Here is a 114,068-nt window from a genome sequence, read left to right on the forward strand (position 1 = left end):
TAACAGAAAAGATGGTCCGAGACTGGAAAGCAAATGAAGATGCATTAAAGAGTATGCCAAGGAGTAAGTGTGCATTAAGAAGAGGCACCCCTTATTGGCCAGAATTCGAAACGCATGTAGCAGACATGGTTCTTGAGCATCGTCAAATGATTATGTAGTGACACGAAACAAAATACATATGTTTGCACTTCAGTGGGCCAAATCTAACCCAGATAACAGCAAAGGATTTAAGGCCACTGTATCCTGGAGTACTAGGTTCTTGGAAAGGCACAATCTGGAACTGAGGCAAAAGACCAAAATTTCACAAAAATTACCTGCAGATCTTGATGGCAAAGTAAGTCTTTTCCATCAATATGTAATACAACAGCGCAAGAAACATGGCTATGCATTAAGTCAGATCGGAAATATGGATGAAACTCCTATGAATTTTGATATGGTTGGAAATAAAACTGTTAATCCAAAAGGTGCAAAAACAGTGTTAATTAAGACAACAGGACATGAGAAGTCCAGTTTTACAGTGGTACTAGCATGTACAGCTGATGGTGCCAAACTAAGACCAATGATTATTTTTAAAAGAAAAACAATGCCGAAAATCAAGTTCCCTGTTGGAGTTTTTGTACATGTGAATGAAAAAGGATGGATGGATGAAGAAGGGGTAAAGCTATGGCTTGATAATGTATGGAGTAGGCGACCAGGTGGACTTCGTCAAGAACGTAGCCTACTGGTGTGGGATATGTTCAGGGCTCATTTAACTACCAGCACAAAGAACAGGCTGGCAAGAATAAACACAGATGCGGCAGTTATTCCTGGAGGATTGACATCATTGGTACAGCCACTGGATGTGTGCCTAAACAAGCCATTTAAAGATCGCATTAGAGAACAGTGGAATGAGTGGATGGTTAGCGGCGAAAAGTTATTCACAAAAGGAGGAAACATGCGTGCGCCACAATTGGATGTTTTGTGTAACTTTGTCATAAAAGCCTGGAATGATATTACTGAAGAAACAGTAATCAGGTCTTTCAAGATGTGTGGCATATCAAATTCTTTCAACGGTATGGAGGATGACTTCTTATGGCAAGATGAAGGGGAAGCCGAAGCTGAAGCCACACCATCTGATTCGGAATTTGATCCATATGATGACTATCTTACAAATGTACCACAATAGGTCATTGATGAACTTATGATGTCAGAAGAAGAACATGATGAGGATTTTGAACTCACAATGCTCCTCTGCCTAGAAAAACCTCTTATCATCCCAGTCAGTCACAAACAAGCGTTTTCTGCAAGTTCTTCATGTAATTTTCTTTCCAGATGATGCCATCATCGTTAATGTTCTCTTTTGGATTTCTTGTTTCTCGGGTCAAGTTCATGGCATTGCCATTTGTGAAGAGACCTTCCATTTATTGTATCAATGTACGGTATATTACGGTATGTTCGAAAAATGTCATTCATTAAAAATTTAATTAAAAAAAGAACTGGTGTTGCCTCGGAAGTGGGGGGTAGTCTTATACAGCGAATATAGGCCTAAACCTATGTTTTAACTGTAAAATTAGGGTGGGTCGTCTTATACGCCGGAAAATACGGTATATATTATAGAAATGTATACAAATCATAAGAGCTCAACTCAGCAAATTTTCAAACAATGAACTTGTCCATGTAACTGGACCAAGAACTGGAACATTACTAGCACTCTAAAAGCCTCCTTGCTCTTGTCACCAGTACTATTACTCATTACTACCCATACTTCAAAAGTAACCCCTGTCCTGATTTCTAAAGTGCACATGAATTGTGTCTGTTGTTGAAAGGCATATAAATGAGATCACAGGAGTGGCATTATTTTTTGTCTGGCTTCTTTTACTCAGCGTTGTAAAATTCACCCATGTTGTTGCTAATAGCAGTAACTCTATGGTTCTCATTACTACAGTATTACATGGTATGACTGTACCACGATTCGTTAATCCAGTCTGCTGTTTTGAAGGCATTGGTCATTTGTATGTGGGCTAATAATCTGAGCTTAGCCTAGCCACAAGAATGCTACCAGTGGAAGGAGAAACTAGAAAAGCTTTCAGCAAGTTGCGTGGGACTGAGACACAAAACCGACGGTTAAGGTACCTCACACACATCACTGGTTGTCTCTAGCTAAGATCAAGAGCAATGATCAAAAGCTTATAAAAAGCAGGGTGACATGACCCCCTTTGCTGGTGCTTAGAACCATCATCACATTCTGTTATATAGATTTAGAGCAGGGGTCTTCAAACTACGGCCCGTGGGCCACATGTGGCCCGCAGAGGAGTCTGATCCGGCCCGCCAGGTTTTTTGGGCAGTGAGTGCAGCCGAGGTGTTACAGTAGGAATTAGTAGTTCATATAGTCCGGTCCTCCAGCTCTCTGAGGGACCGTGATCTGGCCCCCACTTTAAAAAGTTTGAGGACCCCTGATTTAGAGAGTGTGGCAACATTCAGTTTACAGTTCATATGGAAAGCAATACAATACTTGATAAGTAGTAATACAAGATTAAACTGTTGTTGCATATTCACAGCTGAAAACCTACTTGTGCCTCTCCCTGATTGCAGAAGTGGGCTGAAATCAGCGGGGGCAGATGAGCGCCCTGGGGGGAGCAGTGAGCCGTCAGTGAGAATCTGTAACCAGCTTTCACCTGTGAGCCCCTAAGAGCCTGTGCACAGCCAGAGTCTGCGATTCCCATGTGCTCCCTGGCAGAAGGTGACAGCTGAGAGAGAGAGAGAAAAGGAGTTTGGCATTGATGTGGGTGCGTGGCTGATACCAAGGCACACATGATGGTGAGGCTTCCAAATTAGGTCATAGAATCAAAATTTTCTCTTGTTCTCTCTCCTAAATCATGTAACTCTGCAGGAAGCCAGTGGCCATGTGTGACGACACCAAAGCAGGCCTCTGAGGAACTGCCCGAGGCCTCCTTACCAAAGCCAGGGAGGATCTAAGGCCTTCCACTGACAGCCACATGAGCTGCAAGTCACCCTCGAGACCCAGTTAAAGCCTCAGATGACTGCAGCTCTGGCTGAAAGCTGCTCGGCACCCTCCTGAGAAACCCCAAGCCAGAGCCACCCAGTTAAGTGGCTCCTGTCTTTCTGGCTGGCTGAAACTGTATAAGAATGCTTACTGAGGCTTCAAGTTAATAAGTTTTTGGGGTAACTGGCACAGTAATAAATAAACCCTACAGTAACAACCCTGCATAATCCATGGTGCTAGAAATATTAGCTGGAGGTAAGGATGCCTTGTGAAGTGTCTGGCAAGCTCTCAAAGTCACAGTCCAATCTTCAAGGGTTCCTGAATATCAGCGGCAGAGAACTAGTCACTGTTGAGTTAGTTCTTGGCATCCTACTGCATCCCTTCTAGAACTGAGAGCCTGGCCATTCGCCATCAAGTAACAGTTTGGTCAAAGCTACTCCTCAGGAGCTGAGTGCTTCAGACTCACCAAGCAGTAACGTTGGCCAGGTATAGCAACAATCCATTTCATGATGGAAAAGCATACTTAAACAGGATCAGTTTTAAGCTGGTCCATGAGTTGCATAAGTATTAATTTTTTAATTAGATTTGTCATAAGTTTAAGGATGGGATATTGTAATTTCCAGATTAACCACTAAAAGAGTAATCAAAGAATGTGTAATTTGGTATTTTTAAGTTTATAACCGCTGAAAAGGATGAAAAAGGCATTTCAATCACAAAAATATGGTTAGGAAATTTTTACTTAATCTCTTTTTAAATATTTCATTTGAATGAAAAGACTTGCTTTTAAAATGCACTCAATACCGAACATTTTTATTCAATAATGAAGGGCTACTAAGTGTCTGAGATTGGAAAACACAGTATTTGGGGAGAATCACAAAATAGAAAAGACATGATCCTTAGTTATATAACCTAAAACTCTACAAAATGGAAGGTGCAATTGAGAAGGTGCTTTTAATTAAGACATATTAGAATAATAAAACTATGCTTAATCCTATAGGTTCTATTTTTTAGATGTTTCTTAATAGCATCTATATAATAAAAGCCTAAGTGATCATTACAGAGGAATGACCAGAACGACTGGTCACTGTGATGCACACTGACCACCAGGGGGCAGACGCTCAATGCAGGAGCTGTCCCCTGGTGGTCAGTGCACTCCCACAGGGGGAGCGCCACTCAGCCAGAAGCTGGGCTCACTGCTGGCAAGCACAGCAGCAGTGGCGGTGGGAGCCTCTCCCGCCGTCAGGGTAGCACTAAGGAGCAGCTAGCAGGCAGGCGGTAAGGAGAGATGTGTCCCAGGCTGCAAGAGGGCGCAGGCCGGGCTGAGGGACTCCTCCCCACCAATGCACAAATTCCGTGCATCGGGCCTCTAGTATTGAAAATAATATACATGGTTTAAAAAAATTGCTGGACTAACACCTGTTTTGATAATATTATAATGGAAACTTCTATTTTTGGTTATTTGTGACAAAAGATTATAACCAGAACCAATCTCATTTTCTCTTAAACCTCATTTTCTGACCACCCCTTTCCTGAAATACATTCATGGGAAATTTTGATACTGATACAGTTTATATGTGAGGTCCTCTTTGTCCAAGTTCCTATTTATGTCGGTTATAGCTGTGTTAGAGTTCCGATTTAGATCAACATTCATTTCAATGAAGGAGAAAACTACCTCTGCAATAGATTTTCCTATTTCCTTCTGCTTTTTTTTAGTAACTCTCCATGGTATCCAAAGACAGGGACCATGATGATAATACAGAATGTCAACACAAATCCAAAACAATAATTAAACATAAGGACCTCGGGTAAAAAACACATCTGTGGGCCAGGGCAGCCTGGGAGGACATTTTCCTATCCAAGGTTCACCTGGGTGCAGTCGAGGTCCCTTGATGAATGGAGGCAGGCTTGTCATGATTGACAAGTTCAGACCAACTCCGCTTGCTGCTTTCCTAACCGCTTAACAGGTTTACTCACATGCAGCATGCTATAGGATGCTCCAAAGATGTGTTTTAAGGAAAGAGAACCAGCAAGACAGAATAATTTGATCAGTGAAGTGAAGTGAGAATTCTAGTTGTTTTATTTGCAATTGTACACATTAAAACAATTACTGGCCCTGGCCAAGTAGCTCAGTTGGTGAGAGCATCATCCTGATATGCCAAGGTTGCTGGTTTGATTCCTGGTCAAGGCACATAAAAGAATCAACCAATGACTGTATAAACAAGTAAGTGGAACAGCAAATCGATATGTGTTTTTTCTTCTTCTCTCAAATCAATAAATTAAAAACAAACAAACAAACAAAAAGCAATCACTACTTTGGTTCCAATATTTGCTAAGTTTTCTAATATTTGCTGTTTTCTAATATGTGCCACCTGAGCAATAAACTATGAAACAAGATGTGAGTTGGTTATATTAATAGGCACTATTTATTTTACAATCAACACAAGAAACTATGTAACACGCGCTGTCTTCAGCCATCCCACTTTATGTTTAAATACTGCACTCTAAAAACTGATGCTGGAACATTTTATAAAGGACAATTATAAATCAGTTTCTGGATAGGAAGGGCCACATGAAAAGCTTGCAGGAAGATAAAAGTCAACCTTTCAAGTGGAATATGGCACATGAATTAGTTTTACAGTTGTGGAAACTATGTTGAGCCATTGTTTAGTAAAAAATCCTTTTACTACACAAGCTGAGAGAGCTCTGGCCATGCCTTAGTGCCTCCTGGAAGCTGGTATTTCTAAAGGAACAGACACTGTATGTAGTTAAAATGTCACTGCAGGAAGTACATACAGTTCAGACTGCTCAGGATAATTCTATAGAAAACTATAATTAACTGGACTCTGGCAGAGATCTTTAAACACACAGCCTTTCTTTATTTCCTTATATCCTACTACATAGAACTTCACTATTATAAATGCTATTTATATGCATTTTATTCACACACAAGTTATGATTTTTTTTTAAACTACCCATCTTTATTGCTGTAACTTTTTCTTTCTTAAAAATCTCTCTCCTACACCTGTCTGACTTCACCCTTTGTTTCCTGGAGCCTCTATTTCATCTTTAAGGGGACTTTTCTCCCCTTTGAGAACTGTTGGAAAGCTGGGCTCCGAAAGGAAGTAGAAATGTTTCTCCTGTATTTTAAAAATTAATTTTTTCCCATAAAATATCTGTCAAATTACAGAACAGAAATCAGGGGGAATTAGGGCATGATGGACACAGCTTTGCTGGCAAGCATCTATTCTAGGCAATCCTGCCAGGGTGCCATGCGCTGTCACAGGCAGCGGGAGCTCTCCGGCCCTGCAGGGAGAGGACCGTCCGTGCGGGCATGTGCTCTGGCTTCTACTCCTCCGATGCCAGCGGCCCTGCAGTGGCCTCCTGAGAGCACTCCAGGCCGGCGTCACACTGCAGAGAGGCCTTCTCTCCTTCCTCAGAGCCCTTAGCATCATCACTGTCCTCCTGGGGCACCCCTGGTCCCGCCTCTGGCTGCTCGTCATTAACACCATTCGAATTGACATCGAGTTTGCCATCTGCTAAAAAAAAAAAAAAAAAAAAAAAAAAAGTCATTCTCCTTTCGCTTTCCGCGTATTATTTCATCTTCATAACAACCACATGAGGGAAATTATCTCTATTGTCACTGTTTTACAGGTGGGGAAACTGAGGAGAGAAGGTGTAGGGTTCACTAACTTGCTGGACAGCTATTGATAAAAAAACAACAAAACTGGCATCTGAACTCGGGACTCTGGCTCCAAAGCCAGGCCTTTAAGTCAGGACTGTTGTTTGGGACCTGACAAAGTCTGCTTTCTAATAGAGCTTTGCCATGAATTAACTTGATGTCTGTGGGTTACTGTCTGTACAAACTTGTTTCCTTACCTACAAAGTCAGGGATAGTAAAACCTAACCTACATTTGTGGCAAATAACGGCGTTTGTAATACTGAGTCGTGTGTGGCTGTGCTGATGTTTAGCAACTGGGAGTTCCCACGTTGGCAACAATCTGTCTCTCACAACTTGTACAGAAGATGACCAGTTGTTACTCACTGTCCCTGCCACATAGGATCCAGGTTTCATCAGAAAACAGGCAAAAGCATGGCCATCAGAAAGCCTGACTATTTTCTTCACAGTTTACTTATACAAATTAGATTTAATTTTTTTACAGATTATGCAATCCCCTAATAGTGTTTCTCTACCAAGTAGTAAAGGGGACATAATCCCTTGAGGGGTGAAAGGAGGAAGTGTTTAGTATCAAAGTCACCTGGGCAACCTTTTCAAACTACAAGCACTCGTAAAATGCATGATATATACTCTGGGGTTCCGCATAGGAGTGGGGGCAGTTCTCCCCCAATACTGCTGAAACAATTCACTGTTTCTGACCAAGGTAAGTCATACACTTTTGAGGGAAGGAGAGAGAAAATACTATGGAACTCACTGTTCTGACACTTAGAGAAATATAACCTGTGCAGTATTAGATCTGCAATTCCATTGGAATTCATTAATCTGCTCTAAAAAATCACCTGCAGTTTTTAAATTAAGCAATTTAAAGGCTTCAAATCTTGAAATACTTGGTTAGCCATTAGGAGATTTAATTATTCCATTATTCAAAGACCTTAAAACGCTTTGTGAGCAGAATGTAAGTAAATACTCATTAAAAGGTCTACAGTTCCAGGGCAGTTAGAAAGCAGAATGTGGAATAAAATCAGAATTTCATGTCCTTTGTTTTCCAGTGACACGGAGGCTGACTATATCCTATAAATTATCCCCCAAAAGCAGGGATTCAAAGCAGGAACACATTTGAGACCACACAGAAGTCTGATCCATGTACCGGTCACCCAAGCTTCATTAGGCCCGAGAGAAAATTCAGGTCCCAGGGGCCCTGTTCATATCATCCATTGCTCCCTCCCCGCTAAGCAGCAGTGCCAGCTCGGCTTTTATATACGCACTGTTCTCGTCACTCTTTTCTTTGGCAGCCTCCAATTGCTGTTTCTCATAAATGTCCTTGAGATCCTTACAGATTTTCTTATGTGCAAACCAGTGTGTTTTCTGGCAGTTTTGGTCACAGTATATTACCTGAAAAGCAATTGTAGGTTTATTTGCATTTAAGAGCTATGACTGCAGGATTTTTCCATTATGACATTAAACTAAGAACCTCACTGTGAAAACATTAAGTTTTCTATACTTTGTTTTGAAACCATGATGTGTGCATGTGTATTGATTTATAGTTGTAACTTTTAGTTTACACTTTATAACAGTCATGGATATATAACAAATGGATATATAACAAATGGCCTATGAAGGACTCTTTTACAAATGATTTATCTGAGAATCTACTATGTGCCTGAATTGGTACAGTGCAATTGTTGTCCCAGAGGAAGCTACAGTCAAAAAAAGGGCAGGATGAGGCTGCATGTAGGGAGTCAGAAACTCGGCCTAGTACAGGATGTAACAGACAGCAATGGCAACACAGAGGAAGCAATGACGCACTCCAGCTGGAGGATTTAGTAGACAAAGAAATGGGAAAAGCATTCCAAGTGTAGGGACTATCTTGTACAGAAATGCAGGAAAGGGGAAGTAAATGACATGTTCAAGGGCAAGAATTTTGAGTAAATGAAGCTTAGACTTTGGCAAGATAATATGCCAAGCATTTCAGTAGCCCCTTAAACATAAATGGCATTGTATGTTGCATTTCTGGCCCTAGTTCTTCATCCATACGCTTTCCTATGTGACTGCAAAGCTCTTTTTACTGAAGGAGAGGAAAACCAACTTAAAATTGGGCCATGTGACTTGTTTGGGCCCAAGGAATGAGATAGCATAGCAGTTTCAAGGCTAGACCTCAAGAGCCTCATATGTGTTTCTATTTGCGGACTTATACTTCTGCCATCACCACGAGAACATGCTCAGCCAAGCCTGCTGGTCCAAGGAGGATGAGCTCAGCCAATCACAAACATGGGAGAAATATGATTGTTGTTTTAAAAAGGAAATTTTGTAGTGTTTTTATATGCAACAATAGTTAGCCTATATAGATGGTCTCATTTAATTTTCACAACTCTAGACCATTTCACACATAAGGAAACTGAGACTCGGAGAAGTAAGAAATCAAAGGAGATGAGGCAGGAGAAGTAGGTTACAATAAAACATAATGGGGTACAAAAGAATGTGCTGAAGAATGTCAATCTTAAAACAATAAGAAATTAACATTTTCTACAGGGTAAAGTGAATGTACAGACACATGCATGTGTGTAATATCTGAATGGAAGAAAAACACAACAAGCAGATATTACTGTAAAGAATTATCTTTACAAAGATAATTTTGGCAGAAGTTGGTAGTATAGTCCAGAAAGCTTAAAGATTGGTAACAATCACAAGGAAGTCATTGTTTTATAAGGAAGAGCTGATAAAGAGATTATAGTTCAAGTCAATATCAGAATATTTAAGATTGTACACTTATGAATTGTCTTATTCTAGGCTCTTTGACCCCTCTCGGTCCCCTTTGTATGACCTTTCTCTTATTTGCTCATATCCATTCATGTATTCACATCCTTTTCTTCCTGGGGTGGTCAGCACAGAAGTCGGGGCAGTCTGAGCATTTGGCAGAAGATAGGGCACAGAATTACACTTATCCTTAGCTCTCTTCCAAATTACTTTTCAGTATTAGATGAAATATTTTATATCTAATGTATTAAAATTTATTAGGAAATTAACATCAATCATTATATTTACAGAATATTAAAAATCAATTATCAACTTGGATGAAATCTAAGTCAGATGTCAATGAACTTCAAAAAACCTTCATTCTTACCATTTTGCATACTGAGCATCTTTTACTCGCTCCCTTTTCTCCACAGGTGGTACAAAATTCAACATCCACAAAACCCACCTGACCAGTGATGGCTTGCGTAAGTACAGAGAATGCAGTGGGATCAGAACCCTAGAATGGGTATAAAGATGAAACTCTCTAAAATGACCATAGATAGATTAATGAGATGACACTTCATGAACAACGTTATCTAGAAGCAGACACACAAGAGACAAAGTCATTAAGGTTAACGACTATATCAACTTCATTGTGACAAAATGATAAATACCCTTTTGATTATACCATTTTCTTTATAAAGTATTCGGGAGCTAAGTTATGGCTCCAAATACTCACAGATAAAAAGTTTGCCCTCTTCTAGAATAAAAGTTTATTGAATTAGGGTTGTCCAATAAGCCCACAAAGATTTCAGATATAGGACAATCAACTCAGTGGGATTTTCTTAGAACATTGTTTTACACTGTTCTGTATATTCAAGATAGTCAAATGAAATATTCAAAAGATTTAAGAAGTATTTTTTTTTAAATATATTTCAATTGATTTTTTGCAGAGAGGAAGAGAGAGGGATAGAGAGTTAGAAACATCGATGAGAGAGAATCATCGATCAGCTGCCTCCTGCACACCCCCTACTGGGGATGCGCCCGCAACCAAGGTACATGCCCTTGACCGGAATCGAACCTGGGACCCTTCAGCCCACAGTCCGATGCTTTATCCATTGAGCCAAACCGGTTTCGGCAGATTTAAGAAGTATTTTAAAGTAGCACTCATTTTGAAATTGTTATGTTCTTTCTGAAAACAAATGATAATGGCTGGGTTTCCTTTTATATTTAAGTGCTAAGAATGCTCTTTTGGAATAAAGATAGTGTAAATGGGAGAAAAAATAGGTGAAATGAAACCTCAGATACTAGATATTTAAGTTAATATATTTTACCAGGAATAAAGGTCTATGGAAATTGTACTCAAATGATGTTGTGCATCAGAGAACTTGCTTAAAATTCAGATCAATCTGCCATCCCATACCTTCTAAATTAGAATCTTTAAAGATGTGGTGGTCTATATACCTGCTTTATTACAGATAATTCTGAAATACACGAAAAGTTTGAGAATTACTGTTATTTAATGTTACACTAAATACTTATTATTCCATGTAATTGTTTTGCCGCCAAAGTGGCTGTTAATCTGAATTATTGCTTCAGAAAAGAAATGGATGACACAGCTGACTAACCACGTGGAATCTTTCTTGTCATTACTGGATGACAAGAACTCTTTCTTGCTATATAAAACCTAGTCATCTACTTGTTAAATAAGAATCTGTTTAGGTTCCAATGCTCCACCCATGGAAGACAGTCAGACTAAAAACAAACAGAATACTGTATCCAGGATACTATAAAATCAGAGACCTTTGCTAGCCTTCCAGAAGTTAAGACATACGCTATGAATTGATAAAGCAAACAGCTTTAACAGTATAATCTGTTACAAGGCTGGAGCAACATTTCTCAAGTGTATCCACACTTCCCACTCCCTGCTGAACTTAGTGACAGAGCCAGAACTCCACACTAGGCAGAGGGAATCAAAACCTCTGCAGCAGGGCCCTGGCATGAGCACTGTCAGAAGGGGCCAGAGGTGACCCCCAGGGGAGCCAGCCAAAGAACCACCATGTTATGAACAAAGGTCAGCATTGCTTCAATGCTTATAAGCTTGCAATATCACAAAACCCATCAGGAAGTAAACAGTGGCTACCTGGGACACTCACAACCACAAGCATTACAGATAAGTAGTTTTCCTGAGAGCAGAATATATAACTTAAAAAATAAAATAAAAAATTTGAAGAGAAATTTTTCTAAAATGCACTAAATCCTACTTTATTAATAAACCTCCTCTCAATGACTCAGATCACTAGGATAAACAATCAGTGTACTCCATCAACTCTAACTACGATATTCTATGATACAGGGCTAAGATGAATTGTTGACCCCTACACTGACCTGCTTTGACTTCTTTTTCAAGTACTCTGGACTGCTATTTTTAGTTTTTCTGTTTTCCTCCTTGAAGGCAGAATGTCAACTACCACTTGTTAGTGCTGGAAATAACCCATAGTAGCCATTGCTAGTTGTTTATCTGCTAATCATTTCCCCAACTTCCTTACTAATGGAAGCATAATTTTTTTGCAGCAGCAGTATTTAGACCAGCCAAAAGTACTTCTTTTCCCAGATTCCTGTGCAGCTAAGAGTGGTCATGCAGCACAGGCAGCGGGGTTCTGGGACAGCCTGCTTCCCAGCGATAGGCCTCGTTCCTTTCTTGCCTGCCTGCGATAGGAATGTGAGCTAGGGTAAAGAGCGTCAGATGCCTTGCAACCATGAAGCCATAAGCATGAGTATGAAAATCTACACAACAAAAGAATATCGCATGGGAAAATGTTTGGGTACCCAATCTATTTATTTTTGAGCCACTGGGCCAGATCTGGTCTGCCTATTTTGGGGCTTCTAAGTAAATAAATAAATAAGACCTTAGCTGGAGTTTTGATATGTACAGCCAAACACATTCATGATTAATAAGCCACCCTCATAACTAGCTAACTTTAATCTCACAAAAGCTTACTATTAAATAGTCAAGTATATTAAACAGGATAAAGCATCTTTATGGGAAATCACGGCGAGCTCTCAAGCATTAATCAACGTATGAGGTTCGTGAGATCATCTTGTCTGTGCAGGTCTCTCTTATTTCGTGATTCTGAATAGGTGCAGTCTTAATGTGAAAGGAGCACCTGGAACCCATTTCTAGTCCTGATGTTTCTCACTGAAAAAGATACAACACCCTACGCACACAGAGAAGAAGCCACATTGCCACTGGAAGGGAGGAAGCCATGGATGGGACGAGGGTCAGGATCAATTTCTTACCTAATAGACTAAGGCTGATAAAGGATTTGATTGAAATGTATAAAAGCATGACTTGTATAGAAAAGGTGAACAGAAACCTATCCAAAACAGTGAAGGCAGGAAGCGTCCTATGAAATACTGCTTAAATAAATATAGGACAAAAGTGCAATAAGTACTTTAAAGAGCAGATAAAGTTAAACTTTACTTCCCATAGCTGCAAAGTATAAATAGATTTCTTTTTTTAGAATGGAAAATTTATAAAGTCAGAGGCAGTAAGCTAGACTCTAAGAAGCTGGAACATACTGTAAGACTGTTCATCAGGACATACAATGAGCCAGGCCTCATCCCTTCACCATTCCACCCAAAACCATCAACCTGGACAATCAGTTCCTACTTGCATCTAGTGCAGGACCTTGTCCTAGTTTTTCACAAACTACCGTGAACATGTGTGTATCTGTATGACATAGCAGATGTGTACCCACCTTCCCAGGTTCACAGAGGTATTTAAAATGCAGGTCACTGCCGGGACCGGTTTGGCTCAATGGATAGAGCATCGGCTTGGGGACTGAAAGGTCCCGGGTTCGGCATGTACCTTGGTTGCGGGCATATCCCCAGTAGGGGGTGTGCAAGAGGCAGCTGATTGATGACTCTCATCAATGTTTCTAACTCTCTCTCTCTCCCTTCCTCTCTGTACAAAATCAATAAAACATATTTAAAAAAAAATAAAAAATAAAAATAAATAAAATGCAGGTCACTATAACCACCTAGACTCCAACATAGGGAATTACTGTTTATTAAACCACAAGATATAAATGGAAGGAAAGGATTAGAGGAGGGAAATGGATAAACAAACAGGGTTAACTGGAAAACCTATCTCCACATTTGTTCTTGAAAATTTTCTAAAAAGGACAATTCCTCTTACTAAATCATTAATTAATGCTAAAGAGAACCTGCCTCTCATTGTACAAAATATGCCGGTTAGGCCTTCCTGCTGGAGTGAACTTAGTGATAAGAACCTTACAATTTCCACGGGAGCGATGCTCCGCACCAGCTGCTGGAGGAGTGTGGCTTCACAGTAAGGAAATCTTCTGATACTTTCTCTAATGATCTTCTCTTGATATATCGGAAAGCCATCCGAAGGTCGGCCTTTTAATAAGCTGAAAGATAGTTTTCAAACAGAAACTGGGGTTGGATTACTCAGCATTTCCTCCCAGTTTAACCCATGAACTTTTAATAGCTTCTTCTTGGCTATTTAAGATTGTCATCATCTCTTTAAATCATGGTTAGACTCAATTCAAACTGCTGTTCTGCCTCCGGGTCAGGAGAGGCCTTGTCAGCGATAGGTGCCTGGAGAGGTATTTATGCAAGTGACCCCTGCCATAAAGCACAGGGAACACCGCTATCAGGCTCGCTAGTTACTTATTACCATGTCAGTTATTTGTACAAAGAATGAAAACTCTCAGCAAGTCACACCCTTCCGAATGAGTTCACTTTTTCTCGGGAAAACTAGGAGAACTCGATCCCTGGTGGTTAGAGAACAAAGGTAACACACAGCTGTCCCAGGCACAGCCATGGAGACACATGGAGTGCCGTGATGAATCCAGAGTACCACCTGTGCACAGCACACCTGTCCTCACATTTGCACTTGCGCCGCTTTCGAGCTGTCTGACCTTATGTGTGCTCTTTCACCTCTCCACACCTCAGCTCCCTCGCTTGTAATGGGGGATAACAAAGCACTGTAAAGAGCATAGAGCAGAATAATCAGTCTACAGTCTCAGTCTAAAATTGTCCTTGTTTCTTGCAGACTGAAGGTGATCCCAAAAGTAACAAACTGCTACTAAAATACTTGAACTTTAAATCTATAACAAGGCTTCATATAATAAAAACATTCTATGTGAGTGTATTTTATACCTGGCATTGTAAAAACAGTACCTTTTGATCAGAGCATCCAATTTATTCTCTCCATCTTTTAAGAAGTTAATACATTTCTGAAAGATGCAGCTGATGTAATGCATTTTCATAGCCAATACTTCGTTCATGTCACTTTGCTTCATACATTTCTCACAAATCAAATCCATCACCTTGTAGCACTTGTTCAGAGCTGCTTCTTCTGCCAGCAGAGGATTCTCATTTATAAGCATCACGATCTAGAAGAAATTCTAGTGAGACTTTTCTGTATAAAAATTAGTTACTTTTAGTTGATTTCCAAAGATTACCAAGGAAAGTCTTTTTTTGCAGCTACAGACTTACTATGTTAATTCGAATTAGAATGCAAATGGCCTTGATCAAAGTTACAAACCCAATACAGAAGGACTGTGATGTTTTACATTTCTCTGTGGAGATTTTCCCTGTATCTTCCAGCTTTTACAATAATGAAAACAGATAAAAGAGGAAAGCAAACATAGCTTTAAAAGCCAGAATATTAGATGCTTTATGAGTCCCAAACTTCCCATATATGCCCAAATTAAGCTCAGACTTAGTGTAGTGAGGAGTATTTTTTTTTTTTTTTACGATTTTCGTTATATGATAGATAACATGCAGTAGGTCTGCAGAGAACAGCTGTAATATCCAGTGGCATAACGGTAATGTAAACGTGTGTATAACATGGGCACAATTGCATACACTGAGCAGAAAGTCAGCATTTGTTAACCAACATGTTACAATACCTAGTCCAGATAATTTAAATGCTAGGGAAGAATAAGCAGTAGATTCCATGAATTAGATCCTTTTCTTTAGACATAAAGAAAGATAATTTGTTAACGTAAGTAAAACATGGGCCTAGCCTCCTACTTGGAAGTTATATATACATAGATTAAGTGTTCTTGTGAAATTAAAACTATTTTTACACTACTAGATCAATATATAGTCTTGCATTTTACTTAAAATATAGCACTCCATAATCAATTATTAGAGGTCATGAAATAAGTATAATCAGAATCCCCATTGGTAAATTTGCTGACAACTTTCCCTACCATAGCATATATCAAAATTTAACTGTGGTAGTGAAGATGCATGAATTAGTTATTTATATTTCTGCAGTCAACTACAATAATTTAGAGATGTTTATTCAATACTTTTGCATATAGCATTTATAATGAAAGCATAGGATCTTAAACCAATATCTTCAAACAAAAACCTCAAACAGAATCCAGAATAATGTTTTTTTGTTAAGGTATTAGGCTTTATTTATTTCATAATATACAGATATATATACAATACATGTTACATCACCACAGCTCTACCATGAGCTTACAGAAACATTTACACAGCTGCACACAAAATGATAATACTGGAACTAGTTTGCTCCCTTTAATCTCTGTGGTGTTATAATTAATATATTATAAAGAAAATCCTTATTATTATTATGAAGAAATAAATATATTCTTACAGATATAAAAAGCAGATATAGCTCATCTCCCAGAGAATGGCTACCTTAGAATATGTTTAGATAGTGGCATTTTGAATTCTTTTTTTTTTTTTTTTTTTTTCATTTTGAACAATTTTGGGCTTAAAAATAATTTAACAATAAAAAATGGGCTCACTGGTGCATATCTGCCTTTTAACCACTGAGAGGCCTGTTCAACTCTTGTAATTTTTCCTGTGAGCCTGATTTTCTCCTTCCTAACCTCTGTATTCTGGGCAGCAGCACAATTCCCCAAGTCCCTGTTGAAAACAAACATCCTTATTACTGTAGCAGGCACTTAACTTCAATGCTGTGTAGCCTTGTAGGGTGCTCTGTAGGAAAAGCATGAATTGTGTATTGAGGGTTTCTGTGCGTATTTTTAAAGGTCTTTAGCTTTATAGAGTGGCTGTTAATTACATTTTTATAAGGCTCCCTTTGAAGACCAATGCCAGTTTGAAAAGGGGTAAAGCAATGAAAATTGGCCACCACAAAAGCAACTGGGTAGCTATTATCCAAAATGTGGATAAAAGAAAGGTTTTCAAGTGAATAGAGCATTTACCCATTATAGTACCTTCCTTCAGGTCTGCTCTGAAGGAAGGTACTATAATCATAGAATAGTAGCCCTTATAAAACCAAGTGCTCTAAAAAATATAATGAAGGCTATTTCAGTTTATATACTTTTATAATTTATTACCTGTATAAATATGCTCTTAATCTGATTTACTCAAAATAATTGGAGGTGCCATAATTCTTAGGACCTTTAACTCTGAGAGACTAGTTTCCATGTAAACATCAAAAATTATTCCACAGACTCCATTATTGTACAACTGAAATTAATGCAATCTCAAGGGAGTGGAAACAAAAATAGAAATGCAGGAACTTCTTCAAATCAATCTAAACCAGAATGTCTAATAATGCTCAGGCTAGAAGGGAGACAACAGGCTCTGTAAAACAACAAATTCTCCACATTGAGAAATACTGTGTCCCTAGGAAAAACCCTCCTTCTCATCCAGCCTGTCCCTTCCCCGCCAAAAAAAAAAAAATGCCATGGTGGTGTAGTTGTAGTTCTGCCATTTGTGTGCTGGGTGGACAAGAACTACTAAATCAGAAGAGGCTAAATATTTGTTAAAGATTAAATTCTAAGGCCCACATACTCTCCAGTAGAAACGCAAACATGTGATTCACAGCTGAATTTCTTTTTTGCCTACATAGGATCACAAGTTTGCCTCTAGTGTTTTGTTTTTTTTTTTTCAGAATATTACAGAAAACATTTAAGTTTTGGAAAATAAAAACAGCATAGACTCTACTTGTCAGTCTTATAGGAAAGATCTGCTAGTTTATCAACTTTACTGATGGTCCAGAAAATTAATTGGGGTGAAGGACCAAATAATAGTTACATTTTGTTCATTCATTTGTTTCTTGAGCTTCAAAGTCTATAACTAAAGAGATGCATCACTAAAGTAATAAGATTATGTACAATTTGGAACGTATATCTTCAAATGAGTGTGCACCATCAAAAAGGCTTATGAGAATTATTCACTTATATTAATGGTGTTCCGTTTACTCCACAGATTCCTCTTTTCTAAGAAAATCTATTTCACTGCAGTATAACAACACCTTGTATTAAGGGAAAACCTCAATTTTTTTACCCAACGTACGGTCCTACTCACCAAACAGCTCTGAATTACTATCAAATCTATATGTTATGAATGAAAACTACAACAGACATTGAAATTTGATAAAAGACAGCCTTACTGTAGGACACATGGAGTTTTCTATAATGACTCCTTAAAGAAATGATACTCCTTTAGGCTTGATTAAACATTATTTTATAAACAAATAGAAAGGCTGTATATAAAATATGAAGAAAATAGCAGTGAAAATAGTTCAGAACAGCTCTTGAAGTTTCCCCAGCTAAGCCATTTGAACTTCTGGGTTGGTTGACAAAGTTTAAAAATCTGTGTGATTTAACCTAAGAACTGTATTACGTAAAGTCATCAAATAGGTACTTGCATTAAAAAATGTGATACATGTCAGAACATTTCGTAGAAGGCCAGTTATTATAGTGGATGCTGCAGGTGCCCCCCCCCCCCCCCAGACCTGTCTACCAGACCTGTGCACCAGGTCCCTGCTGCTGGGAGCATTGGCTGCTTTGGGCTCAGAGCTGCCTTCTTCCCCAGGGACCTTCATTCAAATGGAGCTGCCTGACTTGGCACAATCTGGGAGGCCTTCCTTTCCCTCCCGGCACAGGCCTCAGCCAATGACTGATGTGAAAGCCTGGCTCTCTGCCTCTCTGGAGCCATTAACAGTGCAGAGCTCCCTTTGAGATGAACCAGAGGGTAGGCTTCAGATGAATCCACCTCTTTGCCTAGCTTTTCTTCCTCTCCAGTCTTCACTCTGCTCCAGGTTTCAAATGAGAGCACTCCTTCATTGTATCAACTGAATAAGAGCCCATTGCAAGCTCTGCATCTATAAAACCCAACCCAAAACAGTATGATCCGATCCTACAAGAGGCCCGGTGCATGAATTTCATGCACAGAGGGAGGAGGGAATCCCTAGGCCTTGCTTGCGTCTTCTCGCAATCGGGGGCCATTCAGGAGATGTCTGACTGCTGGTCCCACAGCCACAAGATGGCAGCACCCAGTCCTCTCAGCCTCCCCTCCCCACCCCTCACCCCCAGCCACCCAGGGCTGACCTGAGGCACATGCAAGCCTCAGTTGGCAGCTGCTCAGCCACCCAGGGCTGCCTGGGGTTCAGGTTACCAGGGCCAGCAGAGGTGTGATGGGGCATCACCTTCCCCTGACTGCTGGGTCATTTCCTGCCCCTGAGGGCTCCCCGACTGTGAGAGGGGGGCAGGCTGGGCTGAAGGAACACCCCCCCCCCTCCAGTGCACTGGGCCTCTAGTCTATAATATATATATATATATATATATATATATATATATATATATATAAAAGTCTAAGTGACCATTACAACTGCTCAACTGGTCACTATGATGCACAGTGACCACCAGGGAGCAAATGCTCAACACAGGAGCTGCCCCCTGGTGGTCAATGCACTCCCACAACAGGAGAACCACTCAGCTAGAAGCTGGGCTCATAGCTGGCGGTGGCAGGAGCCTTTCCAGCCTCCATGACAGTGCTAAGGAACTAAGGAATGAGCAGTAAGAAGTGAGCAGTGAGCAATTAGGAGCGAGCAGCAAGCAGTTAGGAGAACCGAGCAACAAGTGCTAAGCCCGGTTCGGGCTCCTCCATGGCTGCCTGGTGCTTCCCACACTGCTACATCCCTTGGGCCAGGTGGGGATCAGGCTGAAACAAGCAGTCCAACATCCCCCGAGGGGTCCCAGATTGTGAGAGGGCATAGTCCAGGCTGAGAGACCACAACCAGTGCTCAAATCCATGCACTGGGCCCCTAGTATTTAAATAAAAAGCAAATACAATAAACACTACACTACCTTGACAGGATGAAGATTTGTTGTAGTGATAACTTTGTGAAGTGGGCCTGCCAACTTTGGGGGCAGCTTCGGCTCTTTATCCAGTCCCTGGGGTTTAGTGTAATAATCCAGTCTCTCTCGAGGAAAGAAATTGTTGATTACAGTTACACAATCATGTTGACCTTTTAATAGAAAAATAGGAAATTTGTTACTTTATTATTCACAGTAAAACATTTTCCAATTTTTAAATTAATGAATGCTGCTCTGTTTTCTTGAGTGGTAAAATGTACATACATCGTTAATCTTCAGGAAAGGAAAGAAGAGGAGGAGAGGTAAAAGGTTTGGGGGAACATTTAAAGCATGCTTTGTGAGTCAAGAAATAATTTCCTTTTAAAGATACAGAATTCCTACTATGTATGAAGATTACGAGGATTAGATAAAAGGCAGTGTTCAATTTAAATTTTTTTTACCCTAAATAGTTTACAAAGATTGCTTATAATTTAAATGTCTCTTCTTTTACCCCTACAAAAATGATGGTCATTATTTCCTAATTACATCTGGCTTTCATTATATAGAAATTTAAATTGATAGAGCTTTTCTTATCATAATTAGTATTCATATTAGTAACCGAATCTCTCCTCCCCTAGAACTGGAGAAAAGCTAGCCTTTGTGAAATAAACTAGAGAAAAAGCTTTGACTCCCATAAGCCTGGAATCCACATACGGTTCTCACAGATCCTTGAGCAACTTCTCTAAGCCATGCCTAGTGGTAAAAATAGTTCTAAAAGAAAAAATGTTGTGAAACAGCTCCTAAAATATATGAAAATAGACATAAGAAGATTTGAAGATATAGGGGTGAGAAGAAAATGAAGAATTAGCAAGTAACTATTGATATATCTTCTCATCAGTCCCCCAATAGGATAGTCAGAAACAGCCCTGTTGGCAGTTGAAAATATAAAAATACTGGCTATATAATAATCACACCGTCACAGGACTGGGGATTCTTAAAATTACATCTTTGGTAGAAAGAACAAATATTATGTTACTTTTTAAAAGATTAATCTCTTTCATTTCAGGTAGTGCTGAGATTATTTTGACATTTAAGTTTAACTAATCTGCTAATAATTTATATTAAAATGATATATATTTAAAGTTTATCATTATAAATATAAATTTTCACTTAATTTATATTTACATTTTTATAGTCAAAAGTATTAAGTAGTTTTACTGGTTTTTAATTTATGAGTTTTGAATGCATACTAATGAAGCAGGAATATTAATATACAAAACAAAGGCTGTGAGTTGGGGGAAGCTTCCACATTGCAAAATGAACAATTTATAAAGGAAAATAAAATCAAATTTCCATTTGTTAAATCAGGATCAGAAAAACCGTGGAGTAACTTCTACGTGTGATTGCGAGAAAGGAACGACAGTGCATCAATCATGAAATTAGACAAGATATGACTCACATTCTTCAGAGAGAAAGTTTTGGTTAAGATGAATTTCAAACAAAATATAACCTACATACCATCTGAGAAGGTCTGTTACTAAAATCTAAGTGGAGCAAGAAGAAAGAGGAAACAGTGGAGAACAACAGCCTTGGCAGCAGCGATCATTGGAATGGGTGGAGAGTATGACTGAGGAATCCTACATAGTAAGAGAGGAATATGCTAATTATCTGTTATGCTGTGAGGCATAAGGACCAACCTCACAACCACCAGATCAGGGATCTGCAGGAGGGTGAGGCAGTAAACTACAAGCAGGCGGCGGAGAGCTACAGGACAGGGCAGGGCAGCAAGCAAGCAGAAGGCAGAGAGCTACAGGAGGGCAGCAGCAACTTACTCGTGCATGGATTTGTGTGCAGGGCTACTAGTTAGTACCCTGTTTCCCCGAAAATAAGACAGCGTCTAATATTTTTTCTCCCAAAGTTGCACTAGGTCTTATTTTCAGGGGATGTCTTATCTTTCCATGCGCTAGGTCTTATTTTCGGAGGATGTCTTATTTTGGGGGAAACACAGTATATACTGTACTGCTTATCATGGGAATTACTGAAAGAAGTAATATACTAGGAGGTACACTCTACTAACATGTTGGTATTAAAAATGTTACACTCTCAGGAAAGTCCATAACTAGTGATGGTGATGGCAGAGGAAAGAAAAATCCTGTTGCCTATAAAACCAAAACAGAGGATGTGAAGAAATAATTTAGTTTTAAGGTTTTCCTCTTGTTGGGGCAGCTAAATGGGGTGTACCGCTACAGGCCTTTGGGGTAGGGCACAGAGTATAGTTTTGTTCTTTGTTCTCAGTTATTTTTAGATGATAACTGAGAACTATGGGTTTAATCAGGAGTGTTGTGAATAGGAAAGTAAGCACTAGTGGAATGGGAAACATTCTTTTAAAAAATATATCCTTATTGTTAAAAGTATTACAGATTTCCCATTCTTTTTCCCCTATCTACACACACCCAAGGCCTGAACTGAACTATTTTCAGTGTCAATGGATTATGCATATATGCATATAAGTTCTCCCTACTCTCATCATTCAAATCAATAAAAGAAGTAATAAAATGTACTCTAAGGTAACCAGATAATCACATTGAGAAATACACATACACACAAAACTACTAAGTAAAATGCAGAGTAAAAAACTGAGGTAAAAGAGTAAAAAAGAGGAGGCAATTAAGTTTATCAGTAATTATGTGAAATATGCATTAGCTGAATGAATACCTTTTAAAAAAGAGAAAATATCTTTTGGGTTATAAAACAGAATCCACCTATCTATATATATAAAACCCTAAGTGACCGGCTGACCGTTTGACCATTCCACTGGTAGCTATGACGTGCACCGACCACCAGGGGGCAGATGCTCAATGTAGAAGCAGAAACCACAGGCATGTAAACATGAAAAGACTGATGAGTCTTAAAGGGAAGGGGGGATGGGAGAGGATAGGAAGAGATTAATCAAAGATCTTACATGCACACTAGAGGTCTGTGCATGATTCGTGTACTGGTGGGGTCCCTCAGACTGGCCTGTGCCCTCTCACAATCCAGTACCCCTCAGGGGATGTTGGAGAGCCGGTTTTAGCTTGATCCCCACAAGCCAGGCCAAGGGACCCCACTGGTGCATGAATCTGTGCACCAGTCCTCTATTATGTTTATAAATAATATAGGTGTAATATAGTTATGAAATAATGAAGATTGAAAACAAAAGGATGGGCAAAGAGATATTGACAAAATATTAAAAACAAAAAAGCAATCAGAAATGGGTATATTATCAGAAAAATTAGAACAAAAATTTAAGACAGAGTAGCATTATAGAATGATAAAACCAAAAGCAAATCATAAAAAGTGAAAAGCTAAAAATATTTCCATTAAAAAAACAATACATGCCAATTATCACTATTATTATTTTGTTACTTTGAAGCCTGAAGCTAGTTCAAATAAAAACTAAAACAAAACTGAATAGCTATAAAACCCAGGAGACTTATAAAAATGACAAGAAAAAAATCAATAGCTATGGGAGATAAGTATTTCTCTGAAGCTTGCACAACAAGGCCATACCTTTCTCCAATCCTCCTGAAATTGAATTAAAATAATACTTGTTCTCTCGGAGCTACCATAAAGTGACTCCACGACTGTCTGACTTGGTCAATGGTAGCTACTATTAGGAGTTTTATAAATTGACAGTAAAATTTAACAAAATATACAGTTATGATACCCCACATCTGACTACTTTCCATTCTATCTTAAATGTTATTTCTCTCAAACCCCCCTTAGAAGAAGGATAGAAGATCCCTCTTTTTGATGCGTTTCTATGGAACTCTTAAGTAGTCCCTTAGCATAAGCTATTTCACAATGGCCATTACCAAGATTGGCCTCAAGTGCCATGAACACATGAACAGCCTGTCTTGTTCACAATGTAACAAAAGCACCTAGAGTGATGCTTGGTATATAGACTGTGAACATTACGTACTTGTTTAATGAATTATTAGTCCTCACAAAGCTATTTACTGCACTCCCTGTATGTCAGATGTTTACAGCTTTTCTATTAATGGACTCTCGTAACTGCCAATTTAATGTGGCCAAACTACCAATGATCCAGTATTCACTCCCACTCTCTTCTACTAGTAAACCCTTTATATTATGTCTATTAACACATCAAGAAATATTGGCCACACACAATAAAATATATATTGTTGATGATGATAATGAAGTAGCTGTATATTATTAATGCTTCTTCCTACAAAAGAATTATGTTGTTACAATTATTATTAACAACAGTAACTATGGCATTTATTTACTTACTTGTAAAGCTCTATTATCTCATTTGATTCTTTCTGTAACCATGTACTAAGGTAAACATGTTACAATGAGGAAACTGAAGGTCAGAATCATTAGGTAACATGCTCTTGAGTGACACAGCCAGAATCTATATATATAAAAAGCCAATGTCCATGAAGACCAGGATGACCAAACGACTGGTCATCATGAGGGGCATTGAGCGCCTCTTGGTCTCCATCCTCCCCCTCCCCAACCCCACCCCCGGTCCTCGGCACAGTCTTCCTTTGCAGCATGGCGAATGGGGGACCACGGGAATGAAGCAGCAGGGCGAGACTGGCAAGCAGGCGGAATGACAATTCTCTTGGTCCACAGGCTCTGGGGAACTGGAGCCATGCTGCAATCAGGGAACCACAGCAAACCAGGGGGTGGCAGCAGGGACTGGCAAGTGGGCAGAAGATGGCCTAGGGACCCTAACCGCATACGATTTCATGCCAGCTCTAGTTTAAATGGAAGACTGTTGGTGTCACAGTTCATGACCTTATACATTGAACTACTTCCTTGCAGTGTTTCCCAAAGTGTGGTACGCGTACCCCCAGGGGCACGGGAAGAGTTTGGTGGGGGGTACGCATTGCACCGGAGTTTGGTGGGGATATGCACTGCACCGTGCTTAGCTGTGCCTAATTCTACGTTCTCATGAGTACAAGGGGTACTCAGCGTTATGAAAATTATAGAAGGGGTACACATATGTCAAAAGTTTGGGAAACACTGCTAGAGAAATAAAATATTCAAAGCATTTGACTACAACTAAAATAGCTACACCATTCTTTGTATCTTACAAAGTGGACATTCAACAGAGCTGGTTCATTTTCTCCAAAGTATCATGGGTATTTCATTAAGTTAGACAAAACCTAGTTGGTTAAAAACATTATTTTTTTAAAATAAACGTGACAGTATTTGTTCTCTAAGAAGTAAAGTAGTATGCTTTCCATGGAGAAAATTTGGGGTATATCCTTATGTAAAACTGCCATAATAACTCACCCACAAAGGCTGCCATCTGAGCTGCTGTCCTTCCTACCGAGTTGACAACATCTGTCTCGGCACCAGCTTCCAAGATTGCCCATGTGATGTCTTTATTACCTAGGGTTTTTAAAGGGAACATATTTGTTAATATTAAGAATGTGCAATTCAAATACTCCCTATCAAATTATCTGTAACCTTTTTTGCCACAAACTTTTAGGTTTTCATTTATTTGGATATTTTCACCTTTTTTCTAAAATATAAATCATAACCATGGTAAAGAGTAAAATGCTAGAAGAACCCATTAGAAATTAAACTTGTTTTCTAGAAAAAAACATCAGGCAATATAAACATAGAGTAGAAATATCACTTTTTTTAACTGAACAAAATATATTTATTTTTCCTAATGATAATGTTTAGTACAAAGTCAAAGTAAAAACATAAATGAATAGAAGTCTTTACTTACTATCTGCTAACCAATCCCATCCTTCACACCTTCAGGCCCTGGGACAACTATTAACAGTTGGGGGTCTACTTTTCTATAATTTTTTCTCAATAACCATCATTTCCATTTATTCTATTTTCATTCTATCACTCATGGAATCATTACAGATATTTAAGTATTATAAACTGTACTCAGTGAACAGCATTTCCCATTAATTTTTGCAGTTTGAACTAAATTTCCTTAGGAACAGTTCCTGGGAAAATACTGTGGGAACAAAGGTTACAGATATTTTAAATGCGTTTTTTCAGGCTGCCTTCCAGCAAGGCTAGGCTGATGTGCATGCCCGAAAACAGTGCAAAGAAGTTCCTGTGCCGAAGCTGGGCATTGGCCTCTTCCTTAACCTCTCCGGTGTGGTGAGAAATAATCTATGTTTGTTAGCCAGTTGTACTTCTTTATCCTTTTCAATTTTGTTTCATTTTCTACTGCAGTATTTGCCATTTCTAAGTGATTTATAAAAACTTTTCACATTATAATAATGTGACCCTTTAAGATGTGCAGTAGTATTTTCCTTAGTTTTTCATTTGTATTTTAACTATATCTAACTAGAAATTTAAAATTATATGTAATCAAAGTGGTTGTCCTTTTGAATTCTATATTTTAAGCCATGCTTAGGAATGGTTTTCAATTCTAGAATTATAAGATACAGATTACTGCTTTTAAAGTATAATATTATAGTCCATCTTCAGTTCCTTAAAAAAAATGGCAACAATTTCACCTAACTCCACTTAATTTTAGGTAATATTTCCCAACTGTCTTTCTTTAGCAAACCATAAGCAACATGAGTCAATTTCTAAATAGGTCACCCTATTTAGTATATAAATGCCAGTGAAACAAACACACAGCTCCAGCAGAGCAGCTCCTTTCTCAAGAGAACAAGATAGACAACATCAAAAGAACCAACTTAAAAGAAATAACTGATCCAGCTTCTCAACTCTACACAAAATACGGGGTATACCGGGTGGGCAAGAGTAGGTTTACAGTTGTTCATATGGAAAATAGTACAATAACTAACAAATAACAATACAAGAATACTCTATTTCATGTATTCACAACTGCAAATCTACTCTTGTCCCACACCGTATTTTATCTATGTTATCAATACAAAGAATCGATTGATTTAAATTAAAAAGAAATCACCAAAGTAACTAAACAACATTTCCGATATGATTTTTCAAAAACCAATTCCCACCATTATTTTCCACTAGAATTGACCTTAAAATTATTATAATAAAAATGCATTTCATTTGTAAGTATATATGTACTTAAAATAAATTTGTGTAGACAACTAACAATATCCTATATAATAAAAGGGTAATATGCAAATTGACCTTAAAGGCAGAATGACTGCTTGATTAATCATTATGAGGCATACTGACCACCTCTCAGTCCCTTTCCCGGGCTGGCGGGCTCCCATCACGCAATGGCAAACTGGGAGCTGGGGGTGGATGGCGGGGGATGTGGGCGGCACCAGGCCAAGCCCCCTCAGCCCATCAATCACCCAACACACAGAGGCGGCCCACAGTGGGGACAGGACTGGCGAGCAGGTGGGAATGGCCAACCTCTCAGTCCCTCCCCCTGGCCAGCAGGCTCTGACCACCCGATGGTGAACAGCAAACGGGGGGTGGGTGGGGGAAGAGCTAGCAGCCAGCAGCTGGTAAGATGGCCCTAATCACAGGCCAGGCCTAGGGACTGTACCCATGCCTGAATTTTGTGCACCAGGCCTCTAGTGTTAGAATAAATCCTAAAACTTCACCAGAAAGTGCAGCAAACATGAGGGCTGTGTATCCGTGTTCATGTTGATGACAGTTTACATCAGCTCCATGTCGCAAAAGTAATTTGCACATGTCAAGTTTTCCTTTATATGCAGCATGCATTAAAGGAGTCATTCCATTCTGTAATAGAAAGGAAAAAAAAGTATTAATTTTACTTATTTGTCTTAAAGTTACCTATGCGCAATGCCTGTAATTAAATTAAAACCAAATATGAATTAATAAAATCATCTTTACAATCTATAAAGTACTTTTACATTCACTTCCACACTTGGATCTTTCATGAACTGCTGAGGAAAAAAGATGGTGTTATTACTTTATTATTTTTATTATTTTGATTTTTTTATGGATTAGGAAGTAGACTCAGAGAAGGTTTGCTCATCTTCACCTAACTACTCAAATGGCCAGGGCAGGGACCAGAACCCAGGGCTCTCATCTCTACCACACATTCTTAGTTCCTGGAGAAACAAATGAATAAGCAGATACAAATGCATTAAAAATAAGAAGATGAAAAAAACCTCAAAATAAATAGAACGCCTACCAAGGGAAAATTGAATAAAGTATGAGAAAAACAGGATGCAGGAAATGTACATTATAATGGTATCATTTTTTAAACAATCATCTCTCAAATTACATTTATATTTTGATCATATACATGATTTGTTCATATATATATATATATATATATAGTATGAATATGGAGAAATGGTTGGTAGTATTTATACTATTAAGTATTTTTTTGCTTTAAACTTTATTTTGTCTGATATTAAGTTTGCTTGCCATGTGTGGATAAAGGGTTAACAAAACCCCTTCCCTTCTGCATGAGAAACTGCTAAGTTAACTTTCTCACACTAGAACTATGCTGTGTAACAGAATAATCACACACAGATAATGGCAGAGATTGGACAGCTCAGAATAGACCTTGTCATCACCTCAGGGTTGTTTTGGACAGCAAGTGTTCTAGAAAGCTCAGTGTAGGTTTAGTTACCTTTCCCTACAAGTAGAGTTGCTGAGTCAAAGGTATGTACATTTAAAAATCACACAAATTCTAAAATTTTCTCCGGAATGTGATGCCAATTTATATCTAGAGGCCCAGTGCATGAAAATTTGTGCACTCAGGATCCCTCAGCCCAGCCTGCACCCTCTCGCAGACCAGGAGCCCTTGGGATGTCCGACTGACGGCTTAGGCCCGCTCCCCTAAGCTTCAGTCTGGCTTCCCTTCAAGGGAGGCAATCCGCGGGTGATAATGGCTGGCCCCACCCAACCCCAATCACCCTGCTACCGCCTGTGGCCTCCCTCTGTGGGAGGTGACTGGCAGGGTAATGGGGGGACAGTGCCAGCCAGTGAGCAGGCAGTGCCCTACCCCATCGCACCGCCAGTGCTGCCCCTGATTGCAATCCCCTCCCTCTGCCCACTGGCTCCCACCTTGGCTGGCCTGGTGCCGCCCACTAGCCGGTCCTGTCCCCCACCAACCAGCTGTTTCACCAGTCGATTTGCATATTAGGCTTGTATTATATGGGACTTATTAGCATATAAAAGTTCACTGTTTCCCACATTTCACTAGAAATGATATAATTTGCACTTATTTGATTACTAATACAACTAAACATGTTTTTACCTGCTACTTTGTCTTTCATAGATTGTCTGCTTACATTTGGTTTAGATATAAGCATAAGTTGAGAACAAATTCTAGAAAAACAGCTCTTATTAGATTTTCTATATTGTCCATTCTCATAGGTAGTAAAACACTTTATTAAACTTTAAAAAAAATTTACCTCATCCAAACAGTTGACACGAACATTCTTACTGGCTAATAATGTCCCAGCTTCTTGAACAGTACCTATAAAATAAATAAATAAATAAACGAAAGGTTGTTTATCACTAGAACAGAAAAAATTTAACATCGAGGAAATAAAGGCTTATCTATAAAACTAAGATTACTCAGGTTAGGTTGTTAGGAAATAAAGTATCATATACTATTTATTCCACAAAGTAATTATCCAGAATAAAAGATTTATAGAAACTAAAATATCCCCATCTTGTTTTTATTTCCACTGCTCTTAGAGTACATTAAATCGGCCATATATATATATATATATATATATATATATATATATATATTTTTTTTTTTTTTTTTTTTTTTTTTTTTTTTTTGCAGTAATACAATAACCACAAAGCATAAGATTCTTAATACTGAAACAAATCTTACAGGGCATCTAGTCCAACCCATTATTTAAATACCAGTCAATGTAATAATTGGAGTTCAACATATAATCACTATTGATGTACTTTGTCACGATAGCCCCTGCAAACTGATGGGATGGCATGCTTATAATAGAACTCTTGGTTTGGAAAGGCTTAAGTAAGCGTATCTTTAAAGCCTGGTACTATATAAAAGTGCCCTCATACTGAAAGTCCTCTGATGTAATCCTAAAGGTCAGTCCTCTATACATTTGAAAAGCAGCTGTAATTGGGCCACAACTGTCAGGTTTTTCCAGTCTTCTGTGAGGCATACTGATAGAAGCAAGTAGCTGCAGGAATGTTGCTATTATCATCATCATAAATGAAAGTCAGCCACATATTCTGCCAAAAACAATTCTGGTTTGACTGGGAAGAGAGAACAATGAAACCGAATGTTCTCAGGGAGAAAGGATGAGATAAGCCTCTCTTCCAAAAGGACATAAAATAGGAGCAGCACCCACCAGGAGTTATTTTTTCTCTTTTGCTTCAGAATTACAATTACAGTTCAAGAATGTGCTAAATTATGCTAGTCTCCCAGTTAAAGATGGACTGCAGAATAAGGAAAGCATGCCTCTCTCTCCCTGGCCTGTTTCTAAGGCAAGTCATCTGGTTGCTGTTCACCAACTTGGAATAGATGGAGACCTGTCTCCTGGGCTGACAAGAGAAATAGATCTGCTGGCGAACTGTCAAGTGAATCATCCCCAAGTCCCTGGATTGTGACAGTAGCTATTTTGTCAACAGTACGCTGTCTGACGCATACCTCATATGCAGTGCTACGAAATGAGAGGGGGAAACCTTCCAGCATGTAAGCACATGGAACCTTGCCCACCCATGGGACTTCCCATCAGAGACTTTCTCACAAATATCTATAGAGTGGAATTAAAACAACAAAAACTCCCACACCCCCCCATGTTCCTTGAGGAAGATGCTCCAGCTGAATCCCACTGGCCTCCACGGAATAACAGGTTATTTTCCGTCTGATCAGGAGATGATTCTACAGTAAATGAAGAATACTATTGGGACTGTGAGCATGTCAAGGCCTGAACGTATTAGGGGAAGATTAAGTGGTAAACATTTGGCTCACATTAAAGAACAGACCAATGGTTTCATAAACTGTTTAGCCTAATGGCCAACAATCTAAGTTAAAATCTGTCCTGTTTAGGGAGCAATTAAAAATAAATCAATACTAAGCCCCTTGCACGAATTTCGTGCATCCGGCCTCCAGTATAGAGAAAAACATATCTTGGAAAATAGATGTGAAAAATATTCAAAGAGGAAAAACATGATGATTTCTAATTTGGTGTTCCTAATTTAATGGCATTAGTAGGAAACTAGTGATAGTCTAGAATAGCACAGAAAAGTGAAACACAGGGCTCAGGCAGAATGATTTTTACTTTTTTCATTCCACAGCAGATTCTCAAACAGCATTTTGCAATTAAGTTTAAAAGATTAATTGCTTTACTCTGGGAAAGAAATATATTAAATCTGATTTAATAAACTTTTAAGATGGAGAGATACATTACTATAAGGGAGATATGAAATGAGCCAACAATTATCTTCAATGGAGCCAAAAATTAACAGACTTATAATTGATGAAAGTAATATTTAATGATTTGTTTTCCTTGTGAGAAATTTTCCAAGTTGCTCAACCAAAGAAGAAAACACAGCCCAACCTGCCTCATTAGGGCGAGCCTGATCAACTTATCTGGATAGACCAGCATTTTAGCAGAGGAGAGATGGAGCTAATAGAAATGTTTTCGCTGTTATTGCCCTCCTTCCTACCACATCACAGGAACACTGTGACATTGAACAAGTCTTGTGAAGCCCTCAGTTTCCTCAGCTGTGAAGTAGATAGTAGCATCCTATAGGGTTCAGAGGGGGATTAAGGTTTTGTCCTAATGCCTGGCCCAGATACATTCTCAGAGCATATCATCTAGATCAAGCATGTCAAAATCACGGCCCACGGCTCACATGCCTCAATTATCTGGACCATGTTAGCCTTTGAGTTTGACATGCTTGATCTAGATGCTCTTGTTATTTTATATGCAGAGCAGCACAATATAATTCACTGCAATATTTCTAATAGCTAGATTGGAACCACTGATCTCTTACTGAAGGTAAGCATATGTAGTAAAAAAAAAAAAAAAAAAAAGGGGGGGGGGGGGAGACAAAAACAAACTTTGGATACTTCTGTTTCCAGCAATCCATCAGATAACCATGAGATTTGGGTATGTATGGTATTCAGTCATTTAGTGGAATCTCCAAAAGGGATGTTTTAATATATCTACGATTCAAGTTATGTATTTAAAATACTCCTTGTCTTGTTAGTTGCTATAATGTGTTTATATAAGTAAAATAATGTATAAAATATTTAAAGTGTCTAAATTTTAAAAATAATACATGCATTTAAATTTAATTATAGATATATTATCTATACATGTATTTAAAAAGTAGAGACTTCTAATTATAACATATATTTTTGAAACAGTAAATTTTTTAAGTGTGCCTTTTCTAAAAGTTCTCATACTAGAATCTATTTTTAGATTTTGTAACAAAATGGCCTTAAATTGGGATTATGAATCATTGCCTAAAAATCAAAATAACTAAAGAGCTATTGTTTTTGTAATTGAAGACAATAAAGCCCACAGAGGTTTCATAATCTCTTCAGTCACTGAGTTAATGGTAACTATGTATTTGTTAATGTTTTCTTTGAACTCTATACTATAATTATTAGAAGACCTGAATCTTTCTATTAAAGATACTAGAAATAATATTATTCACTACACAGGAACTTAGAGCAGGATCTTCCTTTATTAGTCCAAAACTGGGAACTGAAATGTCCACCAAAGTGAATGGATAAGCAAATAGCGGTATATCCATACAATGAAAATAAAAGAAGAAAATAAGAGACTATTGGTACAGCATAGATGAACATCAAAATCATGATGTTAAGTGAAAGAAGTCATGGGGGGGAAGGGAATAATTTACTGTATAGTTCCACATATATAAAATTCTAGAATAAAAAAACTTAATTGGTAGAGACAGAAACCTATCAGCGTTTGCCTGGAGATAGTGGTACAGGAAGTGAAATTAGGAAAAGGCTTAAAGAACCTTGTGGGGTGATTGAACTGTTCATTATTTGGACAGAAGTGATGGTTTCATGGATGTATACTTAAGTCAAAAACTGATTTTAAAATGTGTACGCTTTAAATGTGCAGCATTTATCATACCTCAATAAAATTGGTATAATAAACCTTATTATCAAAACTTGTTTATAGCTACTATTACACAAGTAATGAAAAAACAGCACTTCTTCAGTGTTTAAGGAAAAGAATATCAGAAGTTAGAAGAGAGGGTCAATCTACAAGTTATAAGCAGTTCAGTGCTCTTTGGTGATTTTCATTTTCTTAAATGTTGCAAAAACGGATGCTGTCACTAACTATGATTTAAATGGGTTTGTAGGAAACAGCTTCTTGTCATCTGATTCTTCCAGGCATTGTAACAGTCTGCAAACATCTAGCATGTGAATTCACTCAGAAGAAAAAGTTGTTCTGAAAGGTCCAGAGGTTCCGCATGGTATTCTCCAACTGTAAGTCCCACGTACAGTCTGCTTAACTTCTGCAGGCAGTGATTGACAGAAGGAAGACACTCAAAAATTTGTGGAGTTTATTTCACAATGACCAAGATGTTAGGTCACACTTGGCTAAAAATGTATTGTTAGTTCCACGTGCTAGTACTGACTAATCTAGTGCTTCTCAAAGTTGAGAAATGTAGTAGAGGGGGGAAAAATTAAAAACACCTACCTCCTTTAAAAATGCTTTTAATGAGTACAAATATAAATTTTATTTATGACCTTTATTCAACTGTAAATCAAAAATTAATTTTATAAATTAAATGCACTTAAAACTATAAAATCAGTAACATTTAAAATTAACTTGACAGATAGTATTTTGCTTAAGTTAAATTGTCTCTCAAGCCGAAGCCGGTTTGGCTCAGTGGTAGAGCGTCGGTCTGCGGACTGAAAGATCCCGGGTTCGATTCCGGTCAAGGGCATGTACCTTGGTTGTGGGCACATCCCTGGTAGGGGGTGTGCAAGAGACAACTGGTCGATGTTTCTCTCTCATCGACGTTTCTAGCTCTCTATCTCTCTCCCTTCCTCTCTGTAAAAAAATCAATAAAATATATATATATTTTTTAAAAATTATCTCTCAAGCCGAAACAGGTTTGGCTCAGTGGATAGAGTATAGGTCTGCGGACTGAAAGGTCCCAGGTTTGATTCCGGTCAAGGGCATGTACATTGGTTGCGGGCACATCCCCGGTGTGGGATGTGCAGGAGGCAGCTGGTCGATGTTTCTCTCTCATCGACGTTTCTAGCTCTCTATCATTCTCCCTTCCTCTCTGTAAAAAAATCAATAAAATATGCTCTCTATCCCTCTCCCTTCCTCTCTGTAAAAAAATCAATAAAATATATATTTTTAAATTGTCTCTCAAAATGAAAGTGGTATGGTTTGCTATGGTGCTGGTTTTATTTTCTATTTAGTTTGTTTTCAGGTCCAACATATTTCTAGGACTAAGGGCCATATGATATTTCTGTTTGGCCACTTATTACCTATTTGACATGGGGCAAGTTATCTAATTTCTCCGTTCCTGGTTTCCTCGTCTAGAAAGTGCAGATTATCATATTACCATAATAACTCCCAACACAAATAGTATTTTAACTGCTTAACATATACTAACTCATTTCATCTTTGAGTACCATTTTTCACAGGTTGGAGAACCTGAAGCTCAAAATCAGTAACTTGCCTGAGGCCACATGACCAGCCAATGATTGAGGTAAGATTCACAGTTAACCACCTTCCCATGCAGCCTCTTATAATTTTGTAGTTTTGAAATAATTCCTAGCTCATGATGACTGAATGCATTAATACGTGTGAAGTGTTAATAATTATGTCTTACTCATACTAACATTCAATCGTTGTTATTTTCTTATAGTCCCCATTAAGAAAGCATCACATTGCCAAAACCGGATTGGCTCAGTGGATAGAGCATCAACCTGGGGACTGAAGGGTCCCGGGTTTGATTCCGGTCAAGGGCATGTACCTCGGTTGCGGGCACAGCCCCGGTAGGGGGTGTACAGAGGCAACTGATCGATGTTTCTCTCTCATCGAATCTCTCTCCCTTCCTCTCTGTATAAAATCAATAAAATATATTAAATAAAAAATGAATGCATCACATACTAAATCCATCTCTGTTCTTTTCTCAGCTGCTGGGGCCAATAGAACCAGTGAAACATAGCGTCTGTGCACTGGTGAAACTGGAGGCACGTTCGCAAATAGCACAGTACTCACCCCATTACAGTCACATTTATTATCTTTTATTTAATCTTTAAAATAAAAACTGGTGGATGCCTAAGAATATATCCAAGGATCACCACCACCACCACCACCCGCCCCTTTCCGAGACCCGCTTTATAAAACTGCTCAGTTGTTTAGACTTTAAGAAAAGTGATAGCTCCAGGTTGTTTAAAAACAAAATTTGCATCCCTGATGGACTGTGAGTGGATCCTTTCTCTCCTCCATGCCAGCACTGGGCCTGGCACACAGCTGGAACTCACATGTTTGCTGAACTGAGTCCCAGAGCACAAAGGCGGGGAGAAAGGACCCGGGGGACAGGCAGCGCAGAAAGGCTGCAGTGCCAAATAGGTCAGTGAGACCCTGCGGAACCCAAACCCAAACCCCGGCTCCGGCTCCACGTCCCACAATCCCAGGCAAAAGAACACTTACTATACATACAGCTGTGACCGACTTAAACGTGACATTGAACTGGGTGGGCTCATCTCCCCAGCACCTGTTAACTTCAAATCCGATCTCTCTCTCTCTCTCTCTCTCTCTCTCTCTCTCTCTCTCTCTCTCTCCCTCCCTCCCTCCCTCCCTCCCTCCCTCCCTCCCTCCCTCCCTCCCTCCCTCCCTCCCCCCCCTCCCCCCGCGTATTTTTGTTTGGTTTTTGTTTGGTTTTTGTTAGTAGGAGCAATAATCTGCCCTACTCTCTGGGGAACCAGATTAGAACCTGGCTATTCAGAAAGAAGAATGGAAGCTGGGAAGTCTTTTTTTTTTATTTTTTTAAAATATATTTTACAGAGAGGAAGAGAGAGGGATAGAGAGTTAGAAACATCGATTGAGAGAGGAACATCGATCAGCTGCCTCTTGCACACCTCCTACTGGGGATGTGCCCGCAACCAAGGTACATCATGCCCTTGACCGGAATCGAACCCGGGACCTTTCAGTCCACAGGCAGAGGCTCTATCCACTGAGCCAAACCGGTTTCAGCTACCTGGGAAGCCTTAGTGCTTCAAGGACTGGCCTCTCTGCCAGGGGACACGGGCGGCTCGCTCCTTCTGGAGCTCAGAACCCCATGCGCTCCCGTCCCCGCGCGGCAGCCACCCCACAGTCACGCCGCTGGCACCTGCCAGGTAACGGGACTCGGCAGGGAGCGCCTCTGGGACATCCGCTGGGGGCAAGAGGGGGAAGGCATGGCTTCCCGCCCGCTCCGGGGCCTGCGCCTCCCTCCCCAGGGCGCCGGGCGGCGGCTGCGGGGCGCAGGTCGCGGGAGTGGACGGGAAGGCGCGGCAGGGCGCCTGGAAGGCCGCGGCCGCGCGGAGAGCGCTCGGAGGCGGGGCCGCCGGGCCGCACCCCTCCCCGCTCTCCGGAGGGTTCCCATGCCGACGCCTCCAAGGGGCAACTTGCACAACTAGTTCCGTGCCCCCGGATGCAGCCCCTGTCTCCTCAGGAGCGCCCTCCACCCTCCACAGCCAGGGAGCCCTGACCCCTCGGCCTCCGGAAGTCGGAAGGGCCCTCTGGGCTGCAGCCTGAGAACCTGCCCCGGGGGGGGGGGGGGGGCAGGACGGGGGAGTCGGAGGATGAGCACCCCAGGGCCCACTCCCCGGGGCGGCTCCTTGTCATCCGAGCTGGGCCTGGGCGGCGTGTGCACCTTCCCGCCCCGCCTCCCCGCGCCCACAACCCGCCACGCTCCCCAGGGAGACACGCCGCTTCCCGGTCCTCAGAGAACCGGGGGCCGCGGGACCCGGGCTCTGCCACGCCCGCGGGCCGGGCCGGGCCGGCTGCCCAGCGCCCGTACCTTTCCCGATGACTTCCAGCAGCGCCTTCTCCTCCGGGGTCAGCTCGCCTTTCTTTATGTGAACCATGGCTCCCGCCAGCTTGGAGGCTGTGCGGTGTCCCCGCAGGTGCCGGGAGGAAGCGCGGTGTGTGCGCGAGGGGCGCCGGCCGCAGAGGGGCAGCGCGAGACCCGGACACCCGCCGGGGAGCGTTCGAATCCTCTCCCCTCTCCCGAGGGCGGGCGAGCAGCCGGCGAGCTCTGGCGAGCCGGGGGTGGGGGGGGGGGGGAGGAGGAAGGGGCGGTTCCGCTGGCACCGCCCGCCCCCCCGCGCGTGTTATTGGTCCAGCAAGTGGGAGGAGCTACCTGAGGCGGCAGCCAAAGAATCCCATTGGAGGATCTCGAGAAGACAAAACCAAATGGCAAAAAAAAAAACAGAGGGGGGGAGTTAAAGTCTTCTCACACGTTTCCCGCCCTCCAACCGGTCTGCTTCCTGTCTTTAGGAACACGCAATAGTATAATTATCTATCCGTACGTTCTGTGTCCGGCAGTGGCTGCATGGGGCCTTCAGAGGTGTCTGGCTCTCGCTACCCTCCCTCCATCACCTGAGAAGTTGGTACGGCCCCAGCCAGGGGCGGGCTCCTGGGAGGCGGGGCGGGGCGGGGCGGGAGGCGGGGCTGCGCCGGGCTCTGTGTGTCCATGTCAATGTGTCCGTCCTTCACTCCTCCATTGTCTGCCGCCGCCAGTGCTGCAGCCGCTTCTGCCGCCGCCGCCGCCGCCGCCGCCGCCGCCGCTGCCGGACTCGCCGCAGCTCCCAGCCTCGCGCGTCGCCGCTGCCTTCTTGGACCAGGTGGGCAGCAACCCGGGCGGGGCCGGGGGAGCCGGAGAGGCTGCGGGAAGCGCGGTCGTCGCCCCCCATCCTCCCGGGGGGCCTCCCCTCGGGCCGGGAGGAGCTGGCGGGGAGGAAGCATGTGCCTGCTGGGGCGGCTTCCTGCCGCTCGGTGGGGAAGCATCCCCTCCACCCCATTCACCTCGCTTCCCGGGACTTGGGTGCCTCGGAAGCAAGACCCGCCGCTCGCTCGCTCGGGGGAGACCCGGGGGCCGCGAGTGGGTGGGGGCCCGCCACGCGGTGCAAGTGGCGGGTGCGCATCGTCTGTCTGGTGCGTGGTGCCGCCAGATGCGGATTCCGGAGGCTGGGAGCGAGGGGCGGTGTGGGGGTGTGTGTGGGGGGGGGGGGGAAAGAAGGTGGTTGTCTTTGGGCAAGCCGCACACACACACACACACACACACACACACCGCCATACACACACATGCACGCCGCGTGTCCTCTCCCCCGGCTTCGGTGGGAGCTGCAGAAGAAAGCCGGATCCGGTTCGCCCCTGGTGCCTGCTGCCAGGGGCGTTTGGAAGCAATTTGCACGGGCACCCCATGCTTCGATGGGGAGAGAGGGCCTAGCGGGAGGGGGAGGACGGGCCTCGCCGCTCTGCTGGAGTTCCCAGCCTCTTTGTAACTCCGATCTTGAGATTTGTGGCATTAGGGAGGGGGAAGGAGGAGGGCGGATGTTACACTGGCGTCGCTGCCTGTGTGTGTATAGCTTTAGATCAGCCTCGTAATCCAGTCTTCCACGGTCCTAGATAGCCTGGAGGTTGGCGCATAGGGGTAGCTAGCTAGGCCAGGGGGTAAATGCAAGTGTGGACCTTGTGGTGGCTCAGAAAAGCAAGACCTGCCTGCTCGCTCCTGTGAAGTCAGTCATCCTTCCAAGGCGCACGTACATGCATGACATTCACAGCATCGATAAAAGCTTTAGAAAGGAGTGTATGTTAGGCCGTTGTTTCTCTACAGCCTGGTGTTGATGTTTCTGTCAAGACCCATCTGCTTTAAAGAGGAAATATTTGCATGATTATCTGAATGGCTTTTGTTATACATCCCACCATTCTTTCTCCCCACAGTGCTGTATATGAAGTGAAATGCATTTTCCTCTGGCCTTACGCCTTCGTTTTATTTTATTTTTTTTGAAGCATTCACCAACACTTCCGAAATCCCCGGAAGATGTTTATCATTATTTCCTGCCTTTGACAAAAATATTTCTTAAACCCCAGCTATTTTTCTTTTCAAAAGCTTCTTCATTTTATAGGCTAGGGTAAATCTGAGCCAGAACATCTCACATGAAAATGGTTTGCAATTATTCATCTCAATATATAACAAAGAAACTTTTGTCTGATGATACTTTAATAATGATGTGACTGTTCAAACAATGTGTAGTAAGATGTTTGAGAGTGACCACTATTTTGCATCACTTAGGATGCTGTTACTGCCACAGTCTCAATTGATTTTAACCATAGGATCACGCAGAAGAAACCCACCTACAAAGATGTTTGCAGAATGCACTTCTCCTAACATGTGACTTGACATCTTACAGCAAATGCATGGCCAGAATTGGGTGCTTCATTGCCAGTATTTCCATCTCTTCTGCCAGATCTGGGACATGGTTACTTGAAGGTCACACCTGTTTGTCTCACTGAGGTTGTCAGTTCTTAGAGGGTAGCAACTTACTATTCTTTTCTTGGTGCCTTGTGGCGTCTGGTTTGTAGTTAGTAGTCCTCTGTGCAGCCATGACTTCGGTAAATATAGAGTCAATAGCATTTAAAGACAGAAACTAACCTCTACGTAGACATGCAGATAAATAATGTTAAGTTTAAATTTCTAGAAACAGATATGTAATGGATAGTGCTCATCAGATGGATTACATTAGTCGTTTTGTACAGTGTAAATTTTTAATGTAGGAATGAGATTAGCTAATGAGCACACCTTAAACTAGATCGAGGAACTTTTATTATACTAAGAACAGACCCACATCAAGGAAATTTTGTTGATAATAAATTAGCTACTACTTATTGAGTATTTAGTCTATGCCAGGTATTGTACCGGATGCTTTGTGTAAGATTCTTTTAATTATTGTTATAGTGACCCAGAAATTAGCCAGTATTATCTCTATTTCTGCAAATAAGAGGACAGAAACTAAAATTAGTTTGTCCACAAGCTCCACAGTTAGGAAGAGTTAGAGCTAGAATGGAACATCTATCTTGTCTCTAAAACCTTTTCTCTTTTGCAATTATCTGCCTATATGTGGTTGACAATAAGAAAAAATTATGTATTCTTTTTTTATATAATATATATTTATTGATTTCAGAGAGGAAGGGAGAGGGATAGAGAGAAGCATCAATGATGAGAGAATCACTGATTGGCTGCCTCTTGCACGCCCCCTATTGGGAGGGATCGAGCCCTCAACCCCAGCATGCACCCTTGACCGGAATCGAACCTGGGACCCATAAGTCCACAGGCCAGTGCTCTACCCACCAAGCCAAATCAGCTGGGGCTAAATTATATATTCTTTCAACTAGCCAATAGATAATTATGTGTTTCAGTCTACTAAAAAGACAAAAGTCTCTCTCCCTCCTCTCCCAATACTTTTTCCATGCCCTACAACCAGTGGTACCTATTTCTTTCATATACTTCCTGTGATATTTTATGTTTATAGCTTTTTTTTTCTTTCCAGAAATGGGACCATACTAACACTGTTCTACACTATGTAATAGAATTTTTATGAATTCTATTTGGTCTTGTATCTGTTCCTATTTTCACTTTTTTAAAATAATGGTTTCTAAAATTTCTGAAATGCCCCCTCATCTTTTTTCTACAACTGTCACTGGACCTCTCCTGGTTTACTGCAATTGACTCCTGAATAGCCTGCTTCTCTCTCACCTCTCCCCATCCAGCTAATTCAAGGCACCACCAGTGCAATGCACTTTGGGCATCCATCTGCCTAAGAGTGAGACGTACTCTGTAAAGATAGAACTAGTTCAGTTAAAACGTGTTGCTGGCTTTTCTCTGGGCACAGAATATAGGCTCAGATCTGGCCTGGAAGACACCCACTTCTGGTCCCACCAGGCATTTCCAGTCAGCCAGCCCCACCCACACACTCTGCTGGAAGGTCACCACACTGCTGGTTCCCTAACATGCCAGTAATTTCCACTCATTTGTTCCTGCTTTTCTCTTCCTGGAATGAACTTCCCTTCCCTCTTCACAGAGCCTCTCCTCTCCAGATCTAAAGAATTGTTCAATTTCTAAATACTACACTTACATGTAACCTCTTCTCCCCAGTTTCATAATCACCTCTCCCATCCTACCCAGTGAGGGGGGGTACAGAACACATTTATTCATGTCTTTCAGACAGGAGTTGATGGTGCAGTTCTTGACATCCACTCAACTCTCTTCTATCTTATAACCCCCATTACCCCCTACAAGTAACACCATTACTTTTCCATTTGGATCCCCATGAATATATACCTACAGCAGGCACCTTTTCCATGGCATTCTATTGTAGCTACATTCATCTGTTGAATCCCCTCTTCTAGACTCTGAATTCACTAGAACTCACTTAACCTGTGTTTATCAAGAATGTAGCCCATTGTCTTGCATCTACTGTAAGCTCAGTAAGTGCTGAGTTGAATTCAGTTTGATCTCAAAGTACTTTTAGATGGATTTGCTTCCCTACATGACTTAATTCTTACAGGCACAGTGAAGTGCTTGACGTAATCACACAATCATAACCAAGGGCAGAAGTTCTTTAAATGTTTTCAGTCTCAAGCTGTTTGATATGCTGATGAATGCTATCAACCAAGAAAAAAAAAATTCATATGCATATGAAAATTGTATATACCATTCTTGGATTCCCCCCCTACAGCCCCTGACGTCCAGCTCTCTGCTAAAAGAAAATGCTGTTTCCTTTTTCTTGAAGGGGAATAACTTGCTCATTTTTGGATATTAGGTCTTTTGAAGTAAAGTTTTTCCTTGACATTTGACTTTCTTAGATTTGGGTAGATTGGCTATTTGATGATATTAAAGAATTTTACTTCCTTTTAGGTGTGAAAATAATATCATGGTTACATTTTTAAAAGATTCCCTGTGGACTCTTAAAATACATACTATATTATTTAAGAAGGAAATGATATGACATCTGAGATTTGCTTCAATATAATTCTGTGATAGTTGGGGACAGGGACTGAGTAAGGGTATAAATGAGATGCCATTGACTATAATGGAAGCTGGGCAATTAATACATTGACTTCATTCTATTGCTCTCTCTCCTTTTGGATATGGCTGAAATTTTCCATAATGAAGTTTTTAAAATAAAATTTGGAAGTATTACAGCCTCTGAAAAATGGTTGTTGTGGTTTTTTTTTAACAAAGCATAAGAAAGTAATTTGAATGCAAATGCTCTTTCTCTGTACTTGGAGTTTAGCTTATGCAATTATTCATTTAAATGTGAAAACAGTTACACCTAAATCTACCAGAGACTACTGTCTTGTGAACAATACATTTCTATAAACTGTTCACATTACATTTTAACTTCTCCACAAAACAAAAGTCTGTGGCATTACTCAGTGTTTGGTTACTGGCTGATAAATATCTTATTGGCAGCTTATCTTTTTTGGAAACTGCCAAAGTAATTTTCAGACAAGTTTGAACAAGGGATGCAATTATATTTCGTTGAACTGAGAAAAATCAAGATGTGAATGAAATGGAGATACTGATTTTCTTCTGTGTTTCATAAACAGAAGGCATTTCCAAAAAACAAAAACAAAAAAAAACAAAGGGTGCACCACAATGGTTGTTAGCAATATCAGCATTCTTAGAGTAAGTATTAGTATATTAATATAGGAAAATCAAGGCCAGATTCACAACAGAGAGTGACCGTTAGATTCTTACTTGGGGTTTGTTTGCGTGACTAAATGCTTACTTTGTCACCCACTTTCTGGATTTTTACAGCATACACTTCTTGATATTTAAGTTTCTTTTATTAGGTTTCAGACTTACTGAATGTCAATGTTTCCAAATGCCAACATGTAAAATGTGTGTATTGTTTATAACATGCCTTCCTAAGCTTTGTTTCAAGGGTTTTTAAACACTAGTTAAGCTTCCAAGCCAAGTCTTCATGATGTCTAAGGGCAATGCAGCCAATCCAGCCTCACCGCCAGGTGAGGTTGAAGCGCACATTAGTATGAATCCAGTTTAGACTCATGTTCATACTAGATATGTCACTGTGAAATTTGGAACTCCAGGCGGGTGCCTCTTGTCTCTGAGTATAATAAAACTGTTCCAGTAATTAAAAATAGAAAGCTGTGTCTGCAACAGAAGGGAAAAGGTAGCATTCACTTCCCAATGAGTACGTTTACCCTAGAAAACTGGAGTTTATGGCTCTTGTCAATGGGTTATCTATGGTGGGATTATGTTAGAGTCTGCAGACAATGCAGCCCCAGAACCTACATTGTCAGCCTCTGAGTAAAACTCTCCCTGGTGTGCTGATTGGTAAAGTAAAGCAGTCCCATTAAGTAGCCTCTTCTGACCAAGTGGGAAATAGTTCTGGATGGTCCCTGGGAGGCAGTCAAGCACACCAGGGATTTGGGAGGATCGAGGCTTCATCCTCCAGGGTGAGATTTATTTTCCAAGGCAATCTCTCTTGCTCTCAGTTTCTTTGTACATATAATAAACTTTGTTAACCAAATTTACAGAGTGACTTTGAGAATCCTTGAGGATATCCTGTGGACTATAAATCTATCTCTATATATAAAAGACTAATATGCAAAGTGTTCCCTTGGGAGTTCCACCAGAAGACCAGGAGTTCAATCACTCGCTATGACGTGCACTGACCACCAGGAGGCGGCACAGAACGAAGGGAGGTCCCGGCTGGCAGCCAAAAAGGCTCCAATCAGCCCTGATCGCCAGACAAGCCTAGGGGCCCTTTCTGTGCACAGATTTTGTGCACCAGGTCTCTAGTGTTATATGAAAAGGAATTGTTATTTTTAGGGCCAATTCTATTTTTGCAGTTGGAAAATATATGAATAAGAATTATGGGCCTAGCTGATGAATCAATTCAGAGTAAAATTGAATAGACATTAGTATTTGCCATAAGACTGTCTTGCTACATTTTGGAAGATAAAATTTATCTTAAAAAGTAAAGAGAGACCTCATGAGCACATATGGTAATTCTAGTAATTATGTTTTAGGATTGATATTATTTTTTACGTTAGTAAGAAACTTATGCCTCTGTTATATTCAGTGAGTCACAAAGGATTTCACTGGTCTTTGTCCTCTCGAGACAGGCCAGCCCCTGAAACCCTAGGGACTAAGGCAGTCATCCTACAGCTCTGCCCAGTTAGGTCAGCCCAGAGTGTAGGCACCTTTAAGGGCTTACCTTGGCATGTTTAAGTGCTGTCTGGCTCCTGCCAATCTTTCAGCTCTAATTTCAACAATGTTGCTACTCTTCTACCCACCCACCCTGCTTGTTGCTCCTGGAATGCCCTCCTCCACCCATTTCTGCATATCAAATTTTACTCAAATCCTTCTCAGCTCAAATGGCCCCTCCTTCACAGGGCTTCTCCAGTCCCCAGCCCAAGCACTGCAGGCACCAGGGTGGAGAGCTCAGTGAAAGGGCTGATTCCTGGAGAAAGTGAGATTTTTGAAGGGAATCTGGAAGGGTTGGTGAATTAGGACAGGCAAGCCAGAAAATGGAGAGCATTGAAGGGAGAACAGTAATACTTTAAACAATAAAATAATTTTTAAAACTATAATAATAATAAAATAAAGGGAGAACACCCCCTCCCTCCAAGAAAACTATTAAATAATATAAATATTTTAAAAGTAATTTTTACGGCCAACCATACTGTAAGTAGAAATGATTTCATTCAAAGGTATGCTTTCCTTAATATGTCAACTTTAAAAATCATAAATGTGATAAAGTATATTTTAAAGAAAACTGTGATAATATGTTCTTGTTCTCAAGTAATATATAAAATGTAACATTACAAGCTTATGGCCAAATTCGATATTACAAACTGGTATCTTCAGAATTGGTGGAAGTAGGAAAGTTGGCGATGGACATAAAAAGGAACAATGGAAGAGAAAAACATATACTTACCAGAATGTTTTGTAGAAAATGATTTGAAATTATCCAAAAATAGCTGCTATATAAACAGCCAAAACAGCTAGAAAAGAAAATGAGGAGGACATTCTTCGTGATGTTGTTTATTTTGCAAGTGAAATGTCTTGAGTAAATATTCAGACATGGAACCTGATCTACTACATCTTAAAGGAATTTCTGGACTCATTATTTTCTTAATTTGATTTTTATCCAACTGGACTTCCTTTTTTTTTCCCTTCTACTTTTGTGGTGAGTGTAATAAAGACATCGCTGAAGCAGTTAAACCTGAGAGATACAATTTAGGGTTTTGATAATCGGATTAACGTGAATCATTTTGACGCAGAATTTGGTTATCATTAGGAGGTATCACAGCATTTGTTCTTTGTACCTACCCTGTTTCCCCGAAAATAAGACAGTGTCTTATATTAATTTTTGCTCCCAAAGATGCACTAGGTCTTATTTTCAGGGGATGTCTTATTTTTCCATGAAGAAGAATATGGTACACGCTTATTGTTAAATGAAAATAAAGGCAATTCGTTACCTGTGTACGATACAGTAGTACGGTAGTTGTCAACACAAACCAGACAAACTGTGAATCCTACAGTATCAAGAAATTACTCATTTATTCAGTGACAATCATGTCATTATCTTCTGGAACATCATCATAACAATCCAATTCCTGAATTTCCTGGTGAATTTCTTGTGACTCCATTTCTTTCAGAATCAGTGGACCAAATCTCTCATGTTTAGCCTGGGGGGGCCTTATTTTCGGGGGGATGCCTTATATTTCACTCAAAAGGAAACCTGTAAGTAGGTCTTATTTTCGGAGGATGTCTTATTTTCGGGGAAACACGGTACTAGGGAGAAAAACACATGATGATTTTGAAGAATTTCTAACTTTTTAAAATATGAAATCTACTAAGATTAGCGGCGTCTACACAATAGTTTTCATTGTTAGCTCATTCCAGTGTCTATATTGAGGGCCAAGGGTCTCTTTAACAGGTATCTTTTGGGCAGTGCAATGCCAAGTGGTGATTTTTGCCTGTTCTAAGTTTGGCATGTGCTAAGTGAAGAACGCCAAAAAATGTTCTGATAGTCACATTTGTTAAGTATTTAACTTTGAAAATAAAGGGTTTAGGTAACTCACTGAATGAACCATTCTTTTGGCAAATGCCAAGAAGACAGTGCTCCCATTATTCTTTCTTGATTTTTAATATCAGGAGTATCTTTTTTTTTATTTGTGTCAAAAAAGAAAGGAAGCATGTAATGGTTCCATATAAGGAAGAATAATACACCTGCACTAATATTAATGACTAATCCTCTGGCTATCTTTAATTCTCTTGTGAAAGTAATATTTCAGTAGGAAAACAATAATTAAGTCTGTGAACGACGTAGAGTTATGTCTTTTCATATGTCAACTTATTTTTCCGTTGGATATGAAGGCTTAAACAACAATTGTTGGGTGTCCTGTTATTTTGGAGGACTTGTTACTAAATCCCAAGAAAACCCCTGGGCAGAGGTGATAGCCGCGAGGAAGACTAACTCTCTGCGGTCTTACAGAGACCGTGTCATGAGCCACCGTGGGCTGTGCCGTTTTATGGTGTCCTCTCACCCTCCTTCTGTATATTCACACAAAGGACTCCCAATACTTTCCACACTAACCTCGATGGCTTCCTGGATTTGTGATTGTTTCTAAAGGGGGGAAAGAAACCTGACATATGTTTTTCTCAGTACGCACGGTGATAGAATGAGGTTATTATAAACAGGAAGGAGAACCCCGAGGTGATGGTGCAGAGGAAGCTGCCGGCTACAGGAAAGGGATGCCGCGCTGGTGCTCAGGGGTGTGAAGATTGTGTTTTTGTTCAAGCCGGGCTGCGGCGGGAGGAAGCAGTGTGATCACTGGCTCCTGTAGTACTAGAAGCCGTGGTGCCACCGATTTCCTACTATTTACATGCCCCTAGGGGGCAGGGTTTTGTTCAATACTTCATTAAAGACTTTTATTTTTTTTTTTTTTAATTTTTTTAATGCACGCTGACCCAGTTTATCCAGGTGTTTGGATAGACTTTAAAATTAACATCTGTGCTTTTCTCTAACTGTAAACCATAAAATCTAGGAGCTAATGAAAAAGCTGCCTTGGAGAATCCTGTAAATAATTACCTAAGACACTGCAACAACACTGGGCGGCTTTGGGGGAAGTGCGCCGCGCGGAGGGTGGGGTGATGGGAATCTGGCCCTGACTCTGCCAGGTCCCTGGGCACGTGAGGAGGAGGGGGCTTTCTCGGCTGTGATCTCTGCCGTGCCACCAACGTTGGCATGCAGTGCATGGCCACAAGCTAGTGGCGTGACATCTCAGAGCCTTACTGGAGTGTGGGATGAGGGTCAGGGTTTAGGTCCGTGGTTTTCAGTCATGGAAAACAAACAACTGCACCTCAAGACATCGCGTGATGTACTTGATCACACTGGAGACTTTCTGATTCTTGTTAGCTCACACTGCCAGATTCTTTGTGTAGAGTCCTTGGATCAAGCCTCCACCTGCTAGAAGGTGAGCACCATGCACCCTGTCTCATTGGTCCCTGCTGCATCCCTGTTGACTAGCACCAGATGTAAGCTTGGTAAATGAACACAAATGACTAATTCTCTATATGTTTGAATTTATTTCCAAACGTATACGTGAGAGAGTTTGTAGTGCCTTGCTGTTTGGGGATTTTTGTTGTTTTGTTTTGTTTTCTCTTTTAATTTAAGTGTGTGCTGTCCGTTCCTATAAAATTGTGTGAGGGAATGCAGCCCCATGCTAGCAGTGTGCTGTGTGCCATTGAATCCTAGGCTGGGGTGTCGTACTTCTATCCACTTCGCGTTCTCCTCCTTGTGAAGAGGCTTGTGTAAGTCAGTTTTTGATGTGTACATCCCTCAAATAAAACTTAGACAGGCTTCAGCAGGTCCCCTCCTGGGAAGATGGGAAGAGAGGCTGGGTTCAGAGGACTCCTAAGTGAGGAGATGCTTGGACGCCTGCCTGCCACCACCTTTGAGCATCCTGAAGGTCTATCGCCATGTTTTATAGTTGCTCCAAAGCAAATTAAATTATTTCACCAGTTACCAGTCTTGGGTGTCATTCCCCCTACCCCTCCTAAGATTCTGTTTTCCTCTCCTGCTTGACTAAAATGCTAAGAAGAAAGGAATGCACTTCCATCATTCTCAATATAACTTATCTCCTAACTTCCCATTTGAATGAGTAGTCATGAACACAAAATTAGCCTTAATAAATTGACCTGCTTAAGCAAGACTATTTTTTTTTTTAGTACTGTTTTAGATTCACAGCAAAATTAAGAGGAAGATACAGAGACTTCCCCTATTTCCTCTGGCCCCATGTAAACAAAACTTCCCCCATTTTCAACATCCCCTACCAGAGTGGTACATTTGTTACAATTGACGAATTTATGGACTGCTTGATAGCATGGGGTTGGTACATGTTGTATGGCCGATATAAGTATTCAACTTGTTTTATGTACATTTACACACATTCTTATTGTCATTTATACATAACCATGTTCTTAAAGGAAACATAAGACAGTGTTAAAGTTGAACATATTATTACTTCCGAGGAGTGTGACTCACTCCATGAACATGAGATTAGGAGTGAAAGGATGGGAGGTGGACTTTATTTGTTACTTCATACTCTTTTGTACTATTTTAGTTTTTTTGTTTGTGTTGTTGAGGTTTTTTTTTGTTTTGTTTTGTTTTGTTTTTGCCAACAGCCTATTAGTACTTATAGTTTAAATGAGCCAATTAAAATAAGACAGAGAGACCATCTTTTTTTTATAAGCTTATGACTATAATATGATTAATAAATTTCAAGGACATTTCCCTCTCCAAAAAAGGTTTCTTGTATTCCTAAAGTGATGCATTGGGACATATGACGTTTAAAATAAACATGCTGGTGTTCGGTTTCCTTTTTTCCACCTCCCTCTTTAAATCCCAGATTGCTGCCTCTTCCGCCCTCCACCTAAACATCAGAGGATCTAAAATCTCACGGAAGGACATAAATCAGTATCAAAGACTGTGGGAAGTACTTTTTTCTGTATTCTAAATATACTTTTGATTTTAGCTGTGACAAGCTACTCAGTGATAAATCTGTGTTCTTTAACATTGACGTCAGTGTTTGGCAAACAGAAAAAAGTCAGTCAAGGAAATATCTGCCTCTGGTATGTTCAGAGCATGCATGCGGTTTTTAACTCTTGAGAGCAAGCACCGTCTTTGGTTTTGCTCAACACTGTCTCCCGTTGAGTTGTCAGCCTTGGAACTGTGGAAACTTTGGGGTGGATAACCCTTTGTTGTTGGGGCTGTCCTGCCATTGTGTTAAATAGTATTGACTCCACGTGGAGAGTTTCCCTTTGAAGCTTGGTCCTTCTTTTCTTTTGCTGCTGTAGCCGTGTGGTTTTGAAATTGGGGCAGGATGCTCCTCAGGGCTACTTTATTAGAAAAATATTAATTAAAAATTCATGGGTTTTGATGTATTTTTATCTTTTTTTTTAAATCAAAGTTATGAGTTTTGGGCAATAAGGATACTTCAGAACTGGGTTGCCTAACATGATAGCCACTAGCCACACTGGCAATTTCCACTTTAATTTTACTGAACACAAATTAAATGTGATGAAGCGTTTAGTTTTTCAGCCACCCTGTTCACATTTCAAGAGCTCCTTAGCCACGTGTCTAGTAGCTACAAGGAGACAGTGCAGGCAGAACATTCCCACCATCGCAGACAGTTCTGCTGCTCACAGTGGCTCTAGAACGGGGCTGGCAATCCATGACCTAGGACTCACTCTAACCCCACCCCCCACACATGTTTTGTAAATAAAATTTCCTTGAAATACAGCCAAATGTCTTCATGTTGTCTGTGGTTTTCAGGCTATCACAGCAGAATTGAGTAGTTGGAATAGAGTCCCTATGACTCACAGAGCCTAACATATTTTCTTTTTGTGACCGCACTTACAACTATACCTGCTCATAAAGCTAAGGTTGTTCATATAGCGTAGTTGTTATGTGTGAGCAGATGTTCGTAGTGTAATAGGTTATATGAGGCAGGTTATCAAAATTCAAAGATGAGCTGGGTCAGAAGAACATCAAGAATAGAGTTATCAGGCCAAACCTCTGGATTCCTAGCAGAGAACAGTAGTACCTTTGTAGGGGTAACCAGAATGCGTGTTCCTCTCTGGGAGATCAGATTCTTTCCAAAAATGAAAGGATGAAAGACTATCAGGCAAGACAACATGCAAACAGTCAGTCTACTCAGGGTGGGCTGGACAACGAGCAGAATGAGTCCACAGTTGCCCCGAGACCCATCAGTGCTGCTGGCCCATTGGCACTGCTGAGCCACAGTCTGGCTGGGAGTGTGTGATGGAATCTACAAAGGAACGAGGACAGGCAGAAAAAGCAGAGTGAGGTAGGGGGGCGTTTATCTGTTAGTCCTAAACACCTTTCAATTAAGGCTTTCAATTTGGACTCACATAGGAATTTATTCAAAAATGTTTATTTCATTAACAGTAACTTTCTAATTTTTGATTGATTGGCTCATTTAGTATTTTTATGGTCTTTTATCTTGTGGAATATCTAAGAAATTTAGTCTCTTCGATAACAAGTAAAATATTTAAATTTGTTTTGTTTTTAATATTTTACATATCATTTTTAAAAATAATGTTTTATACCATGGAGTTTTTCCATTTTGATGGGACATGAGCTTATTTTGTCTGTGTCTTGGGCTGATAGTTTTTTGTTTGTTTTTTTAATGGAGGCCAAACATGATGTATAAATTGTACCCCTGACAAATTTGTCTTTGAAGATTGTTAAACGCTGATTTTTTAAAGTGTATTTTTAGTTAGTTGTTTTGAAGTTGTAAATTATAATGCAATCTAATGGAAGTAAGCTTTTGACATTGGCCTCATAGAACTGGCTTTGCGACTCTTTCTTTGTTGCTTTCCCAGGTGAAAGCCAGCAGCTTCTTAGTCACAGTGCCCTTGCCTCTGCGGCCAGGGCTTCTCTCCGGTGAGTGCCTTATAAAGGCTGACCTTCACCAGAGCAGATTATATGTGGCAGGGAGAGCTAAATTTAGAGGGAAAGCAAGCCTCTGCTCCAAATAGTAACAGCTCAACGATAGAGACTTTTGGTGAACAGAGTATCTTCATTTAGTCTTTCAATACCAGTAGGTGAGTCTGTGTGTTGTTTGTTTTAATTTTTGGTCTTTACATCAAAAACTTTCCATCTCTTTTATGTTTACAAGTTATTGTGTTATTTTCCACATAGACTATATTGAGGGTGGGAAACTATGCCATATAATTAGGCTACGAAGAAACAAAGGTTTGTGTTTAGAATTGAAGAGAGCATAAACGGAGCTAACAATTTTTTAAATGGAGCAATTCCCTTGTAGGTAGGCTGTGTGTAAGGGTAATTCTCCATTGTCAGCAAACTAGAAACAAAGTACAAAGGTAGAGTTAATTGAGGTTCCCAATTGTGTCCTAAAATACACCTTTTAGAAAGGGCTCACACTTTTAGAATATTTTTTATTCCAAAATATAAACATCATTGGCAAACTATAAGTCCTTCCTTGCATGTTTACCAACTCGAGGAGTTTCAGGCTAGTTGTTCTTTTTTTTTCTTTTCTTTTTTTTTTCCTATTTTTGTTTTTGCATCTCTGCTGTGAGACCCCAGGTCTGTAACAGATATTTTTCTTTACTAACACAGAAGGCATTTTATATAAAAATGTGTTGTTTGACAGGAGGTGTGGAATACATGCACACACACATGTCTGTGTACACACATGTGTTTATATGCATTCCTTGTTCCTCGATGAGGTGTTTGCTGATCCAGAGTAAATCCATGGAAAATGTCGAGGGAAATTTTTGAATGAAAGAGTTTTGCAATGAGTATAAATAATGCATTAGAAGCTCTATTTCCAACATCTATCAAATAAAATGAGATTTTGTCAGTTACATTTATAACTATTTAAAATGTAGCTGCTGCCGCATACCCATACAACAATCAGTCACTTTTTTGGCCCTTGTTCTGGGACTGTTCTAGTATTTTCCCACCTATCTCATTGCATTGTAAATGTTGAGATTTTATCTCCAGAGGAGGCTCTGTGCTTTTCTGAGGGCATGGAATCTGCCTTAGTCGCCTTTACTTTGCAAAGCATGATGGATTAAGTTCACTTTATAGGATTGATAAAAATCGTCTTTATTTAAGCCATATTACTGTTTTCATTTGTTACCTTATTTCTAATTAGTTTCATTTTTAAAGTTATGATTAAAGTTTTTAGTGATAAACAGATTACTTTCTATGTGAAAATAAAAGTTCCTCATTAGGGGGTGTGAAGAAAGTTTTTGTAATAAGTTGAGTAATAATTTTTGCATGCTTAAGAATTTTTTTTAAACTTTTGTACATAAATAATTTACTTGAATATTACAAATTTTCATGATTACTTAATGGTGTAAGTATTGGAGAAAATCTGGACATTTTCAAGTCACAATTTTTAAATACTTTGAAACGTAATTAAATAATTTGCTTGACATCTTATTTGTTTAGTTCTCATCATTTAGGTGATCTAGACATGTTTTCAGATTGTAATATTTATGCCAGCAAACTTATTCTTAATTTATAAAATGTCTTATTTGGTTGTTGGTTTTTTTTTTACTTTTTTCAAAGCTAATATATTTTTTAGTTGTCTATTAAGTCAAATTGGAGAATATAGAATACCCAAATCGCTGCCCTGTGAGGTAAACAAATATAAGACTTTTTAGCAGTTTTTTTGTTTTTTTTTATATCTTTCTGAAGTTTTGCTTGCATAGAAAAGTGGAATAAATATCACCATTTTAACCAAAAACATATGTTTTACACTCTTATTCCACTTGTTTTTGTTCCATTAGCAATGCCTTGGCACAGCTCATTTGACAATTATTTGAGCTTATTTGAGCATTATTCATTAAATGCTTACTGTTTACTCAGCGTTATTTTAGGTGCTAAAGACACACTATAAAGTAAAAACTATGAAGTCCCTCCCTGCATGGAGGCTACACCCTCAAGGGAGAAATAGACCAGAGGCAAACAGACATGATCAAATGGCAGGGCCTGTGTAGCGCCATGGAGAGAAGAAGGCTTCTCTGCAAAGGGGGCCTTTGATTGGGTGTAGAGAGAAGACCAGGGGGACTGACGGGGATAGCATCCTTCCCAGAAGAGAGGGACTCCTGGCACATTGGCGAAAGAAAGGGCAGTTGCCCTTTCTCTTCCCATCACTCACTGGTTGGAGCACAGTGAGTGATGGGAAGAGAGGTAGATGTAGGAAACATAATCTGAGAGGTACCCAGGTCTAATTCCTTCATTTGTAAAACTTCATGAAATTCCATTTGATGTCTTATTATAAACTAGTTTAACCAGCCTCATATTTATGAGCATTTAGGTTTCCATTTTTTTAATGCCTCTAACAATGCTGAACTGAATTCTTTCTACACACACGCTCACAAAATATATTCACATATTTGTGTGGGTATACATTCCTAGTAGAGAAATTGCTGGAACCCAGGTTGTGCACATAGAAATGTTTATAGGTATTCAACAAATGTTTCCCAGTAGTATTGCATGGAGTTTCTCTCTTATGCCAAAATTTATGCCTGAGGTTGTTTCCTTTATGTCTTTTTGTCAACCCTAGGTATTATTAAACTTTAAAACTTGCTAGTTCAGTAATGTTAAAATTATCTCATTGTGTTAAAGTATATTCAGTATGGGTGAGATTATGCTTATTAGCTATATATTTTTATATGAACTGCTTAATTGAATTACATAATCTTTCTTTTCTTTTCCAGAAATTTTATGAATAAGCATCAGAAGCCAGTGCTAACAGGCCAGCGGTTCAAAACTCGGAAAAGGGGTAGGTTGTGTTGTGGGTTTGGGGCGGGGGGCATGTTTATGTGTAGGTGTGTTTTAAGTTCCAGTCAAAATATAAAAATGGAGAAGATTTAGAATTATATCCTTGTTTCCAGCTAACCTCCCTAATTCCAGTCTTTTGAACTCTGGGTGGAGAATCTGAAGGTCTGAGATCCAGCCTCAGAATTGCCAGTCACTTAGGTGTTTGATTTTGGATAGTAAGTCATCTAACTTGTCTGAGCTTTGTGTCGTTATCTACAAAATGAGGATAATTACATCTGATCAGATTGCCTCGCTCTCAACTGAAGATGATTGACTTTAGTGTTTTGACATCAGCATTTGTATTTGTTTTTTTGCCTTCTTTGTTTTTCAAAAAGTATAAAGAGCAAGGATACTACAACTAAAAGAAAAGTAAGTTAGGGAAAGAGTTTTTACCTTTTCAGAATTTAGGGAGTTAAATTAAACTTACTGCCCTAACTATCTTTAAAACACAGGATATTTTCAAGGGACTTTTCTTGTGGGAAGAGTATTGAGAATGACTGATGAAATTACTACTTACATGTGCCACTGCTCCTTTTTATGTCATGTTCATCTTAACATCCTTTCTGTGTAAAGATTATTTTCAAAGGTTTATATTTAGTCAGTTTTGCATAGTTAATGTAGAGATCCTTCTTGGGCTTAAGAATAATTGAGCCAATACATGATGGGGAAGACTTTTTTAAAAATACAAAACAAATGAAGTTATTGTGCTGACTAACCCTGAGGAGAGTGACTGACAATGTCTAAGGAAGTGTCATGTCTAAAGAAAAATGATGGCTGAAATCTTCCCGAAGGCCTCACGGCTGATTATGAAGCATCATGCCATTCAGCAGTTGTCAGGTGCTACAGTTGAATGGATTACCCACGGCGTATGCCTTTGGGGTGTTTCGGCAGCACCTGCTGCTGTGCTGTGTCTGGGTTAGTATAACTCCAGTCATTTAGAAAGAAAAGAAGTCTCAGCACACTTGGTCAGTTGGATGAAAAGAGTTTCCAAGAGTCACTAGGTAGCTCTAAGGCGGAATTGAACTGTAAACGCTGCCTGCCGGAAAGCTTCACGCTCCCACTGAACAATGTGAAAGTAACCAACTGGTTATTTTGTGCAGTATTTCTGTTTGCACTCTCCTTCTTTCGATGTGTGTGGTTGCTGTTTTTTTAGTCCCTGGCTCATCCCCATAAACTGTCTAGGTAAAAGCATAGCCTAAGCCACTGCCCTCTACTTAGTCCTCTAACAAAGCGATCTCCCCATTAAAATCTGGAAACTGGGACCAATACAAGGCGCTACAACCAGCATGCGTTTGTTGTTTTATTGTCTAACCCAGTCTTGGGCGGGGGAGACTATAAAAAAAATCATCACAGTTGATTTCCAAAGGGCTTCATAATTAAGGAACAATGTAGTCCAGAAACCTAATTACAGTTTAGGTGTTTTGGGGCCTGTTAAGGTGGTAATATTTCATCTATGCCCGACTGTGAGGCGCAGAAAGGTTTGCCGTGTCCTGCCCTCTGAGGAACTGTGTTAATCTCAGGCTGGATCTCCAGCTCTAGCAGCTTTACTAGTGACGCCGATTCACCCACGGTAACAGCCCCAAAGCCAGGAGCCGGCCCAAGAATGTGTTGCACAACAGCAGACATGATTCCACAAGCAAGCTTGTCTTGCAGTCTTTTGAACCGGAAAGGTCCTCTCATCCGAGCTGGTTTGCCTCTGATTCATTCGGCGGGCGAGATCGTGCCTGAGTCTTATTGCTGGGGAGCACTCAGAGCCCGCAGCCTATTGCATATCGTTGCTCAGCTGATCTGGTTTTATAGGCTCAGGTCTGTGGGAGATTTAAGCAGCACTTCAGCTATTTCGTGCCAGTCTGCTGACAGGAGAAAAATAGAGTCAACCTCATTTTATATTCTTTGGAATAGTGAATTGCCTCCTAACGATTTATAGTGCTCTGGCTTTTCTCTTGCTATTATGACAGGGCCGACTGCAGATAAATGGTTGGCAGTTTTGTTAAGCTGAGGAAAAATCTACTGAGGCTGTTTCAAGGTCACTTTGATAGGCTGTCTTCTGAAAATCTGTCTTCCATTTGAAATTATTTCCTGGCAATTTGGCTAATGCTCTTCCATGTATAAGTTGGTACCAAAAAAAAATGTATTTCTTTTTACTGAACATATTGTAGAAATCCAATATCATGGCAGGACGCATCATATAGAACTCCTTTCAGACTGTCTTTTCCTTTATAAAATATGCATAACTTATTTAGTATATTTTCTTCAAAGGAGTTATGTTTTCCATTGTGGTTTGTGGGAATCTAAAAATATAAATGTTTCTCCCCTGAACCACGGTGATGCTTAGCTAAATGAATTATTTAATGACTGAGTTGACCTCCCTGAAAATTTTGTAGAGAGATTGGATGAAAATAGGAGAGGGAATAAATGACCCAGTTGCAGACATCCGGAGTGACCACAGTCTTGGGTTTCTCCCTGAGACTTTACACCTGTCCTAGTGGTTTTAGATTACTCAGCTTTACAATAAGTAGTGGTAGCAACTAATCAAGGAAAGCTTTAAATGTGCAAATATATAAGTCTGTGTATGGTTAGAAATTCCTGATAGTTAATTTGCTTACTATATATCTCAGTGACTTTCAGGGAGGAATGCAGGTTATGTTGTTTATCACTTAAAGATCAACAGGCTGGGAAAATGCTGTATTAACCAGTTACTATAATTCCCAGAGAAAGCAATGCATCTAGATAACTTACAGGCATATTTGAGTCTTACAGGCATAAACAAGTCAGAAATAGGCTCATTTCTCCATGTCAGCTTAGGGGTTATTCTGACTAACTCCTCCATGTCTCACTTGTGATTCACCAACATAGTATAAATTGAGGCCCTAATTATATGTTCCCACTTGGAGGGAGCTTTGACCTGCCAAATGGAAACTCAGGAAGCAATGGCATATTTTTGTTTGGATTTTTTAAGCTGGTCCTCAAATTAAATATGAAATTACATATACTATTATCTCAGATGAAAAAGAACCTTTTGGTAAAATGCCTTGTTTCCTCAAACTTCCATCCATGTTCTTGCCATGCTCCTGTATAAGATGTTTGTATTCCTCTACACATGGACACTTACCTTAGCAGGTGGGAATTTGTTTTCCAGTCTGCAAAAGAATTATTAATCCCATCATGCCTCATGACTTTTCAAGATTCCCAAGCTGTAAGTGATCATTTTGACCTAATTGCTTGCTGTTGAGAATCTCTGGCCATGGTATGCTGTCTTCCTTCTTTTGCTTTTCCTCTTCCTTGGCAAATCTTTTGGAAAATATAACTGGAGGATGAAAGCTTCTTACAAAAAGCTTTTCAGTTGTCTCTTAGATTTAAAACCAAGTCCTCAGCATGAATTTGTAGCATCGTCTATGTTTTACCATATTGACCAAATTTTCCAATGCCTTCAATTTCCAATTTTTGATCATCAAAGCCTATTCTGCCACCGGAGTCAACATCCCAGGAGGTTGTGGTGTCATAGTAGGGATGGCTTCAATTGATTTTGGAAGCTAGTCATAATAAACAGCCCATGGTCTTTGGGCTTTTTTATTTCTTGTGGTCTTTACTGCGCATGTTCTCATATTCCGGGAAAGGGACCTTTTCTCCACGGGGAGAGGAAAATTACCCTTTAGCCGGAACCTGAGTAAGGGCTGCAGTTTCCTTTCCCTGCCCGTGAATTCCTCCTGCTCAGTCAGACAGTTATCCACCCACTACTCATAATCTGCCTCTAGAGGTCCCATTCTCTTCCTTCCCATCTAAAAAATTACATTTCCCCCCCCCCTGTGGTCAATATTTGCATGTTCTTAGCTGCATAATGTTTTGCTTAAAGCATCAAAAGGACCTCTGTCTCTTATTCATGAGGGATATTATTCAAGTTCATTTACATCTGGCTTTATGATATGCTGTTTGAAGCTGACTGGTACAGGGAATGCCATTCTTCTCTGGTTCTGAGGCTATGGTGTTAACCCCTTATGAAACCAGTAAATCTCTTACTACAAACAGTAGGAATTGTAACATTATTGTATTGAAGGCATTTTATATTATTATATTGAAAAACGCTCTCCTGGAATTCTTTATCTTATTTTTTTATATACAGTCTTCTTTATTTTTACGTGCTTTTCACTGGATCTTTTTTTTTTTTTTTTTTTCTGTTTCAGATGAAACAAAATTTTAAGTTTTAAATGTTATACTCTTTTTTTTTTTATCAGATAGTTAGGGTTAGTGAATTACAGTGGCCCATTCTATAAATGACACAAATGATCAATCATTTTTTTATGTATTAGAGTTAACAAATTTTTGTGCCCTCTTGAAACAGAAATAAATTTCTTGATAAATGTTCAAACTAATGTTTTTAGAATGTGGAATCTAGTAAAAAAAAAAAAAAATTAATTGCACTTAAACTTTTAAATAATTATAATACCAAATATATTGTGGTTGCATTTGGGAATGTAATGTGTAAATAAAGGAATCCTATCTAATAAAAGGCTAATATACAAATTGTTCCCCTGTGGAGTTCAACCGACTGGCAGTTCAACCTCTCACTATGACATATGCTGACCACCAAGGAACTGCACAGAATGAAGGAAGGCCCCGACTGGCAGACAGAAGGCCCTGATCGGCCCTGATCGGCCCTGATTGCCAGCTAGGTCTAGGTACCCTACCCATGCACAAATTTTGTGCACTGGGCCTCTAGTAATTTTATAATTTTTTTTTTAGATGAAAAAGAGAAATTCGAACCCACGGTCTTCAGGGATACACTTGTCCAGGGGCTTAATGAAGCTGGTGATGACCTTGAAGCTGTAGCCAAGTTTCTGGACTCTACAGGCTCAAGACTAGATTATCGTCGCTATGCAGACACACTCTTCGATATCCTGGTAGCTGGCAGTATGCTTGGTAAGCCTGCATGATAGCATCTTCTTGTAGTGTATCTACTTTTAATTCTATTAAAATAGTTCCTTATAAGGTAGAATTTTTATAAGTTTACATTTGTGGGAGACTCACCAATTTTTATCTAGATTACAATTTGGAATGGTATTAATGTGGCTATGAAATAATTACTAATTAAAAAAAGGCATGGAATTGAGGTTTTTCTGTTGACATTAAAAATGTCTTTAGATAGAAGCCAACTTTCCCATGTGTTCCTAATCCTTAAAAGTTTCTGGAGCATTTAGCACAGGAAGAATAATTTCTGCAGTATAGTATAACTTTGTATATATCATCTGGATCATTCCAGTATGTTTACTTAACCCCCGTTACCATGCCAACTTTTCCTCTATCTAATAGAGCAGAGGCATCAGGGAAGAAGGCTGCAAAATACCATTTTAGTGACATAGTATCTTGATCTAAATGTTTATTAGGTACATAACCACCCATTATTTCTTTCATAGTTATTCTTAGTAAGAACGTAGTTTTGATCATTGGTTTCTGTAGTAGCCATAAATCACTAAAGTGGTCAAATTCCCTGGGCCAGTGATTTTCAAGTGCCATGGGAACATTTGCAGATGTGTGGAAGTGATTTGGTTGCTATGTAGACTTAGGAGTGGAGGTCATCTATGCTACCTGCTTTACTATACGAAGGACAGTCAATACAATGAGAAATTACCCTGCCCAGCCCACTGTAGTGCCTTTCATTGAGAAACACTGCTTGAGCCGGCCTAGTGTACAACAGGTATATGTGTTTCTCAATTCTGAAGTAGACCCACCCTTTAATTTCTCCCTCTGAGCTCTTGTATTTATTACAGTATTTGGCTCCACTTACTATAGCCCCCCCCCCCTTTTTTTTTTATCTGTACTGATGGTTTTTACTACAAATTAATGTTATTGTTGTTATTGTTTATAAATTATCTCATATCATCACTGTAGGTAATTCAAGTCCACACATAAAAGCTGGTAGTATGTTCAAACCCAGACATGAAATTTTTGATATTTTGGTTAATTCCCTTCTCTACCTAAATACACATACTTTTGAGAATGGATTAGTATACAAATATGATACACTGTATGCTATTTTGTACTTACTCTGCAATATGTTATTGCCTTTTATGTCCATAAGTGGTACCTTGGATGACTCTAAAGAGAATTAAAACCATACTGATTGCCGAAACCGGTTTGGCTCGGTGGATAGAGCGTCGGCCTGTGGACTGAAGGGTCCTGGGTTCGATTCCAGTCAAGGGCATGTACCTTGGTTTCAGGCACATCCCTAGTGTGGGGGGTGTAGGAGGCAGCTGATTGATGTTTCTCTCTCATCGATGTTTCTATTGGGTCGGCAACTAAGTCATTGCGGATTTTTAAAAAAATCAAAGACAATTTTTTCATGGAGCTAAATAACTTTATTCTGTAATGTATTGCCCATTTTGATCAATGACCTTTTGCCATCTTTCAGGCAGCATCATAATCCCACGTTCAAAAAACTTCTGGTTTTTATTAGCAAAAAACTGAATCAGGTACGATTTGACATCATCATCATTATTGAAATTTTTACCATTCAAGGAGTTTTGTAAAGATCGAAACAAAAAGTAATCAGATGGTGCAAGGTCAGGACTATATGGTGGATGTGGCAAAACATCCCAACCAAGCTCCATTAATTTTTGCCGAGTGACCAAAGATGTGTGTGGCCTTGCATTGTCATGATGGAATACAACACCTTTTCGATTTGTCAATTCGGGCCGCTTTTCTTCAACTGCATTGTTTAATTTCGTTAGTTGTTCAATGTAGACATCAGAATTGATCGTTCGGTTGGGTGGTAAGAGTTCAAAGTAGACAATTCCTTTGTAATCCCACCAAACTGATAACAAAACCTTCTTTTGATGAATATCAGCTTTTGATGTTGTTTGAGTTGGTTCACCTGGCCTGCTCCACGATCTTTTCCGCTTGATATTGTTGTAAACAACCCATTTTTCATCGCCAGTTATCAGTCGTTTTAAAAATGGATCATTTTCATTACGTTTCTTTAGCAAATCGCAGCTGCTAATGCGTTGCGTTAACTGTGATTCTTTCAGTTCGTGAGGAACCCATGTATCGAGTTTTTGAACATAGCCAAGTTGTTTTAAGTGATTTTCAATGCATGTATGTGATACATGAAGCTTCTCTGCAATCTCACGTGTTGTACTGTGACAGTCCGAATTGATTATTGCTTTGATTAGGGCGTCATCAACTTCAACTGGACGACCAGAGCGTTTTTCATCTTTGAGTGAAAAATCACCAGAACGAAATTTGGCAAACCAATTTTGACACTGCCGTTCTTTTAAGGCTTCGTCACCATAAACAGCACATAACTTTTTATGAGCTTGCGATGCGTTTTTCCCTTTGCGGAAATAAAAAAGCAAAATATGACGAAAATGTTCCTTTTGATTTTCCATTTTTCAACGAACGCCAAACGAAAACTACAAAACAGATCAAAAAACTTTTTTTACTGATTAACAGCTGAATAGCCAACTATCAAATAACAAAATGCGTTTTACATTTGTACTACGTCTGCAAACCTAAAAATTCAACTGAAGCCATATATGTGTGAAACCCGCAATTACTTAGTTGCCGACCCAATAACTCTCTATCCCTCTCCCTTCCTCTCTGTAAAAAATCAATAAAATATTTTTTTAAATAAAATAAAACCATAAAAATACTGATTTTTAAGAATATTTAACTCCTTTCCAATTTTCATTATTATAAACAACAATGTAATCAGTATTTGTATAGACATATTTGTGCTTTTATTTAGTTATATTTTTATGTATTTAGCAAAGGATTAATGAACTGATGTATGGAAATACCTATGTCTGTCTATGTCTTATCAGTCTCTCTGAAAGAGAGAAAATCAGCCCAAAAAAAGGAATGTCAACATTTTATCAAAAATCATATGTTCCTGGCCCTGGCCAGGTAGCTCAGTTGGTTGGAGCATCGTCTTGATGTGCCAACGTTGCAATTTCAATCCCTCATCAGGGCACCTACAAGAATCAACCAATGACCGAGACCGGTTTGGCTCAATGGATAGAACGTCGGCTTGGGGACTGAAGGGTCCCGGGTTCGATTCCGGTCGAGGGCATGTACCTTGGTTGCGGGCATATCCCCAGTAGGGGGTATGCAAGAGGCAGCTGATCGATGACTCTCTCTCATCGATGTTTCTAACTCTCTATCTCTCTCCCTTCCTCTCTGTACAAAATCAATAAAAAATATATTTTTTTTAAAAAATCAACCAATGAATGCATCAATAGGTAGAACAGCAAATCTATTAAAAAAAAATCTTGTTCCTGTTTACCTACACTTTTAGCAATGTTAGGTACTCTCAATTTTGTCAGATTCTTAGTTTTTTTGTCAGATAAGTGATATATATTTTTATTTAAAACTTTTAAATTAATTATGAAGCTGAACATTTTCTGATGTGATTTTGTTGTGTGTATGTGTTTCATTCATTGTGATATACTTTTATGGACACACTGGTAAGTACCATGCTAAAATAGTCTTCAGCAAAACTTGGTTCTTGCCAAAGTGACTTCATTAGTCAATGATGTGGACCCTTTTCCAGCCTCTGTGCCTCCTGGCAGCACCGTTGACCCTTCTGTTGTGCTTGAAATGTTTTATGTGTTTCTCTTACATGAACCATTTAGACTTTCTCCAACATCTGGATGTCACTTCTTACGTGACTCCTGCATTTCTATACTTACTCTTCCCACATATGTATTAAATTATCTGTGTGCTTTGCATTGATTATCTCTGTGCTCCATTTACCATCTGTATAATCATAATCAGCACATTTACATCTGCAGGCCAGGGTTCACTCCTTCATGCCTCATCCATACATCCAAGAGGAGGGTAGAACACAATGTTTGGTACAACCATGAGCACAGGCCATACATGACTGGATGTCCAATGAGGCCAAACCTATGATGTAATGACTGAAGCCAGTCAGGTGCATTCTTTTTATATAAACAACATGGTTTACTTATCAACTATGTGAGAATTTTCTTCCCACCCACAAAAATATTTACCTTCTCCCATTGTTTTTTAAGCAACATTTCCTTGGTATTTCAGTTCTACACTTTGAATAATAGATACAAGAAGTAGTTCACTGGTTTTACTTCTACTTTGAGAAAAACAGCAAGCTTACCAGAATTTTTAGAAAATAGCAATTAATACTTGGTCCCAATATCAGGGAAAATAAAATGTAATGTTGCAATATTAATGTGTAACAAATGTTTTGTAAAAGAATGCAATTTTTAAAAATTGCCACTTAAAAAAAAATAGACTGTAGTTTCAAAATCAGGCGTTTCAGTTATGTAACTTCCACCAGGTTGGAATTATTAGTGCAGGATTGTTAGGAGATTATCATCTTAATAAAATGTTGGTCCAGGTGGTTGAATTCATTACAGAGAGCTAATTAAATCTTACGCATAATTATTTGAATGAAAATAGACTCTGGAAGGAGCTGACTTTTCTAAAAACTAATTTACTTATAAAACTATATGCTGAGGTCAAGAAAAAGTTGGCTTTGGCTATGCGTAGACCTTTTCATCAAGATTTAAAGTCACAAATTAAATCAAGGCATTTATACACTTAAACAAAGTGGCAGTACAAGTACATAACCTATAAATATTTGTTGAGTGTATAAAAGATAGAAATCTAACTTGGCTTACTCAAACATTCTATTCTAATTAAAGTGAGGTTAGAATCAGGAAACAAATACCTGCTGTTCCCCTTATGGTCTTCTAATCAACCCATGTTTTAATGGCCACCATTAAAACTTACAGGAGGAGACTTGGACTGTGGAAAGTTGAGTCGTAGAAAAATGGCATTCTTCTATTCCAGTCCATTTATTTTATGATACCATATCAGCGATGGGAAAAAGAAGATGAGAGAAAATAAAGCACACTTTTTCCTAGCCAATGCAGCTACAGTGACCAAACACAAATGGTATGCAGTCAGACTATGCACTACCCAACCCTGCTTGGAGAACTGGATTGGAGGAGGGAACAGTTTTATTACCGTACCTCCTCCAGACCAACAAGACCTATCCTATAAAAGCCAGGTTTGGTCAATGCCAGTGTTGGTGAACTGGAATCCGACAAAATATTATTGAGACTGGAAAGTGAACCGTGTCCTGATATGGGAAACATCAGGAATTGCATTGAGAATAACTAAGTTCAGTGAATAAATATTATTGCTTAGCTGTCATGATTAAGGATATCGTTGGGAAAGATCAGACTTATAGTGATAGACTCTAGTGAAGGCAAGAATGTAGAACAATCATCTCATTTACAGTGGTGGGAGTTTAAAATGGAACAATCGGTTTGCATTGTATTAGAGAAACATAAATAGATAAGAACATTTGTATATCTCTACATGCACATCACTCTGTGAAATGTTATGTTACTCTTAGATTTAGTAGACATCTACTTTTATTGTTTTCCTGTGGTGCAGAGTTGATCTGTTCTCCTCATTACCTTTCTCTTTTTTAGCCCCTGGAGGGACACGCATAGATGATGGTGACAAGACCAAGATGACCAACCACTGTGTGTTTTCAGCAAAAGAAGATCATGAAACCATCCGAAACCATGCTCAGGTGGAGCCTATTGTGGAGAAGTTGTTTTGTTAGAAGGGAAACATTTAAACAGGATTCAAGGAAATATTAGGTTCAGGGATTCTACGGGCCACTTTTTAAATAGGAATAGTTTATAGCAGGGGTCCTCAAACTTTTTAAAGTGGGGGCCAGATCACGGTCCCTCAGAGAGCTGGAGGGCCGGACTATATGAACTACTAATTCCTACTGTATCACCTCGGCTGCGCTCACTGCCCAAAAAACCTGGCGGGCCGGATCAGACTCCTCTGCGGGCCGCATGTGGCCCGCGGGCCGTAGTTTGAAGACCCCTGGTTTATAGCTCATAACATTGAGAGATACTCAGTTGCATTCATAATAAGACAATGGGCATCAAAACATTATGAAGGTGGAGATGTTTACCTCTCACCCATAAGGGAAGCGGGGAATTGAATACTCATATATTTTCTGGTGAGTGTATAAATTAGACCAATGTTTAAGGAGAGCAATTTGGTAGTATTTTTCAAAAATAAAACTATATATTTTCTTGACCCAGGAATTCCACTTCTAGTATGCATACAGTGTTAATTATCATAATGTTGCTTATAACAATCTCAAGGGATTAAAAACAGTGTGATAGTGGACCAATAGAGTATAATTAAGTAAAGTTTGGTAATTCATATTAAGAGACCTAATGTAGCTGTTTAAAAAAAGGAAGAGTAAGAAGAAATTTGTGATACATAAAAGCTATTAAGGATTCATATCCAGATTAAATAAGCCACTGCAAGTCAGTAAGAAAAAGACAAGCAACCTATTAAGGAAAGACACGTAGGCCTTTCAAAGAAGAGGAAATACAATTCCCAAAAAATTAGATGAAGACATATTCAAACTCATTGAAATTTTAAGTGAAATCATGAAACCTCCTTCTGCATTCATTAGATTGGTGAAAAAGTTAAGTCTTTAGGCCCTAGTGAGGGTCAGAGAGTGGCAGGAATGTAAGGAACAGCATTATATTCAAAAGCATGACTAGCCACTTAGAATTGGTGTGTTCCTATTCTGATTCTATCTTGGACCCTTCTTAAAAGTCTATTCTTATTCCCAACTAAACTTTGTGGTTGGGTCTAAGATCATCAAGTCTTGTTATACACATTTCAATGTATTCATGAAAAAGGCCATAGGACATACTGACAACTAAGTGACTGGATTTCATTTGCTAGAAACTGTCTTTACTTTAGTTATTAAAATGTGAAAGGCATGCTAAGTCGACTGATACATGAGATACGTGGCCATCAAGAACTTTAACTTCAAAAAATTATTCCAATTACATGGCATTTTAGCAAAGGTATTTCTTTCCTTTTTATATATATAAGAAACATGTAACAGATAAAATTTAAAATAGTTTCTAAGGATTGAGTGGGCCCTGGCCATTTTGGTTAAGTGGTTAGAGCGTCAGCCCTTGGACCAAAGGGTTGTGGGTTTGATTTCCCATCAATGGCATATAACTGGGTTGCAGACTCGATCCCCAGTCCAGGTCAGGATGCCAACGGGAAGCAACCAGTTGAAGTGTCTCTCTTGCATCAATGTTTATCTCTCTGTGTCTCCCCCCCCCCCCCCCGCCCCCGCCCTCCTCCCTTTCACTCTTTCTAAAAAAAAAAAAAAAAAAAAAATCAATGAGAAAAGTAAAATATCCTTGAGTGAGGATAAATAGGAAATCTTTGCTTCTCCTCGGTATGCAAATGGCCCACAGAGCCCGGAGCAGGTGTGTAGTGAAGCAAGTGTATTCATTTCAAAAGCTGGACTTTTATATTTTCCGCTCAGCCTTTGGTATAGCAAATAAGTACAGTTCACTAAGGACCAGGATTTCTGAATTCTGTTTCTGTCTCATACTTAATAGCAGTTCCTGGATCTGCCAAATACCACATTAATGCCCACCTTATCTTCCTCACAGAACTTTTGTTAGAATTAAATTCACACAAGCCACAGGTGTATTACTTGCTAGTTGGGTTCCACTGGGAAAGAAAGATAAGAAGGCCTGGAGAAAAACCATACTCCTCAATCCCGTGTTGGGCCATTATTCTTCCCCCATAAAGGGCAGCACTGTAATATTTTACTCTTGGACTCCGTCTTGGCTGTATTATGGAATAAACACTGGAAGTTTTAGATGAGAATATATCATGTGGCTGAGAGAGAAAGAAATTAGATGCAGGAATCTCTTTCACAGTTATCAAAATCCTATATAATAAAAGGCTAATATGCAAATTGTTCCCATGACTGGAAGTTCGACCAGGGGCAGGGCAGCTAGCCAACCACCTGCAGCCCCTCCTGGCTGGTCCTCAACCTCCCACAGCCCCTCCCCACAGCCGGCCCAGGACAAGTTGGCTGGACCCCTACAATGCACGAATTTGTGCAGTGGGCCTCTAATAGTATTTATAAAATCCCTACTTAAAATAAGAGCATTGTATAGTCCTATTGAGCTGTTATAGCAAAATAAGATTGGGTGGCTTAAAGTACAGAATTTTACTGCTCAGTTTGGAAGGTTGGGAAGTCCAAGTTCAAAGTGCTAGCTGATTAGCTTTCTAGTGGGGTGCTCTCCCTGGCTTTTATAAGTCCTATCAGATTAGGGCCAAGCCCTTAGGACTTCATTTAACCATCTCCTAAAGTCCCTATGTCCAAAATGCAGTCACAACTAAGAATTAGAGCTTCAACATACGAGTTTGAGAGAACACAAACATTTAGTCCGTAACAAACATCACTCCACTTAAAAAGAACAGTCCAGAATTCCACTGACACAGTTGCATACCCTGCCGGAGAGTTCTAACTGGATTGTGGTGGTCAATAACCCTTTTTTGCCATTAAGTAAAAACAATTTTTGCTCATCTGCTAAAAACATGCTTGTGACTACATAGAGTAGAAGCTCCCCTGAACTCTGATCTCCTTGCCAGCATATCTACCATCTGTGTGATTATATATGTAACCCCCTTCATTTAGGGTTGATATTTTACTTAAAAATAGTTGTATTTATATTGCCCAATTTATTCAAATACTGGATTTCATAACAAATTCCTACAGGATATTTCTAAACACATTCTTGAGATTGTACCTTATTGCCTATGACTTACAGAATTTCAGGGAAATACTTTTATTTGTTTTTATAGCTTGATTTGTACTAAAGAGATGGCAGGTGATCACATGATAATCCCACATGCATTGCACATTTAAGTTATTTCAATCTTTTCATCTCATGGTTTTTAAATTATTTTTTTTTTTCATCAAAGTTATTTTCAGTTGCTCACCTGTTATATTCTTCAGTGAATGTATTTTATTCAGTGTGTGCATTTTGATGCTGTTTTCCCCCCTAGGCCAGAATAACTCCTTTGAAATGCTTATAGTTCTCATTTCACAGCTTGAGCATGTTTAAATACACATTTTTTATTGTAGATCTATGTTGTGGTTTGAGTAAGTTTCTATACCTCCTTCTATTGCCTTTTAAAATTGTTTACAAAATATTAAATGGCTCTCTTTTATGTTTAGGTCTTCAATAAACTCATCAGGAGATATAAGTATTTGGAAAAGGCTTTTGAGGATGCAATGAAAAAGGTAAAAATTGAAATGTAATGTCTTATTTGTTGACTTTATTTTATTAAATGTTTGTTGACTGAATGAATGAGTATAACAAATCATTAGCTAATACCTGTACGAAGAAATACATGATTAACCTAGATTTTCATACATATTTAATATAAAACAGCATGCGTTGTTCAATAGGAACACTTTTATAGAATATAGTCTCTGACCTTATAGAGCTTAAAATAAAAAACATAAAATATGCAAGAAAAAGAAATATATCCAGGGAGGAATCAAGATAAGGTGATATAATTAGTTGAAGTATGTGAAATAGCACTGCATAGCAGCTAATACTCAGTGAATTTCTTAAATTTAAAAAATACAGTTTAGCAAAAGGGATAAAACACATCTTTGGAGATAATGTAAAGGTGTAAATCTCAGTGATTTTTTTCATCTGCAAAATAGTTGTAACAAGATTGCAAACCTTATGGTAATTGTGGGGGGGGGGGTGATAACTATATATATATATATATATATATATATATATATATATATATATATATATATATATAAAAGCCTAAGTAACTATGACATGCACTGGCCACCAGGGGGCAGACACTCAACTCAGTTGCTGCAGAGTGACAGCAACTTCTCAAAGTACCCTCTCACTTTCCAGGACCCTTTTGGGGATGTCACAATGCCGGTTTTGGGTTTTGGCCCCATCCGCACAGGCCAATTCCGAATGATCCCACTAGTGCATGAATCTGTGGCCTCTAGTAACATATAAAGTGCTTAACATGTGACTGGCCTCCAGTAAGTAGTGAAATAAATAGTAGTGCCTTATTAAAAAGACCTCCTTTTCAGTTATTGCAACATGTTCCCTCTTCCAGTTTGTAGTTCCTCTGTGTTTATATGTAGCAGTCACTATATTAACTTGTTATAAATTTGTATGTTTCTTTGTCATTGTTTCCAGTTTTAGACATCTGCCTAAATTATAAAGAAACCATAACATCTGTTTTGCTATTAACTGTTTCCTCCTGTTCAAAGTGGTCCTATATATCATGAAAAACATTTTGGCTGTAAAATAACATTTTTTTAAATTAATATTTTCAATGACCCAACTTTCTATTTATGAGTCCTTCAGAAAGGATACTTAAAACTATATGCTGAAAGGTGTTCATCACAGTATTGAGAAATTACCTAAATGTGCATTGGTGGGCATCTGATTAATTAAATTATGATAACTCTATACAGGGGCATATTATGCAGTATTCTAAAGAATGAGCCCTAATCAGTTTGGTTCAGTGGATAGACCCTTGGCCTGCGGACTGAAGGGTGCCAGGTTCGATTCCAGTCAAGGGCATGTACCTTGGTTGCAGACACATCCCAGTAGGGAGTGTGCAGGAGGCAGCTGAATTGATATTTCTCTCTCATCAATGTTTCTAACTCTCTATCCTTTTCCCTTCCTCTCTGTAAAAACTCAATGAAAATATAGTTTTAAAAAAGAATGAGGCCTAGCCACATGAATTGATTGGAGAAAGTGTCCATGGTAGATTGTTAAATGAAATAGCAAGGTGCAGAGCAACCATTTGGTACTACTTTAACCTTGGAAAATCTCTTTTAATTTTTTTGTGCCTCAGTTTTCCTTTCTGTAAAGTAAAGATCAAGGCTGTTGTAGATATTAATACACAAAGAGTATCTGGTCCACTCTACTAATTTTAGTTACCATCAATGTACAGTTCAGTAAAAGCAACTTGTATTATACATATAGCTACTTGTAATATTCAGACACTTATCAATACATTTAAAAATCTGGAAGGACATCCATCGAAGTTAATGTGATTCTAAAGGAGTATGAATAGAGAGGAGGTTTTTTTACATTTTTATGTTATTCTTTATTGTTAGATTTTATTCTGGCAGTATTACTGTTTTAATGTGAAGAATTTAGATGGAAAGGCATGTGTTTCATGATACTGCTAAATGCTTAGAAAAATGAGTGCTTAAGTAGAGAAATGAATATAATGAAAAATGATGGAAAGCATTCAGATAAATTAAACGTCTTACTGCTTTGTCTAATAACATTACTCATGTTTTTACTTATCTTAGCTCATTTTAGCCATGAAAACTTCCTTAATTATTTCATTCATGTAATGAATATGCTTTCAAGAATGATTTATATTTCACAGTATTCTATTTTTTAATAATGATGCAGCACATAAATTTAATGTTGATTAATAGAATTGAGCAAAGTGAATGTTAATTTTTAAAGAATGATCTAACTTTTGCACCATTTTGTTGTAATGGAATATTTTTAATGAATATAGGTATATTAATGTCTTTAAACTAGTATTGTTAACATTTTTATTTTGGAAGTCATTTCACATTATTCACTTGAACCCTACTCAAGATTGATCTAAAGTGTCTGTGATTTTCTCAGTGTTTATCCTGCCCAATTTCTAATGCTCCCTGGAGTTTTAATCATTCATGCTCTCGTCCCTCCCTCTTTATTTCTTGTGAACTTAGAAGCTGACTTCATTTTAATTCATCAACACTTTAACAGGCATAAATTGAGGTGAAATGGAGTGGTTTGATTCTATTCTGCCACTTATTCACAATACTGGTATAAATATTTGGAGAGTCACATAACCTCTATGTAATGTAATAATCCTTTAACTGGTGGGGATAGTAAATTAATATTGCCACACCCACCAGACAGAACTAATGGAACTTCATTGGCACTTAGGCCTATATTGGTGCCAGTAACTTCTCATTGGAGCCAAGAATTGAACAAGTGAGCAGGGCCGGATAGTGATATTGAGCCCCGGGGAGCTGAGTCGCATGCCTAAGGACTGATGAAACGGAGGAAATAGCCCAGGGACACAGTGAAAGCTCCAGGCGGAAGGGGGTCAGGAGCCAGGGGAGAGCGGTCTGCAGACTCAGTACTCTTGCAGTTCAGAATGAGGAGGGCCTTGGCTTCCCTGCAGCCTTTCTGGGATTGTTACTTTTTCAATTGCCTCTCCAAAATTGCTCTTCCCACCTCACATCAGAAGCCTCTTATTTGTCAGGAATTTTTCTTTACTGCATGTCCTCCTTTAGCTCATCACCAGGGCTGGTGGCACACCTGCAGGATCCAAGAACTACCAAGCTTGAATCTTGTTATTTTTAATAGAGCAGCAAGAACTTTCTCACTCACTCTTTCTCTTGAAGAGTATGTATGCTGTGAGCTCAGAAAAAGTATATGCAGGATGTCAAAGCCTATTGACTCTTTCCTAGGTTTTATTTGTTTTGCTTTAACCCAAAGAAAGTAGGTAGATGGGGGCGGGAAGCTACCCAAAGAAGTGGGGGGGGGGGGGATGTGAAAGACAGTAATGTATTTCAGAAAACATTACTCTCGTTATGTAATGAACAAAAAGCCAAATGTAAATTACTTATGTAACTGTTCACACTGTTCTCCAGATGTCTCTCTTCCTTCCTGTGAATGTTATCTATAGTTATATGTAAGTGAACTTGGAAGAAAGGAACTATGCCTGATAAAGTCACTCTTCGTAGTATCCAATGAGTAACCAAACCTGTGTTTCCAATGTGTGAGGACTATGCCTGGCACAGGACCTGCTAGTTGTGTACCATGGATGCGCACTCTGTGTGCTCTTTGCCTACTAGTCCTTTGCTTTATAGACACAGTTTCTTTTGCTTGACCCGCAGCTTCTCCTCTTCCTTAAAGCCTTTACCGAAACGGAGCAGACAAAGTTGGCAATGCTGTCGGGGATCCTGCTAGGCAACGGCAACCTTCCTCCCACCATCCTCACCAGTCTCTTCACCGACAACTTAGTTAAAGAAGGTAATTACTCTCGTGTTTTCTTACCTGTCAGATGAAGAAGGAAAGCCACAGATATTTAGAAAAATATCAGTATCTCTTCTTAGTGTCCTCCCCTCCCCCGTGTAAGAGAATGTGCATGTTCGGTGTCTTAAAAAAAATAAGAGAATTGTACATGATTATTGTAGAAAATTAGATGAAAAAATTTGCACATCTAAACAAAGACTGGTAATAAACCAGGATTTTTGGTGTAACACTCAATGTCTTTGTCAAATACCCTGAAATTAATTTGGTCCAAACCACTTTTCTCAACTTACAGGCTATTGGCATGTTTTGTTGGGACAATGCTTCATTGTGCAGGACTCATTTGTGCTTTCTTGGACATTTAACCTTTTTGCCCTCGGACACAAAATGCCAGCCTGTAGCACCCGCCTCCTTTAGTATAACAACCAAAAACGCCCCTTCACTTTCCCAAATGCCTCCAGGCTGCCATTTCCCTGGTGAGGACCTTGCTTCTCAGCCGTTACCTCAAGAGTTTGTGCTGAGTTATTCACTTTGAGGACATTTTTAAAATGTTGATTGTGTTTGTTTTGAAAGTCCAGATGACTGCATCAGCACTTAGCTTTCATGTTAAGGCATTAAGAGTTTGATAGACATACAATTACTTGGTTATAGAATAAAACAAAAGTAGGCTCTTTTTTTTTGTAGGAGGATAGTGATTTTCAAGTTATAATAGAAAACAAAACAAAGAGTTATTTAAAAATAAATTAAAAGAGTTTCTATGAAAACATCTGTTTTTTCTTAGAGCTTAAAGTTTTTCTCTTATAAATGTGAAATCCAGCCTCATTCATGCCTGCAGTGAAAAGGTTTATAGTTTCCAAGGAAAGAATAGATTCTCTGTATTTTTCAGCTTAAAGCAGTTCAGATTTATAACAGTACAGACTCTAATTGTATTGTTGATAGTATAACATTTTAAAGTAGTTCCCTGGAGAGAATTTACTAGAAAAACACTACAAAAATGTAAACATTAAATATAATTAAAACAGATTATTTTAGCCCTTATAGCAGAAAATGATTGCCTTTATGGTTGTATTAAAAACCTAACTTCTTTTGAAACATCAAAAAAGTAAATTATTACATGGATAGATGGACAGACATGGGATAAACCAGTGGTTCTCAACCTTTCTAATGCTGCAACCCTTTAATACAGTTCCTCATGTTGTGGTGACCCCCAACCATAAATTTATTTTCCTTGCTGCTTCATAACTGTAATTTTGCTACTGTTATGAATCGTAATGTAAATATCTGTGTTTTCCAATGGTCTTAAGCCACCCTGCTAGTGGTTCTCAACCTGTGGGTCGCAATGGGGATGGAGTGGTAGGGTGCTCCATTGCTCTGCTATTCAAATGAAGAAAATTTAGTAGTTAGTGTCTGCATAAATGATAGAGCAATTGAATGTATTTATCTGCATGTAACTGGAAGATGGGAGCCGAGTTGGTATATAAGGAGAAAATTCTTATGTAACAGTCAGTATAAACACATGGCAGACTTGCCCTGGCTGGTGCTGCCCAGTAGTTATAGTGTCTGCCGCATACCAGAGTTTTGAGTTGGACCCCACAGTTGGGGCACGTGGGGAGGTAACCTATCAATGTGTCTCTCTCATATCAATGTTTCTTTCCCCACCCTACCTCCCTTCCACTCTATCTAAAAAAAATCAATGGAAAAGATATCCTCAGATGAAGATTAAAACAACAAAAAAGTATGGCAGACTTCAGGGTGAACAGCAGTATCACTTAGGACTGGCGTATTTTCCTTCGTTTTTCCTCATTACTCTTGTAGCATCAGTTTCACCCCAAGGATGGTTTCCTGGTCATTAAAAGAAGTCTGCTGGTGCAGTTATGTGTGGCACATGCTTCCCATTCAGGTTCAGTGGATATAGGATAATAAAATAAATTCTCTTGCCTTTAGCTGATTGGCTGAAATTGGCCACATATCAGTTTTAGTCCAGTAGTAGTTGCCAGGGGGGTGCCTTGGGGAGACGAGCTTAAGCTGAGGTCACTACGCTAATCAATGCAGAAGGAGGTGGTGCCAGGACTTAGATTAGTAGAAGTCACCTGGCCTGAGCAAATGGGAATTTTCTTATAAGCAAGAGGAAATGGGCATTGAGGCTGCTTATGCCAACAGCAATAATAAAGCCTGCAACTCAGAAAGATCAGCTTAATATTTCAACTGCACCTTAATTTTTCATTATAAAAAAGGAACATTAATTTAGAAATTTGAAGTTTTCACAGAAGAGCTATCTCCTAATTATCTCTGATTGTTTATATTAGGAAATAAATCCCAATTTAAATATGGATATCTATTTGAGTGGCTTCCTGATTAACTTAGCTATTTTAGAAATATCTTAAAATATTGAGAATTCAACTTATAACAGCATTAATAGTTTTATAACTTAATTCATAAATATTTTTAAATTGATTTTAGGGAGAGAAGAAGGGAGAGGGATAGAAAGATAGGAACATCAATGAGAGAGACATTGATCTGCTGTTTCTTGCACACCCTCACTGGGGACTGAGCCCAAATCCCAGGCATGTTCCCTGACTGGGAATTAACTGGGGACCTCTTGGTTCATGGGGCAACACTCATCACTGAGCAACACTGGCCATGTAAATTCATGAATATTTTTAAATGCTTTTTACAAAAAGTACAGTTGTAAATGAGACATGTTTATAGCTCTCTTTGTATCTGCTGCTGCTAATTCTCTTTTACTGGTGTCATTAGCAGATTAGTTGATATGTTGACATTTTAATTTTATGTCTCATGATTTATTTGTTGTACCTCAGGATTACTGTTATAAACATGAAATATTGGTGAATTACAGGGTGATATATATATATATATATATATATATATATATATACACACACACACACACACACACACACATACACAGACAAAAACACTAGGAAGTACTTGTTTTTAAGTCTGGTTTTGACCAAAAATAAATAATTTATAGTTATACTAGATTGGAATTAGGAAGTCCAACTTTGAAAAACACTGTAACTTTTTTAAAGTATTAAAAAATGAAAAAGTTCCCTTTTTAGCACTGAATGGCACTGTGTCTAGAAATGTATCCATGTTTCCTTTGTACCAAGTCAAGTCTTGGAGTTATTTATTCATTTCCAGAATCCTGATGAGAAATGTTGCCTTGACCATCATCACAAGGGGTTTTACTTATAAAAGCAACTAAACTCTCTCTTTTTTTAAACAGGCATTGCGGCCTCATTTGCTGTCAAGCTTTTTAAAGCCTGGATGGCAGAAAAAGATGCCAACTCTGTTACCTCTTCTTTGAGAAAAGCCAACTTGGACAAGAGGCTGCTTGTAAGTCTTATCTGGACCAAGGTGTTGCCTGCTTCCTCCTCCAGCACGGCCTGGCAGCATCTGCAGGACAGTGCATGACCGAGAGGCCTGGTCTGTGCTGAGAGGAAGCATGGTTCATCTCATTTCTGGGCTATGGTAGATGGAGACTAATTCCAGTTTAATCTTTCTTTCATAAAGGAAATGGTTCAATTAAAGACTCAAAGAAAACAAACTTTCAAATTTGAGAGTGTGTTGACATAGTGTTAACATTTATCAGAACACTTTCTTTTTTAACTGGTAACTATAGAAATTTGAATTTTGCCTACAGTACAGCCCTATTGAGCCCACCTATTGTAGTTAGACATTTGTTATATGTTAGGTTAGAGTTGAATAACACCTATCTGAAATGGATGTCATTGTGTTGACAAAATAAAAATTTAAACAACAGTCCTTGTTTATACCAAGATCCATTGGAAATATTGGAAATATTTAAGCAAGCAAACAATTTCACTGTAGTTCATTCAAAGCTCTCATTATCACAATTACTTAATTATACTTTCACTAGAGGCCCGATGCACAAAATTTGTGCAAGAGTAGGCCTTCCTTCCCTGGCTGCTGGCACTGGCTTCCCTCCAGCCTCAGGCAGGCCGGACCCAGGCTTCCCTTGCAAAGGGAGACCCTGCCCACCCAGCTCAGCCCATCCATCAGTCGAAGCCTGGTTGCAGCCATGGCAGCTTGCATTGGCCCTCGAAGCCCTGGCTTTGTCTGGAAGGTCATCGGAAGGATGTCTGGTCTAATCAGCATATTATGCTTTCTTCTTATTATAGATTTCTCTTCTTCATATTCCCCCCCCCACCCCAAAGAAGTCAAGAACAATCCTTTGTCCTCCTAATTTCTATCTACTCCCTATTATTTATAATTTTTCTGCTAGAAGCTGTGCAAATGACAAGTGAAATTGCTTTTACAATTTTAGGACAAAGTCTGAAATTAAACCACACCCCAGCCATCTTCTCCTTACCTAGTCTCTTAGCTGGTTTTCTCTTCCAATGTATTCTAGCGTACGAAGGTGCCAATTCATGGAATAATTTTAAAGCTGCCTCGTTGCATTTCCAATGACTTAACATTCCTTTGTCTCTTGAAATTTGCCTTAAAACATCCCTACTTGTATCTTTAAAATATGATAGAAAAGAACATTTAAGTTTCTAGTTAATTTCCAGTTAATTTCTGCCACTGACAGTAGAGTTCATTCAGCATGAGTGCCTGCTCTGAGCCAACACAGTCCTAGAAGTTATGCAGCCAGCAGAGAACAGGATAGAAAGTTCCTTGCCCTCATGAAACCGACTTGAGAGACTTGGGGTAAATCTCTGTAAATAGACGTCTTTGAGGCATGGCATGCTGGAGACTGCAAGAGCATTTGGTAAGAGCTAGAGTATAGGAGATCAGCTCAGAGGAGTATCAGAGCCCATGCCATCCAGGGACTTTGGCTTTTATTCTGAAAAGATAGGAATCCTTTGAAGAATTCTCTGCAGATTTGTGCAGGATGTGATTTAAGACAGCAGTCGCCAACTGATGGTCCATGGACCGCTGGTGGTCCGTGAGGTCCGAAAGGTTGGTGATTTAGGGTAATAACAGGGTGATTCACTTAGTTGCACTGAGAATAGACTCAAGAGCAAGGCTACAGTAGAGGAGGCTACAGTAAATGTCATGATACGATTTAGACAGATTTTTGCCTCAGTTTAATCTGAATGATAATTTTCCATATATTATGTAATATTCATGAGGACTTTGGGTATAGTTCATATATAAACCATGAGTAATATGTTTGGTGACATATTGTTCTGAACATAATTTTAGACCGGATTTCTCAGTTACATTCTTTCTAAATGCAATATTAAGTGCCAGCACAGAATAATGGAATAAGTATTGATTTTTAAGGTCACACAGCTCTGTCCTTAAATATTTCTGGCTGCATAATTTGAGTCAAACTGCTTAATCTTGTTGGCTCAATTTGTCATCTATAAAAATTTCAACTTTACACATTTATGAACAACAAATCCTCCCCATCTTGATTCATAGCAGAAATTCAGTCTGGTATGAAATGTTTGCTTTAACATGAATGTGTGCTTGATAATTGTTCCCACCAACTCTGTCCTAACATTTTGAAACTCATGACTCAACAAGGGAAATTATGGAATGATGATAGTAAAATATAGAAACTTGAGGCATAACTTAGAAGCCATCTGCTTATGTCCCTATACATGGAGATAGTCCAGATCTTTCTACTGAGATGTTTATTGGAGCCATATAGCCATTGACCATATATATGCAAATCAAACCAACCTAATTTTTAGACTGCAGCAATCTGAAAAATGTGAGAACTTTGAAAATTGCCCGAATTTCTTAGTTGGGTGTTAAAGTCACACAGGATTAGAACATGACTAAGTGTTACTGAGACTGCCAAGCTGTGTAAGGTAAAATGGAAATGAGGTAAAAAATAAGAGTGGCAATGGTATCATTGCTCTTTTTAAATTTTCCAACAAAATTATGAACTGAAAAGTTGCTAGAGTGGGTTTAGATTAGATCTTGCATGAATATGAGAGCCACTGTTATTAACAGATTTAACAAAATTCTCTTTAGTCCCCAAGCTAGTAGCTATAATAATAAAAGTGTAATGTGCTAATTAGACTGGATGTCCTTCCTTCCAGACAAAGTCGCAGCAGGCGGGGGCCACAGTGGCGGCGGGCGGGGGACAGGGCCAAGGCCCTTGCACAAATTTCGTGCACTGGGCCTCTAGTTTTAGAATAATAGTGTTTTCTTGGAATGTGAATAGAGGTCCTTGAGATGACAATAGTCAATGTCATTTTCTAATGTTATCTCAAATCATCTCAGCGTTATTAAAACTGACCTATCCATAGTTAAGGACACCTTGTGGCTGGCTACCTAAAGGTTTCAATCTTTTTCTTGTTACTTTAAAACAATCCAAATATTCAAAGTTTTCTGGTGTTCATTTTAGTTAGCAAGTTTATTTCTGTATTCACACATGCTATACTTTGATTAGAGTAAAAGAAAAATAAATAATGGTCAAAATGAGTGAAGCTAGTTTATCTAAGTTGCTTAGCTATTTTTCTCTTTCTTTGAAAAACTACCTAATTTTAGAAAGTGCTTAGCAAGTACTGAAGAAAAATACACCCCGACATGTACTCTTTTTGAAATCAGTCTTTGTCCTTTCCTCCAAAAGATGAGATATTCTGAGTGCCGTTTTCATATTAGGATGTTGTCCTCTGTGCTCGCTGAAATGTGAATAGCTTGTTGTGTGACAGCCTCTCTTCTCTGTCAGGAGCTCTTTCCCGTGAACAGGCAGAGTGTGGATCACTTTGCCAAGTACTTCACCGACGCGGGACTGAAGGAGCTCTCCGACTTCCTGCGCGTGCAGCAGTCGCTGGGCACCAGGAAGGAGCTGCAGAAGGAGCTGCAGGAGCGCCTGTCCCAGGAATGCCCCATCAAGGAGGTGAGCACCCCGGCCGCCGTCACCCCCTCACACCGAGCCGGGGAGAAACGCAGACCGCGTGGCGCAGGCCTCACCTTCCTTACCGGGGCCTTTATGCAATTGAGTTAGGCACGTCCATATTTCATACTGTGGGACTTGACGATACGTTTACACATTTAAACTTAATTCTTAAGGGAAACTAACCTGTGTTGATACATATCGTATAAAAATTGCCTTTGCGCTGTACAACTTATTTACAAATTAACATTTCACTGAGATGGGGCATGAGATCATCAAAAGTAATAACTAAAGAATGAATTATGGACAATGGACTTATTTAAACCCAAGATATTACCTGTCAAGAGTTTAAAGGTGTGGGTTAGAGGTAAAAATTAACAGCTTGGCTGCCTTTTTCAAATCTCCAGGAAGTCAGACTGGCTCCAGTGAGCCCTACTCTGCTGGGCGCCTGGAGATCCCTGCGTGGAAGAGAGTCACCCCTGGAAGCAGAGATCCTTCTCTCTCGTTCTCTGTTTTCCAGCAGCTCCTGGCCAGAGCGAGGCCTGTTAATTTTTGGACTAAAAATAAATCTGCTTTGAAAACAAAACATCGTGTTTTCTGTCCCTGTTATAATCTGACAATAAGTACCAGGAAGGGAGGGACTGAGTAGAAGGTTTGCCCAAACCTTTCCCTAACCAGGATGGTGAGCGGGAACTCCCCATCTGCCTATTATTCTGACTACTCCCTTTTCCGCGACATGTAGATGGTGCTCTATGTGAAAGAAGAAATGAAGAGGAACGACCTCCCGGAAACAGCGGTGATCGGCCTGCTGTGGACCTGCATCATGAACGCCGTGGAGTGGAACAAGAAGGAAGAACTCGTGGCAGAGCAGGCCCTCAAGCACCTGAAGGTACAGTGTCTTTGTCGGGGGCGGTCTCTGCTGTGGGCCAAGTGCAGCGAGTGACAGGAAGGCCGATAGGTTCCAGCCCCGTTCACCCAGACTCAGGCCAAGCATGTAGCTCCTAATTTTCTTAATTTTCAAACTCTCCACTACCTAAAAGGTTTCAGGTATGAGCCCATGAAACACCTAAGGGTAAGTTTTTACTAGAAACAATGATGTTCGAAAATCCACAGAATAGCTATTCAGTATTTCGAGTTAAAGAGGAATACTGTCATTGGTTTTCTTTCTGTTCTACACAAGGGAAACTCTTAGTGAACCTTTTTGTTTAAGTAAACTACAAATTAACATTAGAATTTGAAAATTTTGAAAAGTATCCGGTGGAAGAAATCAGCTGACTCTGTAAATTACTGGTACCTATCTTTTGTGCATGGATACCTATGTTTTTACTTCTGTGAATAGTCTTCTTGCTATAAAACTATTAAGAAAAGTGAAAGATTTAGATCTGCCTTCAGCGTTGATACTTGAATTGAGAAGTGAAAGACTACCGAGTATAAACTAGGTTGGGATAGAAATTAGAGATAGCTCTCGGTGTCTGAGAGCAGAGCAGTGAGGAAACTGCAGGTACCATTGACCCGGGAGGAGATGACTGTTTTAACGGTGTGGGTCTTAGAGGACACAGTGGCGGTCCATCAGTGACCCAAGCCAAGGCAGCTGAGGCAGAGGGAGCAATCTGAACAAAACCATAGAGATGACCTGAGAGGGGGTCTGAACGTCGGGAAGGAGAGCCTCACTCCTTGTCTCATTTTCACAACATCCAATAGACAGACATAGTAGCACAGCATTTATCTTCAGAAGTTCACATTTGTCTCCCTTTGGTAGGGACACTGAGAGGAAGCTGATAAGATGGCCAGGATTAAAAAATTCATTTTGATCCGACACAATATAATAAGAAGATAATCCAAAAACTGAGTGTTTTCTAAGCAACTCTCCAGGTTGCCGTTGTGATTCACGTGTATCCAGGCTGCACCTCCCAGGAAAGTTACTGTCTTCGCTCCCTCTCCTCCTGCAGCAATATGCTCCCCTGCTGGCCGTGTTCAGCTCCCAAGGCCAGTCCGAGCTGATCCTCCTGCAGAAGGTCCAGGAGTACTGTTACGACAACATCCACTTCATGAAGGCGTTTCAGAAGATCGTGGTCCTCTTTTATAAAGGTATCCGTCCTCGCTGGTCCGCCTCTGTGTGTCCACGTTCTGTTGCAGCTCTTTGAGATGTGGAGCAGGGGGTCAGGCAGTGGGCAACATGGGATTGCACTAATCTTGGCACGTTTTAGTCAGGCAGCCACATTGCGTGTAGAGAGAAGATGCAAACGCTGTATATGCTGCCCTTAGCAACCAGCCCAGTCAGGCCCCTATTCTCATTGGTGGAACTGGTGGTGAACTGGTTATTATTGGAGGGGTGAGGGGAGGGAATTAATTACATAAAGTAATTAGGTCTGTTTTTTTTAATTATAAGGATTAACTCTAATAACAGTGATTATTGAAATGTTATATTCAGACCGTTTCAGTTACCATAAAGCTGACGTTAAAATTACTGAAATAATTAGCCCTTTTACTTTCTATTTTAGTTATTTGTCCCAGCTATTCTCCTATTTTCCAAGGAAATGGCTATTTTTAGATATTCACATTTACTGTTCTTTTCATTGTATTTTTAAGGATTAGGTTGCCAAGACAACTGGCACTGCCTTTAATAAATGAATGCTATTATACTAGGGTTTTAACCAATTTCAGTTACCAACAGCATATAAAAATGATCCTGGGCTATCCTTTGGTCTGTGTTTATGTAGTGTTATCAGGAGAAGAATGTGATAACTGGCAAGTCCCATTTGAAGTTCAGGAGCTGATGTTTTTCTCTGGCCAGATCTGAATTAGGTCCTTTAGGATGTAGTCATGAGATAACAATGTCTTGAAATGAAGGCTTAAATGTTACCCAGGGTGACCCATGAGAACCAAACCTGCAGCTCATGTTACCAGCCCTCCTATGGTACCTAGCAGCCATGAGAAGCAGGGACCCCCCACCCACCCAGTTGGCATTCTGCCCCCACTGTCACTGCTGGCTCCTTTTCCAAACTGATAGAGATGGGTTCTACATTGGCTTTATGGATGGTCATTATTTCCCGCTATAGAAAAAAAAATCAAGCTGTTTATAAACTAGCGGCCTAAGCACACATTTTCCTTCTTCGTTAGTTAATTGCTAACCCCACCAACCAGTTTCTCTAACCAAATTTTTTAAAACTTAGACATAGTTTTTGAGTCTCATCTATAGAAGCACCTAATTTTATTGCACTTAATTTACAACAGAATAAACAGACCACTTTTTATCAGTGAGACCTCTAGGTTGCCCATTGTTAATACAGACAGACCCAGGGAAAAAGCCCAAAGACTGAGAATCTACCTTCATAAGCGGAGGGCAGGGGAAGACTGGGGAAAGAGGCAGGCCACTCCATGCTGGTAATTAACAGTTTATCAGGGGAAACTTCCCTAGGAGGTGCGTCCTGGGCAGCTACAAGTGAACTGGTTTTCCTCCCTGCCACTTGGCAGGCATCAAAGAATTATATAGGATTCAGGGGCAAAGGGGGTGGGGGAGGAGCGTGGTTTGGGTTGGGTATTAGTATGTGAATGTCACCAAAGAATCATAGGGAAAAGGGGGGGATGGTCGTGGGTACTAGTACTGAGTGCTACCAGGTGCAGGTAATTACCTGCTCGACCAGGTCAGGGCATTGGGCATGGGTCCGTTCCAGGGACCAGCACATTGCAGGAGGTGGTGGTTGTTGGCAGAATGGACATTGCGATGATCCAATCGTTTCTAAGGTGGGGGGGGGGGGGGGGTTGTGGTAGGCAGTCTCAGTTCTGGCCTGGGTCCACCTCACAGGACAGACAGTGTCCTCCTGGACTAGTCCGTCCCCCGCGCATACGAGCCTCTACAGTCCGTCTTCAGATTTCTCCTTTTAACCCTTAACGCCAGCATCTCCCCCATGGCATCCTTTTAAGTGATCTAAAGTCAGTGAGGCCTGTGACAAGTCTGAGCAGGCCCCGGGAACACAGGAAGGTCAGTGCTAACATCATTTTATTCTCGCCTCCTTACTTTTGGAAATGAAGTCAGGAAACTTGTAAATGTCTCACTGAGGTGTTTAAACCGAATGTCTTTTTTTTTTTTTTTTTTAGGTAATGGCATATTTTTCAGATTTATGCATACAGTCTGCTGTCTGCATGAAATATTTACACGTTTTCCTCCTGAGGGCAGTAACCCCAGGAGTGATTGTTCCAACCACGACTAAGAAAGTTACTGTGTTTACCTTCTTAGCTTATTTGAATGTCGGTTTTTACCCTGACCTTATTTCATTCCACAAACTCTTGGGCACCAAGAGACATTGATTTCTGTTTGCTTTTATAAGGGTTTGGGTGCTTTTTCTATGTGTTTTGCATGTCTAGAAATGCTTGACGTTGCATTGAAGCACTCCTTTCCCAGCTCTGATTTGCAAATGAATCACATGGGGAGCTTGTCAAAAGTCCAGACCTTCAGGAGTTCTGATCCCCCAGTCCTGGATTAGGTTTGAGAATTCGAATTTTACTGGATTTCCTGATGGTACTGTCACATTGGTCTTGGCCCACCACCTAAAAAGTTTTTGATGCCAGAGGAATAAATTCCCATGAACTAATGGTAACACATTGAAGATCATACTTACCACTAATTCCATGCACATATATACACTTTACATTTACTAAACTGTGTCTGCTTGCTCTAGTGATATAGATTCCGTTTATTTATTATGAGGAATATCTTTGCTTCAATGCAAGTTTTAAAATTATGAAAATCCTTTCTCCTTTTCTATTTTTTTAGGTAATTGCATAATTTTCAAATTTATGCATACAGTTACTCATGTCCCCTTTGACAAACCTAGTTATTTTAATGACTGTCATTATTGAAAGATTTTAAAGTATTTCATATAAGTAACAGTGTAATAAAACTGAAGAAACTGCAATAATGCTTTTTCAGCAATGAAAGGGAAAAAAATGGTAATTGGCCATTAAGTGAAAATTCACTTTCTGTATTAAAACCAGGATTTTTATATTTCTGAGACACTAAGGAAAAATAGTAAATTTATCATTAATTTTTAAACACCACATTATTCACTTTAAATAATAATTTCTCTTCCTTTTTGAAGCTAAGTACCCTAGTCTCGGCATGGAGGTCTGAAAAGTAGAATACCAACTTCTCAAAGGACTGTTATTTCTACTGTGGGTTTTATTATGTGGGTTTTATTATGTGTAGAAATTTCTTAGGTTAAATTCTGACCCTCATGCAAATTTTCCTAAAATGTTTCTTGTTCTAAAGAAAGGTGAGTGGACTTCTCACCATATATTTCCAGCCTTCTTAAAATAAATTATTTTTTACTTTGTCCCAGTGTGGCATCTCTAATAAAACTCCTGTATTTCCTAAGTTCCAGATGACATAGTATTCAACTTTAATATCTAAATAACTAATGTTGCCTAAAGCTTTGCAATTCTCAAACCACTTTTACAATGTTGTCTCTTTGATCCTAATGGAAACCTAAAATTTAAATTATAACTACAGATTGAGGGTTACTTAGTTTTTCTGAAGTGAATGAATTTGTCCATTACACATGAATTGAATGTAATCCTGGAGGACAGTTGGACAGTTATGTCAAATGCTGGAAATTAAGTAGTCCCTGGCATCCTGAATTTCAGAGCAGAAGAAAGCCAGGATCTAGAGTCAGCTTGTCATTTGCTGAAATAAGGCTCCCGCAGAGTGCTGAGGAGTGGTGGGGTTTCCTTGAAAAGGGCACCCAGCTCACAGGTGAAGCTAATGTGGAGGGAAAGGAAAGGGCTGGGAGAGGGCCAAGGGTGGGGGGCGGTTAGGTATATCCCCACAGACGATGAAGAAGCTGTCTGGATAGGAGAGAAATGTATTTTACTCTCAGGGAACTCTGCAGTCTTTCTTAGTACTTCTATTGATACATATTCTTAGTAGTCATTTCTGGGAGATCCTAATAAAGACTTTATAGTCTCCCAATTTTATTTTTTAAATCTTTATTGTTGAAAGTATTACATAGGTCCCCCTTTTTCCCCTTTGGCCCCTTTAGCCTGCCCCCGCCCCAGGCCTCCGCCACCCTATTGTCTGTGTCCATGGGTTACACATACATGTATAGAAGTTCTTTGGTTGATCTCTTCCCACTACCCCTGACACCTTCCCTCTGAGATTCATCAGTCTGTTCCATGCTTCTGTGTTTATGGATCTATTTTGTTCATCAGTTTATTTTGTTCATTAGATTCCACAAATGAGTAAGATAATGTGATACTTGTCTTTCTCTAACTGGCTTATTTCACTTAGCATAATCTTCTAGTCTCCAAAATTTTAATTGATTCTTCTCCACTCTTCCTTAGAGGGGGGAAAAAAATCGGCATTTTTTTTCATTCTCAAGGAGTTTCCTTCCTTTTTAGATTAGACTTTTCACTAAACAAAAGTTGAATTTCTTCTTAAATGAAGTTCATGCTTTGCCTCATAAGTTGTTCTGTCCCATGTTTATTATTTATTCCCAGATACTAGAAATTTAGGCTAGCAGCAAGTATTTATTACTAACTTAGGTTCTTCTACAAACTCAACTTCATACAGTCCGTCTGATTTTTTAATGGACAATATATCTGGTAAGTTTTACTTATCATTGAGTGTCCTTTTCACAATTGTCCTTGAAAAGTGTTTTAGTAGATGCATGGCCTCTTTCAGCCTCTGGGGGGCAGTAAAACACAGGAATGAGCTCTGAACTTCAGAAGGAAATTCCCAAATACTATCACTAAACTATAGTCTTAACCAGCTTTCCAACATATACATTGTATTAGATGCATTAAAGTAAGGAGAAAAAGCATGTCCTTATACATGTTTGCCACATTTTTTATTCTATTTTTTGTTTTATGACAATAATAATAGTTCTATAGGACATACATACAGTTTACAAACTGAAAAATATACATATATTGCATGTACATGCTCAAAACTGTCTCCTAGGGGAGCATGATCCAAACAATTGGGAGATGGCTGTTCTAAATCCAGCATCCTAAAGATGTCAGAGAAACAGATTTTGTAAGAGACTTTAAGTCCATGTGTAAGCTAAGTAGTTGAAAAATCGATGTAAAGCATTCTTACACAGTAACAAGTCACTTCTGCAGAATGTAAGCTACCTGCTCCTCGCCTCTAGAAACACCAGGTTTTGATGGAAAGTGGGTGGGGAAGTTTTCTCATTATTGTGAGTGCAGGATGTGGAGCTGGGGACAGAGGAAGCTAAAAGACTAGAAGCTAAGAGCAATTCTACAGGATGCCTGGTTCAATCTTTTATATCCAATTTTTATATCCAGACTTTCTCTTTCCTTCCCAAGTTGTAGTATATTTAATTATTAAGATAAATAAAAACCTTATATTGTCTTAAGACTGATTTGTGTGCATTTTTAGCCAATTTGATTTCCTCAGTTGAATACAAGAGCCAATTATTAATTTAGAAAAATAAGGTTATGTCATAAAAAGGTCAGTGATATTTTAAATAAAAATTATCAAATCATTTCTCTTGTTTTCATAAGCTAAAATCATATTTTGACTCTAAATACATCATTAGAGTGATATATCAGTATTGTAATGATTTGCATAGGTGTTGGGGACAATAATAAATCCTTTTTATTGGCTTTGCATCTCATTTCCCACTCAAATCCCCAAAACCATCCCATTAGATCATTGGTAATGTATATATGCTATTATTTTGTTATGCCCCTTCTCATTCTTAATATTACATTTTTCTAAATTAACCATAACCTGAGGGTATCAAGACATATTTGTGTAATTTAGAGTTTTAGGTAATTGATAGGTAATAGATAATACTTTTTGTTAGAAACCTGTAACAAGTTGGTCTAATATGTCTCTGTTTTTCTCTTAATAGAGTACAAAGAAAACATTACTATTGCAGCTTAGAATATGATGCTGTAGGAAAATCAGTTAGTAATTTAGCAATAGGGTGAGTGTAGGACTTTGGGTTATGTGTGCATTGGTCCCGCAATACATCTAGGAAGCTCATCTTTATATCTAATTATTAATATCCTTATTGCATCCTGTCTTCATCCTTTTACTTGCCCTTCTTTTCTCCGAAAATAGTAAATCCCCCTTAAAAGTCCAGTCATTGAGGTTGCTGATTAATCAAGATCTGTCTGGAGTTGGCAGGGCACAGCACGTTCTGAGATGCAGACATTGCTGAGTCATTTGCAAAATCACGAAATATCTACACTGTTTCCTACCAGCAACTTTGGACTTTAGGAGGTTTCCAAGTCCTAGTGTGACTTGCATGTAGGCCTGCATTAGATCATGACTCATGTGAGGTATCATCATCATCACTACTTACTAAGCTAAAATGCCAAAATAGGCCACTGCTCTATATGGAAATGAGCTTGGTTTCAGACTTCTAGTAAGTTTCAGGTATGGCTTTCTTTGATACCAGAGCATTCAATGTTAACGTGATTGCTTTCTATTAAAGTATATGACAGGAAGTTGCTTTAAAACATGACATGTGTGTAGTAACTGAAATCTTTGATTTGAAATCGCAGCTGATGTGCTGAGTGAAGAAGCGATATTGAAATGGTACAAAGAAGCACACGTGGCCAAAGGCAAAAGTGTTTTCCTTGACCAGATGAAGAAATTTGTTGAGTGGTTGCAAAACGCAGAAGAAGGTATGATTCCATTCAGCAAATGCTTTCTCCTTATAATTCAAGACATCTGGCCTTCCACAGATTTTTCTTGCTTTCCTAAAACTAAAGTTCTTGAAGTGTCTTCCGTATCAAACACTCAGCTGACATCTTAGCCTTTGTTTCTGACTCAAGGCAATGAAAATTTCTACAGGGCAAAATAACAAAACGGCCCTCTTAAATTATCCACTCTAATGGAGAACAAAGAGGAAGAAATAATTAGATCTGAAAGGGAAAACAATACATTTGTTTTAATCACACATTATGGGATTATACAGATTTTTATAAGCACCTTTACCAGTTGACTGATATTTGAAATGGGAACACAAACTGTAAGGATAATGTATGAGATTAAATGCAACGAAGAATGAAAAGTTTATTTTAGGTGATTTTTAAAAATGTAGTTATATTCTCTGAAAGTATTGATAGGATATTGCATTTTTAGAAAGGCCAAGTTCATTTCAAAGCAAAGGGAACAAAAGTTTGCTACCTGCCCTCAATATCTAACTATCTTACTTAGAAAATGGGTACCTGGGACAACAATGTCTTGGGAGTGAAGAGGGGGCAAGGAAGAGAAGTGAAGTAGAGACTCTCCTGGCCTTATTTAAAAGAAAGAAAGCAAGCCGAAACTGGTTTGGCTCAGTGGATAGAGCATCGGCCTGCAGACTGAATGGTCCCGGGTTCGATTGTGGTCAAGGGCATCTACCTTGGTTGCGGGCACTTCCCCGGTGGGGGGGTTGTGCAGGAGGCAGCTGGTTGATGATTCTCTCTCATCGATGTTTCTAGCTCTCTATCCCTCTCCCTTCCTCTCTGTAAAAAATCAATAAAATGTATTTTAAAAAATAAATAAAATAAAAATTAAATAAATAAATAAATAAATAAATAAATAAATAAATAAAAGAAAACAGTAACAATCATGACTTTCCTTTCTTCTCTCCTAGAATCCGAATCGGAAGGTGAGGACAATTAGATGGCCGGAGAAGCACAACGCCTAGGTCATCACACAACCCTTGGATTGGGAATGCTGAACCCTTGGAGAAGAGAAATGTGGCTTGTTTTCACAAAGAAAAAAAAAAAAAAAATAGGATAGGTTTCCCTTGTGCAGAGGGGGCAAATGGTTTTTGTTTTTGTTTTGTTTTTAAATGGAGCCCTGAGGCATCAGCTATTATACTTGGGACTCTACCTCTCACTCACTATATGCTAACTTAAAGCCATTCAACCAGGAGTCCAGTAGGAATCTGAATTACTCAGCAGACTCCTCTTTTTTAGCTGTATTTTTCAGGTACTGTGTGGTGAACGCCCCACTGGTGTCTATTACAGGGCCACTTTGGTAGTTGTGTATCTGCTTGTGTATGTGATTTGACAAACCAGTTTTTTTAAATAAATGGCTTTATAAAAATCTGGGCCTATATTCTCAGAAATTTTATTTCTTTACCTAGCATAACTTCCTACACAGATGACATTTCAGCTAATATTTTGACAAAAATATATTTAAAGATAAAATGATGATAATTGTATGTCAACTTTAATGTTTTATATTTTTTAGTATTTGTATTTAACTTTATAGGCCAACGAGGGTTTTCCTTTATTTTAGGAGGTTATGAGTACAAAGTAAGAAGGCTACTGTATTGAAAGATATTTGACTTTGCCCCATAACTTCTAAGGTGACCAAGGTCATAGAGTTGGTGACTAAAACGGAACCAAATTTCCCATCTTTAGCATCCATATCTGCCTTTTTTCCCTATATTCTGTTGTCAAATTATTTTTGATGACAATATAAATTTCTACAGTTTAAGCAAAAGTTTTTAAAACTGGCACTGCTATTGAATAAACATTTGGAAAATCTACTTCTAATCTATAAACTTAGCAATTATAGAATACTAAATATTTAACATTTTCTAGCACAGAGTATTTTTCCAAACAGAACTTGAGATAGTGACCTTAAGTAAGCAGCCAAGAGGGGGACGGTTACTCAAATAGCAAGGACTTAGTGAATCCTCAAACCCAAAGCGTTTTCTTTTCTCTGGAAGATCGGTGTTTCTTCTTTTTTTTTTTAAAAAAAAAAAAAAAATGAACTGTTTCAGCTATAAAAGTAGTTACATTAGTTATCTATTGCTGTGTAACAAATTACCCCCAAATTTAGCAGCTTAACAACAAACTTACTCGTAAGGTCAGAGTTTCTGTGGGCCAGGAATCCAGGAGTGGCTTAGCTAGGTGATTTGTAGCTCAGGGCCTCCCCCCAGGTTGCAGTCAAGCTGTGGACTGGGACTGCTGTCATCTGGAGGCTCTAGGACAGTGATTCTCAACCTTTCTAATGCCATGACCCTTGCTACTTCAGAACTGTAATTTTGCTTGCCGTGAACCACGGGTTGAGATCCGCTAGCAGGGATGCTTAAGACCATTGGAAAACACAGATATTTACATTACAATTCATTAACAGTAGCAAAATTACAGTTATGAAGTAGCAACAGAAATCATTTAACGGTTGGGGGTCACCACAACATGAGGAACTGTATTAAAGGGTCGCGGCATTAGGAAGGTTGAGAACCACTGCTCTAGGAGCTGCCTCCAGGCTGGCAGTGGTGATCCATGGGCCTTACTTTCTTGCTAACTTCTAGCCCGAGAGTTCAGTCCCTCAGCACAGGGTCCTCTACATAGGCTTCCTGGGTGTCTTCATGTCTTAACTGGTGGCTTCCCCCCACGGAATGGTCTGAGGAAAGGAAGCCATCATTAGTAACCTTATATTGGAAGTGATAGAACATCTCTGCCATATTCTATTCCTCATTGATCAACCCTGGTACAACATAGATAGGGACTCCAGGAGGTATGAATACCAGGAAATAGGATAATCGATCATAATACAAGCCATTTTAGAGGCTGGCTACCAGAGTATAGTACATAGTAAAATAGTTCCTGGAGAGTTTTAAAATCTTCACCTAATGTTAAAACAATGAAAGCAGGAAAAGACAATGTCAGAAATATCATGATAAATATTTATAAATATAATTTGCTTAATTCTTTAAAAATTAAGTCCATTCTATATGTTTTATATCCTGCTCTTTATTAAGTAATATTTTTTAATATTTTACTATATTAATAACTGTTCTTCAAAAGCATGTTTTAAAGTACATTTCTTGGTATAGATAAGGCATAATCTTTATTGCTTTATTGTTCAATAGGAGATATTTTATAATTTTTCCTTTTAAAAATAACCACTTAAAATACTACCTAAATCTTAGTTCACCTGTAATTATTTAGAGGGGGGAAAAAAAAAAAAAGATAGAAATGTGATGTGGTCAAAGGATTTGACTATTTTTTTATTTTTTAAATATATATTTTATTGATTTTTTACAGAGACGAAGGGAGAGAGATAGAGAGCTAGAAATGTCAATGAGAGAGAAACATTGACCAGCTGCCTCTTGCACACCCCCTACTAGGGATGTGCCCGCAACCAATGTACATGCCCCTGACGGGAATCGAACCTGGGACCTTTCAGTCCGCAGACCGACGCTCTACCACTGAGCCAAACCGGCTTCGGTGGATTTGACTATTTTAAATACAATATTCTATTTACTGAATTAGCATGTATACATTTGAATGCATTTTATACCTATTTGGTACATAGTCCAGGGCAGTGGTCAGCAAACTGCGGCTCCAGAGCCGCAGTATGCTGCTCTGTTGATTAATGAGTTTGCCGACCACTGGTCCAGGGCAATATTATTTTGATAATAAATCAAAAACATATCTGCTAACCTCTAAAAATATGAAAGTAAAACTTCTGGAACTCAGCAGATCCCATTTGTAAAATTGTAGGGGATTTTTAAGCCAAGAAAACCACCAGTCTGGAAACAGGTCGGGTCCTGCACAACTATAGAATCATCTGGGGTGAGCCAGTGTGGTCCTAGCTCCACTGATTCAGCATCTCTGACAGCTCCGAGCTAATGGCAATTATCTCTCTCTGCTTTCTGTACTTTTGAAAATGGTAGATTTTAAGGTCCATCCTGAGAGATGCCCCTACACTGCCGTGGCCCTCCATTTGGGGAATAGGTGGAATCTTTTTAGAGCTAGATTTTGCAAATTAAATCTCTACGCCTTGCCTGAGTGTGTGTGTGTGTGTGTGTGAACTTGATAGGAAGCAGAGAAAAATGCCTAGTCTGTGCTTACCTATTGAATAGAAACAGCACACTTGTCTAACCAGCAACAAATGGCCGTGAATATGAGCAGTCTCAGAAGCCCTTTCAGTAAAGCAGTATCCTGAGTTCTGACAGTGTCAGTCCATTTGCCTGTGCTTAAAATGGATGCGGCATGAAGTGTTCATGCTTTTTACTCAACTTTGCTTCACCTCCTTTTGTTGTTCTTTGTGTTCCGTTCCTTTCTGGTAAGAGATTAAGTAGATACAGTCAATCTGCCAACAGTAATAACCAGCTCTTTCAGCGAGAACATATGAGACATAAGAATGTTACTTTTTAATTAGCCGAAATGTTGCACTGTTCTCTTTTGGCAGAGAGGATGATTCCTAGGCACATGTCTTTTTCAGAGATGGTTTTGGGACACAAGCATTTCCTCAAAGCACTCATTACAAAAAGAAAATCATTCCCTGCCTTCTCTTTTGTATGAACAGCACAGTTTTATTATTATTAAATCCTAAGTTACTGGGAGCCCTAGCTGTTTTGGCTCAGTGGACAGTGCATTGGGCTGTGGACTGAAGTTGTTCCAGTCAAGGCACATGCCTCAGTTGCAGGCTTGGTTCCCAAACAATGTGTCTCTCACACTGATGTTTCTCCTCTGTCTCTCCCCCTCCCTTCCACTAAAAATCAATGGGAAAATATCCTCAAGTGACAATTAACTAAAATATATATATCCTCAGGTGAGGATTCACAAAAAAAAAATAGTTATTATGGCTTCTATTGTTTGTATAACTTCCACATTTTGCTTTATCTGTTGTGCAAGCAGAGGAGTGGAGAGATGTACTTGTTTGGCCTGAGCATGGAGGCACCATTCTGTCATTAACCAGCCGTTTCACTAATTAGCATGTCACTTAACTCAGTATTTACTTAAGCTGGATGCAGCATAGTGTTCATGCCTTTACTCAACTTAATTGTAAAATAAGGGCCTGGACAAGATCAGTGCGTAAACTGGGACTTCACAGTTCACATCACCCAAAGTTCAACAAGTGCAGGGCTATTTTCATCAGATTCTCAGAGTTGCTTGTGACCTAAGAAAGGTAAAGCAATTAGGCCAAATTGCAGGTTCTCAAATCCCAGCATGCATCAGGATCACCCAAAGGACTAAAAATGGATTGCTGGCCAGACCTCCCCACTGAGTTTCTGACTCAGTAGGTGTGGGGCAAGGACTGAGGACTAGTTTCCAGGCCATTATGTCTTCAATAAAGGAAGTGGGTTTTATTTTTCTCATCTCTTTCTCTGATTGCCATTCCTTGAAATGCATAGCTTGGCAAGAAATGGTGTTCAGTAAATGGGACGGATTGTGCGTTAAGAATTCCTTTTAAAGGGTTGTTTATAGATTCATCTAACATATCCCTATGCCTTCTTTAAAAGTTCAGCATTGGGATCACTGCTACTTAGTAAGTATTTGGATTAATGCGCCAAGTAGAAATGCATCATAATTGATTGTGTCATTCTCTGAAACAGCCAATAGAAGTTGGGCCCGTACTTTACAAAATGGCCCTTGTTTGTTTGTAAAATACTTTTCTCATAAAAGTGCTTTATTGAGATTGCCTAGGCGGGCTCTGTAACAGCAAAGTGTGGGTGTTGACCACAGAATGGTGAGCAACTCTGATCAGGTCTCTAAAAAAAGGTAAAATTGCTTTGGGCTAGTTTACAGGTTCTCCAACTGGAGTGTGATTAGAATCCCCTGGAGGGCTTATTACAAATTGCTGGCCAGAGTTTCTCACAGCATCTCTGGGGTGGGACAGGAGGATTTGCATTTCTAACAAGTTCCCAGGGCTCCTGCTGCTGCTGGCCTAGTAACTCCACATTGAGAGCCACTGCGATAGATGGGTCCTAATCCCTTAGGAACAAGTATGTTGAAGCAACCCAACCTGTAGGATGGCACCTTGATTTAGACTAGCTTGAAGGCTATTGATGCATTTGTTAGGAATGGGGTACCTAAAAAGAAAATAAAAGAAAAATGGCTGAATTTCTTCACCAGCTTTCAAACTCCTGTTTCCTCTGAAACTAAAGTATTCTTAAAGGGTACAGCAAGGTTTGAAATAGATTTCAATTTAGACACTCAACTTTTTAAAAATATATATTTTATTTATTTTTTACAGAGGAAGGGAGAGGAATAGAGAGTTAAAAACATCCATGAGAGAGAGATATCGATCAGCTGCCTCCTGCACATGCCCCACTGGGGATGTGCCCCCAACCAAGGCACATGCCCTTGACTGTAATCGAACCCGGAACCTACAGGCCGATGCTTTATCCGCTGAGCTCAACTTCTTAAAATTAAAAAAAAATAATCCTTCGAGTTCATCCTGGAACTGTTCTTAACATTCTCCTTTCGCAGGAAAACTCAGCCCAGTTGCATCAGCGTCACCTGGAAGGAGCTAGAAATGCAAATTGTCAGGCTCTGCCTCAGACCTGCTAAATCAGAAACTCGTGGGTAGACCCAGCAATCTATTTTACCAAACCCTCTTGGTGATTCTGGTGATGCATGCTCAGATGTCAGAGCCATTGGCCGAACCTAAACTTCAGCTGTCAGACCATCTTAGAACCACATCCATGTAATGGCAAGGTGGAAGGGTAATTAGAATAGAGGGGGGACCAGCTGTGGGGTGAGTGAGATGGTGGATTTCACTTTTGTTGAAGGCTGATCAGAGACGACAATAGCTCTGGGGCATGATAATGTGGCAGCCTGCCATGGTTTTTACCTAACATAAGGGAATAGATGTCCATGCCCATTAGCTATATGACTCAGCTCAAGCTATGGAGGCAGCTGGCAGATGTATGAACTTTTCCCAAGTGCGTGGGAACGCTTCTGAAAGCTGGTGTTTCTCGTTTTTTTTTTTTTTTTTTTTTTTTTTTTTTCTCATTCTCATGGAGTAGTGAAAGGAAAATGTACTGGGGTTTTTGTTTCTTCTTTCCAGTATGCTCATTAACAAGCACAGCAGCAGCTTTTCTAAATACAATGGAATCTAAATACAATGGAATCTGGAATGTGAGTGCTCTTGGCGTATCTCAGCATACCCTTCTGGATAGTAGAAGCACAGAGGCAGCAGAGCAGTGACGATGAGTTTTATGTGTCCATGAATGTTGGAGTCTAGGTAGGAGGGTTTCCCGTGAGACTAACTAGCTTGTAACAAAGATTTTAAATTCTGACACAGCGTGAATGCTGGGGATACAACAGCAGGTGAAATATCTGATCATGTGTCCTTTGGGGTCAAACCTAAAAGCGTTTCCATGAATTTCATATATTTTTATTTAATTTAATTTTAGAGAAGAGGGAGAGGGAGAGAGAGAGAAAAAATATCAATGATGAAAGAGAATCTGATCGGTTGCCTCCTGCATGCCCCACACTGGGGATCAACCCAGGCTTATGCTAAATGGTTTCTGAAATACTATTATGAACAATGACAGTAAACTACGGATAAGTACAATTTTTAATTTCCAGATACTTGAATTGTTCTGACATTGTGACTGCTATCCACCATGACCTCATCGATATTTATAGGACGCTCCACTCAACAAATGCAGAATACATTCATTCTATTTTCAAGTGCACATGGTACATTCACCAAGATAGACCATCTGTTAGGCTATAAAACAAGTCTCAATAAACTTAAAAGCTTTGAAATCATGCTGTGTATGTTCTCTGAACACAAAGAAAATAAATTGGAAAGCTGAAAAACATGTTTTGATGGGAACAAAAGAGTAGAGGACATATGACAAAAGTAAACAGCTTTTCAAAAGTTCATGAAAGCCCAGACATCGTAGCTCAGTGGTTGACCTACGACTCAAGAGGTCATGGTTCTATTCCTAGTCAGGGCTCTTAAAAACATGGCCTTCAAGAATAATCATATCTCAAAAGTCTACTTAGGAAAGCATATCATTTTCTAACCACTATGCTGTACTCTGGAAACTAATACAAAATTATATTCAATCTAAACTGCAATTGAAAAAAAAATTTTCAAAAAAAAAATCTCAGGAACTAAGAAGCCAAAAGATGATTCTGTCCTCTCTGTTCTCCCTTAAATTGTCCAATAAACATTATCCTCTCTATCCAGTTTTAATGGTGGAATGGATGCAAAATTAAAAAAAAAAAATTATCAAGAAGAAAAAACATATTAAATGAGATTTCAAAATATGATTCTTATTCATAGGCATAAAAACAGTGGGAAATGTTATTATTGTTATTATTATTATTAAATGACTGCTTCTTGAAAGCTTGGATTTCAACATTGAGAAAACTCATTTTTTATCTAATATATTTCAGTTAGATTAAAGAGCTAAGTGTAATCAATAAGAAAATGAAAATGTATAGATCTAAAAATAACACTGAAGGCAACATTGTTGATGTTTTGGAAAAAGATAGGAATACTCATATGACTGGCTGGCTGCTTTTTGGTGGTCAGTGCACATCATAGCAACTGGTCAAGTGGTAGACTGTCTGCCCTCTGGTGGTCAGTGCACATCATAGTGAGTAGTTGAGTGGCCTTAGCATATCATTAGCATATTATGCTTTGATTAGTTGAATGGATGAACAGACAATGGGACACTTAGCCTATAAGGCTTCTACTATATAGGATAGACCATAATCTCTCTATTCTTTATTCTTTTCTTTTTTTAAATATATTTTATTGATTTTTTACAGAGAGGAAGAGAGAGGGATAGAGAGAAACATCGACGAGAGAGAATCATTGATCAGCTGCCTCTTGCACCACCCCTACTGGGGATGTGCCTGCAACCAAGGTACATGCCCTTAACCGGAATCGAACCTGGGACCTTTCAGTCCGCAGGCCGACGCTCTATCCACTGAGCCAAACCGGTTTGGGCTCTATTCTTTATTCTTATCTTCTCTTGACTTGGGTTTCTTCTCTTGCAAAATCATAGGATTAGACAGGACACCCTGAAAGAGCACATCACCTTGTAAGTGTCAGATAATTCCATAGTTCTCTAATAGGACCTAAGACTTTGAAATGCTACAAAACTGCCCTCATATCCTCTAAAAAAATTGTTTATCACAGAAAGAATTAAAGATTTGCTAGTAAATTCACAGTTTGTTATTGCTCAAGACAATTCAAAAAGGTCACTGCTAAGTTTCTTCACCATCCTGGGGTTAAAGAATCATTTAAGTCAAATGTTAATTCCTAAAGTCATTTTGCTTAGATGGAGTCCAAAGGTTTGTTTATTTTCCCCCTGTGTATATAAAAAAGAAAAAGTTATTTCCATATACAATGACCAACAACATTTCCAGCAAACAATTAACTCCCCAGAGGTTTTTATGATTTGTGCATTGTTTCAGATGTGGCGGAAATATTTTTGTTCTTAAGAGTATACTCCAAATAGTGATCCTAATAGTGAGAAATTTGCAAGGAACTATATGCATACAGTGGATGCCTCTGAAGACTGGACTGCAAAAATAGATTAGAAATGTGTGCTTTTGGGAAAATGCCATAGAACTCATGAAAGAATATTCTGCTTCTAAAAAAAAGCAGCCAGATGAGAAGAACTTGACAAATAATTGTGTGAAGGTAACTGAGGTCAGGTAGTTACAGCCCTTCAGTCCAGCTCCCATGTGAAATGACGATGCCATTATCAGAGTCCCTGACTAACATCTCATTTTTGTCCTGGGGGGGGGGGGGGGAGCGTTCTTCCTTCCTCAACATATTCTCACAATGGAAAAACAAAGAGGAAAGGGAAGTCAGGGTATGGAGAATTGAAAGGACAGGAAAAGGAAGAATTGGGGCTGATTTAATGAAGTTGCCTGCTCCAATGACCCACTTACGTTTTGTTCATCTCTCTTAGGAGTTGGTCTCGGAACACTACATGGTAGTGCTTTTTTGTTTTTTTAAAGTAATAGCCTATTTCCCAGGAAACATGGATCAGTTTAGATAACTCGCTGTACATTCTGTTTTTTTAAACCTCGGGTACTAAACTTGAACACACAGCAGCAGACTCAGAAATGAATGGTCTGCTAGAATCTGTTTTGGAGGGCAGCTACGCCCAGTACTCTGCCACCAACACTGAACATATTAGTGTCTGCTTTGAAAAAATTCGTTTTCCACCCTTTGCTTTATAAACACTGAAGAAGAAATGCTAAAAGTAAAACACATGGTGCTAAATATCTAATTTTTTTAAACTTGATTGGAATGTTTAGGGTGATACTAGACTCTCAACTTTTTTTATAAATATATTTTTATTGATTTCAGAGAGGAAGGGAGAGGGAGAGAGAGATAGAAGCCTCAGTGATGAGAGAGTGTCACTGATCTGCTGCCTTCCATAAGCCCCACACTGGGGATCAAGCCGGCAACCAGGGCATGTGCCCTGACCGGAATCAAACTGGTGACCTCTTGGTTTCTAGGTTGAAGTTCAACCACCGAGCCATATCAGCCAGGCCTACCCTCTTGAATTTTAAGTGAATATTCAGAATGGTTCCAGTATCTTCTCATCAGTGACCCGATCAGCTGCCAGCTTTTTCTAAAGACCAATAGATACAAAAAAGTAAAGTCAAATTAGTATTTTGAATTTATCCTGAGCGTTGTATACCAAGAGGCCCAAACCTGTAGAATGTGACTTGCTAGTCCTTTCTAAATCATTTGAATACACTGTGTGGGACATAAATAATTGAATAGTGACTTTTAAATAAGACTCTGTTGTGAAAGCTGCTTTATGCAAAATTAAATGCCTTTTAATAGCTAATTTAGAAACCACTTTTAAACACTACAAGTAACAAACCAAGAAACTGAGCAAGTGGCTAATTTGATTGGGCAAAGTGTTCTCAGATGACACTTAGGATTTGTTTTTGTTTTTCATTTGTTTGTTTTTGTTTATTTTTGGCTTTTTTTTTAAATGAATGTTTACATTTTTTTTAAATGAATGTTTACATTTTTTGTTCACAAAGCTTGGAATTGTATTTCAGTATTGCCACTACTTTTCACAGAAGAGAATATATCAAGTGAGAAAACACATACACCCCATATATTAAATAATGGTTTATATTAATGTGAAAAAAATAATGTAGCTTCTGAAAACTTGGGAGCTAAGTAATGTTTCATATCCTTATCTAAGCTTTAAGGACATTAAGGGCATTATGTACTGCATTTCATCCCCCACCCCAAATTCCTATAACTGCCGTCCTAAACCCCAACACCTTAGAATGTGACCTTATTTGGAAATAGGACCATTGCAGATATAAATAGTGAAGACATGGTCACTCTGGAATAGGATGGGATCAGTGCGACTGCTGCCCCTATTAAAAGGGGAAACGCAGACACAGAGAGACAGGAAACGTGACGATGAGGGCGGAGGTCAGGGGGGTGCAGCCGAAGCTGCGGAACACCAGCAGTCCCAGCAAACGGCCAGATGCTGAGAGGCTGAGTGACCTGGGGCAGATTCTCCTGCACAGCTCTCAGCAGGAACCAGCCCCACTGACGCCCAGCCTTCACAACTGAGACAACCCATGTCTCCTATTGAAGCCACCCAGTGTGTGGTGCTTTGCCATGGTAGCTCCAGCCAAATGATAGGGATGGAATGTTTGTGTCCCCCCAGGTTCATATGTGGAAGCCCCTACCCAATGTGATGGCATTTGGATGTAGGACTTTGAGAGGTAATTAGCTATAGGAAATAATGCGGTGCTATCTTCCTTCATAGTTCTAAGTATGGTCACACTTCATTTTTGACTGATTGCCATAAAAAAAAGTAGACTGTTTAAAAAGAAAGAGTAGGTTGCCATATATATTAATATATATATATGGCAACCTACTCTTTCTTTATATTTATATATATATATATATATATATATATATATATATATATTTTTTTTAGAAAGGGAGAGAGAGATAGAAACATCAATGATGATTGGCTGCCTCCTGTATGCCCCCTACTGAGGATCAAGCCCATAATGGAGGCACATGCCCTTGACTGGAATTGAACCTGGGACTCTTCACTCCGCAGGCCAATGCTCTATCCACTGAGCCAAACTGGCCAGGGCTAGATTGCTTTTTGATTATTTTTATATCATATATATTGAATCCCACACATATACACAGAACAAGAGTGGAAAAACATTTCATATTTCTGTGAGTAGCCTTAGAAACAGAAGTGATTCAGTTTCAGAACCAAGAGATGAAATAACTGAGGTGTGTTACTGATTGGGAATCTCTGGTTCAACAGGTGTCAGTGGGAGACCCAGGTGGTATTCCGGGCTGTCCTGTGTCCCCCACTGCTCATGTCCCACGATCTACATCACATCCTGCAGCAGCCCTGTCTGGTGTGGCTGAGTTGCTTGAGCATCCTCCTGTGTGTGCATCAAAGGTCTCTGGTTCGATTCCCAGTCAAGAGACATGCCCGGGTTGCAGGTTTGATCCCCGGCAGGGAGCATGCAGGGGGTCGCCGATTGATGTTTCTCTCCCTCTTCCTCTCTCTCTCTCTCTCTCAAAAAACAAACACTCCAATAGCAATCCACCAGGACCCATTGGGCAAACAAGAGCATGCTTTCATCGAGGAAGACAATATATCAAACACAGTCAGGGTAAGAGGGCACGGATTATTAGGAAGCCCAAATGCTACACCAATAGGATCCAATAGAAAGTTTCTTACAATCCCGAGCTCCTCACCCTCAGCTCCTCTCTGTGAGAACAACACTTGGATTCATGTGTGCTCATCCATCTCCCAGAGTTAGGAAAATGCGTGGAAAGAGGACGTTCCCATGTTAATCATTTGGTCATCAAATATTTAGTGTTTGAGGGACATTGTGATACGTTGTGTGCATTTTGCACTAACAAGACAGACCTGGTCTATGACTTCGTGGAACTTGCATGCTTCTGGGAAAGAAACATACATAAATATACAAATAAATGTTTCATTGGAATTATTGGGAATGCCTTGACAGAACAATACAGTGTATTTGAGCATTCAGTAAGTGGACCTAATTTAGAATGAGGGAAATATGTAGCTTGAGAATTAAAGAGTGAATAGAATTGAGTCAGGCCCAAATGACAGGGAATGGTGTGGGGTCTGGGATGGGTTCAGAGGAAAGCTGTGAGGGCGGACAGTTCAGGCAGAAAGAACAATGATGCTGCCTGAGGCCCCTGGGAGATGAGATTTGATGTGGCCTAGAAACAAAAAGAGAAAAAAGGTGTGTGTGGGGGGGGGGGGAGGGGGGGAGTGGGAAATGAGACTGTAATGGATCAAATTAAACTATTTCGATTTTACCCTTAGAGCGAAAGGAAGATCTTTTTATCATCTCTTCAGCTTCATGGAGATATAACTGGGATATAACATTATGTAAGTTTACATTGTGCAGCATGTTGACCTGATTCCTTTATATATTGCAAGGGGATTATCCCGACCTCCATGAGCTAACACCTCCATCCCATCACATAATTCCCATGTGTCCTTGTGGTGAGAATATTTAAGATCAATTTTCTTAACAACCTCCCAGGACATAATGGAGCATTATTAGCTCTAATCACCATGCTGTCCATTTAATCCACAGGAATGTGTTCCTCTTACAACTGGAAGTTTGTGCCTTGGACCAACATGTCGCCATTTCGCCATCCAGCCTCTGGGAACACACTCTAAGAAAGGTCTTGAGTGCTCTTCAGCGAAATGTCACCAGCACTTGTATGTGGAGCATGAACTGCAGGAGAAGGAGAGTGGAGGAAGGAAACTGGGTCAGAGACCATTTATGGTGACTCAGATGTACTACGAGGGAGGCTGTAGAGGGAGTGGGGATCCCCTAACAGTAAACTCAGCCTGTGGGGAGGGCGGAATGTGAGGGTGGTGTGGGTCAGGAGGTTTCCCCCATAGTCAGTCCTGCTGGGGTTTTATTTCCAACGATGCAGGACTTTGGTGGGAGGAGAACTCTGAAGACCAAAGTTGGATTTGGGGGAGGTGGGTGTGCAAATCAAGGGTTACCTTTAAGGAAAATAACGTAGGAAGTTGTCAGTGTGTGAATCAGAAAAGCACGGTGGTTGTGCATATGGTATTATTTCATGCAACAGCAGACGAGCAGATCACCTTGAGCAGAGGCACTCAATTCTGGATTTTCATTAAAATCACCTGGAAAGAGGCTTGAGGGTGTTTAATATGGATGTCTGGGATCCTGCTTTGAAGCAATTGAATCAAAATGTGTGGAAATGAGGCCAAGAAATCAGTATTTTAAAACACTTTCTCAGTGATTCTAATGAGCAACCAAGAATAAGAATTACTGCTTAACCTTTTGCGACAGTGTGGATCACATGTGTCAAACACAAGGCCCGCGGGCCAAATCCAGCCTGCCAGGCCTTGCAATGTGGCCCGCACCGCGCTGTCATCACTGCACTCTGCTGTCAGTTTATGACATTGTCAGTTTATGACTGTTCAGTAAACCATTCGGCCCGCGATTTAGGCTGGATTTTAGATTTTGGCCCCTTCTCTGATTGAGTTTGACACCCCTAGTGTGGATGGACCTAGCAGGTCATTATACTAGTGAAACAAGCCAAACGGAGAAAGACAAATGCCGTATGATTTTGATAGGGGGAAGGACACGCAACAAGAATAGGACCACAGTTATTTAGTGATAATTCACCTTAGTACAGATAATAGGACCACACTTGTTTAATGAAAATTCACCTTAGTACAGATAAGAGGTTTTCTTCCAGACCCTGGGACACTGGAGGATGTTGCAAGAAGAAAACACAGAAGCCCAGTCAGCGTGGCTCAGTGGTGGAGCTTCGATCTATGAACCAGGAGGTCTCAGTGTGATTCCAGGTTGGGGCACATGCCCAGGTTGCAGGCTCCATCCCCAGTGTGGGGTGTGCAGAAGCAGCCAATCAGGGATTCTCTCTCATCGTTGATTTTCTATCTCCCTCTCCCTTCCTCTGTGAAATCAATGAAAATATATATTTTAAAAAAGAAAGAAAAACAGGGCTGTAAAAAGGTCAGAGATGCCTTGGGGCTGATGGGTCCATTGCTCAGAAAAGAAAAAATTTGTTCTGAGAACAAAGGATAAGACCTGCTCTGATTTGGTTGCTGTGCCTGGACCCTGACCCCCTCTGGGAATTTGCCTCAGGAATGCTGACCATTCTCAGGTCCAGGAACAGGAGGAGCTGGGTTTTAACACCATTGAAAATTAACTAGATACCTTATTATCTGGACTTCAAGATCCTTGAAGAAGACATATGGACCATGGACCCTGCAGCCATGATCCTGCTCACCCTTCCCCCTTGCTCCTAGCCTTTCCTCCTTATCCTTATGTAACCAGCGCACCAATAGGGGACTTTAGGAGAGATTTATAGGATGACCTGCTGCTCTCTCCACACTGCCGCAGTATTGGAATCGACGCTCATTAACGATTCAACCTTGTCTCTGCTTAATTTGGCTCAAGAAGTGCCAGGCAACCTGGACCCATTTTGTGTCCAGTTTGCATTTCACATACATGCAGAATCTAAAGAATAAAACAACAAAAACAGACTCATAGTTACAGAAGGGCTGGGGGCTGGGAGGCTGGGTGAAAAGAGTGAAGGGATTAAGAAGTACAAATTGGTTGTTACAGAAGGTGTCACGGGGATGTAAAGTACAGCATAGGAACAGAGTCAATGATATTGTAATAACTATGTCTGGGGCCAGGTGGGGACTTAAAACAACAGGGGAACCACTCTGCAAAGTACACCATTTTCTAACCACTATGCTGTACAGCTGAAATGACTTTAGCCACTAATCTGTACACCTGAAACTAACACAGAATGATATTGATTGTGAACTGTAACTGAAAAAAAATTTTTAAAAAGAATAACTGCCCAGCTGGTGTGGCTCAGTGGCTGAGCATCGACCTATGAACCAGGAGGCAGGGATTCATGATTCTTTTCATTGATGTTTCTATCTCTCTCTCCCTCTCCCTGCCTCTTTCTGAAGTCAACAACAACAATATATATATATATATATATATATATATATATATATATATATATATATATAAATGTTTTAAATATATAATATAATATATTAATGTTATATATATTATATATATATATATATATATATATATATATATATATATATATATATGTTATAAAAGAATCACTGGTTACGATGAGAAATAAGCTAAAATTAAATTATTGCTTTTTACCCAATCTTCAAATTTTCTCTTGTTCTTATGAATCTTTACATCACTTAACTGACAGATCATTCCTTTTTGATTGTGTCATCCCTATACCTGCTCTTCACTATTACCCTGATTAAATAACCTTGGGTCAATCAAAAGAGGAGACAACTTCAAAGGAACATTTAAAGGTTAAGGGATCCTTGGAGTGATGTAATAGTCAGAGGTCTCCTTAGAGAATGAATGCCCGCGGATTGCATTTCCAAAGAGTCATGTGAAACAACAATGTTATTGCAAAACTGTATGTTTTAAAATGCAAACATCAGATGTTGGGGCATCTTCTCCTCATTCTAAAAAAGGGCCCACAGCCTCAGATCTTGGCGGGCCTTCACCCCATCACCCTGACTCTGCCGTAGCTGTTAGTGCAGCCAAAGGAACTGTTTCCCACCTGGTGGGCAGTTGTGGCTGAAAATTTAAGTTTCAGTAACAAGTGGTGGGAAGCCTTTATTACTGAATTAGCATTTCAAATATCAAAGATCATAACCAGACCTCTGACACCTCCCAGCCTTACTGAGCTGCCACCAGGAGGAGGTTCAGAGCCCCTGGCCTCTCTCTGTCCTGTCGTCCTCTTTCAGTCTGTCCTGTGGTTGGATGTACTCACTACGGCGCTCTCCTCTCTCTCTCTCTCTCTCTCTCTCTCTCTCTCTCTCTCTCTCTCTCTCTCTCTCTCTCTCTCTCCTTTTCTCTATCTCTGTCTCTGTCTCCTCCAGTTTGAAGAATATGTTGTTTCTTTCTTTTCCCTTGGGGTATATTCCATAAGTGTGTGTGTGTGTGTGTGTGTGTGTGTGTGTGTGAGTTTATGTTTGTGCTTGTCCAGCTGTCCTTCCTCCTGTTCCTCTCATTAAACAAATATTTACTGAGCTTTTACTTTGTATCAGGCTATGTGCTAAAATCTAGATATTTAACCAAAAATAAAACAACTGTGATTTCCCCCCCCCCCTCTTATGTATATATTTTCTCTTTCCTTCAGTCTGTTTACTTTTTCTTTTTTTCTTCCTACTTCTTTGAACTCCATTAACTGGCTATGAGGTGGAATGCTCAGCCAACTTTAAACTCCTTCCTAGTATGCTTTTTGTTTGTTAATGATAAGTTTCAGTTCATGTTAAATGAACTCTGAATAAAGCATAAAGTACAGGCAGTTGGTAGATGTCCTTGTAAATATGTGTTCTCCTTACATATTGCTGCATACGACAGAGGCTGCTGTGAGAAGCAGTATTTGATGAATTTGAAAGAAGAAATGATAAGAAGGATATATTCTACATCCAACAGCAAAAGTTTCATGTATAGCCAAACCCAGTGGCTCAGAACACATTTCTCTTTTTTGTTTGTGTTTTATTTTTTTTACTTTATTTTTTAAGATTTCTTTATTAATTAAAGTATCACATATTTGTCCTCATCCCCCCCCCCATTCCCATCCCAAACCCCTCCGCACGCATGTCCCCACCCCCCCTGTTGTCTGTGACCACTGGTCAGGCTCATATGCATGCACACCAGTCCTTGGTTGATCTCTCTCCGTTATCAGACCCCATTTCTCTTGTATTCTATGGTCTGTGCCTTCTCTGTGTCCCCCTTTCCCTCAGGCTGCTTTCCCTTTCACCCTATGTTTTCTGTTTTGCATCTACCTACTGCAAGGGGAAACTTTTACCCAATACTTCAGGCAAGACTCTGGAGGTTCCTCTTCATCAGACCTCTTCGTTTACAAGTTAAAGCTTTTACAAATCTCATGGGCAAGTTCAAGTACCTACCAAGAAAGGGTACACTTAAATGCAGAGCTTTGTGAGAGCATAAACCAGCTACCCAGAAAATAATTTTGTTGCCACTAAATTGAGAATACATAGTGTCTTAATTGCACATACTGCTTTAATATTTCCAGATGTTTTTCATATACTTGATCTCTTTTTCTCCTCACCCCGATTTAAGGAGGTATTGAAAGAGGGATTATCATTGCAGGTAATAGATATGCAAACTGAGGATCAGTGTACCTAAAGCCTAACCGTGGCTAAGACAAAATTTACTGACTCCCAAATCAGTGGTATTTGCATCATGCATCATGTCAAAACCACTTCTGTAAATACTTATATTAATGGTATTTCCCGTGACTTTCTATAAAGATGAGACAATAATCAGCCTTAATTTTAATAGCATAAACTAATTTATAGCATTTTGCCTTAAGATAATTGGTTAAAGCAGGATATTTATAATTCCTAAGAAAGACAAAGATGGTTTTAAAACTCCCTTATTTGTGCTGTGGAGTGATGTGTTTTTTGTTTGTTTGTTTGTGTTTTTGTTTGTTTGTTTTAACAACCTCCAAATCTAAAATGAGGAATCTCTGGAAACAGCACAGGTATGTTTTATTGTAAAGAAGTTAATGATAAAACACATTTATTTCCCAAGTTAAAGCCTAAGTTCACAACGTATTCTAGGACTTAGCTAGGCCAGGTAGCATGGTGAGATATTGTTCTGGGGGTCACCTCATCTACTCTCAGGCTCCATGAATCATTAAAATGCCCAGTAACTGTTTATTACAATGCAGGGATATAGTTTAAAATAAGCAAAGAGCTGAAACCGGTTTGGCTCAGTGGATAGAGCATCAGTCTGTGGACTGAAAGGTCCAGGGTTCAATTCTGGCCAAAGGCACGTACTTTGGTTGGGGGCACATCACCAGTAGGGGGTATGCAGGAGGCAGCTGGTCGATATTTCTCTCCCATCGATGTTTCCAGCTGTAAAAAAGCAATAAAAATATATTTAAAAGAAATAAAATAAAATAAAATAAAATAAGCAAAGAGGAAAGGTGCATGGGAAGGGTCCCAGGAGGGATCAAGAGCAAGTGTCCAGGTGTCCCCTCCCCATGGGGTTGCACAGGGACACTCCTCGTTCTCCCAGCAATTATGTGTGACAATACATGCAAATCATTGCAAACCATGGAAGCTCACCTTAGCCTAGATACCCAGGGTTTGTACTGGGGGTCAGTCGTGGAGGCATGGAACCCAGGGCGAGTGACCACTGCCCCACCTCCAGCCTATGCCAGGGCAAAACAAGCATTCACTAGACTCCCAACATGGCCCAAGGCCTCATCATACCAAAGCACTTACCAGGTAAATTATCCCAGTGGCTCAGGTCATTTCCCAAGAACTGGACAAGAACAGCTCTGAAGACTGGCCTTTCTTTGGAATGCACAGGGTTTGAGACACTCAAACCTGCTGAGTGAACCTTTCTGTGCCTACTATATAATGGGACCTGGAATTAAAATAAAGCAACGCTGATGTATGACCACTAACAAATCCCTTGCACCAGTAGCAAATTCCCTACACCTCAACTTCATGAGCTTTCAAATGGAGTTAATAATTTAAAGAAGCATGATGATCTTATTGGCAAATAATAAAAACAAGGGAAGGAGTTCATGTTGGGGTTAGAAGTAATCAACTTTTGATAAGCTTCAATGTTTGTGAATTTATTCATTCATTTACTAAATATTCATTGGATGCCTAGAATTTGCTGGGTACCAGGAAGGAAAAAAATTTACACTATACTAACATAGTTCTTCCTCTCACAGAGACTAGAGAGATACATGAGTAGACCTGGGCAAAGGTGTGATAAAGATAATGATGATGATGGGGTTCCTAGTAGGTGGTAGAAGACGGAAGTAGCTAGATGGGTAATGTTCCTGATGGAAGTGGAGTTCTTGGGGTGCCTCGGGGAAAATAATTTCCTGAGGCTCCCATAGGAAGATGGGGTTTTGTGGAAAGCTTTACTGATGATGTAAAATTAAGGGAATTCTCCAAGGTCCCTTCCCATCTCACTAGGGGAAGTCCAATTCTCTCTTCAGCAGAGCCAGAAAAAAGGCTACTGCTCAGATCAAATGGAAGATTATACAAGCTTTCAAAATGAAGAAAGTACAAATTTTCATAAAGAAAATATCTGAAATCAGAATGGCCATGGATTTTTTTTAACAGCATTGCAAGGTAAAAATTTAATAAAGTCCTTCCAACTTCTTGGGAAAGATCAATTACAATTTAGAATTTAGTACAGAGGGAGACCTGCAATAAAAATGAGGCAAGAAAAATAAGAATATTTTTTGACCAATGTATAAAGTCAAAATATTTACCCTGTCCCTTATTTCAGGAAAATGCTAAACAGTGTGTTCTAGTGTATTTGAACTTGTGTAAACAGGATATGCTTTAGCTCTGACACACTTTTCTTTCCAAAACTGTCTTTTTGCTCTAAATTGTACCTGGTAGACTTTGCAAAAAAAAAAAAAAAAAAAAAAATCATGAATACACAATTGGCATTTTATGGCAATACCAGCCAATATACAAAGTCCTCTAAAATGAAATGACAAAGATCACCTTATCAGCCACGTTTCTTCATAAAAAAGTTACTTTTCTAAAGGAAAACATGTGCAAAAATAAATTGAAAAATTCGTAGATGGTTTTACTATTTTTTTATAAGAATATTGTTTAATAATATAAAACCACAGATTAGGGTGTAAATATCTCCCTCCACCCAACTCTACGGTTTAATCACAAAGTGATCAACCAGGGAGACATTCAACACCCAAGAGTCCCCCTCTCAGCTTTTCTACTCCCCACCCCCCAAACGCATGGCTTCCTGACCTTTATGGTTATCAATCCCTCACTTTCATTTATAGTTTTACTCTTTAGCATTCAGCCTAAATACTGTCATTAAAATTTATGTTTTTGAGTTTTGTATAAATGGAATCATGCCAAATACATCCTTGTATTTCTGGTTTCTTTTACTCGGTTCTATGTTTGTGAGACACATTCTTATGGAGGTAGCTGTGTTTTGTTCAGGTTTGGTCTTGGGCAGGTTTCCACTGTGTGAAATGCACCAGGATTTCTGTTTCAGTACTGATGGATGTCTGGGGTGTTTCCAGCTTGGGTGATTTCCAGTGCACGGGGAACTGCATGAGGCTTTATTGAAAGAGGGATTATCACATCAATCTCACTTTTAGAACGCAAGCTGTTTTATAAAATTTAAGTACACGTAGTCATCCAGATAAACGTCAGGTTTTCTTCTGTTTCCTCAAACATAATGAAGGCTTATTTTAATAAACTTAGTTGGCCACCCTCATTGCTCCTTTTCCTGTTTATTTTGCTATATTTAGATTAATTAAGACAGTATTATTAGCTTTCAGATACAAAAATGTACTTACTGAAGTTATCGGATTAAATAGCTACAATTTATATTGGTCCACAATACTCATAAAGAAGAGATTCGGGACTCGGAATCAAAATAGGGTAGGTTTCCAGAATGTTTTTAGGTATAATGTATCATTAAAACTATGGTCAATTCTCTTTAAATTGCAATCTCATTCGTACATAATGAATAAGGAAAAACCTGAAGACAGGATGTTGAGGGGAAAAAGGCAAAGATGATGATTGCATCTTTAAAGCTATCAACCTCCTCATTAAAGTCAGCTGATCAGTTAGTGGTCAGGATGGATTTATCTGGCCACGAAGCTGCATTTGCCCGTTAGGCCTTGGAATCTATAATAATAAAAATGTAATATGGTAATTAGACCAGATGTCCTTCAGGACGACCTTCTGGATGAAGCTGGGGCTGTGAGGGAAGCCTGGGTCCTGGGTGCCAGAGGGAAGCGGGTGCTGGCAGCCAGAGGAAGGAGGGCCTACTCTTGCACGAATTTCATGCATCAGGCCTCTAGTTGTATAAAATGCTGTAAGAGCTGAACTAGGCCACTAAAAATAGATACAGATTCAGAATTGAGATTTAGTCTCATATTATACAACAAGGTCTGTATATATGCATATGTTTTAGTACCTTTGGCATCATATGGAGGAGGGCAAAAAACCTTGGTAAAAGCAAGAGAAAAAAAACCTTCCAGTTTCATTTGTGATGGGAAGAAAAGCTGAAATTGAATTATGATTTGAAGTACTTTGGCATGAATAGTGAGACATCCTGCGTAGCAAAAGGGAGACTGACTATTATTGTAGGAGGGAAGAATGTGTTGCATTTAATTGCTAACGTTTGGCAAAACATCAGAAAGAATAATAGAGAAAATAGACGTGGAAGGTGAGTGGTGGCTATTGATCAGCTTCTTTGTTTTATGCTTGGCTAAGAAATTCCCTTCTCACGATTCACTGAATCCAAAAGATTGCAAACCATGAGGAAGAATGGACAAGAAAAATCTGTAATTAAAAAAAAAAAATCCATTTATCATTAGGAATAACTGGATCAATTTTAGTTAAAAGTACTGACAAACACTTTTTAAATTGGCATGTACTTTACTTAGTAATATGACAATGTCCACATATATATATGCATATGTTTTAGTCCCATTGGCACCACATGGAGGAGGGCAAGTACATTATTTTTTGTGTTTGAAAGCCAGTGACTGCACGTGGATGGGTTACTAAAGCAGGCTCATTACAGGGAAGTATGTTGGATGTCTCTGATACCAGACTTTGGCTCAGACTCCCTGCTGGCCTTGCCATATTTTCTTAAAACTGCACTGCAGTCTAAGAGCGTTTACCATCCCTCACTCACTCCCTGTCTTCCTCCCTCTCTCTTTTCTTTTTTCCCAGAGGTCAGACCTGAATTGTGTTCTTTTAGCTCTCCTAGCCTCCCTACAGCTCCTTTCCCAGTTTCCCTCACAGATGTGTCTCCCAGTAAATCTCTTGCACATCTGATCAGTCTTGCTGTCTATTTCTCAGAGCATCTGGACTAATGCACAAAAATTCTATTTGTTTTGGCTCAAAAAATATATAAAACATAGGAGGAGAAGGAGAAATTAGTGTAACCATCTCCTAAATTGTGCTTTTTAAATTAAATGAAAGAAACATATGTAAAATGGATTAGATTTAGTTTGTCTTTGTCTTAAAACTATCTTAAAACTATTTAAAAACCAGGTTGGTCAAAACCGGTTTGGCTCAGTGGTAGAGCGTCAGCCTGAGGACTGAAAGGTCCCAGGTTCGATTCTGGTCAAGGGCATGTACTTTGGTTGCGGGCACATCTCCAGTAGGGGGTATGCAGGAGGCAGCTGATCAATGTTTCTCTCTCATCGATGTCTTTAATTGTCTATTCCTCTCTCTTCCTCTCTGTAAAAAATCAATAAAATATATTAAAAACAAACAAACAAAAAACAGTTTGCTTAAAGACCCACTTCAAAAAAATTCAATTATCCATTCTATTGATTTTATAGGCAAAGTTCTAATAAACATAAAACGTCCTCTTCCACTTAATAAGATAGTCTCTTAGCTTAGTCATTTTTTAAATATATATATTTTATTGAATCTTTACAGAGAGGTAGAGAGAGGGACAGAGAGTTAGAAACATTAACATCCATCAGCTGCCTCCTGCACACACACACACACACCCACACTGGGGATGTGCCCACAACCAAGGTACATGCCCTTGATAGGAATAGAACCCGGGACACTTCAGTCCGCAGACGGATGCTCTATCCACTGAGCCAAACTGGCTTCGGCTCAGCTTAGTATTCGTGGAACCCTCTGAGCCTTGGGAGATTTCTGTTTTTACCTTTTTGTTTGCTGTGGGATGTTCTTTGATCTCTAGTTATGTCCTTGGCTCTAGTCACATCCTGTGAGATCTCTTCCTTCTGCTGTTTTACCCCAGCCTTGAAGGGCTCTTCTCTATTTGCTACTTCCTTAGCCTGTGGCAGCCACTGCCTTAGGTGGAGACATAATTACTCTGTTTCCCTGAAAATAAGACAGTGTCTTAAATTAATTTTTGCTCCCAAAGATGCGCTAGGTCTTATTTTCAAGGGATGTCTTGTTTTTCCATGAAGAAGAATACGGTACACATTTATTGTTAAATGAAAATAAAGGAAATTTATTACCTATATACGGTACGGTAGTACGGTAGTTGTCAACACAAACCAGACAAACTGTGAATCCTACAGTATCAAGAATTTACTCATTTATTCAATGACAATCATGTCATCATCTTCTGGAACATCATCATAACAATCCAATTCCTGAATTTCCTGGTGAATTTCTTGTGACTCCATTTCTTTCAGAATCGGTGGACCAAATCTCTCGTGTTTAGCAATAGCATTCTGAGACAGAGCCTAGGGGGGCCTTATTTTTTTTTTTTTGGGGGGGGGGGGGATGCCTTATATTTCACTCAGAAGGAAACCTGAAAGTAGGTCTTATTTTCGGAGGATGTTTTAATTTCGGGGAAACACGGTGAATAAAGACACAGATTTCTTTGTAGGGAGTTTTCTCATCTTTCCTATCCTGACTCCAGCTTTTAGTTACTGTCATATACTTGGAGAAGGCCTGTATGCCTTTGTATAGTTGGGGAGGGAGCACTCTTGTCTGACCACAGCCTTTGGGGCGTTATAACCCTTGTACTAAGTGAGCACCCATGGGTGAGAGCTGGCAAGTAATTGTAGACTCAGGTTATGTAACAAAATGCTTGGCCTCTCTGACTCCATCTTGTTCAAGCTCGCTTTGTTCCCATGGCCTTCAGACTAACAGCCACCCTTTAGTCTAAGATCTAGACTTGCTTATCATCAGAGGAATTTTGGTTGCAGCCTGAGGAGATAAGGGAATTATGTATTTACCAAAGATGTGCAAGAACCTCCTGGCCAGACTCACATCAACTAGCACAATCTTCCTTGGACCCTTGCTGGTCCCCTCATGCCTGCCATGGTCAATCACCTCTCTTCCCTCCCATTTCCCCCTCCTTTGGCATAAAATAAGCCTGAAATTTTTATTTTCTTTAGATAGTTTTGGAGTTTCACGAGAGTGCCCATCTTCTCAATTGGGGCCTTCTTCTTGATCAATAAAACTTTCCTTACTCCAAACTCTGACATTTTGAGTTTTGTCCTTTTCGAAGCATTGGGCTGGAAACACTGGACTATAAACTGTCACACTAGTCCACATTTGGGCATTAAAAGACCAATTAGTTGCTTTCTTTTTTAAAACTATATTTTTTATTGGTTTTAGAGATGAAGGGAGAGGGAGAGAGAGATAGAAACATCAATGATGAGAGAGAATCATTGATTGGCTGCCTCCTGCACTGCCCCACACTGGGGATCGAGCCTGAAATCAGGACATGTGCCCTGACCACCATGACCTCCTGGCTCATAGGTCGACACTCAACCACTGAGCCATGCCAGCTGTGCTTTGGTCAAACATTTAACTAACTCACCTCTAGTGCCTTTTCAGGGCCAAACCAAATGATGTTGAGGGCCTTACTAGTATATGCCCAAGGGCCAGCCATTCCTCACTCTTACTTTAGTTAGATATCTCTGGGGCCTTAGTTCTCTGATAGAATTTTTTTTAAAGCTATGTTTTTTGTAGTTTATTTATTTATGGACTAAATGGTATTTGTAAAATCCTACATCCCAATCCTAAGGAGAAATCATTGGGTTCCTTTCCCAATTTGCAGTAGTTTCTCTGTTTTCTCTTAAAAGGCCACACTGCTATCAACTCCAGCTCTTGCCTGGCTTCTGCAACTGCTCCCTTAACTTGCCCCTTAGACTTAAGGGCAAACCACAAGTATTTGCTTTTGCTAGGTAAGAGCTGCTTCGCCATTCACCGTTGGCTTCCTTTAACCTTGTCCACACTTTGGAAAAGAGTGGCTTTATTTAAAACTCTTTTAAATTATGCTATTTGAATGAACCATCTCCTTCCTGCTGTGTCCCTGACTGATAGGTGGCATTTCTCTGAGAAAAATAAAGAGATTAAACCCAGAGGGAGAAAGTTGAAAGTATATTTAGAAAACAGAGAGAGTTGCCATAGTTGGTTGAATATGTTGAAGTGGTGGCGATGTTGGTGACACCCAGAAATGGGAAGGAAGACTAGATTCCCCATGCTAATACTTCTTTAGCACGCCTCTGGCTTTTAAAACGAAAGTCAAAGCATCAAAGTATTGTTGGAGATAGAGAGTAATTTTCCAGATTGATTTTTGGCATCCTTCTTGGTGTATACAGAAGGTTAACGTGGAATACAAAAGCTAAAGAATCAATGGGGCCTTCTTAAGTGGTGGGGTTTGGAGAGGTAAGGAAAGGGTAGAAAGGGGAGCAGAGAATTACAAGGAGACAAATTATTTTAATCAGCAGATATATTTTATTGAACATATCCTGAGCATTTACTATCATATAGTTTACTCAACGTGAATTCTTAGATTCCCCATGTATGTATCTGAAAATGTCTTTATAAGAACTTTTTTTTTATAAACTGCACCTATGGATGAGGACAATGGGGGATGGGGAGGGGGTAAAGGGTGGGGTGGGAACCTGGTGGAGGGGGGAAGAAATGAGGAACCTTTGTAATAATATGAACAATAAAGATTGATTTAAAAAAAAAAAAAGAACTTTTTTTTGGTAGAAGGTACGGTACTATGTTACTATGAAATAACCAAATCTTTTTTTTGTTTTTGTTTATTATCTTAGTGCCTAGAACACTGTAGGTATTAAAAATTCTTAGATTTACTAACATAGATGTTACTTATTGAGCACTTACCCTGAGCCAGACACTGCAAAAAGTTTGACATAGTGTTAATATCCCAATGTATAGGTCAGGAATCTGAGAAAACTAGGTGCATTTCTACCGAAGACAATGAAGTGATAGTTTAATTGACTGAGGAGGTGAAGAATGTCATAAACATTTTTTTTCAGTTATTTGTGGGGAAAAAAAATCTTATTAAAAATTCAGAATTGGTAACCAACAACAACAACAACAACATCTCTCCCGATCTTCCTTTGCATGCACGTTTTCACAAGTTCATTACTATTTTGCAAACCTCTGGGATAAATCTGACCTGGTAAGACGCACAAGTGCCTTTCCTAGCCTCTGAGAGGAGCAGAGATGGCATCCTCCCCTCTTATCCTCTCCAGCATGACCTTCCTTCTCTTTTTCTCCACTTCATTCTCTCTTCCAAATGTTTGACAGTCATTCCTTGACCGATTCA

General features: G+C 39.5%; 2 protein-coding genes across 5 annotated transcripts; one reads left to right on the plus strand and one right to left on the minus strand.

The window, feature by feature from the left end:
- Positions 1–5,383: 5,383 nt before the first annotated feature.
- ANKMY2 (ankyrin repeat and MYND domain containing 2) lies at positions 5,384–36,705 on the minus strand. 2 transcript variants are annotated; one of them, XM_084897179.1, is made up of 10 exons: positions 36,452–36,705; positions 28,852–28,916; positions 27,061–27,199; positions 24,824–24,922; positions 19,529–19,689; positions 14,604–14,818; positions 13,693–13,828; positions 9,781–9,909; positions 7,925–8,051; positions 5,384–6,516 (listed from the first exon to the last, which is right to left on the minus strand). In XM_084897179.1, the coding sequence occupies exons 1-10, from the start codon at positions 36,516–36,518 to the stop codon at positions 6,329–6,331; spliced, it is 1,326 nt and encodes a 441-aa protein (XP_084753305.1). In that variant the 5' UTR covers positions 36,519–36,705; the 3' UTR covers positions 5,384–6,328. The 2 variants fall into 2 exon arrangements, with proteins under 2 accessions (XP_084753305.1, XP_084753306.1); XM_084897180.1 differs by having other exon boundaries at positions 5,384–6,519; positions 36,452–36,703.
- A 395-nt stretch (positions 36,706–37,100) lies between these two features.
- BZW2 (basic leucine zipper and W2 domains 2) lies at positions 37,101–88,224 on the plus strand. Of its 3 annotated transcripts, none has more exons than XM_084897187.1 (12): positions 37,101–37,277; positions 53,255–53,319; positions 58,098–58,274; positions 63,833–63,936; positions 67,441–67,506; positions 71,176–71,311; positions 74,559–74,668; positions 77,985–78,155; positions 78,895–79,041; positions 80,102–80,240; positions 86,688–86,810; positions 87,767–88,224. In XM_084897187.1, exons 2-12 carry the CDS (start codon positions 53,262–53,264, stop codon positions 87,793–87,795), a joined length of 1,260 nt encoding a protein of 419 aa, XP_084753313.1. In that variant the 5' UTR covers positions 37,101–37,277; positions 53,255–53,261; the 3' UTR covers positions 87,796–88,224. The 3 variants fall into 3 exon arrangements, with proteins under 3 accessions (XP_084753313.1, XP_084753312.1, XP_084753314.1); XM_084897186.1 differs by having other exon boundaries at positions 37,167–37,273; positions 53,252–53,319; XM_084897188.1 differs by lacking the exon at positions 37,101–37,277 and adding an exon at positions 50,063–50,605.
- Positions 88,225–114,068: the final 25,844 nt, after the last annotated feature.

The sequence above is a fragment of the Pipistrellus hanaki genome, assembly GCF_964339955.1.
Source record: "Pipistrellus hanaki genome assembly, chromosome: 10".
Taxonomy (NCBI): domain Eukaryota; kingdom Metazoa; phylum Chordata; class Mammalia; order Chiroptera; family Vespertilionidae; genus Pipistrellus; species Pipistrellus hanaki.

What these genes read in the sequence shown, in the direction of transcription:
- BZW2 (XM_084897187.1), top strand. Translation starts at nt 53,262, where the DNA reads ATGAATAAGCATCAGAAGCCAGTGCTAACAGGCCAGCGGTTCAAAACT. An exon ending in GTTCAAAACTCGGAAAAGGG is followed by an intron (nt 53,320 to 58,097) that starts GTAGGTTGTGTT and finishes TTTTTTTTTTAG; the next exon opens with ATGAAAAAGAGAAATTCGAA. An exon ending in ACTTGGACAAGAGGCTGCTT is followed by an intron (nt 74,669 to 77,984) that starts GTAAGTCTTATC and finishes CTTCTCTGTCAG; the next exon opens with GAGCTCTTTCCCGTGAACAG.
- ANKMY2 (XM_084897180.1), bottom strand. Translation starts at nt 36,518, where the DNA reads ATGGTTCACATAAAGAAAGGCGAGCTGACCCCGGAGGAGAAGGCGCTG. An exon ending in GCTGGAAGTCATCGGGAAAG is followed by an intron (nt 28,917 to 36,451) that starts GTACGGGCGCTG and finishes TTTATTTTATAG; the next exon opens with GTACTGTTCAAGAAGCTGGG. An exon ending in TCAGATGGCAGCCTTTGTGG is followed by an intron (nt 19,690 to 24,823) that starts GTGAGTTATTAT and finishes TTCTATTAAAAG; the next exon opens with GTCAACATGATTGTGTAACT.